This window comes from Schistocerca nitens, chromosome 2 (assembly GCF_023898315.1).
Source record: "Schistocerca nitens isolate TAMUIC-IGC-003100 chromosome 2, iqSchNite1.1, whole genome shotgun sequence".
NCBI classification, from domain to species: Eukaryota; Metazoa; Arthropoda; class Insecta; order Orthoptera; family Acrididae; genus Schistocerca; species Schistocerca nitens.
The window spans coordinates 989,649,233-989,793,411 of NC_064615.1; positions in this window are offsets into that span (position 1 = coordinate 989,649,233).

Genomic DNA, 144,179 nt, shown 5'->3' on the forward strand with positions numbered 1-144,179 from the left:
GCAACAATAATTAAAATAGTTCACGATCTCTGTTCCCTCACTAGTTACAGTATAGGCATGTGTGACCGTTCTGTTTTACTCTTTGCACTGCTGCAATCAGATGTAAGGTAAGTTTGTCAATTTCGAATTGTGGGCAAAAAATGCAAATTTCTCAACTATTAGTTAAAATGACAATTAAAAATGTAAAGCTTACAAACCAAATGATGTACTTGGTGTGTAATCACGTTTGTCAACACATACTGCCTTCCTACTAACGTAGATTTCTTGCATAAAATGATACCCTGATTTTAATCAAAAGTTACATTAAAAATTCATTTAGGTTAATTAATTACATTATGAAACTAGGAAATATCTCAACTACACATTGGTGGCTTGATCTCTTTTGTGTAATAAAACTGTAAAATACGGCGTATGGAAATGTGCTGCTAGAGTGTAAGACATGATTACGGACCAAACTGCCGGCCAGGGTGGCCGAGCGGTTCTAGGCGCTACAGTATGGAACCGCGCGACCGCTACGGTCGCAGGTTCGAATCCTGCCTCGGGCATGGATGTGTGTGATGTCCTTAGGTTAGTTAGGTTTAAGTAGTTTTAAGTTCTAGGGGACTGATGACCTCAGAAGTTAAGTCCCATAGTACTCAGAGCCATTTGAACGGACCAAACGATGGATGGGAACCGTCATAAATAAATCAAGGAGAAAAAAGACCTCCGTACTGTTGCAAATACATAGAGGAATATTACAGGGTACCGGTAAAAGCCGCTAAGATTAGAAGTACCATAGAAACTTCCTGTGATAAAACATTAATAATCTTTACACAATGACCTATAAAAACGGTTATAATTGCAACAAAATCCATTAAAAGTACATATTAGAAAGACAAGTAATTCTTCCATAGTCTTAAAATAGTAGCAGACATAAGTAGAACAAATACGTAGGTGGGCATCCTGTGCAATGGAACTAAAACTTACTGTAATACAACATGAGTGATGTGAAATTGCAGGGCGGTGTGAAATTGCAGTTGTTGTTGTTGTTGTGGTCTTCAGTCCTGAGACTGGTTTTGATGCAGTTCTCCATGCTACTCTATCCTGTGCAAGCTTCTTCATCTCCCAGTACCTACTGCAACCTACATCCTTCTGAATCTGCTTAGTGAATTGATCTCTTGGTCTCCCTCTACGATTTTTACCCTCCACGCTGCCCTCCAATGCTAAATTTGTGATCCCTTGATGCCTCAAAACATGTCCTACCAACCGATCCCTTCTTCTAGTCAAGTTGTGCCACAAACTTCTCTTCTCCCCAATCCTATTCAATACCTCCTCATTAGTTACGTGATCTACCCACCTTATCTTCAACATTCTTCTGTAGCACCACATTTCGAAAGCTTCTATTCTCTTCTTGTCCAAACTGGTTATCGTCCATGTTTCACTTCCATACATGGCTACACTCCATACAAATACTTTCAGAAACGACTTCCTGACACTTAAATCTATACTCGATGTTAACAAATTTCTCTTCTTCAGAAACGCTTTCCTTGCCATTGCCAGTCTACATTTTATATCCTCTCTACTTCGACCATCATCAGTTATTTTACTCCCTAAATAGCAAAACTCCTTTACTACTTTAAGTGTCTCATTTCCTAATCTAATCCCCTCAGCATCACCAGATTTAATTTGACTACATTCCATTATCCTCGTTTTGTTTTTGTTGATGTTCATCTTATATCCTCCTTTGAAGACACTGTCCTTTCCGTTCAACTGCTCTTCCAAGTCCTTTGCAGAGCGATGTGAAACTGCAGAGCGATGTGAAACTGCAGAGTGATATATAAAATGGTTACAATTCTAACAAACCTATTAGAGGAACAGTTAAATGGAGACGAATAACCGCTCCACAGCCATAAATTAATATTAAGCGTAGGTGGTACAAATCATACGTAGATGAGCCGTCAAAAGGAACATAACTTGCTGTAGTGTAACATGAACAAATGAAATTAGAGAATAATTTATACAAATGGTTAAATTGTAACAGAACACATTAGTAGAACAATTAAACGGAAATAAGTAACCGCTCCATTGTCGCAACTTAACATCAAACGCAGGAGTTGACACTACGTCAAATAAATTGTTAGGTGAATTGGCGTTCCTGCTCCAAGCATAGTCACGTCTCCACAAAGTGAGTTTTTCCTGCATCTCTTTACTTTTTTTTAATCAATGATGAATCTTTATGTTTTGTATCCAAACACGAATTTATTCCTCATACTTTTCCTCACCCCCCCCCCCCCCCCCCAAGAACCATGGACCTTGCCGTTGGTGGGGAGGCTTGCGTGCCTCAGCGATACAGATACTCGTACCGTAGGTGCAACCACAACGGAGGGGTATCTGTTGAGAGGCCAGACAAACGTGTGGTTCCTGAAGAGGGGCAGCAGCCTTTTCAGTAGTTGCAACAGTCTGGATGATTGACTGATCTGGCCTTGTAACACTAACCAAAACGGCCTTGCTGTGCTGGTACTGCGAACGGCTGAAAGCAAGGGGAAACTACAGCCGTAATTTTTCCCGAGGGCATGCAGCTTTACTGTATGATTAAATGATGATGTCGTCCTCTTGGGTAAAATATTCCGGGGGTAAAATAGTCCCCCATTCGGATCTCCGGGCGGGGACTACTCAAGAGGACGTCGTTATCAGAAGAAAGAAAACTGGCGTTCTACGGATCGGAGCGTGGAATGTCAGATCCCTTAAACGGGCAGGTAGGTTAGAAAATTTAAAAAGGGAAATGGATAGGTTAAAGTTAGATATAGTGGGAATTAGTGAAGTTCGGTGGCAGCAGGACGAAGACTTCTGGTCGGGTGCATAGAGGGTTATAAATACAAAATCAAATAGGGGTAATGCAGGAGTCGGTTTAATAATGAATAAAAAAAATAGGAGTGCGGGTAAGCTACTACAAACAGCATAGTGAACGCATTATTGTGGCCAAGATAGACACAAAGCCCACGCCTACTACAGTAGTAAAAGGTTATATGCCAACTAGCTCTGCAGATGAAGAAGAAATTGAAGAAATGTATGATGAAATAAAAGAAATTATTTAGATAGTGAAGGGAGACGAAAATTTAGTAGTCATGGGTGACTGGAATTAGGTAGTAGGAAAAGGGAAAGAAGGAAACGTAGTAGGTGAATATGGATTGGGGCTAAGAAATGACAGAGGGAGCCGCCTGATAGAATTTTACACAGAGCACAACTTAATCATAGCTAACACTTGGTTCAAGAATCATAAAAGAAGTTTGTATACATGGAAGAAGCCTGGAGATACTGAGAGGTTTCAGATGGATTACATAATGGTAAGACAGAGATTTAGGAACCAGGTTTTAAATTGTAAGACATTTCCAGGGGCAGATGTAGACTCTGATCACAATCTATTGGTTATGAACTGTAGATTAAAACTGAAGAAACTGCAAAAAGGTGGGAATTTAAGGAGATGGGTCCTGGATAAACTGAAAGAACCAGAGGTTGTACAGAATTTCAGGGAGAGCATAAGGGAACAATTGACAGGAATGGGGGAAAGAAATACAGTAGAAGAAGAATGGGTAGCTTTGAGAGATGAAGTAGTGAAGGCAGCAGGGGACCTAGTAGGTAAAAAGACTAGGGCTAGTAGAAATCCTTGGGTAACAGAAGAAATATTGAATTTAATTGATGAAAGGAGAAAATATAAAAATGCAGTAAATGAAGCAGGCAAAAAGGAATACAAACGTCTCAAAAACGATATCGACAGGAAGTGCAAAATGGCTAAGCAGGGATGGCTAGAGGACAAATGTAAGGATGTAGAGGGTTATCTCACTAGGGGTAAGATAGATACTGCCTACAGGAAAATTAGAGAGACCTTTGGAGAACAGAGAACCACTTGTATGAATATCAAGAGCTCAGATGGAAACCCAGTTCTAAACAAAGAAGGGAAAGCAGAGAGGTGGGGGGAGTATATAGAGGGTTTATACAAGGGCGAAGTACTTGAGGACAATATTATGGAAATGGAAGAGGATGTAGATGAAGATGAAATGGGAGATACGATACTGCGTGAAGAGTTTGACAGAGCACTGAAAGTCCTGAGTCGAAACAAAGCCCCGGGAGTAGACAACATTCCATTAGAACTACTGACGGCCTTGGGAGAGCCAGTCCTGACAAAACTCTACCATCTGGTGAGCAAGAGCCATGAGACAGGCGAAATACCCTCAGACTTCAAGAAGAATATAATAATTCCGATCCCAAAGAAAGCAGGTGCTGAAAGATGTGAAAATTACCGAATAATCAGTTTAATAAGTCACGGATGCAAAATACTAACGCGTATTCTCTACAGACGAATGGAAAAACTGGTAGAAGCTGACTTCGGGGAAGATCAGTTTGGATTCCATAGAAATGTTGGAATACGTTAGGCAATACTGACCATACGACTTATCTTAGAAGCTAGATTAAGGAAAGCCTAACCTATGTTTCTAGCATTTGTAGACTTAGAGAAAGCTTTTGACAAAGTTGACTGGAATACTCTCTTTCAAATTCTCAAGGTGGCAAGTGTAAAATACAGGGAGCGAAAGGCTATTTACAATTTGTACGGAAACCAGATAGCAGTTGTAAGAGTCGAGGGGCACGAAAGGGAAGCAGTGGTTGGGAAGGGAGTGAGACAGGGTTGTAGGCTCTCCCCGATGTTATTCAATCTGTATATTGAGCAAGCAGTGAAGGAAACAAAAGAAAAGTTCGGAATAGGTATTAAAATCCATGGAGAAGAAGTAAAAACTTTGAGGTTCGCCGATGACATTGTAGTTCTGTCAGAGACAGCATGGATTTGGAAGAGCAGTTGAACGGAATTGACGGTGTCATGAAAGAAGGGTATAAGATGAACATCAACAAAAGCAAAACGAGGATAATGGAATGTAGTCGAATTAAGTTGGGTGATGCTGAGGGAATTACACTCCTGGAAATGGAAAAAAGAACACATTGACACCGGTGTGTCAGACCCACCATACTTGCTCCGGACACTGCGAGAGGACTGTACAAGCAATGATCACACGCACGGCACAGCGGACACAGCAGGAACCGCGGTGTTGGCCGTCGAATGGCGCTAGCTGCGCAGCATTTGTGCACCGCCGCCGTCAGTGTCAGCCAGTTTGCCGTGGCATACGGAGCTCCATCGCAGACTTTAACACTGGTAGCATGCCGCGACAGCGTGGACGTGAACCGTATGTGCAGTTGATGGACTTTGAGCGAGAGCGTATAGTGGGCATGCGGGAGGCCGGGTGGACGTACCGCCGAATTGCTCAACACGTGGGGCGTGAGGTCTCCACAGTACATCGATGTTGTCGCCAGTGGTCGGCGGAAGGTGCACGTGCCCGTCGACCTGGGACCGGACCGCAGCGACGCACGGATGCACGCCAAGACCGTAGGATCCTACGCAATGCCGTAGGGACCGCACCGCCACTTCCCAGCAAATTAGGGACACTGTTGCTCCTGGGGTATCGGCGAGGACCATTCGCAACAGTCTCCATGAAGCTGGGCTACGGTCCCGCACACCGTTAGGCCGTCTTCCGCTCACGCCCCAACATCGTGCAGCCCGCCTCCAGTGGTGTCGCGACAGGCGTGAATGGAGGGACGAATGGAGACGTGTCGTCTTCAGGGATGAGAGTCACTTCTGCCTTGGTGCCAATGATGGTCGTATCCGTGTTTGGCGCCGTGCAGGTGAGCGACACAATCAGGACTGCATACGACCGAGGCACACAGGGCCAACACACGGCATCATGGTGTGGGGAGCGATCTCCTACACTGGCCGTACACCACTGGTGATCGTCGAGGGGACACTGAATAGTGCACAGTACATCCAAACCGTCATCGAACCCATCGTTCTACCATTCCTAGACCGGCAAGGGAACTTGCTGTTCCAACAGGACAATGCACGTCCGCATGTATCCCGTGCCACCCAACGTGCTCTAGAAGGTGTAAGTCAACTACCCTGGCCAGCAAGATCTCCGGATCTGTCCCCCATTGAGCATGTTTGGGACTAGATGAAGCGTCGTCTCACGCGGTCTGCACGTCCGGCACGAACGCTGGTCCAACTGAGGCGCCAGGTGGAAATGGCATGGAAAGCCGTTCCACAGAACAGGACTACATCCAACATCTCTACGATCGTCTCCATGGGAGAATAGCAGCCTGCATTGCTGCGAAAGGTGGATATACACTGTACTAGTGCCGACATTGTGCATGCTCTGTTGCCTGTGTCTATGTGCCTGTGGTTCTGTCAGTGTGATCATGTGATGTATCTGACCCCAGGAATGTGTCAATAAAGTTTCCCCTTCCTGGGACAATGAATTCACGATGTTCTTATTTCAATTTCCAGGAGTGTAGATTAGGAAATGAGACACTTAAAGTAGTAAAGGAGTTTTGCTATTTGGGGAGCAAAATAACTGATGATGGTCGAAGTAGAGAGGATATAAAATGTAGACTGGCAATGGCAAGGAAAGCGTTTCTGAAGAAGAGAAATTTGTTAACATCGAGTATAGATTTAAGTGTCAGGAAGTCGTTTCTGAAAGTATTTGTATGGAGCGTAGCCATGTATGGAATTGAAACATGGACGATAACTAGTTTGGACAAGAAGAGAATAGAAGCTTTCGAAATGTGGTGCTACAGAAGAATGCTGAAGATTAGATGGGTAGATCACGTAACTAATGAGGAGGTATTGAATAGAATAGGGGAGAAGAGAAGTTCGTGGCACAACTTAACTAGAAGAAGGGATCGGTTGGTAGGACATGTTCTGAGGCATCAAGGGATTACAAATTTAGTATTGGAGGGCAGCGTGGAGGGTAAAATCGTAGAGGGAGACCAAGAGATGAATACACTAAGCAGATTCAGAAGGATGTAGGTTGCAGTAGGTACTGAGAGATGAAGAAGCTTGCACAGGATAGAGTAGCATGGAGAGCTGCATCAAACCAGTCTCAGGACTGAAGACCACAACAACAACTTTTCCTCCGGGCTCTTATTCCAACTCTTGTTTTTTGTAGGCCCATACTAGCGACTTACACTGCTAGTGTACACCACCTACGCCTGCTACCCATCGGAAGTTTTGATGTTTCACCTCGTAATAATTCATTTTATGTTGTTATGGCCATTTGAACGCAATCCGAACGTTGGCAGACCGTTTATTTTTAGAAACCAATGTTAAATTAGTTACGTAACTATTCATTCCCTGTATTTCTGGTGAACTACCTTATTTTTTATCATTGTTATACTTCCTAATCATATTCTATTTTTTCATAGAGGTATACACCCGAGGATGCGATTAAATCATCGTGAAACCGTTCGTGTGTGATCGTGTGATAAAAGAACTGCTAACAGCTAATGCAGCTAAGAGAAAGATTTTAGAAGAGTTTAAGAGCTTCTAAAAAAATTTAAAACTGTAAAGATTATTAATTGTTTACTGGATTTCAGTTGCAAAATATCTGCTTGGCGCTACCTCCAGAGCATATCTACATGGCAACACCATCAGCTTCCTCTTTAACATCATGCTCTCTTCTGTATCTAGTTCTAGTAGTTCGCCCTGCATGTGCGAAAAACGTGGACAGTATAAATCTACCCTTTGGGCTCGCCACAGGGCAGTTCTGACGTCACCCCTGGAGCGCTCGAATCCGACAAGAACGTGCGGACCCCACGCACTTGGCTCTGCGTGCCGCAACACCTACTGCCAGCCACGGGAGGCGCTCTCCCATGTTCCTCGTCCCACAGTGCTCGCAACCAGACGCTGTGCCCCATCAGAATCAAACATCAATATTCGGATATGATATGTAGTGTCATATAGTGATAAACATCGACGTGTAGAGTTTTGTGAATCATTTTTGGGTATCAATATGCAAGATGATTTCCTTTCTCGTTTAGCGTTCAGTGATGATGCTACATTTCACTTAAGCTGAGAAGTGAGCCCCCATACAAGAAAAAATATGAGGAACACAGAAGCCACATACCATAGTCAGGTACGAGAGACACAGGCCCAGGTCATAGCAATCTATAAAAAGGGTAGAAAATCGGATGCACACAATTACCGGCCAATTTCACTGACATCGCTTTGTTGTAGAATCATGGAACATATTTTGTGTTCAGACATAATGACCATTCTAGACTCTGAAAAGATCATCTGCAGAAACCAGCACGGTTTTAGGAAACAGCGGCCATGCGAGACACAGCTGGCCCTCTTTGTGCATGATATACAACAGGCTCTAGATACCGGCTCCCAGGTTGATGCCATATTTCTCGTCTTTAGAAAGGCGTTCGATTCAGTTCCGCACTGTCACTTGCTACAAAAAGTGCGCTCTTACGGTCTATCTGATGACATATGTGGTTGGATAGAAAGTTTTCTAACAGACAGGGAGCAGTATGTCGTCCTGAACGGGTTGACTTCAACAGAAACAAGCGTAACTTCATGTGTGCCCCACGGCAGCGTAATAGGTCCTCTGCTTTTTACGATTTACATAAAGGATCTGGTTGATGGTATTGACAGCGGCCTTAGACTGTTTGCCGATGATGCTGTAGTCTACAGGAAAGTAGTATCACACGAAAGTTGTGAACAAATCAATGAGAATTTGCATAAAATCGTGTAATGACTGGCAGTTATCTCTCAATATTAGTAAGTGTAACCTACTGCGTATAAAAAGGCGAAAATCCCCATTAATGTACGAGTACAAAATAAATGCCCAGTCTTTGGAAACGGTAACATCCGTCAAGTATCTGGGTGTTTCGAAATGATCTCAAATGGAATGATCAGATTACACAAGTAACGGGTAAGGCGAACTCTAGATTGTGGTTTATTGGTAGAATCCTGAAGCGATGCAGTTCTTCAACAAAGGAAATAGCTTACAATACGTTAGTTCTTCCAGTCTTAGACTATTGTTCGTCCGTATGGGGCCCTTACCAGTTGGTTCTGATTCAAGGGACTGGGAAGGTCCAAAGAAGAGCGGTAAGATTCGTGACTGGTACATTTAGCCATCGCGAGAGCGTTACAAATCTCATAGAAAGTTTGAAGTGGGACACACTTGCAGATAGACGACGCGCTAAACAGAAGGGGCTGCTCACTAAATTCCGAAATCCGAACTTCACCGAGCATTCAGAACATATTTTATTACCATCAACTTTCAAATCGCACAATGATCGCCATTCAAAGATGAGGGAAATAAGAGCTCGTAATGAGGCGTTCAGACAGTCGTTTTTCCCTCGCGCGATCCGCGAGTGGAACAGAAGGGGGGAAAAATGACTTTGGCGCGAAATGCGCACTCCGCCACACGCCGCTTGGTGGCTAGCGGAGTATATACACTCCTGGAAATTGAAATAAGAACACCGTTAATTCATTGTCCCAGGAAGGGGAAACTTTATTGACACATTCCTGGGGTCAGATACATCACATGATCACACTGACAGAACCACAGGCACATAGACACAGGCAACAGAGCATGCACAATGTCGGCACTAGTACAGTGTATATCCACCTTTCGCAGCAATGCAGGCTGCTATTCTCACATGGAGACGATCGTAGAGATGCTGGATGTAGTCCTGTGGAACGGCTTCCCATGCCATTTCCACCTGGCGCCTCACTTGGACCAGCGTTCGTGCTGGACGTGCAGACCGCGTGAGACGACGCTTCATCCAGTCCCAAACATGCTCAATGGGGGACAGATCCGGAGATCTTGCTGGCCAGGGTAGTTGACTTACACCTTCTAGAGCACGTTGGGTGGCACGGGATACATGCGGACGTGCATTGTCCTGTTGGAACAGCAAGTTCCCTTGCCGGTCTAGGAATGGTAGAACGATGGGTTCGATGACGGTTTGGATGTACCGTGCACTATTCAGTGTCCCCTCGACGATCACCAGTGGTGTACGGCCAGTGTAGGAGATCGCTCCCCACACCATGATGCCGGGTGTTGGCCCTGTGTGCCTCGGTCGTATGCAGTCCTGATTGTGGCGCTCACCTGCACGGCGCCAAACACGCATACGACCATCATTGGCACCAAGGCAGAAGCGACTCTCATCGCTGAAGACGACACGTCTCCATTCGTCCCTCCATTCACGCCTGTCGCGACACCACTGGAGGCGGGCTGCACGATGTTGGGGCGTGAGCGGAAGACGGCCTAACGGTGTGCGGGACCGTAGCCCAGCTTCATGGAGACGGTTGCGAATGGTCCTCACCGATACCCCAGGAGCAACAGTGTCCCTAATTTGCTGGGAAGTGGCGGTGCGGTCCCCTACGGCACTGCGTAGGATCCTACGGTCTTGGCGTGCATCCGTGCGTCGCTGCGGTCCGGTCCCAGGTCGACGGGCACGTGCACCTTCCGCCGACCACTGGCGACAACATCGATGTACTGTGGAGACCTCACGCCCCACGTGTTGAGCAATTCGGCGGTACGTCCACCCGGCCTCCCGCATGCCCACTATACGCCCTCGCTCAAAGTCCGTCAACTGCACATACGGCTCACGTCCACGCTGTCGCGGCATGCTACCAGTGTTAAAGACTGCGATGGAGCTCCGTATGCCACGGCAAACTGGCTGACACTGACGGCGGCGGTGCACAAATGCTGCGCAGCTAGCGCCATTCGACGGCCAACACCGCGGTTCCTGGTGTGTCCGCTGTGCCGTGCGTGTGATCATTGCTTGTACAGCCCTCTCGCAGTGTCCGGAGCAAGTATGGTGGGTCTGACACACCGGTGTCAATGTGTTCTTTTTTCCATTTCCAGGAGTGTATGTAGATGAAGAACAAGGTTTAATGCCAAAACACGAGGATTAATTTACATCAGTTTTAACTAGTAAAAGACATAATTCGCTACCAGGCAGATGAAAGTTGGATTGCCTGTTTTAAGGTGTAAGAAATATTTTCCGGGCCAATTTTATTTTCCCACCGCATATTCCGCCTGGGAGGGAGACGTGATGGTGGCCAAATTCTTTCGCCATTTGCTGCTCGCAAACGAATTTTGGCGCCTCACCTTCCGGAAGGCGGTGCACTAGTGCGGCAGTTGTGAGGCCGGTGGTCTGCGGAGGCGTCCCGCGACCCCGAGTAATCGAATGAGCGCGGGCGACGCCGGCGGCGGCGCCATCCCGAACCGCTAACGCGGTTAGCCGGCGCCGCCACGCGGAGAGGGCGCGGGACGGCGTAAGTCCGAAAGCTGAGCGGACTGCGGCTATAGCCATTTGCGCAGAGGTCGTCGACAAGTCATCGACCGCGCGTGCAAACGCTGTAAGCTGTTTAATTCTTATTTCATTATAAAGGGTTTCCGAAAATTATCTTTACAGCTCTCAGCTACATTTACGCGTCAGTCATAAGTTACCACTATTTTCCTTTATTCTCATTCCATTCTCCTAGCTCCATATGGGATGGGGTTGGCTGTGAGCGGATATACACTACCGCTCTAATGTTCTTGAACACTAGTGATTTTGAGGAAAAAAAATACAAATTGGACCCACAAATGTTAGAAATACTCGTAAGTCACATTTGGAACAATATTTTATTGAAACTAAATACATGCAGTCAAATTTTACTCTCCTCAAAGTACTCTCCTTTGGCTTTAATAACTGTTCTGCATACGCGAGGCATTCTGGCTGTCAGCTTCTTCAGCGTTTCCTGGGTGATATGCAGCCATCGTCTTGAAGGCTGTTGAACATTGATAACAGGCCTTGACTTAACTGCTCTATCCAAGTGATCCCAAAGCACTTCCATAGGATTACAGTAATAGTTTTTTAGCCGCCACAAGCCCGTTAAAGTTCACTGCCTGAGCCGTATTGTCACAGTTCTTACACTCATCGGCTTTTCCCTATTACGATTGAGTTTTGCTGCTAAAACTGGCGCTGTTTTGAAGCGATCACGTTTCCTTGCGACTACTATACAGTGTGAGTCACCTAACGTTACCGCTGGATATATTTCGTAAACCACATCAAATACTGACGAAACGATTCCACAGACCGAAAGTGAGGAGGGGGGCTACTGTAATTGGTTAATACAAACCATAAAAAATGCACGGAAGTATGTTTTTTAACACAAACCTACGTTTTTTTAAATGTAACCCCGTTAGTTTTGTTAGAACATCTGAACATATAAACAAATACGTAATCTGTGCCGTTTGTTGCATTCTAAAATGTTAATTACATCCGGAGATATTGTAACCTAAAGTTGACGCTTGAGTACCACTCCTCCGCTGTTCGATCGTGTGTATCGGAGAGCACCGAATTACGTACGGATCCAAAGGGAACGCTGATGGACCTTAGGTACAGAAGATACTGGAACAGCGCATTACGTCCACATGCTAACACCTTTTCATTGGTCTTTTTCACTGACGCACATGTACATTACCATGAGGGGTGAGGTACACGTACACACGTGGTTTCCGTTTTCAATTACGGAGTGGAATAGAGTGTGTCCCGACATGTAAGGCCAATAGATGTTCAATGTGGTGGCCATCATTTGCTGCACACAATTGCAATCTCTGGCGTAATGAATGTCGTACACGCCGCAATACATCTGGTGTAATGTCGCCGCAGGCTGCCACAATACGTCGTTTCGTATCCTCTGGGGTTGTACGCACATCACGGTACACATTCTCCTTTAACGTACCCCACAGAAAGAAATCCAGAGGTAATGTACATGTGCGTCAGTGGAAAAGCCCTTACTGGGGAATGTGGGGTGGTTTCCGTTTAGATCTGCTGGGTACACAGTGTGTTTCCGTAACAGGGTGCCAAGATTTAATAGGACGTAGAGGATGCTCCACTGGACAATTTGAGGTATGGAAACTCGGGCCGAAGAAGCCAGATTAAGGAGGTAATAGGAATAAAATCACACTACTGTGTACTTTTGTTTACTTTAGTTAACCGCAAATGCCATCACTGACACAATGAACGTACAATTTATACCGTGTCTTACAAAATGTGCTGAAACTGACGACCATCAACATCGATCCAAGCATGACATCGGCGAACAAGATTCTGACGCACCCTGACAATTACCACTGGTGTGTTTCCAATCATATCACAGGCAGCTACAATTTTGGCAATAATTTCATCTGCATATCCACTGGGGCCTAATCCATAAATGACTTTAGATATCCTCCTAGGCAGTAATCAGAGGGATTCAGATCAGGTGACTTCGCTGCCCATGGAATAAGACCTTCCCTTCCAATCCAGCGACCAGAAAACACAGCAGTAGGATGTTTGCGGACATCCATATTGAAGTGGGGTGACGCGCTGTCATGTGTGTCCACATCCACAGCCATAAGTACTTTCTCCAACAACTGAGGTAAAAACGTCAATTGGTGGCCATTCAGACGGCTAGATAGAAGATATGCCCCATTGATGTTGTCCCCTACAGTAGCGTCCCAGATTTTCGCAGCAAAACGTACTTGATGGTTTCACTCTACTACAGCGTGCGGGTTTTCCTCATCCAACACGTGGCTATTCGTCCTATTCAAAATCCCATCATGACCAAATGAGGCCGCCGGCTGCTGTGGCCGAGCGGTTCTACGCGCTTCAGTCCGGAACCGCGCAACTATTACGGTCGCAGGTTTGAATCATGCCTCGGGCGTGGATGTGTGTCATGTCCATAGGTTAGTTAGGTTTAAGTAGTTCTAAGTCTAGGGGACTGATGACCTCAGACGTTAAGTCCCATAGTACTTAGAGCCATCTGAACCATTCAAATGAGGCCTCGTCAATAGAGGAAATCTGGTCGGTCAACCCATTGTGGGAGCAATCACTCACACAATGGGACTCTTGCTGCAAAGTCAGTCACAAGCATTACATGGACTCCAGAATGAGATTTTCACTCTGCAGCGGAGTGTGCGCTGATATGAAACTTCCTGGCAGATTAAAGCTGTGTGCCCGACCGAGACTCAAACTCGGGACCTTTGCCTTTCACGGGTAAGTGCTCTACCATCTGAGGTACCGAAGCACGACTCACGCCCGGTCCTCACACCTTTACTTCTGCCAGTATCTGATCTCCTACCTTCCAAACTTTACAGAAGCTCTCCTTTTTTCGCGTATACACCGTTACATGAATTTCGTTCACAAGCACACAATTTCTAGTAGCACACAAATCGAATATAATTCAAGAAGATGTTCTAACGTACGTAAAAAAGAAGTAGTTATTACAAAATTGATTTTTATTTCGTTTTCCGCGTCGTAAACGGTGGAGAAGTGAGAGAGACGATATTGGATGGACAAGAGCATTCTCACCTATTCGGGATTAAGGACGACCCGATAGAGGGAACATGGGTTGTCGACGAGAGTGACATCTGTGCGCGAGTGCGAAAACCAAACAAGGACGAGCAGGGTTGTACCAATAAAAGTAATACTTATGCTTTGATACGACGATGTATTAATTTGTTCTATTTAAGAGTGTTCTCGTGTTTTCTTGGATGGAGAAATAAAATGTGCTGTCTCCTGTGAGACTACGGACAAGAAAAAGGGTTTTGCTGTGAGATTTTAAGGAGGAAAGAACATTGAGCAGCAAAAAACGGACGATAGAACAAAAATAAAGAACGTATGTTAATTAATCTGAATGTTAAATACAATTAAGTCATTATTTGTTTCCTTTCATTAATCAAATTGCAGGTGATTTGTTTTCCCATAGTGTTTTAGCTTGAAAATCAAATACAGTACAAGAAAGTTTTGTTGTTGGCGTATGTAAAGCGCTACGTCTATTTACCGAGTTGGTAAACTGGAAAGCCGTTACACAAGAGTGTTTCAAACTGCAGCAGTGGCGTAATATTGTATGACTGCATTAGCGCCAGAGTGTGTTACCTGGATGATTTTAATGAGACCTATTCACTCTTTCGAACACAAGCAGTAACTCTAGTCTCCCTGCTGATAACGCAGGAAGAGCAACAACGCGTTTTCAAAGAACTAGGAAATTCATATGTATCTGCTACCTATGACTTGTACCTTAGCACACTACAAAGCCGCCAGTGCAATTGTGGAACAGAAATTCTATGTACGCAGAAAAATCCAAGTCTTAACTTTCTCTTACTTACGTTACAACAGCAAACTACTTTATTTACTTTCTATACAGGTCTTGGCTCAGTGTGACGGAGATCGGATTTGAATATACAGTTCCTCAGGTTATTTTCGTTTCGTCGTTACAAACACAAGAAAATGTGTGTTTTTCGCACCAGATGCGTTTCGCTTTATTTTGCCATTCTATCATCAGTGGTCTGCCATTAAACATATAAACAATTTCATTTGTTTTAACGTCAAAAAACATTCATTAATAATTTGTTTGTTTTTACTTACGATGATTTCTGTTTAGTTTTCCGCCTACAGCAAGGAATGCCGTCTGCTTAGACGTTTTTGGTGTCTTTCTTCATTAGACTTTGTTACTTCTAGTCTAATTGCTCATTGCTCTGCAAAACTACGAATTTCGAACGCTTACAGAGCACTCTTTTTCCGTACAACTCTGTTTACAGTTTATTTTTATACTTCTAAGCGTGTATTGTGTTTTGTAGTGTCACCAACATAACATTGGCACTACTTTGTCTTCGACCTATACTTCTTTTTGGTTAATTGTATGCTTGTTGTTCTGTTTAAATATGTTTCTGTGCTCTAAGTATCGTAAGTAAAACCCAACAAATCGTTAACGAACTGTTTTTAGATCTCAAAAACAAATCAGATTGTAAATATCTTTAATTACAGACACTGATGATGCTTTACCTCAATAAAGCGAAAAGCATCTGGCGATAGAAACACATTTTCTCGTATTTATAACAATGGAACGAAAATACCCTCAGAAATTGGAAAGCAAGTACGGACACTATGGCCACAAAAATGGAGATCTGAATATACAGTACTCAATATACTTCGTTCGCCTCACGAAAGAAGTCCGGTACACGCGATGATTCTGTGCACTAGTACTACTGCCGGCAGTATTGTCGAAAACAATGCTGTACATACATGTGGCCGAAAGTAATGCTGGAAAATGTTTGCAGCAATACTTTCCCAGACAAGAATTGTTTACAGACACCACATTATTGCCGCGAAGAGGACGAAGGAGAGCAAGCAGACATGTGTCTACCTTTCCCGCAATTGCATTCCTCAAGAGAAAAAAATTATCACGAAAATAGGACATCGGGTTTAGTGTCCCCGCCAGCGCACATCGCGATGGAGGCAGATGAGCTGATGTCCTTAGTGGAGCGGGATGGTGTAGGCAACTGTCATAGCGGGTGCACGAAACACGCTGCGTGGACGGACCCGCTGCCGGAAGCTTTTAGCTGCGGGCTACAGCAAGCTTGGCGGGGCAGTCGTAACATTGAGTTCAACACCGCGGAACTCGGATTGCGCCTCGTGCTGCTCCGTGTTCTCGGTCGTCAGTCGCCCACCTCTGCTGTGTGTTGTGTTCATCCCCCTGCACGTCTCTAGGCTGTTTCGGACTTTGCTTCCCCGCAGATTGACTCGCACTGCGAGTTGTAGCTTCCTCCTGCGATGTTCTGCTCACGGGCTTGTTGTCGAACCACCGTCGGCTCGTACAGCGCCTTGAGCCTATAATATTTTGTAGTGGCGTTCATATGCCTGTGCATATACTACACTGAAGAGTCAAAGAAACTGGTACACATGCCTAATATCGTGTAGGGCACACACCATCACGCAGAAGTACCGCAACACGACGTGGCATGGACTCACACTAGTGTCGGAAAAGTGCTGGAGGCAATTGACACCATGAATCCTGCAGGGCTGTCCATAAAGCCGTAAGAGTACGAGGGAGTGGAGATCTCTTCCGAACAGCACGTTGAAGGGCATCCCAGATATGATCAATAACTTTCACGTCTGGTGAGTTTGGTGGCCAGCGTAAATGTTTAAGCTAAGGAGAGTGTTTCTGGGGCCATTCTGTAGCAATTCTAGACGCGTGGGGTGTCGCATTGTCCTGCTGGATTTGCCAAGTCCGCCGGAATACTCATGAATGCAGGTGATCAGACAAGATGCTTACGTACGTGTCACCTGTCAGAGTCGTGTCTAGACGAGTCAGGGGTCCATATCACTCCAACTGCACATGCCCACACCATTACAGAGCCTCCTCCAACTTGAACAGTCCCCTGCCGACATGCAGGATCCATGGATTCATGCGGTTGTCTCCATACTCGTACACGTCTATCCACTCGATACATTTCAAAATGAGACTCGTCCGACCAGGCAACATGTTTCCAGTCATCAATGGTCCAATGTTGGTGTTGACGGGCACAGGAGAGGCGGAAAGCTTTGTGTCGTGCAATCATCAAGGGTACACTAGTGGGCCTTCGACTGCGAAAGCCCATATCGATGATGTTTAGTTGAAAGGTTCCCACGCTGACACTTGTTGATGACCCAGCACTGAAGTCTGCAGCAATTTGAGGAAGGGTTGCAGTTCTGTCATGTTGAACGATTCTCTTCCGTTGAAGGCGGTCCCATTCTTGCAGTATCTTTTTCCAGTCGCAGCGATTTCGGATATTTGATGTTTTACCAGATACCTGATTTTTCTCAATACACTCGTGGAATGGTCGTACGGGAAAATCCCCGTTTCATCGCTGCCTCGGCGTAACCGATCTACCAACTGCGCCAGATACTCGTTGTCTAACATAGGAGTTGCCGAGTACAGCGACGTATTGTGCCTCTTTACATATTTCTGTATCTGAATAAGCATGCCTATGCCAGTTTCTTTGGCGCTTCAGTGTAAATCGGGTGTTGTGAATGTGTCATTTTTTAAGTAAGCAGAAGGCCTGCGGAACTTTGGCTCGTGAACTGATGCTGGTTACAGACGCTGATGATCCAAAATATTATGGCCACATCTCATTATAACACTGCATTCTGCCTGATGGCATTCCTCCCACGTGATGCGGTGAGGTAAGTGTGCAAGCGGACTAGAGACAAACGGGGAATGATTCTTACAACGATAATAGCCGGAAATAATGCAGATTATTTTGAGAAAGGACGCTTGTTACACCCGAGCACCTGGGATCGAACGTCACGAAAACGGTGAAACTGGTCGGTTACTCACGTTCTACTGTCGTGCGCATTCACTGACAGTGGTTGACGAACGCTGAAACCACAAGCAGGCGACGAAGTGCTGAAGGTTGACGCTTCATCGCATTATGCGAAAGTTGAAAGATTTCCCGTTCTGTAAAGTAGGACAGACGGCGATCTAGAGAAGACGCCAAATTACAAGCTGGTGCAGTTTTTCGAAGCACACCATTCGGCGCTCATTGTTGAAAATGAGGGTTCCGTAGGACACGACCCATACTGTTCAAAATGTGGACCCAACAACTGCAGCGATCATGAGATCATCCAGATCGAACCGTGGTCAGTTGCCATGTGATTTAAATCCGGAGACTTTGGAGTCCATGGTGCAGACCCTCCTCTATCTATCCAGTATGCACCATACGTCAGAGTTACAAGCCGGCACAATCGTAAATGAAAATGTGCCCGAGCACCGTCCTGCATGAACCACATGTTTAGGTTGCAGTTCATAGGGACATCATCATGCGCATCTGGAAGTACAGTCCACAGAAACTGCGTGTACTGCTGTCCAGTTAGTCTCTGCGGTAGGAAGTGTGGTCCAGTTTTGCTGTCTCCGAGCAGTCCTGCCCAGACGTGCAACGAATAACGCAGATGTCGTGAAACGTGTGTTGCATTAGGACTGACATCGGCCTAAATGTGACATTTATGGTAGTTAAAAAATACCGTCACGCGTTAATTCAGCCTCATCCGTGGACGGAATACTGGTTACAAACAGGGGAGTCAGGCTTCTAATGGCTCTGAGCTCTACGGGACTTAACAGCTGAGGTCATCAGTCCCCTATAACTTAGAGCTACTTAAACCTAACTAACCTAAGGACATCACACACATCCATGCCCGAGGCAGGATTCGAAACTGCGACCGTAGCGCTCGCGCGTTTCCAGACTGAAGCACCTAGAACCGCTCGCATACACCGGCCGGCGGGAGTCACGGTTCACTGTTGTTGCACCCATTGGAAGAAATCCTCTCTAGGAGGGAAGTCTGCATTCTTGGGGGCTTCCACTCGCTGCAGGTGATATGGATAGATTATTTGCCGATGTAAAATCCGCCATACACTGCTATGACTCAGGACACACTCTTCGGTAGCAATCCTCCTTGTTGAAGTACTTTGACGGTCGTGTACAATGCTTAACATCCTTTCCTCAACATCGCGTGTTATGAATCTGGATCGACCTTCTACTACATGGTGTACGAAACTCGCGGTTTCTACAAGCCGTTGATGTAACCGCCTAAATGCATGCCTGTCGGGCTGCCTACGGAGAGGAAAAGCTTGTTCATACAATCGTGCAGCCTCAAGAGCACTGCCATTCGCTTTGCCATACATGAAGTGCATGTCAGCGTACCCTCCATTGATGAGACCTCTACCCATGATAAGTTCACGTTCCTAACTGACTGTGATGCCGCCGGTACGACAGGACAGACTGGACGGAGGGGAAAAGAAAGTAGTTGCGCATGCGTAAGGAAACAGATAGCCGATCCCACACCTTGAGATAACAAGGTAAATATCGCGGTATCCAGTGGCGTTTACAGTTGGTTCCCAAATGGTTCCAATGGCTCTGAGCACTATGGGACTCAACAGCTGTCATAAGTCCCCTAGAACGTAGAACTACTTAAACCTAACTAACGTAAGGACATCACACACATCCATTCCCGAGGCAGGATTCGAACCTGCGACCGTAGCAGTCGCGCGGTTCCGGACTGAAGCGCCTAGAACCGCTCGGCCACCGTGGCCGGCGTTGGTTCCCAACTCGAATTAATGCGATACCTCGGCGACGATTGATTTGCGGATCCATGTCAGAGCTTTTAAGCTACTTTTGGCCTGCGCTTTCCATGTGTGAATTATTGACCATCGCTTCTGAAACTTGCTGTATTATCTACATCTACATCATATACTCCGCAAGCCACCTAATGGTGTGTGATGGAGGGTACTTTTGGTCTCACTATCTGATCGCTCCAACTTTGCTGCATACGCGAAGAGTGCTTGGGAAGAATTATTGTCGGTAAGCCTCTTCATTGGCTCTAATTTCTCGAATTTTTTCCTCGTGGTAAATACGCGAGACGTATGTGGGGGGAAGTAATATGGTTTCCGACTCCTCCTGAAAGTGCTGTCCCGAAATTTCATTAGTAAATCTCTCCATGATCCATAACGTCTGCCAGTGGAGTTTTAGCATCTCAGTAAGGCTCTCTCGCCAGCTAAACGATCCCGTGACGAAAGGCTCCGCTCTTCGTTGGATCTTCTCTATCTCCTCCATCAGTCCTACCTGATAGGGATCCCAGATAGATGAACAGTACTCAAAAATCGGGAGAACAAGCGCCTTATAAGCCACTTCATTCGTGGACAAGTTAAGTTTCCTTAAGATTCTTCCGATGAATCTGAGTATGGTGCCTGCTTTTCCCACTATCTGTTTTATGTGGTCATTCCACTTAAGGTCGCTCTGGGTAGTTACGCCTACGTATTTTACGGCAGACGCTGTCGCCAGCTGTTTGTCATCAATAGTGTAGCTGTGCAGTAGTTGATTTCTTTTCCTACGTATGCACAGTATGTTACATTCACTTACGTTCAGGGTCAACTGCCAGAGCCTGCACTATTCATAAATTCCGTGCAGGTTGTTCTGCAAATTCTTACTATCTTCTGGCATTGCTACTTTGGTATAGACAACTGCATCATCTGCGAATAGCCTTAAACAGCATCCGACGCTTTCTACTAGATAATTTATGTATATTGTAAATACTAACGTTCCTATCACATTTCTCTGTGGTACTCCGAATATTACCTTTACATCTGTCGGTTTTGTTCCGTTGACAGCGACGTGTTGAGTTCTGTCAGCAAGAAAGTCTTGAATCCAATTTCAAGTCTGCTCCGATACTCCATAAGCCCGGAATTTTTTCATTAAACGGCAATGCGGGACGGTGTCAGATGCCTTACTGAAATCAAGGAACACCGCATCAGCCTGAGCGCCGTTGTCCACTGCGCTGTGGATCTCATGGAGGAACAGGGCCACCTGAGTTTCGCAGACTCTGTTTGTGAAATCCATGTTGATTTTTATAGAGTAGACGTTCATTTTCCAAAAACATCATAATTATTGAGCATAAAACGTGTTCCATAATTCTACAACAGACTGACGTCAACGATGCCAACGATACAAATGGGTGGATCCGTCTTACTGCCTATCTTAAAAACGGGAACGACCTGCGCTTTGTCGTTTGGTACCTTTCGTTGCTCAAGCGATCTACGATAAATTACTTCTAAAAGGAAGCAAGTTCTTTCCAATAATCTTTATAGAATCATGTAGGTATCTCATCTGGTCCTGACGCCTTTCCACTACTAAGCGATTGTAGCTGCTTTTCAATTCTGCTATCGGTTATCTCAGTATCTGCCATTTCGACGTTCCTCCGAGGATTGAAAGAAGGGACAGTGTTACGTTCTTCCGCGGCGAAACAACTTCGGAAGATCGAATTCAGTATTTCGGCGTTCTCTCTGTTATCTTCCGTCTCGCTGCCGGTGTCGTCGCTGAGAGAATGACTAGATGGCTATGCCCCACTTACTGATTTCACATACGACCGAAATCTCAGAGATTTTGCTCAGGTCGGTTGACAACGTCTTACTTTCAATATCATTGTTCGCTTCTCTCATAGCTCTCCTTACGCTCATTTTCGTTTATTTCAGCTTTTGTTTGTCAGCTAGGTTGTTACTTCTCTTGAATCGGAGGTAAAGTGCTCTTTGTTGACGTAGCGCTTTTCTAACACGGCTATTAAACCATGGTGGATCTTTCCCATCCCTTAAAACCTTACGCAGAACATACTGGTCTAGGGCATATTTAACGATGCCTTTGAATTTTTTCTATTTGTTCTCCACACCTTCGTCCTTATCACCTAATATTTCATGCTAGCTGCTGAGATATTCTGAAATTTGTAGCCTGTCACGCTTGCTGAGCAAATATATCTTCCTGCCTTTCTTAACATTCCTTGTAGGACCCGTCGTCATAGGTGCTGTCACAGCCTTATGATCACTGATACATTCTTCTTCGTTAACTGATTCGATAAGTTCAGGTCTGTCTGTTGCCAGGCCGTCTAAGACGTTACCCTCGCGAGTTGGTTCTCTAACTATCCGCTCAGGGTAATTTTCGGGCAAGACATCGAGAACAGTGCCTCACGAATCCCTGTCTCTGGCATCAGTTTTGATGGCATTAACACTCCCAATCTGTAACTGACAAGTTTAAGTCACCGCTATTACAACGGCATGATAAGGAAAATTACTAATGGTATTCTGCAAGTCCTGTCTGAAGCGCTCTACAACAACAGATCCTGATCCAGGTGGTCTATAAAAGCATCCTATCACCATTTTTGACCGTTCTTTGATACTCAGTTCCACCCAGATTAATTCACATTCGGAATCCGTGATAACCGCGCTAGATTTTATCGAATTTTGTACTACAATAAACACGCCGCCACCATTAACGACTAACCTATCCTTACGATAAACATTTCAATCTGAACTTAGGATTTCGTTGTCATTGACGTCTGGTTTCAACCAGCTTTCCGTTCCCAATACTGTCTGTGTTTTATAACCTTCAATAAGCGATACTAACTCTGGGACCTTTCCTTAGATGCTCCTGCAGTTCACTAAAATCGTATTAATCTTTTCTGTCTCTGATCCGCGAGAACCAAGATTCTCTTAGGTCACTGTGGCTGCTTTAACAAGCAACTAGTCCTTGATCCCAAGGGTCGGTGTTATTTAACCCAAAAAAAAAGCCCCATGTGCACGCCACACGTACTCCGCTACTCTAGTAGCCGCTTCCTGCGAGTAGTGCACGCCTGACCTATAAAGGGGGACCCTACAATTCTGTTCCCGATAGCGGAGGTCGAGAAATTCGCATCTGATACAGTCGCAGAGTCGTCTGAGCCTCTGCTTTAGACCTTCTACTCTGCTTCAAACCAGAGGACCGCGATCAACCCTGGGTACGATGCTACAAATGATAACTTAGCTTGCAACTCGCGTGGGATGCTAGTTGCCTTCACCAAATCGGCCAGCCGCCGAAAGGAGCCGAGGATGACCTCAGAACCCATGCGGCAGACGTCATTCCTGCCGACATGTGCCACTACATGCCACCGTTTGCACCCAGTGCGCTCGATAGCCGCCGGCAGGGCCTCCTCCTTATCACGGATGAGACCTCCCGCCAGACACGCCGAATGCACACTGGAATTCTTTCCCGCCAAGCCTGATACCTCCCTGAGGGGTTCCATGACCCGCCTAACATTGAAGCTCCCAATGACAAGCATACCCCCCCCCCCCTTCCCCATCGGTCACTCAGTATTCGGATAGGCCTAGCAGAGAACGCTGCAATAGCGGTTATTAGTGATCTGCATACTGTGGGTCAAACTTGCATGAACATTGTATATAGCAAATCACTCGGATTTGTTAAATGTCGCCCATCCCTTGCGACACCGTTGTAAATTCCAGGTTAAGAATTGTCAATCTGATTTATTGAAATAAAATTACTAATGTTATTTGCTTGAATTGTTGTATAGCATTCCGAGAACGCAGCATCCCTTAGGCACCCTATACTGGGCAGGACCCCACAAACTTTGTTATAAAATTTCCAGTTATCACAGTCGACAGCAGTGCACTTGTGCATGTGTCAGTACCATTCACGTATCTCGAAACACCACTACCTGCTCGAGTTCATGCTGTACTGCTGAGTCCGCTGTTTCAGCAAACCAACGTGCCTCGGAACACTGCGTCTGCCTTATTGAATTACTACAGTGACAGCATCCTGTCAACACGGCTGTAATTACACTGCTCAGGCTCATACTATTATTTCCCCATATGGCTAGTGAGTTACAGCTGGGTTGTCTGTGTCAAGGTACACGAAAGTTTTCTTGGCCGGATTGTGTACCCTGTGTTAGAAATGTATGAAGATGGTATCTTTCTTTCGGACATGTCCGAAAGAACAGATACATTTTCATATAGTTAGGGCTAACCGGCCATTCACCTCCTCCTTCTGTGCTGGATGCACACTCATTGCCCGAACTCTTACGGGACTCGCTAAGATTGTCTGCGACGAGTAATGAGTGTAATGGGCAGGGGCACTACGAAAGTAGTCGGTAGATATTAAGTAAGGAATGTGGGTCTCACGGGGAGCGTGCAAGGGATAAGTCCCTGCAGTCGCACTATCCTCTGCGCCCTCGGTGGCTCAGATAAATAGAGCGTCTGCCATGTAAGCAGGAGATCCCGGGTTCGAGTCCCGGTCGAGGCGCACATTTTCAACTGTCGCCGTTGATGTATATCAACGCCTGTCGACAGCTTAAAGTATTGATTTAATTATCATCTCATTCTGTGTTAGAAACGTGAAATCCAGCAGATAAACGAACGGCAATAACGGAGAAGATAAAAACAGGTAAGAGATACCATAACAGATAAATAATTGGAGAAAAACTTTGCTGCTGAAATTTCTGTGTTCATGTAACAACTGACGGGGTATTTTCTTTATAAATAAAAATTTCAAACTTTTCAAGTGTAGACAAATGGCTGCTAGAAGTTAGCTTGATTGCTGTAAAGTACAGTGCGTTTAGAAATGATGCATCAGATTTCTTACATTAAGAAGCTTACTATTAAATCAGTCGATTCTCCTGCACTATTTTTACCCGAAATGCAATTTCAGCTATCCATCCTTCTGTAACCGTTTTGGAATGGTGGTGAGAAAAGAATGAAGTAAAAGTTACTAATGTGTATCCATGGACACGGAACTAGGCCGGTACTATTGCTTTAACCATTGCACCAGCTTCCTTTGAACACTAAGAAGGTGCTGCTACACCACCATACTTCCACTGAAGATGCAGTAGTGGGCTTTTTCGTTTACAAATCTGGATAGGCTGTACAAAACCAAACCGTTATAAGAGAGGTCCATAACACGCTACCTCTGCAGTATTTCTTCGCTGAAATTATCTCACATACTAAAGAAATGCCCCTGCCATTAGGACGGTGATTTCACTCGAACTCTCTGCTCTGGAAAGATGCGACAAGGGAGTCTTTTCCGGATCGCTGCATAAATGCAAATCCTGACAGCGCGTGAATCGCTAATTGGAGCCAAAGTTATTCTCGAGTCAAGGGCGGAAATTAATGAGCGGCTGGCATCGTCTCACATTCATGAATTCAGCTGATTCATCTTCGTTGAATGCCTCTCGTCATTCATGTAAAACGGCTGGAGCCCGTGTTGAAAAAGTGAGGTCACATTGGGGCACGAACTTTCTTACGAAATAAAATTTTGCTGCAAGTTTTGATACTCTTGCTCGATACGCTAATGGCTTTTGTACTGTTGGAACCGCAGAGAACTTAGTGTTATCCGTATATCGTGACTGAATTCTCTATCCTCAAGGTAATGTTCCTAAAACATGATTTTCGTCTAACCCTTTCAGTTGTCAAAATTGAAGTCAAATAGCACTGATTACCATTGCCCATTTTATGGGAACTAAAAGACCTAGCGGCCAGGGGCAATTAGCAGCCCCTACATATTTTTCATTGCGACACTTTGCAACCATGTGACATATATGTCTTAGGATGCACGAGAACTGTCAGCTTACTATTTTTTTTAAGTTGTCCTTTGATCGAAAATGACGAAAACTTTTTAGTTTTATGAACCACATATGCCCATGTTTACACAAAAATAAAGTAGTACTTTCGATTTCGAAAAAATTATTTAAAAGCAATATCCTATGTTTCTAAGAATAAATCAAAATATACTGAAAAAATCCGACGAACCACGATGTAGTTACGCAAGCTGGTCACGGAAAACGCAAAGTCAGGAACTTCGGCGCCCGATGGATGAATGTGTGACGCTGCAGCCCAATTCGACCACACGGCTGCCAAAGATAGTAAACGGGACACGTCTGCATCTGGGTATAAAGTCTGGGTATAAAGTCGTTGCGAATATCGTTCCGTGTTTTTCAGCTGTCTGAGGTCCAACTAAACTGTAACTAAACCACGCAGACACATGCGTGAAAAACATCGATAAACGTCAGTATTTGAGAGAGGACGTGTACGGGTTTCAAAGAGGCTGGTTGGAGATATCTGTGAAACGCATGATATTCCAATAGGAGCGATGTCATCCGAAAACGTTGACGAATGGGTGAACAATGGCAGAACACAGCGTCAAGAAAGACACAGGCGATCTACAGAGAAGACGGAACGTCAGAGAGGCACTCACAGCCCTGGATTCATCATTACCATCGGTCGGGTGTGCAGATGGTGCTTCAGTGGCCATAGGGACCATTAATAGGCAGCTAATCGAAAGAAGACTGAGGTCATGGAGCCCTTACGCCGACTACATCTACATCCATCCTCCCCAAGCCACCTCACAGTGTTTGAGTACCTCTATCGGTTCTCCCTTCTATTCCAGTCTCGTATTGTTCGTGGAAAGATGGATTGTCGGTATTCTTCTGTGTGGAGTCTAATCTCTCTGATTTTATCCTCACGGTCTCTTCGCAAGATATACGTAGGAGGGAGCAATATACTGCTTGACTCCTCGGTGAAGATATGTTCTCGAAACTTCAACAAACGCCCGTACCGGGCTACTGAGCGTCTCTCTTGCAGAGTCTTCCACTGGAGTTTATCTACCATCTCGGAAACGCTTTCGCGATTACTAAATGATACTGTAACGAAGCGCGCTGCTCTGCGTTGGATCTTCTCTATCTCTTCTATCAACCCTATCTGGTACGGATCCCACACTGCTGAGCAGTATTCAAGCAGTGGGCGAACAAGCGTACTGTATGTAACCTACTTCCTTTGTTTTCGAATAGCATTTCCTTAGGATTCTTCCAATGCATCTCAGTCTGGCATCTGCTTTACCAACGATCAACTTTATATGATCATTCCATTTTAAATCACTCCTAATGCGTACTCCCAGATAATTTATGGAATTAACGGATTTCAGTTGCTGACCTGCTATTTTGTAACTAAATGATAAGGGATCTATCTTTCTATGTATTCGCAGCACTCTACACTTGTCTACATTGAGATTAAATTGCCATTCCCTGCACCATGCGTCAATTCGCTACAGAGATGACGGAACGTGAGACCGAATAATCGTCAGAGAGGCACTCACAGGTCGGGATTCATCATTACCATAGGTCGGATGTGCATCTGATGCTTCAGTGGCCATAGGGACCATTAATAGGCGGCTCATCGATAGGAGACTGAGATCATGGAGCCCTTACGCCGACTACCACTGACCTCTGTACATCAAGCCCGCCTGCAGTGCTGTCGGGCACATTCAGTCTGGGATATGATTCACTGGAGTACAATTGTCTTCAGTGATGCGCCCCGCTTCTAACAGAGGCTCGATGACCAACGGCCAGCGGTGGGATTCCAACGCGAGTGTTGCCCGCCATACGGCCCGACAACCAGAAGTGATGGTCTGGGATGACATTTAATTTCATGGTAGCACCCCTTTGGTTGTCATCCGCAGCACCCTTACAGCACAACGGTACGTCGACGATATTATACACCCTCTTCTGTTGCCCTTAATAACAAGCCATCATGGGATTATATTTCAGTAAAATAATGATCACCTGCACACGGCGAGAGTCTCCACAGCTTGTCTTTGTGCTTGCCAAACCCTACCTTGACCAGCAAGGTCGCCGGATATCTCCTCAATTGAGAACATTTGGAGCATTATGGGCAGGACTCCCCGAGCAGCTCAGGATTCCATCCATCGTACGCGCCAATTGGATAGAATCTGGCACAATATCCCTCTGAAAGACATTCAACGACTCTGTTAGTCAACGCCAAGCAGAATAACTGCTTGAAGAAGGGCCGGAGGTGGACCAACGGGCCGGCCGAAGTGGCCGTGCGGCTCTAGGCGCTGCAGTCTCGATCCGCGAGACCGCTACGGTCGCAGGTTCGAATCCTGCCTCGGGCATGGTTGTGTGTGATGTCCTTAGGTTAGTTAGGTTTAACTAGTTCTAAGTTCTAGGGGACTAATGACTTCAGAAGTTGAGTCCCATAGTGCTCAGAGCCGTTTTTTGGACCAACGCGTTATTGACTTGCTGAACTTGTAAGGTCCACCTCTTGAATAAATCATCCAATTTTTCTCAAATTGTAATCACTTGTTTGTCTATGTACATCACATCTGTCGATTGCCGTCCCACTCGAATAATTCCTTCGAGATCCTTCGTCTTTCTTGTCTTAGAGTGTATGTCTAAATTTTTATAACATTTTTACAAAATCTAGTTATTTCTTGATCGCAAAAAAATACATTACTTTACAATTCATTACGAGTTCCGTTTGATAACAAAAATCTTGAGATCGCTCTGAATATACTGTAGACTAGAACGCCATCGAATGTTCTATCTCGGCGCACGCTCTGTAATAAACCGCCATGTTTCAGTATACTGTTGTTTATACCAAATAAATGCCCGCCCCGATAGCTTAGTGGTCAGCGTAGCGGAATTCCATGCAAAGGGGCCCCGATTCGATTCCCGGCTGGGGCAGAGATTTTCTCCGCTCAGGGAGTGGCTGTTGTCGTGTCATCATCATCATAATCATCACCTCATCCCCATCGACACGCAAGTAGCCGAAGTGGCGTCAACTAAAAAGACTTGCACCAGGCGACCGGTCTACCCGTCGAGAGGCCCTAGCCACACGACGACCAACAAAATTACAGTGTGCAAATCTGAACCACACGTGTTTAGACCTGTACCTTCTACGAAGTAAACACATTGTCATTACGAACTGTAATTTGAATATCAAACATGTTAAATATAAAAATGAAAGTTTGGTCAAGTTTGTCACTATTTGAAGCGATCAAGACACAATTAAAAGATTTTATAATTTTTGTTTAACTTTTACATATACATAAGTTCGCTTATGTACGTCCCCTGATACTGTCATGTCTTACTGTCATGTCTTACTGTCATGTCTTACTGTCATGTCTTACTGTCATGTCTTACTGTCATGTCTTACTGTCATGTCTTACTGTCATGTCTTACTGTCATTCTTACTGTCATGTCTTACTGTCATTCTTACTGTCATGTCTTACTGTCATTCTTACTGTCATGTCTTACTGTCATGTCTTACTGTCATGTCTTCTACATCTACATTTATACTCCGCAAGCCACCCAACGGTGTGTGGGGGAGGGCACTTTACGTGCCACTGTCATTACCTCCCTTTCCTGTTCCAGTCGCGTATGGTTTGCGGGAAGAACGACAGCCGGGAAGCCTCCGTGCGCGCTCGAATCTCTCTAATTTTACATTCGTGATCTCCTCGGGAGGCATAAGTAGGGGGAAGCAATATATTCGAGACCTCATCCAGAAACGCACCCTCTCGAAACCTGGACAGCAAGCTACACCACGTTGCAGAGCGCCTCTCTTGCAGAGTCTGCCACTTGAGTTTGCTAAACATCTCCGTAACGCTATCACGCTTACCATATAACCCTGTGACGAAACGCGCCTATCTTCTTTGGATCTTCTCTATCTCCTCTGTCAACCCGACCTGGTACGGATCCCACACTGATGAGCAATACTCAAGTATAGGTCGAACGAGTGTTTTGTAAGCTACCTGCTTTGTTGATGGACTACATTTTCTAAGGACTCTCCCAATGAATCTCAACCTGGCACCCGCATTACCAACAATTAATTTTATATGATCATTCTACTTCAGATCGTTCCGCACGCGTACTCCCAGATATTTTACAGAAGTAAATGCTACCAGGTTTTTTCTGCTATCATGTAATCATACAATAAAGGATCCTTCTTTCTATGTATTCGCAATACATTACATTTGTCTATGTTAAGGGCCAGTCATGTCATGTGTTATTGTCATGTCATGTCATGTCTTACTGTCATGTCATGTCTTACTGTCATGTCATGTCTTACTGTCATGTCATGTCTTACTGTCATGTCATGTCTTACTGTCATGTCATGTCTTACTGTCATGTCATGTCTTACTGTCATGTCATGTCTTACTGTCATGTCATGTCTTACTGTCATGTCATGTCTTACTGTCATGTCATGTCTTACTGTCAAGTCATGTCTTACTGCCAAATCTTACTGCCAAGTCTTACTGTACATCAAGATATATTTGTAAATATACTTCTTACATTCAACAAGCCTATATATCCACAAAATGAACAAGCAAAATGACATCTGTAAAGGGATACTTCCTGTGAACAAATAGCAAGATATTCCATCTGTGTAAAGAAGAATATGTACTCTCTCATGCTTTTGAACCTGAAGTTCACGTTAAGAACGTGCTCTTAGACGGGTAACAAACTTTTCAGAACAAGCAAGTCTCTACACGTTATTACAGATATTACGAAAGGCACAGTAGTATGTGAAACCAAAAACTACAATTCTGTTGTAACACATTGGTAACAGATGATGTTAATGTTAAGTATAACTAGATTATTGTTTATGTTACTGAGACGTGTGTGTTGATGTGATGACAAGGAATTACGTCTTTTTTATTGCTTTCCACAAATTTCTTCCAAGTCCTGCTTCCATACATACTATGCGAGAAGGTTATAACACTGGCAGAAGACACGTGTTGTCTGTGAAGTACATGGCATTTCTGACATGCATGAGGTGAAGCGGCTGTTTGACATGGAGGTGACAAAAGTCCTCGGATAACTCCTACCACAGTGACAGACCTCCTTTTGCCCGGCATAGTCCAGCAGCTCGACGTAGCATGGACTCAATAAGTCGTTGGAAGTCCCCCGCACAAATACTGAGCCATGCTACTTCTACAGCCGTCCAAGACTGCGAAAGTGTTGTCGGCGCACGATTTTATGCACGAACTGACCCCCCGTAGACGTTCTACTTGATTTACGTCGGACGATCTGGTTGGCAAAACAGTTCAGTCGAAATGCCCAGAATATTCTTCAGACCAGTAGCCAATAATTGTGGCCCGGTGACATGGCTCATTGTCATCCACCAAAATACCATCGTTCTTTGGGAACATGCAGTCCATGAATGGCTGCAGATGGTCTTCAAATAGGCGAACATAACCAATCCCAGTCAATGATCGGTTCAGTTGGACCAGAGGACCTACACCATTCTATATGAACCACAGCCCAAACCATTGTGGAACCACCACTAGCTTATACAGTGGCTTGTTGACAACCTGGGCCCATGGCTTTGGGGCCCAAACCACTCTTGATCTCTAGCATCGGCTCTTACCAACCGAAATAGGGATTCATTGTACCATCATTTCAAAATGATGTTCATGGTATTTGTTGATGATTTCTATGTCTAGGATATTGATGCTGTTGTTGAACATGAGACTGACAATGGCATCAATTTCCTAGACATAAATGTACTCTAAATTCACCGTTGAACATGAGACCGACAAAAACATCAATTTCCTAGACATAAATGTACTCTAAATTCACCGTTGAACATGAGACCGACAAAAACATCAATTTCCTCGACATAAAAATCACCAACAAAAACCATAAACATCATTTTGAGATTTATAGAAAACCAGCATTCACTGACATCTGTATCAACAGCTCATCTTGTCATCTAAACAAGCAGAAGATGGCATATTTTAGATTCACGTTGAATCGCCTACACAAGATTCCACTTGAACCAGTGCAAAAAGAAAAAGAAATCAGTATTATTAAAACCATAGCTTCAGACAATGAATACAGTCCTCTCGTAATAGATGAACTATCACAAAAAATTCAAGAACCATCAACCAACAAAACTGCACACCAGAAACCATGCAACTTACACAAGACACAACAGAAAGCAGCGGAAAATATGTTGCACTGCTTTCCTTAGGGAGCATATCCTATAAAATAAGCGATCTATTTAAATACGCAAATATTAAAATAAGCTTCCACACAAACAGCAAACTCCAGCAGGTAGCAGTTCATAACTTGAAGAATAACAACCCCTCATACAAAAATAATCTGCTATATACAAACTCAACTGTCAAAATTTCCCCCCATACAATTTAGGACCAACTGGAAAAAACATTTAGACTCGGTTGAAAGAGCACATAGATGCCATACGTTTGAACAACATTTCAAAATCCACATTTGCCATGCACACAACTACTAACAGTCATGGAATAAAGTGCATTGAAGCCCATGTAAAAGTATTGCACAGTGCTGAGAAAGGTAGCTTTATGAATTTGCTTGAGGAGATTGAAATAAATGTACATGAAAGCAAATCACCAGAAAATCTCTTCAATGAACGATCCGAGTTAGCAAACGCAGCCTTTCTTCAAAATTTTATTCGCATGCTTTCCAGTTTAAACTAAAAAATAAAAAAAAACAATGAGATGTCCACTGTTGGAATATTTATATGTGCACATGCATCTTAAACTATTTACTGTGGCTTCCAATGTGTGCCACAACATGTCCATAATTGTAATATTTATTTATATACATCTGGCCCTTATCATTTACTTTGCTTCCAGTGTATGCCATAATATTTATTTAATAACACTGCAGCAATAGTTTATCACTGAATGCTTCATTTGTTTATTGTAATTTTAATCAGTTCACTTTAGTGTAAATGGTAACTAATGTAACATTACCAATTTTGTAAATTTCTACTGTAAAATAGATGTACATAACGAATTATCTCCGAGAGTGTAAGAGTTTAAAACGTGACTGGATGGTGTAATCTTCTATGTAAGAGTCAACCTGTATTTTGTACACAGCCACTGGTTCGAACAGTTTTTGACTAAACAGCAATGAGATACCTTCTATATTTTTATATTTTAAAAAGCACACACAATCCCCACCCCCCCTCTCTCCCTCTCCCTCTCCCTCTCCCTCTCCCTCTCCCTCTCCCTCTCCCTCACCCTCTCCCTCTCCCTCTCCCTCTCCCTCTCCCTCTCCCTCTCCCTCTCCCTCTCCCTCTCCCTCTCCCTCTCCCTCTCCCTCTCCCTCTCCCTCTCCTCTCCCTCTCCCTCTCCCTCTCCCTCTCCCTCTCCCTCTCCCTCTCCCTCTCCCTCTCCCTCTCCCTCTCCCTCTCCCTCTCCCTCTCCCTTCCCTCTCCCATTCCCTCTCCCTTTCCCTCTCCCATTCCCTCTCCCTCTCCATCCCTCCCTCTCCCTCTCCATCCCTCCTCTCCCTCTCCATCCCTCCCTCTCCCTCTCCATCCCTCCCCTTCTCCTCACCATCCCTCCCTCTCCCTCTCCATCCCTCCCTCTCCCTCTCCATCCCTCCCTCTCCCTCTCCATCCCTCCCTCTCCCTCTCCATCCCTCCCTCTCCCTCTCCATCCCTCCCTCTCCCTCTCCATCCCTCCCTCTCCCTCTCCCTCCCTCTCCCTCCCTCCCTCCCTCCTCCCTCTCCCTCCCTCTCCCTCCCTCCCTCCCTCTCCCTCTCTCTCCCTCTCCCTCCCTCTCCCTCTCCTCCCTCCCTCTCCCTCTCCCTCTCCCTCTCCCTCTCCCTCCCCCTCCCTCTCCCTCTCCCTCTCCCTCTCCCTCTCCCTCTCCCTCTCCCTCTCCCTCTCCCTCTCCCTCTCCCTCTCCCTCTCCCTCTCCCTCTCCCTCTCCCCCTCTCCCCCTCTCCCCCTCTCCCCCTCTCCCCCTCTCCCCCTCTCCCCCTCTCCCCCCTCTCCCCCTCTCCCCCTCTCCCCCTCTCCCCTCTCCCCCTCTCCCCCCTCTCCCCTCTCCCCCCTCTCCCCTCTCTCCCCTCTCCCCCTCTCCCCCTCTCCCCCTCCCCCCTCTCCCCTCTCCCCCTCTCCCTCTCCCTCTCCCCTCTCCCTCTCCCTCTCCCTCTCCCTCTCCCTCTCCCTCTCCCTCTCCCTCTCCCCTCTCCCTCTCCCTCTCCCTCTCCCTCTCCCTCTCCCTCTCCCTCTCCCTCCCTCCCTCTCCCTCTCCATCCCTCCCTCTCCCTCTCCATCCCTCCCTCTCCCTCTCCATCCCTCCCTCTCCCTCTCCATCCCTCCCTCTCCCTCTCCCTCTCCCTCCCTCCCTCCCCTCTCCCTCCCCCTCTCCCCCTCCCTCTCCCTCCCTCTCCCTCTCCATCCCTCCCTCTCCCTCTCCATCCCTCCCTCTCCCTCTCCATCCCTCCCTCTCCCTCTCCATCCCTCCCTCTCCCTCTCCATCCCTCCCTCTCCCTCTCCATCCCTCCCTCTCCCTCTCCATCCCTCCCTCTCCCTCTCCCTCTCCCTCTCCCTCTCCCTCTCCCTCTCCCTCTCCCTCTCCCTCTCCCTCTCCCCTCCCTCTCCCTCTCCCTCTCCCTCTCCCTCTCCCCTCTCCTCTCCCCTCTCCCTCTCCCTCACCCCCCCCTCTCTCTCTCTCTCTCTCTCTCCCTCTCTCTCTCCCTCTCCCTCTCCCCCCCCCTCTCTCTCTCTCTCTCTCTCTCTCTCTCTCCCTCCCTCTCTCTCCCGACTCTCTCATGATCTACATAGTGTTGTCGCGAAGGAGAGAAGGGGAAGACAGGGATACCACATAATTTAATGCAAAATAGCAATGGCAATATCTTCTGACGAGCTTTAATTTTGAAACAACTTCGAAAAAACATCCGTAATTTTTAGAGCTGTAGATGTATGTACAAAATGTTTAATGTAAATTTTAGATCTGTAGGATTGCTTCAAACTATTCTCAACTTACATTCACAATTTGGAAAACTTTTGTGTCACTTCTGAATGTAACCTAGAGAGAGTTTCTAAACATTTGTTATAGAACTTTGATGTTACATTTCTGGGATCAAAATAAAATAGAAATCGTATCTACATATGCTACATATGAAATGGATTTTTGTATGTCTGTGTTGTGTATATTCGACATTTCATCCTAAACCACTGGATCTATTTCAACTAAATTTCAGATACATCCTGCTTATTATCTGTGCTACAAGAATGAGAGCCAACTACCTCCCATATGGGTGAGGGTGGGGATGAAAATGGTTAGTAATCCCTGACATCTAAGCTGCCCTTCATGGTGGGTATGTTATGCAGGTGATACTGGAATGCATTCCAGGGGCTGTACACCTCGATGTCCTCAGATGAGTTGAGAGAGAGGGGAGGAGGAGATGGCCAGAGTCAGGAGCAGGAGGTGGGCAGAAAGGGGGATAGCATGAGGTGGACAGGGGAGAGGAGGAGATTGACAGAGAGAAGAGTGGAGGAGATTGACAGAGAAAGAGGATGAAGGAGGTGACAGATAGAGTAAAGGTGGAGGAGGGATGGGCTGTGATAGGGGAGAAAGTGATGGACAGAGAGAGGGGGTAGGAGGAGATGGAATAATAGAAGATTAGAATTTATGTGTACCTGGGTAACGTCAGGTGTTCATAAACCTATAAACATTATCCTTGTGTGCAGAAGAAACGTTATTCTTCAGTCAAGTAATGTAACATGATTAGGAGTGGCTACACCACAATGGGCCATCTGCAAGTCGTGCACGCTGTTATAGAAAATGTATCCGAAATAAACGGACAAAATTTCAGAGGCTGTTCAGGAGTATTTACTAGGTTGTATAAGAGGCCCATGGTCTCCAATACCATTTGCTATGTTAAGCAAACACGAACACTTGGGGGGAAATCAGTCTCAGCTAGCACATATACACTTTTGCGGATATCAATGGGTGCAAGTAGTTGCGTACAATACACCAACCGAGACGTAACTTGTACGTGTTACATGGCCTATTAATGTTTACTTGCTCCTGTACTCACTTTGTAACACACGTTTACTGCAGGCAAAGTGCTTTTTCACAGCAGGTATAACCACCTGCTACACTGACAGTTTCAATACTTGTAACCAAATGCCACTGAAGAACATTAAATATTAAGCAGTACTCTCTCATTTGGCACATAAATTATCTTGAGATTGATAAAACATGCCTTAAAGATTCCTATTTTTTAAAATGACTGTAGTGAAATACCATCTCATCAACTTTGAAACAAATAACAATCATATGTTTTTATATATGGTATATTCGATTCGGTCGGAGCCAAAGTGTGACATACTTTCCGACCCGTTAGTTATGACAAATGGAATCAATATTCTTAATATTCATCATGATGGTAATAGATAGCAGCCAGCAACCTTTCTCCTAAATGTTGCCAGTTGTGACAACCTATTTCCAGTTTAATTCTTTCGCAGAGTTCAAGACAATGAAATCTGGCTCGAATTTCTCTGCCTCAATGTAGTCCTTGATTCACTGAGAACTGCCTTACAATCAAGGCATTCTCATGTCTGTGTTCCGTATCAGGAAATACATGGTAACAGAACACATTACTTACGATAGCTAAAGATTCATTTCATTGGTGAATATGCATTTCTCATCGCTCGCGTCGATCAACTTAGCCAGTTGTGAGAACACTCTCAGCTTCAGCTCACCGTTACCGGTACTCCAGCTGGCAAACACATTTTATGTTAGATATCCCCTACACTATATTGAAAGTCAAGGTTATGCTTATTTATATTCCCAAAGAATTCCACTACGCATTCATGTTTGTAAACAAATACAAAGTCTGTTAATTGGACTCGGGAGTGGTGTGAATAGCTGACTGGTGAAAATAACGAGCGACAAGCGAGGCTATAATTTGATTGCACACTGGACGCACAGTGCTGGAAATGACAGGTTGCGTTAAGTTGTGGTCATCGCTGACCGTACGCGAAAACTGAATAATGTTTTACGTATATTTGCTTTATAACTTACGACTGATATACAAAACGCGCTAATGAACGTATTCGGAAAGTTTCTGATAGATATTGCTGGCTTACAGATATTGCAATTCAACAGACTAGTGATAATTTTTTAAAATTTCCTTTCGTGTTAACACCATAAACAAAAACCTTTTTGTTCTTACCCTTCACAAAATGTCGCCGATAAACAGGGACGACAGTGTCTTGTCAGTAAGCTACAAGAAAATATCAGCAAATGTAAAACAAGGGTAATGGACTTTAGTGCAGTTAAATCAGACTGTGTTGAGGAAATTAGATTTGAAAATGAGACCCTAAAAGTAGTAGACAGGGTTCTCTGATACTAGCTGAAGTGGACATAATATAAAATGCAGACCGGCAAAAGCAAGAAAATAATTTCTGAAAAACTTGTTGGCATCGAGTGTGGGTTTAACTGTTAGAAAGTGGTTTCTGAAGACATTATTATGGAGTGTACCATTGTAAAGTAATGAAATGTGGACGACAAGCGGTTCAAAAGCGAATAGAAGCTTTTGAAGTGTGGTGCTATAGAAGAATGCCAAAAATTATATGGTTAGATCGAAGAACTAATGAGATCGTACTGAGTCCAATTGGTGAAAAAAAAAATAAAGATAAGAGGCAGAACTTAAAAAAAAAGGGATTGGTTGACAGGACACATCCGGAGGCATCAGGAATCATCAGTTGTGTAATAAGGAAGTGTGGTGTGGTAAAAATCTAAGAGGTGAAAGGGCTGACGCGGGGTGGATTAGATAGGACAGCGGCGTGAAACCAGTCTTCAGATTTCAGACCACAACAGCAATTGAACGCACTGAGGTAACAAAGGTCATGGGATACCTCTTAATATCCTATCGGGACTCTTTATGCCTGGCGTCGTGCGACAGCTCAACATGGCATGGGCTCAACAAGTCGCTGGTAGTTCCCTGCAGAAATATTGAGCCATGCTGCCTCTATAACAGTCCATAATTGCGAAACTGTTACCGCTGCAGGATTTTGCACGAATTGACGTCTCGATTATGTCCCATAAATGTTCGATGGGGTTCAGTCGGGTGATGTGGGTGGCCAAATCGTTCGCTCCAGTTGTCCAGAATCGTCTACAGACCAGTCGCGAACAACTGTGGGCTGGTGACATGGTGCACTGCCACTCATAAAAAAAGCATCGGTGTTGGGGAACATGATGTTTATAAATGGTTGCCGGCCGAAGTGGCCGTGCGGTTAAAGGCGCTGCAGTCTGGAACCGCAAGACCGCTACGGTCGCAGGTTCGAATCCTGCCTCGAGCATGGATGTTTGTGATGTCCTTAGGTTAGTTAGGTTTAACTAGTTCTAAGTTCTAGGGGACTAATGACCTCAGCAGTTGAGTCCCATAGTGCTCAGAGCCATTTTATAAATGGTTGTAAATGATCTCACAGTAGACAAACACAACCATTTCCAGTCAATCATCAGTTCAGTTGGAACAGAGGTCCCAGTACATAACGTGTTAACACAGCCCGCACCATTATGGGGCCACCACCTGCTTGCACAGTGCCTTGTTGCCAACTTGGGTCCATGGCTTTGTGAGGTCCGGCACTCTCGAACCCTACCATCAGCTCTTACCAACCGAAACTGGGCCTCATTTTAAGAGGTCGCGGTTTTTCAGCTGTCTAAGGTCCAACCGATATGATTACGGGCCCAGGATAGTTGCTGCAGGATGTCGTGGAGTTAGCAATGGTCCACTAAAGCCGAATTTAGTCTCACTGTCCTAACTTATACGTTCGTCGTCCGTCCAACATTGATTTCTGCGTTTATTTCACACAGTGTAACTTCTCTGTTAGCACTGACAACGCTCCGCAAACGCCGCTGCCCTCGGTCGTTAAGTGAAGACCGTCGGCCAGTGCGTTGTCCATCGTGAGATGTAATAGCTTAAATGAGGTATCCTCGGCACAGTCTTGACACCTTGGAACATTGAATTCCCTAACGCTTTCCGAAATGGAATGTACCATGCCTCTAGCTTCTAACAATACCACCACTTCCAAAGTAGGTTAGAAATCAGATTAATAATGTTGCTCACGCAGCATCTGTTCGCTTTATCGGGCAACAGCAAAGTTATTGACTGTGGATGGTATCGTCAGAATGGAAATAATGAAGTCACTGTAAAAAAGTCATTAATTTTGGCACTTTTCTTGAATGGATTCCCACTTAGATTTCGTCAAAGTTGTTATGGCTCATCTTGTTGACTCTATGGTGATTCCACTTGGGCTGCTAGACGGTCCAGATCTGTATTTTAGCAACATTTGAAGACCTAACAAATGCGTTTTTCAGGAAATTCTTAATGATCAAACAATCCCAAATGAGAACAATGGTATGGTAGAAACAATTTTTGACTTGGTGTTCACGATCCACATTTTTATTAAACTTATTGTAAATTCACATATACTTCTTAATTTTCACATCATCAAGAAAATAGTTTTATATCGATCTTCATATATTTAATTTCCACTTTAACCAAACACAAGACTTGAGTGTTCTTTTACAAAGCGAAATAACAACTTAACTTCTGCAAAAGTGAAACAAAGACTGCTCTGTGCGCATTCGCGCTAAAACGTTTACAAGTAAGTCAAAGATTATGACAGTCTCACAGAAATAAATACACGCAAGAACCATATCACTGTAATATATCGATACATCGGAGTACCTATACATTAATAAAACTAAATGTGAATATTGTCACAAAAATATGTCTGTTACTTCGCAGAAAAGTAGTACGATATTACTGGTACCGACAACTGGGGTTGGAGTGCCGTAATGGTCACGTAAATAAAGGACCAGGTATGTGATACTAACGCCATCTTTATATGTGCACAGCGCCATACCACGACATTTGTCACCTTACTCTAAAGCTAACTGCTTTTCTCCCGAGTGGTTTCTTGCACAAGCTATAGTGCCCGGCCAGTTTCCTTTCGTCTCATAGGTGCAGCTCGTTGTGACGTGTCCCTTCACAGTTTCGTCCCTCTAGAAACGAAACCGAGTTGCTTAAATTAGCAGTCGCTTGGCACGAAACGCAATTACACGCCGCCTGGCTCTCGGCACAAATTACTGTCCGAATATTAAACGTTATGAGGATTCACGGGGCCTATTCATTATAATTAGGTAATTAGCGCGCCATTGTCCGACGATACGAAGGCCGTTGTGGCGCTCATTAGTGGAGACGTCGGCGTCTTTTTCACGAGTCCGGTGCTCGCAAGACGTCTCCAGTGAAATATTCACGAAGCTCGCCGCTGTCATCTGGTGGACTCTATGTGAACAGAAAAGCGACTCAGGGAGGAAATTCCTCATTTCAGAGCGGCGAGTCGACAGAATTTATTTCTCCCTCTTGATGCTGCACATCAAAGCCTGGCAAACTCTAGTATGATTGTTGTCAATAAAAAGAAAAGACACAAGCTTCCAAATCTCTGTAGCTAGTCACCCTAAGGTTTCCCAGAATGTCGTACCTCTTTGGATCAAATGGTTCTGAACACTACGGGACTTAATATCTGAGGTCATCAGTCCCCTAGAACCCAGAACTACTTAAACTTAAGTAACCTAAGGCAGTCATACACATCAATGCCCGAGGCAGGATTCGGGCCTGCGACCGTAGCGGTCGCGCGGTTCCAGACTAAAGCGCCTAGAACCGCTCGGCCACCCGGCCGGCATCGTACTTTTTTGCAAAACAGTAGACTTTTGTGCATGTAAATGAAGGAACGAAATACGGAGTTTCTATTTACTTATGTTCTTTCTGTTACTGCAAAATGTTAGGACGAAATAGATAAACTAACGTTACTAAAGGGTTTCCGAAGAAGAGAAATTTGTTGCCATCAAGTATAGATTTAAGTGTCAGGAAGTCATTTCTGAAAGTATTTGTATGGAGCGTAGCCATGCATGGAAGTGAAACGTGGACTATAAATAGTTTGGACAAGAAGAGAATAGAAGCTTTCGAAATGTGGTGCTACAGAAGAATGCTGAAGATTAGATGGGTAGATTACATAACTAATCAGGAGGTATTGAATAGAATTGGGGATAAGTGGAGTTTGTGGCACAACTTGACTAGAAGAAGGGATCCGTTGGCAGGACATGTTATGAGGGATCAAGGGATCACCAGTTTAGTATTGGAGGGCAGCGTGGAGGGTAAAAATCGTAGAGGGAGACCAAGAGATGAATACACTAAGCAGATTAGGAATGATGTAGGCTGCAGTACGTACTGGGAGACGAAGCAGCTTGCACAGGATAGAGTAGCATGAAGAGCTCCATGAAGCCAGTCTCAGGACTGAAGACAACAACAACAACAACAACAAACAAACAACGTTAATACTCGGTGGAGATAAATGAAAGTGCTGGAGCATGATGCCAGAGGTACCCCAATTGTACACAGAAAATCGTACGTCACGTCACGTGAGGTCAGTGTGACTAAAGTGCCAAATGGGGCTGGCTCCACAACTAGAGACAGTTGAATGTATGGGAAAAGACAGTGTGTGTAAGTCACAGAACACTGTTCTCTGCACTGTGAATCCGCACGGGGAAGAACTGATAATTCTCGATCTTCCACCATCATGAGGTAGCAAATATGAGGTAGCCATGGCGGTCAAAACGTGGGTTCTACTACGCCAACGCTTCAGTCTGGAACGGCGCGACCGTTACGGTCGCAGGTTCGAATCCTGCCTCAGGCATGGATGTGTGTGATGTCCTTGGGTTAGTTAGGTTTAAGTAGTTCTAAGTTCTAGAGGACTGATGACCTCACATGCTAAGTCCCATAGTGCTCAGAGCCATACTATGCCAAGACTGCATGGTAGCTACAACAGGAAAACTCACTTCACTAGCAGGAGTATAAAATAAGAAAGTATTACTTAACTTTGTTGTAGTCCACGATCTGTTGGTTGACTGTTATAGTAGACGCAACTAGACTGAGCGTCTTTAAAATGACATAATTTACAAATCACAAATCTTGCAGTGTCGAGTCAATCTCTTGTAATCTTGAATATCGAATCCGGTGAATTTGAAGACTAACTTGGCTGTGGACATGACAGAACGTAGAATTTTTTATAACTGCCAACTTATTACTGTTGATTTCACTGTAGAATTAGTATGGAACTTTACAACTGGGCTACAAAGACTTGATGGCAGCAATGATTGAGCTGCGGACGATGAGTAACATCGGCCCTTTGCTGACCACTGACCGCGCCTACGAAGTGTAGACTGGCACGACTGCACTACTCTCCTGCTGCACATGGAGTGGACTAGCGGCGCCTCGCGGCGAGCATTAAGTACTTCGACTGGCTTTGTACTCTTTGGCAAGCACAGCCGTTCTTCTGTTCCGTTTATCGAGAGAATCGCATCCGGCAGATCTACTGAAGCGCTATGTGTAGTGCTTGGTACGTATCCTATAGATATAACAATAAGGTACAGAGCGGCATCGTATTGGCTGAGACGGGGACAGAATCACAAAGTTCAGGAGATAACTGACTAGGATATCCCAAACAGACACGACTTAAAGCGATGGAGACTGATGGAGTGGCAAAGGCCGTGGGACACCAGTGAAAAGAGCAGGCGCCTATATGAGTTTTTTCTTAATATTGAAGAGCGCCTAAAAATGAGACATGCTGACCAGGGCGTAGGCATGATGCATTTCCTTACCGGTCACGGACCGTACCCAACATACTTTCACCGTATACGTCAGGACAGAGCTGCCAATTGCACATGTGGAAAAGTGGGCACACCAGAGCATGTTGTTCTCCAGTGCAATAGACATGAACCAAGTGAGGCAGTACAACTGCTACAAGACGATTTAGAGCAAGCGCTGCGGGATCCTGGTACATGGAAGTTAATCAGTGATACAGCAGACAGAGTCTCGAGGGCCCTGAAGGAAGAGTACAGGAGAGAGAGGCAACGCCAAGGTGCGCAGTTCCGGCCACAGCAACGACAGACACTCCAGGGCGACCGTGACAGCGAGGAAACAGAGGGAGATAGCACCGACGAGAGCTAACACGATGTGTTATACCAAGAACTTTAAAGTTGTAATGCTCTGACGGTATACATAGATATCACAGCTATGATGAACTAATTGTAAGTTTTATGACTGACTAATTGTAAGTTTTATGAATTGACGCAGTAGTAATATGTTAAGTTTTTAACTTGCGTTTGAAAAATTTAAGCTAGTGACTGAACAACATTCTCAATGTCAATATTTATGTCAATGGCAAGTTTTATGTTATCACGTCCTAGATAGGTAAGGCTTTAATGCGTTAAATGCAAGTAACAACCGAACAACCATATACACATGATATCTATTAATTTTAAGTCTTATATTCACATAATAAAATATTAGTAAAGTATCAATGGTCATAATAGAAGTAGCAAATTAATATGAACACGAAATAAAATGGCTCTGAGCACTATGGGACTCAACTGCTGTGGTCATAAGTCCCCTAGAACTTAGAACTACTTAAACCTAACTAACCTAAGGACATCACACACATCCATGCCCGAGGCAGGATTCGAACCTGCGACCGTAGCGGTCGTGCGGTTCCAGACTGTAGCGCCTTTAACCGCTCGGCCACTCCGGCCGGCGAGCACGAAATAAGTCTGTCTCAATTTAAAGTCTGCACTCTTGATAAATGAACTGTAAGTGTAAGCATAGTTAACTTAAACGAAAACTTTATCAATGAACTCTTGCATGTTTAAGACATAAATCTTTAATCATAAATTAATTTTATAGAATATCTCAAGTTAAAACTAACTTTAAACTCTAGAATTATAATTTTGTCAAATCTTTGTATATTCATTTTTCAATAAGTATTTATGGCAGCAAATAAATACTCAGAAAGAGGGCATAGTGGCCCACCTCCACTTTGGTGGGGCATGGGCAACGACACACATAGTATGGTCGTTGCGCTCTGTGTGTCGGCTAAGAGACCAGCCCATGGGCTAGAAAGGACCCGTCTTATGTATAAAGATGGCGGGTTATTATAAAGAGTAGCAGCAGTAAAAAATAAAAAAAATAAAAATAAAAAGAAATCGATCTCCCAGGCGGTGGTGTCGTCGTATGACTGACGATATCACAAGAACGATGGGTAAACTGAAGGACGAAGTGTGGCGAGTCTTGCCCAGGAATTTGTTATTGTTCACATTATTGTTTCATGCATGATGGGAGCGTTCCGATCCACAGGCGTGGCTGCTGTCTAGAGGAGAGAAGTTGATCGACCACGGTCAACTACAGCAGCAGATGACCACTACAATCTGCAACAGGCAAGAAGGGCCACTCAAACAGCTGTTGCAGTTGCAAACAAATTTAACAGGACTGTAATACAGGTAACCCCTCACACCGCAGAGGCACGCAGACCGCATGCGATGCTCTCTTTCGCTCAACGACTTTATGTTCCGTCGGCACCTGCACGTCGTCGACACCGTATGCATCGGTGCCAACAACGCAGACTCTAGACCAATGTGGAGTGGGGTCGCGTTCTCTTCTTGGATGAGAGCAGAGATACTGTGAGTAGTGATTGTGGATGTGTCCTCATATGGCGAGAGTTGGGAACACGTAACGCGCCCAGGAATATTATCAAACATGATCGTTTTTTATGGTCCAGGTTTATGGTGTAGGGAGCCTCCGTCACTGGTCAAAGTTACTGTGACTGAGTGAGGTGGCGTAGTGGTTAGCACACTGGACTAGCATTCGTGAGGCCGATGGTGCAAATACGTGTCCGGCCACCCTGATTTAGGTTTTCAGCGATCTCCTTAAATCGCTTCGGGCAAATTCCCTCATGGTTCCTTCGAAAGGACATGACCGACTTCCTTCCACATCCTCCCTTACTCCGATGGGACTGATGACCTCACTGTTTGGTGCCCTCCCCCAAACAAACCAACGTCACTGACTCTGTCCACCCCATTAGGTTGGTTGGTTGGTTTGTTTGGGGAAGACCAGACAGCGTGGTCATCGGTCTCATCGGATTAGGGAAGGATGGGGAAGGAAGTCGGCCGTGCCCTTTCAGAGGAACCATCCCGGCATTTGCCTGGAGTGATTTAGGGAAATCACGGAAAACCTAAATCAGGATGGCCGGACGCGGGATTGAACCGTCGTCCTTCCGAATGCGAGTCCAGTGTCTAACCACTGCGCCACCTCGCTCGGTCCCACCCCATTAGCTCAACGGCCAGCATGTTGGACTGCCACACATGGGTGCCCGGGTTCGATTTCCGGCTGTGGTGGGAGATTTTCTCCCCTCGGGGACTGGGTGTTGTGCTGTCCTCATCACCATTTCATCCCCATTGTCAACGGGCATGTCGCCCAATGTGGCGTCGCTCTCCATAAGACTTGTACTTGGCCGCCGAACTTTCTTCCTGGGAACTCCCGGCCACTGTGACTCGTAACTCCTACCCTATGTGCGTTTCAGCATGGGTGCATTCGTTCCTTACTTCATTTTTAAGGATGACAAGCCATAACCGCATCGAATAACGCAACTGAATGCGCTCGGGTAACGTGAGGATAATCGGGGAATGGACTGATCTGCCCGACCCCCCCGTCTTAGATCCAGTGGACCCTTGTGGAATGTGTAGGGATGACGTACTGCAGCACGTCCACGTGCACCAACTACCATCCAGCAATTGTCAACCGCACTGGTGAAGGAATGAGACGCCCTACCGCAACAACTTACCAGCCTTGTGGAAGCACGTTGCAGAGCTTGCATTGTTGTCTGTGGTGGCTATACACGTTTTTAAGGAGACTGTCACGAGCCTTGTAACGTCCAGGGACCGACATAATTAATTGTTACTTCAGTGTAATTGTCTTGGAGTATGCGAGTCATTTCTTTTTGTCTCACTGCGTATTTCTTTTAGTGACTACAATACTATACTGTACTGTACGGTAGCAGTTCCTTCTATCTACGGACAAGTTTCATCAAGCTATGTTATTTGGAAGATCGACAGCCTTGCCGCAGTGGTAATACCGGTTCCCGTCAGATCACCGAAGTTATGCGCTGTTGGGCTTGCCTAGCACTTGGATGAATCACCGTCCGAGTGCTGTGGATGCACTCAACATTTGTGAGGCCAATTGAGGAGATACTTAACTGAGAAGTAGCGACACCAATCACGAGAACTGACAACGGCCGGGAGGGCGGTGTGCTGACCAGATGCTCCTCCGTATCTGCGTCTGATGACGCCTAAGGGCTGAGGATGACACGGCGACCGGTCGTACCTTCAAGGCCTGTTTGGACGATGTTCTTTGTTTGTATGTTGTTTGGCAAGTGAAATATCAAGCGAAAACTACTTTTGTCCCTAATTTTATCCGAAGGATGAAGTTTTCACACCAGTATCGTTCACTGTTCATTTTCTTCCTGTGACAGTGCAGTAGATTCCAACTAAGATACTGATACTGTGTAACGGAACGCAACACACAATTAAATAGACCACAAGTTTAATTTTATTTTCTGTGGGAACGCACAAGAATGGCATGGGGACGAGTGCAGAAGTGGAAAGTGTCAAGTAGTCAGTCAGAATCCAACAAATGATTTCGCGAGCTCTCTATATGTGGAACAGTGCAACGCTGCCGGGAGAGAGACCGGATACGGTCTGGTGCCAGGTGAAGCTGTTGATAGCCCTGGGTGAAAAAAAGAGCCAAAGAAACACAGTCCCGGTTTTAAGTGATGTAGATAGTAATATAAAAACTGCTTCCCAAATTCGAGACACTAAGCCAAAAGGAGTCAGTCTCCCACCATGTCAGCTAAAATTATTAGTTACTTCCTCAGAGCCGCAGGAAATGTAAACTAAAACGGAATGCTATTCTACCACAGAAAGATGAATTGCCCCCTGACTGGTTGGCACAAACACGGGTTGAGCGAACTGGTCAGAACCTGAAACCACTCATGATAGCACTTCGTCCTTACTACTTAAGAGCAACAGATGAAAGTACCTCTCTCTCTCTCTCTCTCTGAACTTGCGACCTGGCGAATAGATTTGACTAGTATAAACAGTGATATTGCAAAGTTATTCCAAATGTATTGTAAGAAGGTTGGAACTCAATAAATTGTTCCTACCTATATATTCCACACATTTTGCTGATTCTGTGTGCATGAATCTGTTAAATTCCGGAGAGATTAATTTTGTGGTATTTTCTTCAGGATGAAAGAGTGATGTAAGTATTTGTTCAATGCGCTGTCCATGTTAAAATGTTTTCCGCGTTTGGAAAGTGGAGTTTGAGTCGTTGTATAACAGCAAGGCATATATACGTACTTGGGATAATTGCTGTCCTTCATGAGTAGAACATTGTAGCCAGTGGATTGTTCTGCAAGCTCTGTGTTTTCTGGTAAACCCTATGGTAGTCATGACACAGCATCTGCCACAAACTAAACTTATCTCTTCCTGAAAAGTGAATGACCACCGAGTTGTAGTCTTCTAAAACCACAAACCAATGTTTTACGTTCGCATGGAGTAATTGGCATGACATTAGAAAGATTAACGCCTTATGATCACAGTAAACTTTAATATCTTTTCCATCAGTACAATAATATAACTTTTTTAAGGCCCATAATACTCAGTGTTTTCAATTCAGTAGCAGATTAGGCGCTGCCACACTCCTCAAAAAATGTGGAACAATATTGTACAACATTTTCTCTGATTCGGAATACTGGGGGAGCAATACGCTGCTATTATGGAAATTGGTCTACTTTGTGACGAGCATAAAACAAAGAATGTGAGTGAAAAATTATTATAATGAGCCTCAACGATTCAGCAACGAATACTGATTGCGCGATTTGGCGTTGAACGAGAAATACATTACACGTAGATCGGCCAACATTTGATACATTAATCAAAGTGGTTGTCTCCATATATAGGCTTCTCCTCCCTGCCCCATACAATCTGGAACACAGACTATTTGTTGTAAAATTCTGATACACTTCTGGAAGCGAGTTCCTGTGTTTAGCCAATGTAGCATTACATGGCTGATTGCAGGGTGACAAAACTACAGCTTTGGCAGTGCTGTATAACTTACGACTGATTGTTGGCTTTAAGTAGCAAAGTTATCTGCTTATAACAAGTAATGTGGATAACCAGCACTTCTCTGGAATACAATAAGTTTTTGTGTCACCTATAAAATTCATTTCGTGATGGGATGAGATGTATCGAAACTTAACAGATCTGTTACATAAAAAAATGGTAATTTTACAGTAGTGCCGCCTCCCCCCCCTCCCCCAAGATTAGTTTCTGCTCACTCCTATACCTGCATTACAAAAAACATAACATTAAAATAACAGGCGCAGTTGCGCCTGGGAAATTCTTACCGTATACAGTGAAGAGACAAAGAAACTGTTATAGCTGCCTAAAAACGTGTAGCACCCCCGCGAGCGCGCAGAAGTGCCGCAGCACGACGGGGCGTGGACTCTACTAATGTCTGAAGCAGTGGTGGAGGAGATTGACACCATGAATTCTGCAGGGCTATCCATAAATTCGGAAGATTACAAGGGAGTGGAGATCTCTTCGGAACAGCACGTTGCAAGGCATCCCAGATGTGCTCAATAATGTTCATATCTGAGGAGTTTGGAGGCCAGCGGAAAGGTTTACAATCAGAAGATTGTTCCTGGAGTCACTCTGTAGCAATTCTGGATGAATGGGGTGTCGCATTGTCCTGCTGAAAGTGCCAAACTCCATCCGAATGCACAATGCACAATGGTCATGAATGGATGCAGGTGATCAGACAGGATGCTTACGTACGTGTCACCTGTCAGTCGTATATAGACGTATCACTCCAACTGCACACGCCGCACACCATTACGGGACCTTCACCAGATTGAACAGTCTCCTGATGACTTGCATGGTCCATGGATTCATGAGGTTGTCTCCATACCCGTACACGTCCATCCGCTCGATACAATTTGAAACGAGACTCGTCCGACCCGACCAGGCAATATGTTTCCAGTCATCAACAGTCCAATGTCGGTGTTGACGGGCCCAGGTGAGGCGTAAAGCTTTGTGTCGTGCAGTCATGAAGGGTACACGAGTGGGCCTTCGGCTCCGAAAGCCCATGTCGATGATGTTTCGTTGATCTGTTCACATGCTGAACTTGTTGATGGCCTAACATTGAAATCTGTAGCAGTTTGCGGAAGGGTTGCACTTCTGTCACGTTGAACGATTCTCTTCAGTCGTCGTTGGTCCCAGTCTTGCACATATTTCCTGGCCGCAGCGATATCGGAGATTGGATGATCTAGCTGATTCCTGATATTCACAGTACACTCTTGAAATGGTCGTAATGGGAAAATCCCCACTTCATCCCTACCTCGGAGATGGTGTGTTCCATCCCTCATGCGCCGACTATAATATCACGTTGGAACTCACTAAAATCTTCATAACCTGCTATTGTAGCAGCAGTAACCGTTCTAACAACCGCACCACACTTATTGTCTTATATAGGCGTTGCCGACCGCAGCGCCGTATTCTGCCTGTTTACAGATATCTGTATTTGAAAACGCATGGCTATACCAGTTTCTTTGGTGTTTCACTCAATGGGTAATCCATAAGTATTGAACAGTAAATGTTACGAGCCATATACGTAGCTTGAAAACTAGTAAATATTCAGATCTTCAGATACAATCAGATGAAATGATAGTGGTTTAAACTATTATAAGATACAAGGTTCTACCCAGTAATGGTTGTTTCCTATACCTGAACTTCGGTCAACGCAACCAAGCGGCCCAGTCCGCTGCGGGCCCAGTATTAGTTAACAGACGTGGCTCTCCACTCGGTCCCAACTGACATCGGATAATTTCAAATTCAACCATTTACTGAACCACCAATGCTTATCCAGTACCTCATTCGTCAGAAATTTCTTTACTAAGTCTGAAAAGACAAAAATGAACACTGGGAAAGCAAGAAGCTTACAACTGATAGCCATAGCGAGCCCCAACTTACAAGATTGTTGCAATGACAGCATTAGCAAGGACTTCCTCATTCGCGATTTCGCTCATCGTAATAAACACACGATGGTGTTAATGAACAGTTAAACACTCACACAATATTAGGACCTTCAGCTAAGTCCGGACGTACGTACATAGCATGCAATATTAAATCGAACTTCTCAAGTGCTAGCAGCAATTCTTTGCAAGTTTCTGTGTCCTTTTGCCAAGATGTAGTACAAATTTTCGGACTCAAAGTGCCTTTTCCCGCACACAGTAGCATATGCTGTGTCAGACCAACAAATGCGCATAATAGTGTGAAATTGAGAAAGAGATTGGCGAGACGAGAACAATACTAAACCTCACACAATAACATTATATGCTGTCAATTACTCGGTACCACTACGCCCATATTCTTAGAGTGAATAGTTTTTGCACTTCTAATAAACCAGTAACTTAAGTCACCCAAAGCTGAACGTTTGTCAACACAGCAGAAGCAATGGATGTAGTAGTGTTGAACTTAACTTACCAAGTCAATCCTTTGCTGACCACGAATACAGTCTCGTATTACTTCCGTAAGGAAACTCAATAATCTTCAGTCTTCTCCCTCCCAGTTCACAACTGTAAGACATCTGCATATATAGATTAAGCCACTAATCAAAGTAAGCACTCAAATAGCCCACAACCCAATCCCGTGCAAACCAGTATAGAACATTGTTTTTAAGTGGCTTTTCTTGTGGTGAAACGAGTTTGTATTTTGGTTGGTTACCAGAAGTCTCTTAACGCAAAGTACGAGCCAACTGTACACTGATCTTACATAAATTGATGGTATTTGTGCCTTCAGATTATTAAGTCCAGAATCTGCCAAACACAGCCTAACTAGTAATTATTCTTGGCACGCATTTCATGTTTTGATGTCCACTGAGTATTCATATTACTTATGCGTTAGAATGTATGGCATGTGTGTAAGTTTCCTTTCTGTGCTGTAGTCATGTGGCCGATTGGCCCTAGTGGTATTCATAATTTGTAAGACGCGCGCGCGCACACACACACGCACACACGCACACACACACACACACACACGCACACGCACACACACACACACACACACACACACACACACACCAACTGTACAGAGACAAGCTTATTTGGATTGTCGATCGGGTACTTTTGCTACAGGGCAGCTGACTATGAAATGTTATTGCTTTTGAATACTGTTTGTATATCAGTCTTCAAATGGTTCAAATGGCTCTGAGCACTATGGGACTTAACATCTATGGTCATCAGTCCCCTAGAACTTAGAACCACTTAAACCTAACTAACCTAAGGACATCACACAACACCCAGTCATCACGAGGCAGAGAAAATCCCTGACCCCGCCGGGAATCGAACCCGGGAACCCGGGCGTGGGAAGCGAGAACGCTACCGCACGACCACGAGCTGCGGACAATCAGTCTTCGAAGTAACCAAGTATTGAAAGGTGTGACTGAAATGTATTACTTTATTATTTTTAAAACTGCTTAGGTAATTATAATTTCTTAGCTCAAGCTGTAAACCATACCCTGTTCCATGTTGTTGCTACCACCCCAATACCCTTACTATATCAATATTGATTCACAAGTTGTGACATAGTCACGAGAAAGCTTCCAGAGATCTAGGAAAATACGAGTATTTGCTTTATTATAATTCCATTCTTGGATCGCAATGGTTATTTGTAATCGGGTTATTAATTTCGGTCGATAATGATCATCTTCAGACTCGAGTAAAAACTTGTTACATTACACATATCACGCTGTTACATGTGATGGTGTAGTCAAAATCATTAGCCATTTCGGGTTCGTCAAACAAATAAAAGTTGTGCTGAGAATAGAGTTTCTCTCTGCATGTGCAATACGCAGGCTTCAATAGCGTTCCTTCGATGCCATAATTATGTCTGACAAAGCCGAAATGGCTAATGATTGTGTGCAGTGTCACATGTAACAGCGTGATATGAGTAATGCACCTCGGTTTTATTCAGGTCTGAAGATAGCCATTACCGACCGAAATTAATAAACTGATTAAAAATAAACATTTTCATCCAAGATTGGAGTTATAATAAAGCAAATTTTGATTCACTCCTCGTAGGCACTCTCAGCTGCCTGCTATAAATATAACTGTAGTGGGCTCTAGAATTACCTAGCCGATAACGAAAATGGGATCGTTTTAACAGTATCTCGATGGCGAGCCCCATGGTTGGATTGGTGGGGTTAGAGGATGGGGTATGGGTGAAGGCGTGCAGCTGCAATCATTCGCGTCACGTTTCCCAAGCTTGGGTGCACATTCAAAATAGTTTGTTCCCATGGAAACAGCGAGCAATTTCTGTTTGCGCTCATCGCGCTGTGGTGGCCGGGAATAAATTATGCACATTCACAACGAATTTCTAGCGGCGTGGGAACCAGGCGCTGGTGACGAGAACGTGTAGTTGTAGAGAGCCACGAGTGGCGTTCTGTTAACGAAGTATTTACGGCTAAATGCGGGCGCGTTTACGTGTGCAGTTTTACTGCCACTCCACTCTCGGAACTGTGGGAGAATGCTTTTTGCCGGCAGATAACAGAATTTCTCTAAACAGGTACGTTCTATATTTGTCACGCGGCTCTCGTAATGCCATGCATTCCACGTCACCCTCGCTGACGCTACTGAAATACTTCGACAGTATATCTCGCGGCACTTACAGAACATTCATGAAAAAGAGAGACCAAAATAAATATCGTGGTTTTAAGGCTTTGAAGCATCTGTTGCATTCAAGGCAAAGAGTATTCGGAAATTCCAGCTACAAACGTAGAGGACTTGTAGACGGGTGTCAGGTCAGCGCGTAATACTTTGAACAGGAACTCATTTCCGGAAACTTACTGTTTCCGTTCCACGGCGGATTCAATTCAGATTTTCAACTCATCCACTTCTGCTTGAGGAATTGAATTAGCCGTGATGCAGTACAATTATTGGCTAACAGTTCGGGAGGAAACATAATAAAACATCCATTTATCAGTTACAAGAATTTGTTTGCATTGGCCGACCGGAGTGGCCGAGCGGTTCTAGGCGGTACAGTCTGGAACTGCGTGACCTCTACGGTTGCAGGTTCGAATTCTGCCTCGAGCATGGATGTGTGTGATATCCTTAGGTTAGTTAGGTTTAAGTAGTTGTACGTTCTAGGAGACAGATGACCTCAGGAGCGAAGTCCCATAGTGCTCAGAGCCATTTGAACCATTTTTGTTTGCATTAACACAAACTTTACTTGTTTACATTGTTCCAAAAAAACAAACAAAACAAAACAGAAATCCAATATACTCTATGTACAGAACAGTACTGATGCATTGTAACAGCCGCTCAATGTGGCGACCACCAACGGTGTTACGACATAATAGCTACGAAGGTCTACCCCATTAAATAACAGGACAAGCAATTCTGAGTCTTTTCTTTTTCCCCTCAGCCTTACACTTCTTAACTGAACACTTCGTCGAACGGAAATCGTATCTCTGGACATGGGTTCCTATTCAAAATATTACGTACTCACTTTCCTCTACATGTGCTGGAAGTTTCTAACGACAACTTCGGAATACCCTGTACATAATGCATCAAACGAAAGACCAACTCCAATAGTTTTCAGAATGAGATTTTCACTCTGCAGCGGAGTGTGCGCTGATATGAAACTTCCTGGCCGATGAAAACTGTGTGCCGGACCGAGACTCGAACTCGGGGCCTTGCCTTTGCAAAGCACCCGAGTTCGAGTCTCGGTCCTGCACACAGTTTTAATCCGCCAGGAAGTTTCATATCAGCGCACCCTCCGCTGCAGAGTGAATATCTCACATTCTGGAAACATCCCCCAGGCTGTGGCTAAGACATGTCTCCGGAATATCTTTTCTTCCAAGAGTGCTATTCTGCAAGGTTCGCAGAAGAGCTTCTGTGAAGTTTGGAAGGTACGAGACGAGGTACTGTCAGAACTGAAGCTGTGAGAAAGGGCCGTGAGTCTTGCTTTGGTAGCTCAGATGGTAGAGCACTTGCCCGCGGCCGGCCGCTGGTGGCAGAGCGGTTCTGGCGCTACAGTCTGGAACCGCGCGACCGCTACGGTCGCAGGTTCGAATCCTGCCTTGGGCATGGATGTGTGTGTTGTCCTTAGGTTAGTTAGATTTAAGTAGTTCTAAGTTCTAGGGGACTTATGACCTCAGCAGTTGAGTCCCATAGTGCTCAGAGCCATTTGAACCATTTTTTGAACTTGCCCGCGAAAGGCAAAGCTCCCGAGTACGGGTCTCGGTCCGGCACACAGTTTTAATCTGCCAGGAACTTCCAATAGTTTTGCTTGTATACCTGTGCGCAGACATATGCACTTTTTCCTGTATCTTCCGTTTGAAAGCCCTGCTAGCAAAGATGGCGACCAGTGAACATAAAGCTTTTCGTGTTTTTCAGTTTTCAAGGACTGAATGGGTTGCTGTAGTGCAATACACCTGCACGTACATCTACATCGATAATCTGCAAGCCACCTTACGGTGCGTGCTGGAGATACCCTGCTCCTCTACTTGTCAATTCTTTTCCTGTTCCGCTCGCAAATAAAGCGTGCGGAAAAGGAATGTCTACATGTCTCCGTATGAGCCCTAATTTCTCGTATCTTATCTTCGTGGTACTTAGGCGCAATGTATGTTGGCGGCAGTAGAATCGTTCAGCAGTCATCTTCAAATGCTGGTTTTCTAAATTTTCTACACAGTGTTCCGCGAAAAGAATGTCGCCTTCCCTCCAATGATTCCCATTTGAGTTCCCGAAACATCTCCGTAACACTTACGTGTTGCTCAAATTTACCGGTAACAAATCTAGCAGCCGTCTCTGCATTACTTCGGTGTCTTCCTTCAATCCAATCTGATACGGATCCCAAACACTCGAGCAGTACTCAAGAATGGGTCGCCCTAGTGTCCTATACAACATTTTCCAAAAATTCTCCCAATAAACCAAAGTCGACCATTCGCCTTCCCTATCGCAGTTGTCACATGCTTCTTCCACCTCATATCGCTTTGCAACTTTACGCCCAGATATTTAAACGACTTCACTTGTCAGGCAAGACACTGGTAATACTGTATCCGAACATTACAGTTTGATCCCCCTACTCATCCTCAACTTACATTTTTCCACATTTAGGTCTAGCTACCATTCATCACACCAATTGGAAATTTTGTCTAAGTCGTCTTGTATCTTCCGACAGTCACTCAGCTTCGACACCGTTCCGCACACCACGCCATCATCAGCAAACAACCGCAGATTGCTGCCCATCCTGTCCACCAAATCATTTATGTATACAGAGAACAACAGCGGTCCTATCACACTTCCCTGGGACACTCCTGGCGATCCCCTAGTCTCTGATGAGCACTCCCCGTCGATGACAACTTACTGGGTTCTATTACTTAAGAAGTCTTCCAACCACTCACGTATCTGTGAATGTATTCCATACGCTCGTACCTTCGTTAACAGCCTTCAAAGGGGCACCGTATGAAATCCTTTCCGGAAAAATGGTATCATCAGTTTTAAGGTACTTTCTGTCTTTTGAAAACGCAAGGGTATGGGATGACCAAGATTGACTGAAGAACGTGTTGAACGAGTGAGAGATTCTTTCAAATGTAGCCCCAAGAAATCGTTTTGGAAGGCGAGCCATGAAATACAGTTCCAATTGCATCTGTGTGGGGACTAAAGCAGACGCTTACTTCTACGTCCTTGTCGTTTGCAGTTGTTACATGCTTCAAAGCCTACAGCGACTGTTCGTATGACAACGTTCAAACAAAATGCTACTGCATCATGAAGATTTTCTAGACCGTACAGTCTTTAGTGATGAATCGGATTTTCACCTACGCTGAAATGTGGAGACACGTAATACCCACAGCTGGGGATAATCATACCCACAAGACATGGCACATCTGTAACGAGCATCGCTGAATTGTTTTGCATAGCCTCCACGTTCACTCGGAGTGTCGCCATGCGATTTTTTACCTTTCACGGTTCATAAAGGACCATGTGTATGTGCCACTGTTACCATCTGATCTACCCTACTTCCAAAACAGGATGGAAGCAGTTGTTCCAACAATTTCTGCTGTCACACTGTTCAGGGTTTTGCGAAGAACTCGTCTATCGAATCAGTGTCAGCCGTGTGACGAATGGCGCACACCTTGAACATACGTATGTAGGAAAAACTGTTTGAGTTGCTCTTTCATTTCTAGTATTATTTATAGTTGTAAGCTGAAGGTAGGAAACGGCTCAAAGCCTTAAAACCCCGATATTATTTTCGAAACATCCGATATTTACACACTATTACGTACTTTTCATTTCACTCCCCATTACTGCTCTCCCCATACGCACTACATTTTATAGTCACATTAATCTCTCCCTCGTCGGTTTGTTAAAATATAAGGAAAGCTGTATACTACTGATACACAGGGTGAACCCATTCTCAGCCGACAAAACAGATTGTTGTTCAGGAACTATCTCTGTTTTGGTATATGGGAGTTGTGGACTTACGTGGCTTGTTACTGAGTTTTGCATCACCTAGGTTCCCAGAGTTCCGCAACCTGCACAGAAAATTGGAATAGAGACCTACATAAACATCATTTCTGCTCTTTTTTTGCTCATGAAAACCACACATTGCATATTGTACCACCATATAACGAGACCTTGACAGGTGGTGGTCCACATTGCTGTCCCTCAGAATGTTGGTGGGTCATGTCGTCCATAAACAGTCCTTTTCAATCTATCCCCGGCATGTTCGATTGGGTTCATGTCTGGAGAACATGCTGGCCACTCTAGTCGAGCGATATCGTTATCCTGCAGGAAGTCATTCACAAGATGTGCACGATGGTTGCGCGAATTGTCGCCCATGAAGATGATTGCATCGCCAATATGTTGCCGATATGGTTGCACTATCGGCCGGAGGATGGTATTCACGTATCGTACAGCCGTTACGGCGCCTTCCATGACCACCAGTGGCAGACGTCGGCCCCACATAATGCCATCCCAAAACAGCAGGAAACTTTCACTTCCCTGCACTCTCTGGACAGTGTATGTAAGGCGTTCAGCCTGACCGGGTTGCCTCCAAACACGTCTCCGACGATTGTCCCGTTGAAAGCGTATGCGACACTAACCGGTGAAGCGAACGTGATGCCAATCCTGAGCGGTCGATTTGGCGTGTTGTTGAGCCCATCTGCACCGCGCTGCATGGTATCGTGGTGGCAGAGATGGACCTCGCCATGGACGTCGGGAGTGAAGTTGCGCATCATTCAGCCTATTGCGCACAGTTTGAGTTATAACACGACGACCTGTGGCTGCACGAAGAGCATTATTCAACGTGGTGACGATGCTTTCAGGGTTCCGCCGTGCCACAATCCGTAGGTAGCGGTCATCGACTCCAGTAGTAGCCTGTGGGCGGTCTGAGCGAGGCATGCCATGGACAGTTCCTGTCTCTCTCTTTTTCCTCCGTGTCCGAACGACACCACTTCGCTTCACTACGAGACGCCTGGTAACTTTCCTTGTTGAGAGCTCTTTGTGGCACAAAGTAACAATGAGGAAGCGATCGAACCGCGGTATTGACCGTCTGGGCATGGTTGAACTACAGACAACACCAGCCGTGTACCTCCTTCCTGGTGGAATGACTGGAACTGATCGGCTGTCAGACCCTCTCCATCTAATAGGCGTTGCTCATGCATGGCTGGGTGGGTTTAGTGATATGCTGAACAGTCAACGGGGCTGTGTCTGTGACACAATATCCACAGTCAATGTCTTTCTTCAGAAGTTGTGGGAACGCAGGTTCCATAAGTCGACTTACTATCAGGGGGGAAAGCAGACACGTTTCAAGCGCTGCCAATAGCCTGACACACTTGTCGTATTATGCCAGGTGTAGTTGACAGGCCAGTTCGATAATGTACGTGAAGGCCCGTCGTTGTATTTCTGGCGCCTAGATACCTGAAAACGATAAATACGTGTTACGCACAAGAAACATTATCTTTGCTGTTCCAAGCATATCATTACATAAAAACACTCAGAATATATTGCTAACAGATACTAGATGATTTTGTTCGTTTTCTTTGCAGCTCCCACTTTTCAAAGAATTGTTATACCGCACAACAGGCAAACACGAAGAAAGAGCAGTCTAGTTCTGCAGCTTTTGGGTGAAAACAACAAATTTTCTTTGGGAATTTGGTTTTTTTGGAACGTCAGTTAAAGCTACATGTGACAGTACTGAAGGATATATTGAGGATGACTCCTAGTAAGTCGCAAGTCGAAGGGACTGAAGAGCATGTGGGTTTCACTCATAATAAAAAAGAAGTTACGTACAAAGGAGCTTACAGAAACACATGAGCCTATCGAAACTCTTAAGGCTAAATTCTACAGCCGAGAAACATCAAACGGTCAGAAGGATGAAGAAACATTATTTCTGTTATATTTAGTGCCAGGACTTAAAAAACTTCTAGACCTTCCAAATTAGACACAAAGGCGGAAATTTTAAATGTTTTAAGAAAGACAGGGAACCAAACTGGTACGGTAGCTTGTAGCGCTACAGTTTAACAACTCACATTGCTGAGTCCCATATTTTCAGCCTGAAGGATACTACGTGCAGCATCACGTGCAACTTCGAAATTTCCCAGTCTCCTCGGACTAATTCAGTCACTCTTAACAGCACTGAAAAACAGACAGGCTCGTAGGAAGTCGACAGTGTTACAGACTGAGGCCCAATACACCAGATTCAAGTATATCTTCAGGACAAAAACTAGAACAATTTGAATAATAAGTTGATCTTCAATTTGTAACAAAATGAATATTTGAGTGGATGTGAGTATGACGTCTTTTGCCTTAATGTTAGTGCAAGCTTCTCATTTGCTGGAATGCATGTTCGCATGATGGTATTTGTTCCCTGTATAAAAGGCTGAACCATGGGAAAAGATTCGTCGATGGATCTCCACCACATTCAGAAATACATTGTCCTGTTGAAGTTCGCCTTGCACTGGATGAAACAAACTCTTCGCTACTCTTCCTTCTAGAAATGAATGCACCCGGAATTTCTTTTTAAATTTCCCCTTTTTGGATATCTTGTTCAGTAAGAGAAGTAAAAGAATATCATCCTCCCCGTCTGACGTCATGATGAAACTCACAGACAGCGGCGCAGCGGTCGGCGTAGCAGTAGCAGCAGTGGCAGCATCAAAGGATCTCGCAGAAGCAGCTGCACCTTCCATGACTGGTAGCGGGCCGCGCAGTGTGAAGGGTCGGGCGTCACCGTGAAGAGCATGTCGGTGCATTGCCGGCACGCTCGCTCAGCGTGTTCGGTCAAAGGGTTTAGCTCCCCTCTGTAATAAAAAGACTGAGTTGAAAGACCAACGAACAACCTGAACGTTTGTCATCGGACGTCCGCCCCGAACAAAATCAACGAGCAATGTAGAACAAAATAAGATATAAAAAAAAATGCATCCGTGTGATAGAGGCCTAAGCAGCAGACCCGGGTTCAAGTCCCGGCCGTGGAACAAATGTAAATTCTTTGCCTCAGCTTCTACCCTTTCCGAAGATAAAGTCGAAACTCATATGTCTCCAGGAAAATGTAATTTCATCAGATTAATAGTATGTAAGTGTTTTGATAATCACTCAGATGTGGTTCTTTTGCCTTGGAAGCTGAAATATCTACTTTTAGCCTCGTTAGTTTCGAATGCGTGTTATTCGGCTTCAGATGCCAGCAAAAATCTCCTAAAATTTAAAAAAAAAAATATGTAACATATTGAGCAGGCCACGGGGGCCGAGCGGTTCTAGGCGCTTCATTCTGGAACCTCGCGAGACCGCTACGGTCGCAGGTTCGAATCCTGCCTCAAGCATGGATGTATGTGCTGTCCTTAAGTCACTTTGGTTTAAGTAGTTCTAAGTTCTAGGGGACTGATGACCTCAGAAGTTAAGTACCATAGTGCTCAGAACCATTTGAACGATTTTTGGAACATATTGGCACTTATATGCATGCACATGATATTTTAGATCTATTACGCTCCAGCCCACATGCGGAAACTCTATGACATAATGAAGGATACCAGTCCCCTTGTTTAGGGCGATATCACACGTTTTTATTTTTCAAATATTTCTTTAACTGTGAACATAAGACTTCTGTGTCTACTATAGCGAAGTGCAAAAGATAATGTTCAAGTTGCAATGAAAATAAAATACGATTTCCAATATTTGAGGATTTAATCAGACATTTTCTTTAGGTGTAACATAGATAGCAACCTCCCCTACAATATTTGTCGTCGTGATGGTATTTTTCGTAGCAACAAAGGTAACTGCGGGTAACAGCCAGAACAAATCATAATGACATTATGCTCTTTAAGAAGCCATCTGAGACTTTACGCCTCTTGAACCTGAATAACCTGGAAATACTGCAGAACAACGTCCAAAGCCTTAACAACTTGAATGCACGGTATTGATATCCACAGTTATTGTGGAACATCAGTACTGTGTATTCATGTTATTAACATGTCCATGTTCCTCCAAAAATTGACTGAATATTTCATAAATAGTCCAAAGTAAGCAACGAGTTTCTATTCGTTACGTCGAGGTTTCCGCGGACACCATTGAATTAGGTCCGCCAAGAGCGCGTGAGACGTACATTAATCAGCCACAACATTAAGACAGTCTACCTAATAGACGGTATGTCTACTTTTGGCACGGATAACAGCGGCGACGCGTCGTGGAATGGAAGCAATGAGGCCTTGGTAGGTCGCTGGAGGAAGTTGGTAACACATGTGTTCACCATGTCACCTAACTCCCGTAAATTCCGGGAAGAGGGCGATGAGCTGTGACGCCACATTCAATCACACCACAGATGTGTTCGATTGGGTTCAGACCAGGCGCATTGGGATGGGGATGGGGGGCGGGGGCAGCATATCAATTGGAACTATCTACTGTGTTCCTCGAACCACTGTACCACACTCCTGGCCTTTTGACATGGTGCATTATCTTGTTGAAAAATGCGACTATTGTCGTGTATACAGGGTAAAAATCGTAGAGGGAGACCAAGAGATGAATACACTAAGCAGATTCAAAAGGATGTAGGCTGCAGTAGGTACTGGGAGATGAAGAAGCTTGCTCAGGATAGAGTAGCATGGAGAGCTGCATCAAACCAGTCTCCGGACTGAAGACAACATCAGCAACATTGTCGGGAAACACCATCGTCCCCGAACGGGTGTATGTGGTCTGCAACCAGTCTACGATATTCCTTGGCCGTTACGGTGCCTTGCACTAGTTCCACCTGCCTATGGCTGCACAAGTGAATGTTCTCCAGAGCATAATGGAGCTGCCACCAGCTTGTCTCGGTCCGCAGTACATGGATCCTCCCTTGGAAGACGACGGATTCACGTCCTCCCGTCGACTATGAAGGTATCGGTATTCATCAGACCATACAGTGCTCTGCCACTGTGTCAATGTCCAGTACCGATCGTTGTGCCGCTTTGTTAAATCTCCGTCACTGCTTTGACATTTTGTGTTAACGTCAGTTAACGAACAGAAGTGACGAAAGCAGGTCACAGGGATATCTTGGCTGTTAGATTCACCATACGGTGTGTTAATGGTTATTCAGTTAAGGAACAGAAGTGACGAAAGCAGGTAACAGGGCTATACTGGATGATAAATTCACCATACGGTGTGTTAATGGTTTTCACTGTGCACAGTGTCACCCATATTACGCATCTTTGGTATGTACTCTTATCCTCTAATACGACTACTAGCCTAAAAGACCAGAAACATGTTTTTTTTACGATTACATGTCGCAAACAGGTCAGACATATTTTGAAATGTAAGTAATGTTTCCAAATACATGATGACTTTTTGTTCCTATGTCCTGCACAGTATGATATGCATCCTTTATTAACTTGTGGGTCTACATACACTTGAGAATAGTTATAAAGCCGAAATACTGACTGCGTAAAATAAATGAACAATTAAGACTCAAATGGCGGAAATTTCTTTGAAAAACACCTAATACTCTTCAAAATCTGTGATTGATAGGTCTGATCGGCCCTTGTAAGTTTGCTTAGCGAGTGGCTGACTGGAGATAACAGTGTGCACCACAGCAAGGTCGTAAAGATACAAGGTCCATCCAGCAGGATTACGGAAAGAGAGAAACCTGGCAGGAAGTTGTGTGGATCGGAGACGTCACGACGTACAGCAGCATCCCACTGCAGAGCTTCAAGCGGTGAAAGTGCTCCCCAAGGGCACACTCGAGCGGAGATGACCAGCGTCGGAGTTGCGAGGGCAAGTCGGTGCAGAGGGCAGAAGTCCGTTGTCGGATGCGGCCGCGGCCGCGGCGCTGTCGCGAGCAGCTGCCATCTTCCAATAAAGGAGACGCCGTGGCCGCGGGCGCAGGGAGCGGGGTCGCAAGAAGGGCAGCCGGTCGTAACGAGCGCTGACGGAGCCACCGACAGGGGTTAATTGCTTCCAGTCGCCAACCGCCAGTCGCGGGGAGCCGGTAGCCAGAGGCCGGCGATCGATCCCGCCTGCGCACTGCGTCCTTGCGGCTTCGCTGCCCACCTTCCGAGAGTCGGACTCTGCGGGCATTTGCTCTGCTTCTTGCTAAAGACAGCTGCTTCTTCCTCCAACTACTTCGTTATAAAATATGGCTCTGAGCACTATGGGACTTAACATCAGAGGTCATCAGCCCCTAGAACTTAGAACTACTTAAACCTAACTAACCTACGGACATCACACACATCCACTCCCGAGGCAGGATTCTAACCTGCGACCGTAGCGGTAGCGCGGTTCCAGACTGTAGCGCCTAGAACCGCTCGGCCACTCCGGCCGGCAACTTCGTTATAGCCATAAATTGAAACAAGTGCGAATATCAGAAGCCGTTTACTTATAGGGTGAGCCATGCTGTAGGTTTTTCCATCTTTCGTCCCGTCTGCTGAGGGTGGGCTGCACCTAGAGTTCAGCTCTGTTCAGCCACAGATACTTTTATTCTGTTGGGACTCCATTTACGTTGATCAGCCAAAGAAACTGGTACATGTGAATGATATCGTGTAGAGCCTCCACGAAAACGCAGAAGTGCCGCAACACGGCGTGGCATGGACTCGACTAATACTGAAGTAGTGCTGGAGGGAAGTGACACCATGAATCCTGCAAGGCTGTCCATACATCCGTAAGAGTACGGGGGGATGGAGGTCTCTTCTGAACAGAACGTTGCAAACATCACAGATATGCTCAATAATGTTCATGTCTGGGGAGTTTGGTGGCCAGCGGAAATGTTTAAACTAAGAAGAGTGTTCCTGGAGCCATTCTGTAGCAATTCCGGACGTTTTGTATACCGCATTGTCCTGCTGGAGTTGCCAAAGTCCGTCGGAATGCACGGACATGAATTGATGCAGGTGATCAGATAGGATGCTTACATGCGTGTCATCTGTCAAGAATCGTATCTAGACGTATCAGGGGTCCCATATCACTCCAATTTCACACGCCCCACACCATTATCGAGCCTGCCCCACACCATTATCGACCATTTACCAGATTGAACAGTCCGCTGATGACATACAGGGTCGCCGGCCCTTGTGGCTGAGCGGTTCTAGGCGCTACAGTCTGGAACCGCGCGACCGCTACGGTCGCAGGTTCGAATCCTACCTCGGGCATGCATGTGTGTGATGTCCTTAGGTTAGTTAGGTTTAAGTAGTTCTAAAGTTCTACGGGACTGATGACCTCAGACGTTAAGTCCCATAGTGCTCACAGCCATTTGAACCATTTTTTGAACTTGCAGGGTCCGTGGATTCATACCCGTTCACGTCCATTCACTCGACAGAATTTGAAAATAGACTCCTCAAACCAGGCAACATATTTTCAGTCGTCGACAGCCCAGTGTCGTTGTTGGCGGGACTAGTCAAGGCGTAAAGCTTTGTGTCGTGCGGTCAACAAGTGTACACGAGTGGGCCTTCGTCTCCGAAAGCCCATATGGATGATGATTCGTTGAACGGTTCGCACACTGACAGTAGTTAATGGCCCAGCACTGAAATCTGCAGCAGTTTGTGGAAGGGTTGCACTTCTGTCACGTTGCACGATTCTCTTCAGTCGTCCTTGGTCCCGTTATTGCAGGATCTTTCTCCGGCCGCAGCGATGTCGGAGATTTTATGTTTTACTGGATTCCTGATACTCACGGTATACTCGTGAAATGGTCGTACTGTAAAATTCCCACATCATCGTTACCTCTGAGATGCTGTGTCCAACCGCTCGTGCGCCGACTATAACATCACGTTCAAACTCAAACGCGATAACCTGCCATTGAAGCAGCAGTAACCGATCTAACAATTGCGCCAGAGACGTGTTGTATAGGCGATGCTGACCGCAGCGCCGTATTCTGTCTGTTTACATACCTGTGTATTTGAATAAGCATGCCTGTATCAGTTTGTTTTAATTAGGGTAGGATTAGTATATAGTTGCGAGGCCAGATAGATAGAGCAGTTGCTGGTCAGAGGAGATGATGTTAGCCCCGGAATTTGCCTTGCAGTCTTAAGAAAAACTTTTTAAAAAAGACGTAGGCTGGGACTGAAAAACGCGCAGTCTTGTTGGTTTAGCTCCGGCTTGAACCACCTTTTCAATTCTATTCAGGGAGCCGGTTTCGAGCTGACTGAAGATCTTGCTTACTGCAACATCAGCTCCATCCAAGAATCCATGGTTTCCAGTCTTGCACTGTCTTCTGCCACTGCAGCGACTTTTCCGTATCTGTATCTCAGCTCCTCTTGCCCCATCTCCGCACAGTGAGACGGCTACCCATTACCACTACCACTGGTGCACGAGGGGTCACGGCCGGGCCACTTCTAATCTTCTCAGGAGATGATGTCCCGTTATCCCCGCGTCTTTTTCGTCTCCTCCTCTCCTTGGTGATATCCTCCGACTTCGCTAGTTTCATATCTCCATCGTTGTTGCATACTCTGAAGGCTTTGCAACCACGCCAGCTCACAACGTGTGATTCTCCACAGCGGGCACACGTTGGATATCTCGTCTTCTGCGTACAGTTGCGGTTGTCATGACTACCGGCACATTTAACGCATTTCACTTCATCGTAGCAATATTTTGCCACAGGAAGACAGTTATTGAACTATATGAAACAATATCGTCATAATTTCTGAACGGTTTGCGTTAGGATGATCAAATTGCACGGTTGGCCGCAGGGCATGATGGGAATTAGTATGCGCATGCGCACGCGCCTCATTGTTGTAGTCCATTTGCACGTAAATATGACACTTTTGGCGCATTTAGTTGACTCAGACTCCACATTTCGCTATCGATCAGTCTCTTCGCTCTAGATACGTGACTGTGTGGTGTGCAATGTCCAGTCACGGAATAATCGGCGTGAATTTATTGGTGGCACGGTGGCTACCGAACGGTACGTGAACGTTTTGGAAGATGATTTCATTCCGATTATTCAAAGTGACCCTCGTTTCGACAAGATGTGGTTCATGCAAGACGGAGCTCGACCGCATCGAAACATGAGTGTGTTTGATGTCCTGAAGGAGCGCTTTTGGGACCGCATTCTGGCTCTGGGGTACCCAGAGGCCACTGGCATGGGCCTCGATTGGCCGCCATATTTTCCGGATCTGAACATATTCGACTCCTTTTTGGGGGGGTGTATTAAACTCAAGGTGTACAGCAATAATCGCAAAACCTTTTCTGGGCAGAAAACATCCATTCAGGAGGTCAACGGCAGCATCGATTTTCCGACAATTCAGCGGGTCATGTAGAATTTCAAAATGGTGCAAATGGCTCTGAGCACTATGGGACTTAACATCTGAGGTCATCAGTCCCCTAGACTAAGAACTACTTAAACCTAACTAACCTAAGGGCATCACACACATCCATGCACGAGTCAGGATTCGAACCTGCGACCGTAGCAGTCGCGCGGTTCCGGATTGAAGCGCCTAGAACCGCTCGGCAACCACAGCCGGCCATGCAGAATTTCGCTGTTTGTCTGCGCCACATCATCCCCAAGGCTGGAGGTAGGTTGAGCATGTCACAACCTAAATCTGAATACTGTAGTGCCGTTTACATGTTGAATAAAGTGTGTGCACGCCGTAGTTTGTATCTAATTTACGTTTTCTTTCATATTGTTCAATAATTGTCACCATGTACATGCCCTGCTCTCAACGGCTGTAGCATTGTGTTTTAATGTCAAATCCAGCTGGGAGAGGTTCTGTCTTTACTTCGAAGCCAACCTTGAATATGTCTTATGTCTTCTTGAAACTAACCACATCAGTAGTCAGATCTACTGTCAGAATGAGCAGCGGCGGTTTCTTCTTATCAGTTCAATTGGTAAGTTTGACCGTGGCATCCCATCCACGGTTCAGCAGCGCCTGTAGCACTGTTTTCACGCCCAACTTCCAGGTTGGACCACGCAGCAGAGCCATAATTTGTGGCGTCTTTTTCTGAAGGACTGTCCTTACTGGATCTTCAATAGTAAAGTCCTTCGTCACCTTCCTCACTTTGTCCTGGTCACTCAAACAGAATATCCGGATCTCAAATGATTTGTCTTTAGCCATCGGTGTGATTTTGGATCCGTAACGGGGATCTTCAGTGAGGTCCCCATGGGTCTCAATCCAGGCATCCCCGTTGTATCGGACAAACACCAGATAGCTATCGGCCCAGTATCTGTCCCGAAAAGGGATTTCTTCTTCTTGGCTCTGTTGCTGTCTTGTCTGCGGCCCTACTTCCTGCGGTTTATCGGACGTCAACGTTTCTGTGTGAACAATCGTCCTCTTCTGCTTACTGCGGTTATTTCTTCCTATGCTGTACGCCAATATAACACTGACTATTTGCTTGTCTCTAAGAACAACAAAACACGACAATCTCCTCTTCCGTGTGGTAGCGTTCTCGCTTCCCACGCCCGGGTTCCCGGGTTCGATTCCCGGCGGGGTCAGGGATTTTCTCTGCCTCGTGATGACTGGGTGTTGTGTGTTGTTCTTAGGTTAGTTAGGTTTAAGTAGTTCTGAGTTCTATGGGACTGATGACCATATCTGTTAAGTCCCATAGTGCTCAGAGCCATTTTTTTCTCCTCTTCCTGACAGCTACCACCTCAAATATGCTAGTCAGCGCACAGCAACGACGTAAGAAGCTACTGCTTCAATCCGTAAAACTCTCCCACGGTGGCCCGAGAGAACCTACGATTTCTTGAGAGTGCATATGTACTATCAATTCCTGTACCTGCGGGTTTATGGTCTTTGACCACTTGTTGGCGGCTAGGATCGCCTGCGCCTCGCCAGGCGGGCAGCGACATGAGAGTGTCAAGGCGCGAACATGCGCTCCGTGGGGATAGATATTTGCTGATCTTCGTCGACGGAAGTGGTTTCGGATGCAGTGCGGATTTATGAGGGGCGCAGTGAATATCATGGCTCCGTGTTAGGGCCGAGGCTGAGGGTTCGCTTTTCGGTGTGCTGCGGGTTTGTTTACCTCAGTTGTGGCGGCTCGCCCATGTTAGGAACCGTTGCTTACAACTCGTATTGGAGGGAGTCCGCAGTTCTGGAACCGAGGCTGCAGTAACTCTGTCACCTGCACAGATGTACGTGCCTTATTTTGATGAGCGTCTGACTTATCCCGTGCAAGTGAGGGATTTAACCTTTGTAGCGTACCGTCAAGTTTCAGCATCCTTGTTCTCAGTAATACTCACTGTGATTCGAACACTTCACGCGTTGCGAGAGTGCTCCGACTATGTTGTATTCAAATAACGTAAAGCCGTGACTTCCTGCTTAGCCGTGCTCGGTGTTCTCTTCAAAGCGGGTTTATTTGTGAACGGATTAACTTGTGCCAAATCGTTTTTTATGGGCTAGTGCCTTTGTAAGCTGACAACTGCATGAGTTATATTCCAGTTACGATACAGGATGTTCTGGAATTCCCGTTACGAACTTCTAGGACTTGTAGAGGTCAGTGAGTACATAATACTTTGAATAGGACATCATCTCCGGAAACGTACTGTTTTCGTTCTACGACGGTTACACGTCAGATGTTTATCTGATCCAATTTTGCTTGAGAAATTGAATTAGTCGTGACAGTACAATTACTAGGTAACAAACCGAAAGGAAACATACCAAAACATCCTTTTATCACTTAAGCACCTTCCTGTATTAACAGTTAAACATTAAGTGTTTACATTATTCTAAAACAAAAAAGACTCCAGCGTACTGTACGTACAGAACAGTACCTATGCATTACAACAGCTGCTCGGTGCGGCGACATTGTTACAGACATTGTACCTGCGAAGCATGTTCTGGTACATACTGATAATACCACATGATGTTCTTGAATTTATAGTGCAGTGGCGAGAACTCTTCCAACAAATCTTCTTCCTGTGTGTGTACAAGAGTCTCGTAAATTATACTAAACGACCCCACAATCATGTCTACCCTACTGCACACCAGGACAAGCAACATTGAGACTTTTCTCTTTCTCTCGGCAGACGAAGACGTGTTACACATCTGAACTGAAACCGTCGTAGAACGGAATAGTTATTATTGAAAGTATTATGTAATCACTCCGCTTTACAAGTCGTAGAATTTTGTAATGGGTATATCAGAACACGCTGTACATTTAAATTTGCCAGGAGACCCGTATACGTTTTTTTAGACCGGTGTTTATCTTGTTTAAACAACTGAAGTGTTACTTTTTTTAAATTTATTGTGTTTCAGGACATGCCCAAACAGCCATCTCAATAGTGGAATATCAATTATCACGATACGAACGTAAGGGCAACCCAGTCCCCGTGCAAAGAAAATCTCCAACCCTGCCATGAGTCGAACCCTGACCCTTTCGGCTAGCAATTCGCCGCGCTGACCGTGCAGCCACAAATTACTTTGGTATGATTCAGTTGACCTCCTACAAAATTGGCAGAACTACGCACATCAAAAAAGGATTTGCATCACCTCGGTTCCGAGAGTTCCGGAACCTGTACAGAAAATTGGAGTAGAGACAAACATAAACATCATTTCCGCCCTTTTTACTTCCCATGAAAACCACACACTGCATGTTGTACCATTATGCTGCGAGACATTCAGATGTGGTGGTTCAGACTACTGTACACACCGCTACTGTAATACCCAATAGCACGTCCTCTTGCATTGATGCATGCCCCAATAGCACGTCCTCTTGCATTGATGCATGCCTGTATCCGTCGTGGCACACTATCCACTGTTGCTCCAGATTGTGCCACTCCTCAAAGGCGATTCGGCGTAGATCCCTCAGAGTGGTTGGTGGGTCACGGCGTCCATAAACAGCCCTTTTCAACCTATTCCAGGCATGTTCGATAGCCGGCCGCTGTGGCCGAGCGGTTCTAGGCGCTTCGGCCCGAAACCGCGCTGCTACTACGGTCGCAGGTTCGAATCCTGCCTCGGACATGGATGTGTGTGATGTCCTTAGGTTAGTTAGGTTTAAGTGGTTCTAAGTCTAGGGGACTGATGGCCTCCGATGTTAAGCTCCATAGTGCTTAGAGCCATTTGAACCATGTTCGACAGGGTTAATGTCCGTAGATCATGCTGACCACTCTAGCCGAGTGATGTTGTTATCCTGAAAAAAGTCCTTCACAAGATGTGCATGATGGGGGTGCGAATTGTCGTCCATGAAGACGAATGCCTCGCCAATATGCTGCTGATAAGGTTGCACTACCGATCGGAGGATGGCATTCACGTATCGTACAGCCGTTACGGCGCCTTCCATGACCACCAGCGGCGTACGTCGGCACCACATAATGCCACCCCAGAACAGCAGAGAACCTCCACTTTGCTGCATTCACTGGACAGTGTGTCTAACGCCTTCAGCCTGAGCGGGTTGCCTCCAAACACGTCTCCGACGATCGTCTGGTTGATGGCATATGTGACACTCATCGGTGAAGAGAACTTGAGACCAATCCTGAGCGGTCCATTCGGCATGTTGTTGGGCCCATCTGTACCTCACTGCATGGTAAAGTGGTTGCAAAGATGGACCTCGCCATGGACGTTGGGATTGAGGTTACGCATCATGCAGCCTATTGCGCACAGTTTGAGTCTCAACACGACGTCCTGTGGCTGCACGAAAAGCATTTTCAACATGGTGGCTTTGCTGTCAGAATTCCTCCGAGCCATAATCCGTAAGTAGTGGCCTGAGGACAGCATGAGCGAGGCATGTCATCGACAGTTCCTGTCTCTCTCTATCTCCTCCATGTCAGGACAACAACGCTTTGGTTCATTCCGAGACGGCTGGACACTTCCCTAGTTGAGAGCCCTTCCTGGCACAAAGTAACATTGCAGACGCAATCGAACCGCGGTATTGACCATCTAGGCGTGGTTGAACTACAGACAACACGAGCCGTGTACCTTATTCCTGGTGGAATGACTGGAACTGATCGGCTGTCGGACCCTCCCCCCCCCCTCGCCCCCCCCCCCCCCGTCTAATAGGCGCTGCTCATTCATGGTTATTTACATCTTTGGGCGGGTTTAGCGACATCTCTGAATAGTCAAAGGCACTATGTCTGTGATACAATATGCATAGTCAACGTCTATCTTCAGGAGTTCTGGGAACTGCAGTGATGCAAAAGTTTTTTTGATGTGTATAATTGAAGTTTGAAAAAAATTTGAGTGACTAAATTTGCTCCTGCAGTGATGTTAGGCTTAATTCTCTTTAATATGTCTATGATGCATTGCTCTTTTCCTTAAAGATTTTGTTGTGTTGCAGGCAGGTTTGCTGTGTTCTACGTTATAACAATTAAAACTAAAAGTGGTTACAAAGAGACCATTGATTTGCATAGTTTCTGCCTCTATGTGGTTGGTTGTCGTAGCATTTGAAGCTGACCTTCACATTTTGAAACCTGATTTGTTTAAGAAACACGAGCTTCAATATGAGTCATAATTAAATGTAATTTGATATCTTGTTTTGAATACGATTATATTAGTATGTCCAGTTCAGATACGTTCATTTTCTATTTTCTAATGTATTGATATTCCTGAACTCGAATTTCAGAATGTTTTTTATTTTGCATTTAACATTCAAGTTTAATTGATGGGATGCGCCAGTCTTCCCTCTCGGTAACGCGACGGGGCATTCCGGAGCCCGGTCTTCTTGTGACCACACTTCCTCGTGACCACCGCTGCCAGCTATCATATACCGTGGCTACATTTCTGCCTAGGCTTTCTGCAATATCGCAGAAGGAACATCCAGCTTCTCGTAGCCCTATTAGCCGAACACGTTCCAATTCAGTGAAGTGTTGATAATGGCGTCTTTGCTGCCTTAAAGGCATTTCTGAAGGACACCAACTCAACAATTCCAAATTCAAAGGTTACAACAGTTACAGCGTGTATCTGAAGCAAACCTGATCGACATCCCCATAGTGGTGCTACTAAAGTGCGCGTCATTTATGTTGGCGGCCGAGTTTAGGTTCGTTCTGCGCATCTGACGTCACAAAACACAGTCAGCCAATGAACAGAGAACGACATTGCCAGATCTCGACTGCAGTGCATAGCATGGACGAGTGTCTTCAGTATTAGAAACGTTCAGTCATAAATAAAGTAATAGAACAAAAGCAATGTCTTGATAGCAGACTTTCTTTTATAGAAAGTTTGGAAAAAGCGTTCTTTATACCAACTGCTTCATATTCTATTAATTAAACCAAACATGCAATAAGACTCCTAATTCAGGCGATAGAAAGGAAAGGTGTTTGTATCAATCTCACGAACCGCTTTTTCGCACTAAAGAAGAGTGGTAATTGTTTATTTCCTATTGTACTTCGACGAAGCGTGAGTAATTCATAGTCATACCAAAAGTGTTTGTCAGTATTTTGCATAACGTCTTACACTCCTCACTTTGCTCTGTAGGCAGACGATCTGCGTTAGCGTAATGGTTAAGGTGTTGGACTTCTACGTGAAAGGTTATGAGTTCGAACCTTGTGCGGAACTTAATATTTTAATTATTTAAAAACAATATCGAAGTGCCTTACGTCATGAATTATATTCGTTTGAATGCAATTTTTTCAAATTTCTAGTGCTTTGTCTCTTCATTAACCCTTTCGCTGCTGCAGACAGGTGCTCCCCGCATTCCGCGCTGTGCGCAATTTTGTCATCACTGCACTGCTCGCCTGTGCAGACGCATGGTGTTCCCACTGCTTTGACACACTTATCATTCGATTTCACAAAAACTATTTGGCCCAAAAATTTGATTTTTACACGTCTTCTTGACTGATACCTTCCCCCCATAAATGACTTAATTTTGTTTCGATGTTCAACGCAGTTATTGTGCAGCATTAAATGTAGTAAACCACTGCACGAAATTTTGAAGAGTTTGCAGAGGTAGAAGTCCATAGCGTATACTTTCCGTATGGTCGATTTTAGTTGCCACAAGGTTGAGAATGAAATGTGGACAAGATACCTAAATTTCATATAAAATTTACTGTATAACAATATCTCATTTAATTTAAGTACCACGTAGGTGTCGTATGTAATATTGAGAAATATTCCGTCTTTCGCGACTGTAATAAAAGTTTTATTTACACCGGACGCGTTTGGCTTTATTTTAAAGCACTTCAATCAATGAAAGGTATGGCACATACACAATGGTACTCATGTTCTGTTTCTTGTTTTTGTTCCACAGTCGCAGTTTCACCTATGGTACTGAAATATATTCCTCTTCTGCAACTGTAATAAGCGACTTATTTAGACCAGACGCGTTTCTCTCTTTTGAAGCATCTTCAGTGGACAGTATTTTGTCTCCTCCATTGCCAAGTCACCTTTCGTAGTTTTGTGCTGCGGTAACACAATATTCAACGTTTGTGTTGGCAGATGTTTGTGTGTGCCACACACAAAAATTATATTTGACATAGCTCAGAGCACTTCACTGATAGACGGTATATTCAAGTCCTAATGTTTTTGTAAGTCCACAGTTTTGTTTAATGTATTTTGTCTACTTCCTTTTGATTCATTGAAGTGCTTTAAAATAAAGCCAAACGTGCTCAGTGTAAATAAAACTTTTGTTACAGTCGCGAAAGACGCAATATTTCTCAATATTACGTACGACACCTATGTGGTACTTAAATGAGACATTGTTATACAGTAAATTTTATATGAAATTTAGGTATCCTGTCCACATTTCATTCTCAACATTGTGGCAACTAAAATCGACCATACGGAAATATACGCTATGGACTTCTACCTCTGCAAACTCTTCAAAATTTCGTGCAATGGTTTACTACATTTAAATGCTGCATAATAACTGCGTTGAACATCGAAACAAAATTAAGTCATTTATGGGGGGAAGGTATCAGTCAAGAAGACATGTAAAAATCAAATTTTTGGGCCAAATAGTTTTTGTGGAATCGAATGATAAGTGAGTCAAAGCAGTGGGAACACCATGTGTCTGCACAGGCGAGCAGTGCAGTGACAAAATCGCGCACAGCGCGGAATGCAGAGAGCACGTCTTTGTAACAGCGAAAGGGTTAATGCGGCCGTGGTGGCTTTACTTCATGAACTGCGCGCTCCCCCCTAAACGTAAGCTTGCAAACTAGCTATACTATGGCGCTGCTTCTATTGGCGCGTGCGTCGTGTGCAACTGGCAACGCAGCACTCTCCCGCGTCTGGGCGGGCATGCGCGAGCCGCCAAGATAAAAGAATTTAACTATCGTGCCACTCTTATACGACTGGCGAGAAATCTGAATAGACGTCATCTTTCAGTTGTAGAAAAACACCTACTTTAGTTTATGTCGCCCAATTCCTTCTTGGAGCTGTGAGTATTGTATTACAGGGCTGCCTAGAGGAGGCAGTCTGAAAAGTGTGCCATGCTACAACACATTCCCCGTCGTATTCATGTATTGGATACGATTCCTCACGATCTCCCAGCAGATAGAACGAAAGGAAATGTAGTGGTAACTTTCTTTGTATCTTAGCCAAGACCGTATTCCTTGGTACACGTTGAATAATGATAAAACAACGATAATAATTCGTTTCGTTGGTATAACATTTTTGTTGAACTGATTTATTGAATTTCTATTGAAAAAATTACGTGTTGCAGTTCTGCAACGTTGCGCTATAACGACACAGTGTTTACATGTGTAGCATTCCGTGTTCGGTATGTTACTCGATATGGAATCTCTGGAAGCAATCATTTGTTATGCTGAAACAATCAGAGAGTCACACTTTTCACATCTGGATAGTACGAGGGTTGTTTTTTTAAGTAAAGGCCGTTCGCGCGTATAGCCCCGTAGTTCGCGCGGACGCCGCAACAAGCCACCGCGCCACTTGCCGCCATACTTCCCGTTCACACTGATGCAAGTTGCAGCTCTGTAGCTGACGTGTACGCATCGCTGTGCTACTTTATAATGTTTACGATTATTGAATCGCCCGGCGCGTTTGAGATACGGCCAGTGTTGCGTTTTTTGACCGCGAGAAGCCTATCAGCTGCAGAAATTCATCGTCAGTTAACAGAAGTTTATAGCCTGAATGCAATGAGTGAAGGTAAAGTGCGTCAGTGGGTTAGAGAGTTTAAAAATGGCCGTCAAAACGTCCATGACGAAGAACGCTCAGGTTGGCCCTTTGTGATCACTGATGATTTGGTGGCTGCAGTCGAAACAAAGATTCGTGAGGACAGAAGATTCACAATTTCCACTCTTTCTTTGGAATTTCCACGAGTTTCAAGATCGGTTTTGTACAAAATTGTGTCTGAAAACCTAAACTTTAAGAAACTGTGTCCTCGGTGGGTACCCAGACTCCTCACAGAGAACCACAAAGGGAAGAGATTTGCCACTTCATTGGACTTTTTGATTCGTTACGAGGAAGAAGGGGATGACATGTTGAGTCAAATTGTCACTGGAGATGAAACATGGGTATCCCATATCACTCTCGAAAGCAAGCGACAATCGATGGAATGGCGACACACAAGGCCAAGGTCAAAGCCAAACAGACGCTGTCAAAGCGCAAGATTATGGCAACTGTGTTCTGGGACCGGCGCGGTGTTTTGCTAGTGGACTTTATGCCACGAGGAACGACAATCAACTCAGATGCCTCTGTGCAACTCTAAAGAAGCTTCGCAGAGCAATTCAAAACAAAAGGCGCGGCATGGTGACAAAAGGAGTTTTGCTCTTGCACGATAACGCTACGCCTCACACCTCTCAAAAGACTCGGGATTTGATTGATTCTTTTGGCTGGGAAGTTTTGGACCATGCACCATACAGCCCCGACCTTGCTCCTAGCGATTTTCACGTTTTCCGGTACCTGAAACACCATCTTGTCGGGCAGCGCTTCAATGACGACGATGAAGTGAAAGCGGCCGTGAACTCTTGGCTGTCGGAGCAGGCGGCCGAATTCTTTGAAGAGGGAATTAAAAAATTAGTTGTACAGTATGACAAGTGCTTAAATAAACAAGGCAACTATGTAGAAAAATAGGTAAAAGTGTGTAGAATCGGAAAATAAAAGTTTTTTTACAAAAGTATTTGTATCTTTTTAAAAAAATAAAAACGGCCCTTAATTAAGAAACAACCCTCGTATATTGTGAATAGCAACGGTCCTATGACACTCCCCTGCGGCACACCTGAAATCACTCTTACTTCGCAAGACTTCTTTCCATTGAGAATGACATGCTGCGTTCTGTTATCTAGGAACTCCTCAATCCAATCACACAATTGGTCTGATAGTCCATATGCTCTTTCTTTGTTCATTAAACGACTGTGGGGAACTGTATCGAACGCCTTGCGGAACCCGTGTCTATGGCCCTCTGAGTCTCTTGGACGAATAGCGCGAGCTGGGTTTCACACGACCGTCTTTCTCGAAACCGATGCTGATTCCTACAGAGTAGATTTCTAGTCTCCAGAAAAGTCATTATACTCGAACATAATACGTGTTCCAAAAGTCTACAACTGATCGACGTTAGAGATATAGGTCTATAGTTCTGCACATCTGTTCGACGTCCCTTCTTGAAAACAGGGATGACCTGTGCCCTTTTCCAATCCTTTGGAACGCTACGCTCTTCTAGAGACCTACGGTACACCGCTGCAAGAAGGGGGGCAAGTTCCTTCGCGTGCTCTGTGTAAAATCGAACTGGTATCCCATCAGGTCCAGCGGCCTTCCCTCTTTTGAGCTATTTTAATTGTTTCTCTATCCCTCTGTCATCTATTTCGATATCTACCATTTTGTCATCTGTATGACAATCTAGAGAAGGAACTACAGTGCAGTCTTCCTCTGTAAACAGCTTTGGAAAAAGACATTTAGTATTTCGGCCTTTAGTCTGTCATCCTCTGTTTCAGTACCATTTTGGTCACAGAGTGTCTGGACATATTGTTTTGATTCACCTACCGCTTTGACATAAGACCAAAATTTCTTAGGATTTTCTGCCAAATCAGTACATAGAACTTTACTTTCGAATTCATTGAACGCCTCTCTCATAGCCCTCCTCACCCTACATTTCGCTTCGCGTAATTTTTGTTTGTCTGCTGTGAAGTTCCCTTTGCTTCCGCATCAGTTTTCTAACTCGGTTGTTGTACCACGGTGGCTCTTTTCCATCTCTTACGATCTTGCTTGGCACATACTCATCTAACCCATATTGTACGATGGTTTTGAACTTTGGCCACTGATCCGCAACACTATCTGTACTTGGGACAAAACTTTTGTGTTGAGCCGTCAGGTACTCTGTAATCTGCTTTTTGTCACTTTTGCTAAACGTAAAAATCTTCCTACCTTTTTTAATATTTCTATTTACGGCTGAAATCATCGATGCCGTAACCGCTTTATGATCGCTGATTCCCTGTTCTGCGTTAACTGTTTCAAATAGTTCGGGTCTGTTTGTCACCAGAAGGTCTAATATGTTATCGCCACGAGTCGGTTCTCTGTTTAACTGCTCAAGGTAGTTTTCAGATAAAGCACTTAAAAAAATTTCACTGGATTCTTTGTCCCTGCCACCCGTTATACAATGACGTGGTCAACGTTACCTTGCACAGCAGCAACTTCTCTGATGCTGACATAGGTTTATCGTCAACTGCACGATGAATTGCCTCGTCCATTGCAGGTGTCCTCGTCGTTCTAGGTCTTCCCCAGTCGCGAGTCATAGGCTGCAATGTTCCGTGCTCCCTAAGACGCCGATCAATTGCTTCGAACGTCTTCCTGTCGGGACACCTTCGTTCTGGAAATCTGTCTCGATACAAACGTACCGCGCCACGGCTATTGCCCCGTGCTAATCCATACATCAAATGGGCATCTACCAACTCCGCATTTGTAATCATTGCACTGACTGCAAAACCACGTTCGTGATGAACACTAACCTGTTGATGCTACGTACTGATGTGCTTTACGCCAGTACTGTAGAGCAATGAGTCGCATGTCAACACAAGCACCGAAGTCAGCATTACCTTCCTTCATTTGGGCCAACTGGCGGTGAATCGAGGAAGTACAGTACATACTGACGAAACTAAAATGAGCTCTAACATGGAAATTAAGCGTTTCTGGACACATGTCCACATAACATCTTTTCTTTATTTGTGTGTGAGGAATGTTTCCTGAAAGTTTGGCCGTACCTTTTTGTAACACCCTGTATATGTCATGTATTCACCCTCTCCGTCTCTCCAAAACACCCACACAACAAAACGATGAAATAATAATTTTCCGAAGTACCTTTAATTACGTCAGCAATCTATGGTAATGAAAGCAAAGAAAATTCCAGAAAATTATGTTGTATGAACCTATCCTCTTGGTTGTAGTTTAAATTGATACTGTAGATGAATACATTTTAGTACCTAACTCAGTTTCACAATGCCAGCACATTCATTCTAAGTTTTAGGAGAAAATTCGTATCTCCGAAAGCATTGAAGTTACTGATTTCAAATTTCAACAATACGGTTGTGTTATCCATAGAATTTAATACGCCAAGTATGAAAAAAATCGATTAATATGTACCAGTAGTTCTTCAGATTCCTAGAGTGTATGTGTAATGTACTGCACGCAGCGTTAGGCAAGTAAGGGCTCGCTCAGTCCAGTGTAGCCACCGTCAGCTGTGCCATTGCGAGAACCAAAATCTCCTCTCCTTCCGGCTCCACGGCAAGCTACGCTTTCAATACAAGATGACAACTCGTAATAATATGGTACGTTACACTATCATACTGTACCTTTTCTGTGGCAGTGTTTCTGTGTTACCTTTCTTTGCTGATTCTGCGGAGGAGCTCCTCATTCCTTACATCAGTCGACCTGATTTCCAAAGCTCTTCTGTAGTACCACATCTCAAACACACACGCACACACACACTCACTCACTGGTCACACCAGACTCGAGAGTCCATTACCGCAGCAACGTATTTTGGCCATCTGTCCCTGTCTTGGGCTATTTCCTTCCATTCACCTTCAACACCTAGACTCCTCAAATCAGCCTTCACATTGTCCTCCCATCTACGCCTCGGTCTCCCCACATGAAGTTTTCCCCCTGGGTGCCCTACCAGTACTCTGCGCGCTGCCCTGCCCTCATCCATTCGAGCTACCTGACCCGCCCATCGCAGCTTACGTTATTTAATAATACTGATTATGTCAGGGCTTGAATAGAGTTCGTGAACCTCTTCGTTATGCCACATCTCAAACACTGACTCTTTTCTCTTCCGGTTTTCCCACAGTTAATGATCTACTAACATTCGATACTGTGCTCCAATCGTACATTGTCAGAAATTTCTTGCTCATATTAAAATCTGTGTTTTGACACCAGTAGACTTCTCATGGCCACAAATTTCCTCTTTGCCTGTGCTAATCTGCTTTTTATGTCCTCCTTGCCTCATCTGTACTTTGCTTCTAAGGTAACGGAATTCCTTAACTTCCCTACTTCGTGACCACCAATTTTGATGATATGTTTCTCGATAATCTCATTCTGATACATCTCATTACGTTTGTCTTTTGCCAGTTTAACCTCAATCGATATTCTGTACACATTAGTGTGCATTTTCCATTCAACACATCCTCCAATTCTCCTTCACTTTCACTAAGGACAGCAGACTTATCCTTCCCCCTTGAATTTTAAATTCACTCTTCAATCTATCTTTTCTTACAGTCTTATTGTTACTATTGGTTCTTGTACATATTGCATATCACCTGTATTTCCCAGTGGCTTAGTCTTGTTTTTATCATATACAGAGGAAGACATTAGCTGCCAGTGAGCATGGAGTTATATCAATGGGGCAAATTGAAAATTTGTGCCGGACCTCGATTCGAACCCACGTCTCGTGCTTAGTAGGCAGACGCGCTGACCACTACACCATCCGGACATAGTGGTCACCACAACCCCCGCCAGACCCAAATTCTCATGTTATACCCGATAGTTCCCGATCTTCCACCACAATCGAGTCCATCAACATGAGGTGGCAAATAAGAGGTAGCCAAGGAGGTGGAAACGTGGGTTACACTATGCCAAGACTGCTTGGTAGGTACAGCAAGAAAACACAAACAGCAGGAGTACAAAATAAGAAAGTATTTATTACTTAACTTCGCTGTAGTCCATGATCAGTTGGTTGACAATTATAGAAGACGTGACTAGAGTAAGCGTCTGTAGAATGACATAATTTTCAAGTCACAAATCCTGACGTGACGAATTAATCTCTCGTAATCTTGAATGTCGAATGCCGTGAATTTGAAGACTAACTTGGAATGGAGCTACGAAGACTTGATGGCAGCAATGGCTGAGTTGCAGACGATGACTAACATCGGCGCTGGCTGCCACTGAGCGCGGCGACGAACTGTAGATTGGCAGAACTGCACTACTCTCGTGCTGCACATGAAGTGGCCTCGCGGCGAGCGTAAGTACTGCGACTGGCTGTGTACTCTTTGGCTAACTCAGCCGTTCTTTTGTTCCGTTTATCGAGAGAATCGCATCCGGCGGATCGATCTCTCAGGCGGCGGTGTGGTCGTATGATTGACGACATCACAATACCACACACTACTGATGGAATGCTTATTGCTCATTTGCGTCATTGCCCACGGCATCCAACCGATTCCCGTAAGAGTTAGAGCTTGGTGTGCATCTGCACTGAAGAGATCACTGGCCGTCTTCCCCTCAGTTATATACGAGGGCTATTCCGAAAGTAAGGTCCGATCGGTCACGAAATGGAAACGACTATGAAAATCCGATAAAGCTTTGCACAGATGTGTTGGGTAGTGTCTCTAGTATAACCCCAGTTAGCATCACGTCGCTCTTCTCATTTCTGAGCTCGCAGTGAGTGCGTAAAGATGTCTAGAAAATAGTGTCTGCCGCCAAGTACGGGGGCCTGGTGAGAAATTTCCCCTGAAGCTATGCAGCTATCATTACATAACTGTCGTGCTGTTTCGTCTTCAAGACAATTCTCAGCCGCATTCTGCAGGGGCAATGAAGATGCTCCTGCATCGTTTTCAAATGGAAATGTGAGATTACCCACAATACAGCCCGTAATTGTCTCCCTCTGAGTTTCAGCTCAGGTCACATGAACCGCTGGTTATGAAGACAACATTTCGGCACAAGACAACGAGCCGTAGGCCAGCGTAGAGAATTGGCGGAGAGCACTGGCGGCTGCCTTCTATAGCGAGGGTATGGGAAAGATGGTACAACGCTACGATACACGTCTAAGTCGGGTCGGCGACTATGGAGATAAGTAGCTGCAAGGTGTATCTAACTGTTGCAAATAAAACATTTTTGATTTTTACCGTGGTTTCCATTTCGCGACCTATCGGACCTTACTTTCGGAATAGCCCTCGTACATAAATGACCTGGTGGATGACATAGGAATTTCACTGAGGCTTTTTGCAGATGATGCTGTGGTGTATCGAGGTGTTGTAACAATGGAAAATTGTTCTGAAATGCGGGAGGATCTGCAGCGAATTGACTCATGGTGCAGGGAATGGCAATTGAATCTCAATGTAGACAAGTGTAATGCGCTGCGAATACATAGAAAGATAAATCCCTTATCATTTAGCTACAAAATAGCAGGTCAGCAGCTGGAAGCAGTTAATTCCATAAATTATCTGTGAGTACGCATTAGGAGTGATTTAAAATGGAATGATAATATAAAGTTGATCGTCGGTAAAGCAGATGCCAGACTGAGATTCATTGGAAGAATCCTAAGGAAATGCAATCCGAAAACAAAGGAAGTAGGGTACAGTACGCTTGTTCGCCCACTGCTTGAATACTGCTCAGCAGTGTGGGATCCGTACCAGATAGGGTTGATAGAAGAGATAGAGAAGATCCAACGGAGAGCAGCGCGCTTCGTTACAGGATCATTTAGTAATCGTGAAAGCGTTACGGACATGATAGATAAACTCCAGTGGAAGACTCTGCAGGAGAGACGCTCAGTAGCTCGGTACGGGCTTTTGTTAAAGTTTCGAGAACATACCTTCACCGAAGAGTCAAGCAGTATGTTGCTCCCTCCTACGTATATCTCGCGAAGAGACCATGAGGATAAAATCAGAGAGATTAGAGCCCACACAGAAGCATACCACTAATCCTACTTTCCACGAACAATACGAGACTGGAATAGAGGGAGAACCGATAGAGGTACTCAGGGTACCCTCCGCCACACACAGTCAGGTGGCTTGCGGTGTATGGATGTAGATGTAGATGTATTGTATGGAGAGTGCTACGGGAGAACCAGTTGTTTCCGTACCATGTACAGCGTGTGCAGGCACTATCAGCAGCTGACTGGCCTCCACGGGTACACTTCTGTTAATGGTTCATCCAACAATGTGTCAATCCTCATTTCAGTGCAAATGTTCTCTTTACGGATGAGGCTTCATTCCAACGTGATCAAATTGTAAATTTTCACAATCAACATGCGTGGGCAGACTAGAATCCGCACGCAATTGTGCAATCACGTCATCAACACAGATTTTCTGTGAACGTTTGGGCAGGCATTGTTGGTTATGTCTTGATTTGGCCCCATGTTCTTCCACCCACGCTCAATGGAGCACGTTATCATGATTTTATACAGGATTCTCTACCTGTGCTGCTAGAACATGTGCCTTTACAAGTACGATACAACATGTTGTTCATGCACGATGGAGCTCCTGCACATTTCAGTCGAAGTGTTCGTATGCTTCTCAACAACAGATTCGGTGACCGATGGATTGGTGGAGGCGGACCAATTCCATGGCCTCCACGCTCTCCTGACCTCAACCCTCATGACTTTCATTTATGGGGGCATTTTAAAGCTCTTGTCTACGCAACCCCGGTACCAAATGTAGAGACTCTTTGTGCTCGTAATGTGGACGGCTGTGATACTATACGCCACTCTCCAGGGCTGCATCAGAGCATCAGGGATTCCATGCGACGGAGGGTGTATGCATGTATCCTCGCTAACGGAGGACATTTTGAACATTCCCTGTAACAAAGTGTTTGAAGTCACGCTGGTACGTTCTGTTGCTGTGTGTTTCCATTCCATTATTAATGTGATTTGAAGAGAAGTAATAAAATGAGCTCTAACATGGAATGTAAGCGTTTCCGTACACATGTCCACGTAACATATTTTCTTTCTTTGTGTGTGAGGAATGTTTCCTGAAAGTTTGGCCGTACCTTTTTGTAACATCCTGTATAAAGTGAGAGTGCGATATTTTATTAAAACTACGTAAATGTATGCATCAGAAAGCTGTTGTGTTATAGGGGAACTTAGACATTCGTCCGATTTGTAAGAGGCAGCCAGAAGGGTTTATTTAGTGAAAAGGTCTCGTGTTTTGTTTTCACTAAACGTTATTTAGTTTCGGATTTACGAGATTTCTATTGCAAGTTACTTGCGGTAATCTGATAGGCTGACATTAGAAATACCGCGAGTATAGAAGTGCTCGAGAGATCTGAATGGTTGGCCAAGCGGTTCTAGGCGCTTCAGTCTGGAACCGCGCGACCGCTACGGTCGCAGGTTCGAATCCTGCCTCGGGCATGGATGTATGTGATGTCCTTAGGTTAGTTAGGGTTAAGTAGTTCTAAGGGGCTGATGACCTCAGATGTTAAGTCCCATAGTGCTCAGAGCCATTTTTTTTTATCTGAATGGCTGCTTATCATACTAGCTAATAGGAACTCAGCATTTCCTGCACGTTTGACTAGGACTTGTGCCGCAATTCTGAGTCGAGAGAGTAGCTCGGGAGCCATCTTGTGGTAAACGCCACGTTTATCAAATGTTTACCAATATGAAGAAATTGGTGAGTCTGGGCGGTTCTCGTGTCGTTGACGAAGAGCGACTACAGTATTGAGTATTTTGTGAAAGTTTGAGCTGTGTGAGTGGTTTATTTTAGGAGACATTCGTATATGGTCATTTCATATCGTATATAAACTCCGCGTGGCATGTTTTGTGCAGATTACCATACATTAAGGCGAGCACTTCTTTACAAGAAGCCTACTGAATTACTGAATGTGTTTACTTATAATCAGTCATGTGTCAGTGACTGTTTAAGACGTTCAAAATGTCAGGTCGAACTAAATGTCTTCTGTCTACTTTCGGGCGTGAACTTGTAACAGGGCATTCAGTAACATTGCATAATTGACGTAGGAATATTAAATACGGACTTAATATCCATTTCCTGTGTTTTAAAGACAATAAACCAACTCAAAGGAAATTTTAGACATCTTTTCAAATACGTCACCCAAGAATTGCGAACGCTCAATAGTTTATCTAACTTGCATCTGCTGCCCATGGACTTCAGTTACGTGGCCTTTGCGTTTTGGATATCTAGCCGAATTTTCGGCAACGCTGCTTTTGTCGTCTGAGCCAGAATCTGCCGGCCGCTGTGGCGCTTCAGTCCGGAACCGCGCTGCTGCTACGATTGCAAGTTCGAATCCTGCCTCAGGCATGGATGTGTGTGATATCCTTAGGTTAGTTAGGTTTAAGTAATTCTAAGTCTAGGGGACTGATGACCTCAGATGTCAAGTCCCATAGTTCTCAGGGCCATTTTTTGAACCAGTATCTACCATGGCAGAGTGAAAGGGCGGACAGCGGGAAACCTATCCAGGTAACTGGACTTATTGTTGAATGGACAGTGAGAAATCAACCCGCTCCGCCGCAATAGGACACGTAGTAACCCATGAGGGATTAGCCTTAGAGTGAACTGTACAAGGTAAAAACTATAGGCTAAGGCAGAGATTGGAATACATGCGTCAAGTTACCGAAGACGTAGGATGCGAGTGCTGTTCAGAAATGAACAGATTAGCGCAGGACAGATATTCTTGGCTGGTGCATCGGGCCAGTCAGAAGACTGAGGACTCAAAACAAAAGACTTTCATACGAAAGACCTTGGTGGAGACCTGCATCAAACCGATCTTTCATCTGATGGATATAATAGAAACACTGTTCCACAGCATCTCGAAAAGTTTTTGTAAAATTTGAGTATGTTCCATCTTCATAGATTTCAATAGGCATTGAATCAATAAAATTATAAGAACTGATACATTTAACGTCTCTTGTTTCTCTTCTGAGTGTTAGATACTGTTTCTTCCGATTTGAAGAGCAATTCGTATTTTTCCACGAGTGCCAAAAACATTCAGCGGGTTTGTTTGTCTACTTTTATTTGAGCACAAACAGCACAATCCATGTTACTCGACTCTGGTCTTATTTCCATCTATTTAATAATGCAGAAGATTCTGTGACACAGAATATTCAACGCTTCGAGAGTACAGAGTGCAGAGGGCGATGCGATATCAAAATTATGATAATCAGCGCTTTATCACGAGAATGCTTTGATGCTACCGGGAAGCTGTAGGTATGTTTCTGCTGTAGGTATGTTTCTGAAAAGGCAGGTAGCGGCGAAGACTTCATCCAGTATGAAAATCAAACACACACACCCCGACGTCCACCACCAGAGAAATATAATAAAGGACTTTATTGTAGTGTACCAAGAAACACTTAATATTCCCTGGTAGGTGTTTGTCTGGAGACCGATTGTACAATGGTATGAAGAAGTGCGCACTGGAGAATACCATAATGAGTCTCCGTCATTTTCTACTGTTTTACTTGTTGTGAAACATTTCGGTATATTTTGGGCCAACTATGTAAATATTACGAGTTCTACACATCTAAGTGCTGTATAATATATTAAAAGCATTTAGAGCATATAGTTATTTCTTCAGTTATAGGATTTATGTTGGGTACAGTTTTGTACATTGCTAGCGAACCAGGCAATGTTTTGCAATTGCTAAACATGTGTTGTAAATACATATACGTCCTGAATTCTTTGCCCCTCCCTTTCTGTCCATTTTCTATTTCCCTTCTCTCTCTGAACATCCCCTCCTCCCCCATCTCTCCGTCGATAACCTCCACCCCTCTCTCTCTCTGTCCGTTCAAACAGTTCAGACGGCTCTAGCACTATGGGACTTACCATCTGAGGTCATCAGTCCCCTAGACTATGAACTACTTAAACCTAATTAACCTAAGGACATCACGCACACCCATGCCCCAGGCAGGATTCAAAAAATGGTTCAAATGGCTCTGAGCACTATGGGACTCAACTGCTGTGGTCATCAGTCCCCTAGAACTTAGAACTACTTAAACCTAACTAACCTAAGGACATCACACACATCCATGCCCGAGGCAGGATTCGAACCTGCGACCGTAGCAGTCGCACGATTCCGGACTGCGCGCCTAGAACCGCGAGACCACCGCGGCCGGCCAGGCAGGATTCGATCCTGCAACCGTAGCAGCCGCGTGGTTCCGGACTGAAGGGCCTAGAACCGCTCGACCACAGCGGCCGGCTCTCTGTCCGTCTCTTCCTCCCCTTTCTTTATGTCCACTTCCATCTCAATGTTCAGTAACTCCGTACACCTCCTCATTCCACAATGTCTCTGTGCATAACTTTGTCCCCCCTCTCTGTGTGAATCTCCTCCTCCCAACTTTATTCTTCCATTTATATATGAATGTTCTGTAGCGAATAATGTAGAAGTTTGAAGTAAATCTGTCGAGATTTTTCGTGATTTGTGATAACAACGTTTCCCTTTATATATGACATACTTATTTATATATGTGATACATTTTAAAACAAATGCGGTCTATGTCCGTCCGAATATTCATTAGAGTGTAATGTAAAAATTGAATGTAAATCGGACAAGAAATTTTTGAGATTTGGGGTAACAACGCTTCACAATGCTTCCCCTTTATGTATTGCGTGTATATGTACATAATGCATATGTTACAAATATTTATAGCCTGTGTCCGGCCTAATGTTACAGTAGGGTCTAAAAATTTGAAGCAAATGTTTCAAGTACTGTTTGATATTTGTGGTAACTACACTTCCTGTTTATACATTGCATATGTATGTACGTGTTAATTTATATTACAATAATACATAGCCCTTGGATGTCCTAACGTTCATTAGAGTATTGTGTAAAAATTTGTAGTAAATGGGTCAACAACTTTTCGAGATTTTCGGGTAAAACATTTCCCCTTACACGCATCGGTATTTATGTATTATGTATGTAACTATCAAACTAATATTTTATGTTATGAAATCACGTGCCAGCAGAAATGCTAAGCCGGAGAAATATCGATTGAGCTGTTCTCAACTGATGATCTTTCATACATGCAGCAACTGACTTTTATTTATATAGATTTAAACTAGTTGTACGAGGTGTGGACCATTAAGCCATACTTTGTCGGCAGTGCACCATCTTGTACTATAGACTATTAAACAAAACGTTGAGAAGATTTTCTTGATTGTTACTACTTTAAATTTCGATAGAATATTTTTTTACGTACATAACCATGTTGTACGCTGGAATACTTTTTCACATTTGAAAAGTTTCCACAGCATTTTTTTTAATTTCCGAAGAAGGCTTTTGCAACAGACAAAACGTGACTGCTGCTATTTAGGAACGGACTCAGAAATTGTATGAAGTTTCTGTCACAAAGCTGGCTAGAGAGGAGGTCTGAAAAGTGTTCCAAGGTGCAGTACTCACTCCTGCTATGGATTGTAAAATCGACCAGTTAAAAATGATACCGATATTTTAGTTCTGAATAACCGGTATTTTTCGGCACTTATTTGGTCTCGATTATAACAGGACTTTTTTTCCCCAGTACATCAATTTGTCATAGCAGAGGCACTAAGACTTCTGGTTTTTCATCAAAACTTTTTTTTAACGAGTAATACTGGTTCGTGAAATTTCCATTCCTTTGAAATATTGGGTTACTAAACAAAATGGGAAAGGGATAAGTGTTATTAAATAACGTCGACAGCTATAAACGAACAACACACACATGGCATAAGAATCTGTACAGTATTGCTGAGACAGTAATGTACCTGCTGTCCTTTACTACCCAGAAGGAGTGATCCTTCCCTTTTTCGGATGTTGAGTGGAAGATGAATGCCTCGATCGTCATTTGTAGCTGAACAACATTTATCATTGGTAGGTAGTTCTGTGCCTACTGAAAGGTTCATATCGCTTTTCAATGCTATTGATTTAGATTAAAGTTGTCGATATAGATACCAGCACAATATAGAACGAGTATTTATGAACAGACTGAACAATAAATATTGGCATTGGATTAATTCATCACAAAAGTATAACTATCGACATGTAAATGTTCCTGGTAAATGTTCTATTTTGTCTACTATCTAAATTGTTGATTTTTAGTTTTGGCAGAAGAAAGTGAATAGTACTCAAATTCTTGTTAAAAAGTAAATATATCTGACTGCAAAATGGGTTTTTCATTCGGAATAATTAAAGAAAAAGAACGTTCCAAATTTTACTAAACAGCTCATTATCCGTGTGCTATTTCTATGAAATGATAAACAGAAATGAAATTATTGCAACAGTAATAAAACAAAAACTTCACGAATCATTGACAGCTTGTAATAAAAATTGAAAGTAACTAATCTGCTGCCAATGTCCATCTAAGAAGCCTTTATCTGCTTTAGTTCTAGGAATCGACAGAGTATCACGAAGAACTGAGTTCTGAAACTTTAGTTTTCATTCTTTTTGCACTGGCAATTCGTAATGTCCAAATAGTGGTATGATCCACGACTGCAGCATTATTTCTAAGCAGTATTTTTAAAAATTAGAATCAGTAGGAGAATACTAGTACTAATTTTTCCTAATATTGAATCTCCTTATTAGTTTTCGAGAAAAGCAGCTAACAGTGGACGGGCGAAGTTTTCTTTCATTTACGGAATTTATTTGATATTTTGATTCTACATATCTTGAAACGAATAATGCAAAAGCCTGAGGTAGTCTTAAAATTTTTCGAACTTCATTATATGACTACGTTTATTACTGCAAATAATAGCAATAAAAAAACTGAAAATCGATTGTTTCGAAAACTGGCTATTCCGAGCTGTTTTAACAGTCAGGCTAAGTTGGCGATGACAGAAACAGACACAGCTGCTAACAGGTTGTTTCACCAATAACCGCCAACCCTACTTATCGAATTCTGCCAAAGTTTCGTGCGACGTTGCGAATAAACGGAGCAAGGATTACAGTTACGTATCCCGAAATTCCGACCAAGAGGCTAAAACGTGAGGACAGCACGTGTTTGAAGCTGAACTTCAAATGGGCTCAACATAGATAAGAATATAAAAGCCTTTAGTGCAAACGAAATAAAATAGAACATCATAGAATTAAACCCTAAAAATGTCTGAAAGGCTTCACCAGGTCAGTAAGAAGCAAGGAAGGAAGATTAGGCTTTAGCATACCGTAGCAATCGCGATTATTAGAGGCAGAAGACAGACTCAGAATGTTTCAAGGATGGGGAAGGAAATCGGGCGTGCTGTTTCATAGGAAACATCGCTCCATTTGTCTGGAGTAATCACAGGAAACGTAAATCTGGGTAGCCGAACGCAGGCCTGAGCCGTCGTCATCTCGAATGGGAGCCCAGTGTGATAACCACTGCTCCACCTCGCTCGGTGTTCAATAGGAATTGCAGAATGTGTCACCTGTGCCTGTTTTCCTTGGATCCGTATCGGAAGCAGTCATTCAGTCACTGTTTTAGCTAATATCAGTCCCACCGAACGTTAACATGATTTCCGTCGAAGACATGTAGAACGAAAGTGTTTCCAGGCAATATACACAACATTTATTTGTGTATATGACTGCATGCCAGCCATTCACAGATTACGAAACCCCTTGTCAGCTTAAACATTACAAAAGTAAAACATCAAGCCTTTGGCAGCACTCATGTCACCAGTGAAATATACACATACACTCCTGGAAATGGAAAAAAGAACACATTGACACCGGTGTGTCAGACCCACCATACTTGCTCCGGACACTGCGAGAGGGCTGTACAAGCAATGATCACACGCACGGCACAGCGGACACACCAGGAACCGCGGTGTTGGCCGTCGAATGGCGCTAGCTGCGCAGCATTTGTGCACCGCCGCCGTCAGTGTCACCCAGTTTGCCGTGGCATACGGAGCTCCATCGCAGTCTTTAACACTGGTAGCATGCCGCGACAGCGTGGACGTGAACCGTTATGTGCAGTTGACGGACTTTGAGCGAGGGCGTATAGTGGGCATGCGGGAGGCCGGGTGGACGTACCGCCGAATTGCTCAACACGTGGGGCGTGAGGTCTCCACAGTACATCGATGTTGTCGCCAGTGGTCGGCGGAAGGTGCACGTGCCCGTCGACCTGGGACCGGACCGCAGCGACGCACGGATGCACGCCAAGACCGTAGGATCCTACGCAGTGCCGTAGGGGACCGCACCGCCACTTCCCAGCAAATTAGGGACACTGTTGCTCCTGGGGTATTGGCGAGGACCATTCGCAACCGTCTCCATGAAGCTGGGCTACGGTCCCGCACACCGTTAGGCCGTCTTCCGCTCACGCCCCAACATCGTGCAGCCCGCCTCCAGTGGTGTCGCGACAGGCGTGAATGGAGGGACGAATGGAGACGTGTCGTCTTCAGCGATGAGAGTCGCTTCTGCCTTGGTGCCAATGATGGTCGTATGCGTGTTTGGCACCGTGCAGGTGAGCGCCACAATCAGGACTGCATACGACCGAGGCACACAGGGCCAACACCCGGCATCATGGTGTGGGGAGCGATCTCCTACACTGGCCGTACACCACTGGTGATCGTCGAGGGGACACTGAATAGTGCACGGTACATCCAAACCGTCATCGAACCCATCGTTCTACCATTCCTAGACCGGCAAGGGAACTTGCTGTTCCAACAGGACAATGCACGTCCGCATGTATCCCGTGCCACCCAACGTGCTCTAGAAGGTGTAAGTCAACTACCCTGGCCAGCAAGATCTCCGGATCTGTCCCCCATTGAGCATGTTTGGGACTGGATGAAGCGTCGTCTCACGCGGTCTGCAAGTCCAGCACGAACGCTGGTCCAACTGAGGCGCCAGGTGGAAATGGCATGGCAAGGCGTTCCACAGGACTACATCCAGCATCTCTACGATCGTCTCCATGGGAGAATAGCAGCCTGCATTGCTGCGAAAGGTGGATATACACTGTACTAGTGTCGACATTGTGCATGCTCTGTTGCCTGTGTCTATGTGCCTGTGGTTCTGTCAGTGTGATCATGTGATGTATCTGACCCCAGGAATGTGTCAATAAAGTTTCCCCTTCCTGGGACAATGAATTCACGGTGTTCTTATTTCAATTTCCAGGAGTGTATTTAAAACAGAAAACATTTTCGACTTGTTTATCCGACATACTGTTAGCATTTAATTAAAAATTTGTCTGTGGACTTGAAGTTGTTCCAAAGAAATTATTCCAGTTTTGAACTAATGTGGTTTGTTAATTTTTTGCATAAAATATATTTAGTTAAAGCTTTTTCTGTAATGACGCCTACGTGAAAATAACGTAATCGATATTTGTGGCCCAGTACGATAATATTTGCATCAGAAAATGAAAATAATGGCTGAGATACTTTAATATTTTGATACAAGCATAAACTAAATAAGTTACCTCATTAATATCTGATCTAGAAGAGCCGTAATTACTAAAAATAACTCTACCGACCGTAAAGGCGGACAACATTAGGGTAAGATCGTAATTAAGAAACATTCAGTGCATTGAAACAAGCGTTCAGTTCATAGTGCTGTGGAATGTGGGAAAAAACCGCAAATTGGCATTCATAAGAAGAAGAACAACACCAAAAATGCAACAGGAGCGTAGTATGTAAGAAACTGTCCACGCATCCTGCCACTGATAATTCCTTGCAAAAAATAAAGGCGAAACGCGTATGGCACTAAAATTGTGTTTTATTCAGTTGCTGTCAGACGGTCCAAGAGTAAAAGTTATCAATATCCAAATTGCTCTTTAGTTTGGGATACGCATCACGTAGAACTGATTCTGTAAACAGAGAAGCTCCAAAGAAGAGAGCCCGTTTCTTTGTAGGTTATTTCTTAAATGCGAAAGTGTCATCAACATCTTGGGCCAACTCCAGTGGCAGATGCTGCATGAAAGGCGTTGCGCGTCTCCGTGTTTTTACCCGTAACTTTCTGAGAGAGAACGTTCCTAGAAAAGTCAGTCAAAATATTTCTTCCTTCTAAGTATATCACGCAAAAAGAACTCGAATGTAAAATTAGAAACATTCAAGGTTACAAGGAAGCTTACCAACGATTGTTCTCTTCGAAGACCAATCGCGACTGGAACAGGAAATAGAGGAGATGAAACAGCCTCCGACAAAATCCTTAATGAGGCTAGCGCAACAGGCCACCCCGTATATGTCCAGTATGAATCAACATACCTAGGTGCAGTTTTGACAAGTTATAGCGGAACATATGGCGAATTTCCTGACATTCGCAAGCAAATTTTATCGTTTATAGTCGTCTAATTCCAACATAAAGTTTCTTTCCTTCTTCTAAACGCACTCTAGTATCTCGAGTTCCTGATATATGCTGCTGATGAAGTAACTGGAAGACATTTCACAGGGCATAATGCGGTCAGTGTGGTACCAACGTGAAAGATGTCTATCTCATTTCGCACACATCATGACAGACCCTTTGAAGAGAACATGGGAAGGAGCCAGAACGGTCGTTCGGGAAACACAAAATGGTCTCCACACTCGCAAAACTTAACTCTTGTATACCTTTATCCGCGGCGTAAGTTAAAGCAAAAGGTCTGTTACGAAAAACCGACGACTCCCGAAGGTATGAAGAGGCTTATAACACGAGCCTCCTCTCTGTTAGTTCCAGATGAAATACAGCGCCGGTCGGAGTTTTCGTGCGGTTCTAGGCGCTGCAGTCTGGAACCGCGTGACCGCTACGGTCGTAGGTTCGAATCCTGCCTCGGGCATGGATGTGTGTGATGTCCTTAGTTAGGTATAAGCAGTTCTTAGTTCTAGCGGACTGCTGACCTCAGATATTAAGTCCCATAGTGCTCAGAGCCATTTGAACAATTTTTTTGAAATACAGCACGCAGTGTTGTTTCCCCAGAAGCATTTCACCGCGTGTAGCCATGCTCAAGGTCTACATTTTGAGAACTAGCTATGATAGTCATTATAATAAACCCACGAACAGCATCTGAGTTACGTGCTTGCTCACAACTGGTATAACAGGTCAGACTTTTGTGGAACCTCTTATCCTGACGATGGGATTGTGGTTTGCGGCGCTGTTACCTTGATACTGATTAACGAAGTCCCATAAATGTTATGTCCTTGAAATTATCTTTGAAGATTCTTTCAAATAAAGCAGAAAGAAACGAAATCAGTGTTGTAATTTGGCGACTACAAACGATAAAAATTACCTGTAAACATCTGAAAATTCGCCATAATGTCCGGTATAACCTGACGAAAACTACTTCTCAGTGTATTCATTCAATGTGGATATATTTGCGTCACCTGTGTTAACTGGCTCACCCTGTATGTTTCCGTATTGGATGATCATTCTGCCTTGCTAGACACATGTTATTCACTAACTATTGTATGTATGGAAGTCACACATATAACGTACATTTCAAGCTAACTAGTTGTGTAAGAGTTTAAAAGGCTATCCTACGTTTGTGACATTCTACTAAATAATATTGTTCAGATGTACTGAGAAAAAGCAGAAGCAACTTTGTATTTCATATATGAAAACACGTTGGTACTGGAGAGAAACCCTGCGTATTTACCACCACTGAACAGCTGTAAAAACCATTTAAAAATGTTATGAAGTGTTTGTTGGATGTTGTAATACATCTACAAGTATACACGAGTTCAAATTCAGGAGCCTTCGATGTAATGTCGCATACGCTGTATGACAACTGGCTCGGTGTAAGGCGCTGCAGTCATGGACTGTGCGACTGGTCCTGGCGGAGGTTCGAGTCCTCCCTCTGGCATGTGTGTGTGTGTGCTTGTCCTTAGGATAATTTAGGTTAAGTAGTGTGTAAGCTTAGGGACTGATGACCTTAGCAGTTAAGTCCCATTGTATTTCACACACATTTGAACATTTTTTTTGACAACTTCCTGCTTCAGGAAACCTAACTATTGGTGACAAATATATATTGAGGTAGGGCTATAACAGTTCGAGTCACAGTCTATTAACTGTAAGTTTAGTGACTGCGAGAAATCGCCAAGGAGTGCGGACTCGATTGTGGCGAAGTATGGTTGTGGTGGGGGGAGTTACGCCTCCCTCTCGCAGTACAGGCTTCTATGAAAGCAGAATTCCTGTACGCAGGCTTAAATATTATATGTAACCAAAACCGAAATCGTCGTATGTGCTGATTTGCTTAATCAAGATCCTTACTGCAACAGTTACGTACATTTTGCACTACGAGAATGAGTACAGTACAGCAAAGTGACATAGCAGGCGACAATGACTACATCACATTGTACTATCATGTGGGTAGCGTTAGCTGAAGCCAAAAACAAACGGCTAACGGCATAAGCCTTTCGACTTCTATCGACTTCTAGCAGTTCTGAGCTAGGGAGCTGATCGACCAACTTAAGGTTAACACGCCAAATAAATGTGAATATAAAGTAGTGTCGCTTGAACTGGACGTGTTGATCAATTTCAGTCTGCTCATAGGATCGTTAATTCCTCAAGTTCCTAACCATGAATACGAAAAGAAAATATACAAATATAAAAGCATTCTACTAAGTGTGAAATGGGTTAAGGGAAACCATGGAAGTAGTTCCTTCAGTTTCTACTAAAACTAGAAAAGAAAAGTGGCATTCCTTGGCTGCGTTTTGTTAGTTGAGCGAGTGGAGGGTGGATATAAAAGAAACACTAGATTTAGTTTCGGAGTAATCATTTTGCTGTTGAGCACAGGGTTTTTACACAGTGCAGAGGGCGTTTCTAACGCGTCTTTCATATGAGTTTCCTGACTTCGTTCCAAGTTGCCACTAAGAGGACCAGCGCGCCTGGATGCGACGTTTTGATTTAAATTTAAAGCCGCTACTCATCCGGCTGTCCTAACTTTATAAGAGCACTTCTCCAAGACAGAGGTCGCTAAATCAGAAAGGCCGGACGTTGTTGAGACTCCTTAACTCCGATAGCAATTCTCCTTGCCCTTTGTAGCAGACTGTGAATTTTATGAATTCAAAGAAAACATGTTCGGAAAATTCCAGTTGCAGGATAAAAGAAATTTCACTTCCGATGGCTTCGGTATCCGCTTCAGAGCACGGAGACCACACAGGCCTGCAGAAAAATTATTTCTGTCGGCTGCAAGAGATATTTTTACTGAATTATATGTTTTAGAATGCGCTAATTTCAGAAGTGATGTCCATTTTCTCTATCACATAAGGTTTTTTTGCAAATTCAAACACAAAAAATTGGTAAAGGTGCTCGTTTATTCAAAATTATAAAACATAATATTTTTTTGCAACCAATGAAACATTATTTTGAGACATATAGTAACAGTATTACACTTATTCATGTTTTTTATGAAACATTTTCTCCTTTTCCTTGATACGTCACCGAGTCCTTTTCTGATTTCCATCTCTAGTTCACCGCTTAAGCATCCCACAGTAGTCAGAAAACATAGTGACATTCCATCTTTCTTGGTACCGTCTTTAGATATCACGGATATTCTGGTGAAACCCCTCCCCCTGTTCTTCACCGTAAACTCCCGGGGTTTCAGGAAAACTGTCTATGTGGGAGTTTAAAAAATGGACCTTCAAGCTCATCTTGCAGCCTTGAGCTTCGAATGCTGCTAGCATCCATTGAACAATGGTTTTGTAGTCAGGATCCTTAGTATTTCCCAAAAACCTTCGCGCTACAATCCTTGAACACACTCAAGCTTCTTTTTCCTTCTCATTCATACTTTCCACAAAGAGGGCGTCATTTAAAAGTTTTCTTATATCGGGGCCAGTGAAAACTCCCTTTTTCAACTTTGCTTCTGACAGATTGGAGAATTTTGTACATAGATATTTAAAACAGTCCCCATCCTTTTGCAGCGATTTTACACATTGCTTCATCAACCCCAATTTGATATGGAGAGGGAACAACAAAGCTTTTTCTGGTGGTACCAAAGTAGTATTGATAACATTTTTCTCTCAAGGTTTTTAAACTTTCTCAGGGTGGCCAATCACTTTTACTCCAGTGCTGTTCTCTGGCTCTACTATCCCACAAGCATAAGATGCATGGGTATTTAGTACACCCTTCCTGCTGACCCAAAAGCATTGTGAGAATTTTGAAGTCCCCACAAACCATCCGTTGATGGTCCTGATATTGATTTTTTCCACGATAATGGCCAAATCGTCATAGTTTTCGTCCATATGCACAGAAGGTCCCATCAGAAGCGATGCAGATTTATTTCGATTGTGCTATAATACTACTTTAAGTCTAGGTTTGGATGAATCAATGAATAGGCGCCATTCAGATGAGTCATACTGCATATCAAATCAATGCATGAATCCTTCCACATCATTGGAAAAAACTAAATTTCCTTCTTTTGAGAAAAACTTGGTAAATTCTTTTTCTCTGTATTTGTACCATGAAAATGAGGTGCCAGATGATAAAAGGCCTTTATTTTTTAGTCTGGAACCTAACAGTTCGGCTGCATATTTTGAAAGACCTAAATCTCTTACTAGAACATTGAGCTCACTTTCAGAAAATAGTTGAGGCCTTTCATCTTTGTCTGAAGAAAATTCTGAGCTTCATTCGCCCAGAGGAGGTAATGTAACTTCGTCCTCCAACTCACTCAGATATTCATCCAAACTGCAAGGTGGCTGGGGATAGGTATTTCAGAGCTATGGGGCACTGGACGTATAGTTGAGTCAAGGTTAGGATAACTTATGCTTCTTTTGTTTTTTTGAATTGAATCCCTTTACGTCAACTGAACAGAAGTAGCAATCAGTGGTACGGTTTTTCTGCTCACGCCACATCATAGGAATTGCAAATCGAAATGCATTTTTCTTAACCTTAAACCACAAACGAAGATCTTCACACCTTCTACACAACTTACGTGGGGACCATGGTTTATCTTCATCACCAAGTTTTAATTTAAAGTAAGCAAAATATACTTTCCTCATAAAATCACTTATGTTTCTCTGTTGACATTAAATAGTGTATTCACCACAGATATAACAAAAACTGTTTGCAGAAATCACGCAACCTCTTGTAGCCATGACTAGACAGAAACAACAGTACTGTTCACTTGAATAGCAATATGTCTACTGAGAGTTTCTCTTCATTTCATGCGAGATACAAATCGTCATTTGACTAGTCGCAACACGATAAAACTGAACAATAAGATTGTTTGTATTTGCTTCTGGCTCCCAGGAGTTCACGGTAAAAACTTCAAGTGGTAACAAATAATAGTTAACATTGTAAATTTTTTTAATTTTAAATTTATGTAACCAATTATAATTGATATAATTTTTAATAATTATTAAGTTAAAAAAAACACATAGGTTTATTACTAATGAACATAAATACTGAAATATACATAAAAACCTATGGGATAGAAGTTTTTGAAAATTTTTCCTGTGTTTGGGAGGTCAAAATCTATAAGAAAACGTTCAAAAATCCTATGCAGTTTTTTAGTCGCAGACCTGTGCTATTATTAGCGCTGCTCTCACTGTTAATGGCAAAACTCCTTAGACGTAACAGACATCTAAGAACGGGCAAAAAGTTGAAGTACACACATAAAAAAAAGTGGAATTTAGTATGCCTTTTTGAAACTCGTTACGTTGACACATGGTGGTTCGTTTATACTGGCATCTCTGGAAACCGAATCCGACACACGGAGTTACCTCGCTAGACTCGTAGTCCAATTCTCTGAGAGAAAACTTGGGCAGATTTTGCACAGTAAGTCTTTCTTTGTATTCTTCACAGTATCGCGGAAGTTGCAGCTTAACAACGATTATATCGTTTTCGTCAATTAGATGTTTATTGTGTACAGTTTGCTTCTTAAATCACGCTACGTTTGCCATTATGTGTCTCTTGTAATTAGTACTACACCAACTTTCTCAACGTTAACAATTTGCTTGATTTTCCACCACTTTACCGTTAGCATTGACACTCGATTCTTATTTTCTCTGTCAACAAATTTAACAATGTTAACAACAAGCTGTGGCGACTGCTCACATAGGCGTTTTCTGGGATTACTTTCCTTGCATGCGCTGAGAGACGACAGCTCGCGTCGCTCTGAAATGATCCCTGGCTGTACTTAGTCACGGGACCAAGTTACTGCCTGCTACGGTCTAGTCCACGGTTAACTTTGTGGAGTAATGAATGGATGTGGCTGTGGAAGATTTCCTATCAGTTGACCCCACGTCACGGTCATGGCGAATGATGCAAATTTCTCCTCAGAGTCACCGAATAATGGACCAGATTTGTGAGTTTCACTTGCCAACTTATTTTTCTGCTCAAATAATAAAACTGTTCTACTTCTATATGTAAAAAAGTACCACGATATTTGTCTTGAGAACGTCTTCATTCTACCACATGACTCTCAGGCCTCACCACTACCAAAAGACTATTTGATTTCCTTAGCACATTTACTGCTGGATCCTTGTTATTAGCACACGTGGGCTAGCTTTGATCAGTAGCTTATTCGCGACACGGTGTTGTCTTTAGTTCCCAAATGTGCCGCCGAAACTAGTCGTTTGATAGAATAAAAACATTCTCCAGAAACAGCTCGTATATGGCATCAGCTGAAGTGCCTCTGTAAGGGTTTGTTTTATACAGGAAATTGTAATTTTGGTAATATTTTGGACGTCACGCGGAAAAGTAAAGTTGCAATTGCTTCTGAGTAACAGTAGGCAACATCTTTGCCGAAGAGGTTGCTCTGCGAGAGACTGTCGTAGAACCTTTGCTTGTGAGTGGAGTGTGCAGTCTTGGAGGGAGGGAGAGAGGGACGGTAGAGAGAGAGAGAGAGAGAGAGAGAGAGAGAGAGAGAGAGAGAGAGAGAGACCGACCCGTGCTGTGTGCCAGCAATAGTTTTCTTATATTATTTTTAATTTATGGAGAGATATTTTGTAAATTCTTTCAGAAGACTTCAAAACGTACTGAAATAGCTCATTTGGCGAGACATCCAATTGTAGTAATTAATTTAATCAGGTATTCAGAATTGGAGATTTTCATGATGCAGCGGCAATAATTTGGAGATAGCAGCAGGACAGAATTTATTCATTGCAAAAACAGGTTGACTACTTATAATTTACCTATGATACAATTAACATTTCAACAGTGACTTACTTTTTAGACAGGGCATTTCTGGTAATTATTTATATTCCATATTTTTCTTGCACTCAGATTGCTTGTATTATTGCTAACAGGACAGTTTTCTTAAATTGAACGGAACAGGCTGTACTCTAACCATGAGCGTTCCAGAACACCATTTAATGTTTCATTTCTGATTAACTTATGCACTGGTGATCACTTTTCAAGAATTACGAAATTACTTACGAGTTGAAATGCGAGTTTAACTGTTTCCTTATCACGAGTTTACCTTCACATTACCAGACAGACAAAATACCATGAAATATAAATATACTTTCCCATACAACAAAAATTAATTAGCCAATTTCACCTCATCCATCCAGTTAGACAGACATTCATAAATTGATCTAATTATTTTACTAGGTTACTTAAAAGTGTAAAGTTACACATTATTATAACAGGTGAAATAGCTTTTATTGAACGCTGCATTACACTTCAAAGTGTCGCAGAAACATAACACTGGTCTTAAACTAAGTGACTAAGGTTCTGTAAACAATCGACGACATCCAGAAAGTTCAAAGAAGAGCAGCACGTTTTGTATTGTCTCGAAATAGGGGAGAGAGTGTCACGGGCACGATACGGGATGGACACCACTAAAACAAAGGCTATTTTGCGGCGTAATCGTCTCACGAAATTCCAGTCACCAACTTTCTCCTACAAATTCGAAAATATTTTGTTGACGCCGATCTACATATGGAGAAACGATCGTGATGATAAAATAAGGGAAATAAGAGCTCGCACGAATAGATATAGGTGTTAGTTCGTTGCGCGTGCTGTACGAGATTGGAGCAATAGAGAATTATGTAGGTGGTTCGATGAATCCTGTGCCATGCACTTAAATGTGATTTGCAGAGTATCCATACAGACTTAGATGTAAATGTTCAGTAGTCTTTTCTGAGGAGACCTGTACAGTGTGTACCCTTGTCCACATAAGTGAAATATGGAGGATAAACAGTTCAGGAAATAAGAGAATAAAGGTTTTCAAATATGGTGCTACAGGAGAATTCTGAAGATTAGATGGATAAATCGGAAAACTATCGAGTAGTTACTGATTCAAGGAGTAGTTAATTAGGTAATGTTCAAATGTGTGTGAAATCTTACAGGACTTAACTGCTAAGGTCATCAGTCCCTAAGCTTACACACTACTTAACCTAAATTGTCCTTGGGACAAACACACACACACCCACGCCCGAAGGAGGACTCGAACCTCCACCGGGACCAACCGCACAGACCATGAATGCAGCGCCCCTAGACCGCTCGGCTAAATTAGGTAATGAAGAGAGTAAAAATTGTAAAGAGTGACCAATGCTTGATTACGGTAACCAGCCTGGAGTGGCTGCAGGTTGTAATAGTTACGTAAGATAAAGGAATTGAACAGGCTGGAATAGCGTGGAGAGTTGAATCAAAAGAGTATTCGGGATGACGACCACAACAGTTGATCTTGACTTTTGAGATTTTAAACCAATAAAAACAATCGGCGTAAATTCACAAAACAAAAGAGAGGGGCTCATGGACCGGAATGTCCCTTCTCTTAGGCGCTCCATTTCATTTTAATGCAGCCTCCGCTTTGCTGCGATTCGTGGCGTGGAGCACAGCGGCAAGGAAACCTACAGTTTGAGACGGAGGCCATTGCTCACGGGTGAAGACGCTACTTGTTCAGAAATAAATGCCCTGTCGTCGCGTCTCGTGTCGAGTCTGGCGGCCGGCTGAGAGACTCGGTGGCAGCGACACGTGTGGCCCTGGCCTTCGCTGCCGCCGGCTGCGACTTGTGTTCCGGCGCCATTGATCGCCGCCAAGAGCAGCGATTCAATCAGGGCGGCTGCTGCCAGGTTCGCTGCTCACCTGACTCTTCCGCCCGGACGCACCAAAAAGTGGAGAGAGACGTCGGCGGGAGGGAAAGAAATGGCGCTGCCGCCGAACACCGCCACACGACGCCTCAAAAGCCCTGCCTCGAGGCGACAGAGATGCTCAGCGGTCTTACCTCTGGTACCCTGCGGAAACGTCATATCCTCTGCAGAGACGACGCTTCCATGCGCTGTACGGTTCAACAGGATCCACTCGATTTTATTACCTGCATTGCACAGCGAGATCTTCTAAGGAATGACATGACACACTTCCTTTCAGGATAAGCATACTGGATATTCGTGCCATAAAAGAGAGACTGAAACGAACGGAAAACTTAATAGTACTCTGTGAAAGGCGCTTCCAGTAGAGGATTTCATTGGCTAAACATATTTCCTTTATACACCGAAGAGCCAAAGAAACTTGTACGCCTGCCTAATGTCGTGTAGGGCCCCCGCGAGCACGCTGAAGCGTCGCAGCGCGGCGTGTCATGGACTCCACAAATTTATGAAGTTGTGCTGGAGGGAACTTGTAACACTCCCGGGAGTAGAAATGGGTGCGAGGTACCTTTTAAACTGACTTCTCGTTTCGTGACCGTTGTTTTACTTGACCGTGCGCCCTGTCCACACCACGTACCTGATAATCCCGCGGCGGTCGTACTGTTCTGCTCCACACTGCTGTTCGCTTGCCTGGAATTATCTATCGAAATATGCAAGCGGGGCTAGGGGAGGCACTCAACGTTGAAACTCAACACTGTCCTATGTCTGGTATGAACATCTATATTCTGAGACGATATGGAAATCACAGGTTGCACTGTTTACACTCTAAGTCGTAAATGTTTATCCCAACTAACAATCTTTATGATTAACAGCCCAAAAAGATCATTCGTACGAGCGTACGCGTAACCGACACGACGCTGGTGGTTGTTGATGACGCGGAAGCCGAATGATCTAACGAAAGTTCTTACGCTCGTCACACATACAGATACCTGGTAATAGTCCTCCTTGTCACTAGTAATGATATAGCACTGTTCGTAAAGCTAATTTTTCAGTTCTCAGTTCTCACTTATACGAGCGTGCGCGTAACCGTTGCGGCGCGGCTGATTGTTGATAATGCGGAAACGCGATGATCGAACGCACGTCCTCACGCTCGCTACAAGACGATGGCACTTGAATGCACTCTTTTGTGGTAAATAGTATTACTGATTCACATTTGTTAATTCTTGGAGACCGAACTCGGCGCGGATGATCGATGCTATGCGACACGCAACGAGAGGAAACATAAATACGTTATCGACGGCACTGTTCATTTTCAATTACTTCTTGACGCACTTTCCTCTGAATCACCTCCATATTTCATCACTTTACTGTAACAGCACTTGTAGCAACACTTCAACCTGAATACTAAAAAAGCCTCTCACTTGCAGAGCTACACACTACACAACATAACAGTACCGTGTCCCGCGTTCGACTCAACTACAGACGCGGCTGCCCGCAAAGATACTCCACAACTAAGCCAGAGATACGAGAATACGCTTACAAACTGACACCACAAATCCTGCAGGGCTGTCCACAAATCCGTAAGAGTAGGATGGGGTGGAAATCTCTTCTGATCAGCACGTTGCAAGGTATTCCAGATATAAAACTTCCTGGCAGATTAAAACTGTGTGCCCGACAGAGACTCGAACTCAGGACCTTTGCCTTTCGCGGGCAAGTGCTCTACCATATGAGCTACCGAAGCACGACTCACGCCCGGTCCTCACAGCTTCACTTCTGCCAGTATCTCCCGAGTTCGAGTCTCGGTCCGGCACACAGTTTTAATCTGCCAGGAAGTTTCATATCAGCGCACACTCCGCTGCAGAGTGAAAATCTCACTCTATTCCAGATATGCTCAATAACGTTCATGACGGGGGAGTTTGGTGGCCAGCGGAAGTGTTTAAAATCAGAAGAGTGCTCCTGGAGCCACTCTGTAGCAATTCTTGACGTGTGGGGTGTCGCATTGTCTTCCTGAAATTGCCCTAGTCCGTCGGAATGCACAATGGACATGAATGGATGCAGGTGATCAGACAGGATGCTTAAGTACGTGTCACCTGTAAGATTAGTATTCAGACGTATCAGGAGTCCCATATCACCCCAAGTGTACACTTTCCACACCATTACAGAGTCTCCCCCAGCTGGAACAGTCCTCTGGTGACATACAGGGTCCATGGATTCACGAGGCTGTCTCCATTTCCATTTACGTGTATCCGCTCGACTCGTTCTACCGGGCAACATGTTTCCACTCATCAACAGTCCAGTGTTGGTGCTGACGGGCCAGGTGAGGCGTAAAGCTTTGTGTCATGCAGTCATCAGGGGTACATGAGTGGGCCTTCGTCTCTGGAAGTCCATATTGATGATGTTTCGTTGAATGGTTCGCACGCTGACACTTGTTGATGGCCCAGTATTGAAATCTACAACAATTTGGGGAAGGGTTGCACTTCCGTCACGTTAAACGATTCTCTTCTGTCATCGTTGTCCGCAGCTCGTGGTCGTGCGGTAGCGTTCTCGCTTCCCACGCCCGGGTTCCGGGTTCGATTCCCGGCGGGGTCAGGGATTTTCTCTGCCTCGTGATGACTGGGTGTTCTGTGATGTCCTTAGGTTAGTTAGGTTTAAGTAGTTCTAAGTTCTAGGGGACTAATGACCATAGATGTTAAGTCCCATAGTGCTCAGAGCCATTTGAACCATTTTTTTGTCATCGTTGGTCCCATTCTTGCAGGATCTTTTTGCGGCGGCAGCGATGACGGAGATTTGATGTTTTACCAGATTCTTGATACTCATGGTACGCTCGTGAAATTGTCGTACGGGAAAATCCCTACTTCATCGCTTCCTCGGAGATGCTGTGTCGCATCGCTCGTACACACCACTTTCAAACTAACTTGGATCTTGATAATCTGCCGATGCAGCAACAGTAACCGATCTAACAACTGCAACGGATACTTGTTGTCTTCAATAGGTGTTGCCGACCGCAGCACCGTATTCTGCCTGTTTACATGTCTCTGTATTTGAATATGTATGTCTATACTAGTTTCTTTGGCGCTTCAGTGTAACTGAAGTTCGTAAATTATGATATGTGTTTGTCGTAGTGGTCTTCGGTATGAAGGCTTTGTTTTTGCTAGTCTGCTCATTACGTCATTTTTGCTTCCTCAGTAACAGGTTACTCTGCTTCCAAGGTATCAGCATTCCTTCGCGTCTTTTGCTTTTTAATCACCATTTATGGTATTAAGATTATCGTTAATCAGATTTATGCTACTTCTCATTACTTTCCTCTTTTTTCGGTTTACTCTCATTTCGTATTCTGTTCTCATTAGACCGTTCATTACCTTCGAAATGTCCTGTAATTCCTCTTCATTTTCATTCAGGATAGCAATTTCATCGGCGAATAGTTTCATTGATAGCCTTTCGTCCTGAATTTTTATCCCACTTTGAATCGTTCTTTTATTTCTATCATTGCATCTTCGATGTATATATTGAACAGTAGGCGCAAAAGACTGCAACCTTTCCTCTCATCCTTTTTAATCCGAGCATTTAGTTCTTGGTCTTACATTCTTATTGTCCCCTCATGGTTATTGTAGATACTGTATAGCACTCATCATTCTCTACAGATTACTGCTATTTTTCTCAGAATTTCTGACAACTAGCAACACTTTATAATGTCTAACGTTTTTTACGGGCCGTCAGATACTGGGAAATTGTCTTTATTTTTCTTTAGTCTTGCTTCCATCATTAATCGCAACGTCAGAACTGTCTCTCCGGTATCTTTACCTTTCCGATAGCGAAACTGATCGTCATTTAACAGTTCCTCAATTTTCTTTCTGATATTATTTTTGTCTGCAACTTGGATGCTTGAGAAGTTAATCTGACTGTGTGATAGTTCTCGCTGTCCATGTTTTCTTCTTGATTGTAGGCATGAAGTTTTTCCGAAACCCTCGTGGTATGTTCATAGTCTCATTTATTCTACACACCAAGTTGAATAGCCATTTGGTATCCACTTCCCACAATGACTTAATAAATTCTGGTGGAATATTATCTATTCTCGACTGCAAGTGTTCCACAACTCTTTTAAACAGTGATTCTAAATCTGGTTCCTCAGTATATCCCATACTGCCTCATCCACTGTTACGTCACCGGACAAGTCCTTTCAGTGTAAAGGTTATCATTGTACTCTCTCTACCTATCCGCTCTCTCCCCTGCGTTTGACAGTGGAATTCCCGTTGCTCTCGTAATGTTGAAAGCCTTGCTTTTAATTTCACCGAGTGTTGTTTTGCATTCTCTACATGCAGAGTCAGTTCCTCAGATGGTCATTTCTCTTTCGGTTCCCTCTCATGTATTCTGCACTTTTTGTTTATTTCATTCCTAAGTGACTTGTATCTCTATATTCCTGTCCATCCCGGAATATTTTTGTACCTCCTTCGCTCGCCTATCAGATGAAGTATTTCTCCCGTTACCCAACATTTCTTCACAATTACTTTCTTTGCACCTATATTTGTCTGTCGAAGTAAGGTGATTGCCATTTTTAGTGACGTGCAGTCCTCTTCAACTGAACTGCCTACTATGGTGTTCATTATCACAGTATCTATAGCCTTAGAAAACTTTCCTCATTACCTCCGTATCCTACATCATTCCACATTTATAGTTCTGGACAGCTCTCTTGGGCTAAAGTGTACTCTTCTCATTACTGGATTGTGACCTGGGTCTGACCTCATATGCCGAAAGTCTTTGGCCACTATTGCTGATGATTTTTATTCAAAATTTAGGTACTGGCTGTGTTCGTATTCTAACCGTCACCACCCTCTTAAACCCAAAGTAGATTCATTAATTCTGAAGCACATTTAAATTTGGGGAGCTGGTCGCAGTTTCGCAGCACTCTCTGAAACAGTGACACACTGCAGAGAGAGGTAGCAACGGTAGAATTTGAATAAAGAGCTTTCATAGGAGCCATCTGTTATTGTTCTTCGTTGTTGTCGAAATCAGTACGCTCGCAATCTATGTCCATGCTAGATTCAGAAATGCAACCTCATATAAGGCTTAGGGGATGCTCGGCTTCAATTCCTTAAATAATGTGAACACTGGTTGATTTCTGCTGCCGAATAGATATATCTTTAGTTATTTCACTTCACAATACAATTAAGTTCAACATCGAAACTAACTCAACAAATACATAACTCGTACTCCATACGCTTACTGAATAAGAACAAAGATTTACCTACAACAATATCGATCCATTCATGAAAAACCATCTTTGGAACACACATTACAAAAATAAGTGCAAGTAATTGTTTATCAATGCCATTGTGATTACATAAAGTGTCAATGCATGTTGACGTTTATACATTTCATATAGCTATTTCGCAGTGGATTTCTGGGTTTTTAGTCTTTAACTTGGGAATCAGTTATTTCATACTATACAAGATTGTTCAGTGCATTTTATCTCACTATAATCAGTTATATTATAGTACGCAGTATCCAAAACGTTCTACTTATTTACAAACGCTAACCCTAGACTACCCCCTATAGCCATTACATCATCCAACTTTCGTCGGCTCCACATTTTATCCCCTTCCCACCACCACCCTCTGCATTACGAAATTGACGAGTCCATCGATGCCTCACGATGAGTCCAGTCTCTTTTCTCCCATTCGATTCGGTACCTAGTTAATTACCCGATCAATGAATTCACTACCAGTCAACTGTAGGACTACATTTACTACGCTTCTGTTGGCTTCTTCCCTTCACTGTTTACCGTCCAAGTTTAACTCTCGTATAAGACTACACTCCAGAATACTACCTTTAAACCAGACTTTCTGACAACTAAATTCATACCAGGTATTAACAAATTTCTGTTCTCTAACAAATATTTATCACTACATTGATAATAGTGATTTATTACGCTCTCTTCTTCGACCATCATCAGTTATTTTGCTTCTCAAATAACAAAACGCTTCTGATCTACTCATTTTAGTGTCCTATTTTATAATCTAATTCCCACAGCATCGTCTACATTGTTTCGACTACATTCCATCACTTTCTTTCACTTTTGTTGATTATCACCTTGTAACTTCTTTTCAAGACACTATTCATTTGGTTAAACTGCCTTTCCAGGGTCATTGCAATATTTGACAGATTTACAATGTCATCGACAAACTTTAAGGTTTTTATTTCTCTTCCGAAACTTTAATTCGCTTTCCATATTTATCTGCAGTTGCCTTGCCAGCTTGCTGAATACTACAGATTGAATAACATGGGTGATAACTTACAACTTTGTCTCATGGCCAACATACGCAAAACCATAGTAGTGTAAGTGTACATTTCGTTGAAAACTTACAGCGTACTCTAGAACTATGTTGTTTTTCCATTTATGACGTTGTTATTTACAATCGTGTACGTGTCTACACAATTCCCAGAGTCTACACCACTAATTTCAAAGGTCACCACCAACTGAATGAATATTTTAATTGTTACAAGTTAGTTACCAACTTAAAAGTCATATACAATATCTTGCAGCTAAATTCATTTTCAAGGTTGCTTATCACCTTTGAAAGATTAAAATACCAATTTAAGGTTGAAAGTTATTCGAAAAGTGTCTTTGAGAACTACCTAATCACATATTCGAATGTAAATAACGCGAGGATGATACTGTATTGCTATATTATATGCGACAAAATTCATTTACACAACTATTTGTTACATGAGTAGTGCATTTTTTGTCCCATTTACACTACAATAACTTCAGACACCTAATTGAAGTGCTGAAGAAGAACCTGTTTTTCGCTGTGTGTTTTAGCAGCTAAAATGCCACTGAAAAGGAAGTATATGTACTACTTCATCAATTTTTTCGATGTATCCTCTATTTAAATTTACTCAAATTACAGTCTGTGGATGTTCTATTAGCCATCTTCCGGCGTGAGTACACCACAGTTTTACTATAGGTGGCACTTAAAAAGCTTCTTTTGTGAATTCCATTTACAAATAAACCTGGGGCTGATATTGTGAGACCTAGTTGGTGTGGAGTGTCATTAAGACGCTGTCGCTTTGTATGGGATGGGAGTAAATAAAACTGTTTTGAGAAAGAAACTTGGCGAGATACTCTAGTCCAGTAATAGTATTCTTCTCAGACTCGAAATTTCCAAAACAGATTGCTGAGTGAATACTCATATGTATAAGAATTCGCGTTGAAAATGTTGCGGAAGAAGCTTCTAGTTCATATACCGGATCTCTCTCGCGCAGTGAATTGTTCTGGCTGGCTGCAAAAGAGAGCATGCCTCCGCTGTTCAGCATAAAAGGGAAATGCAGATCAATATCGCTAACGTTTATATATTGCAGGATACTACAGCAGATTCGAAGTTTGAACAGCAGAAGAACTTTTCCTCGAAGACTCAGTTCAAATACAAGATATATTAATCATTAAAATGCCCGCGTGCTATCTTTCCCCGTGCATCTTTGAACTAGTAGACACGCAGACTCGGTGTTACTGGTTTTCCTAAAGGTGATGGATACGTAACATTCATTTCATTTGAGACACGTCCACCTTAGGGAGGTAATTCTACTGGTGCCTGTCACTGCTAACTATACACTGTCACGTGCAGAGGGTGTCAGCTGTGACTACACATCGACCATTAACGTCAGTAATGATCACCAACCTCAACAGGTGCCAGAGGATCAACACTATCCTGGAACCTTCTAGAAATGATCTTGTAGCTCCTTGTCCCGTTGCATGGACAAAACGTAAGCCTTCAATCCTGGAGCTCTGTATGAAATATATACCAGAATGCGACAATGACTTAATGTTATTAAAAAATTAATTCCACACTTCAGGATCCCTTGCAGGATAAATTCTTATACCATTTTCAGAATTTTCTTGGTTTTAAGGAAAACTTAAAAGCTGAAATCGGGACTCATCTCACCAAGCCACAGTTTCCCAATAGTCTATGGTCCAACCGATATGATCATGTGCCATGAAGATGCTCTCCAGGCGATGTCGTGCTGCTAGTAAAGACACCCACGTCGGTCGTCTGCTCTCATAGCCCATTGACCCCAAATGTCACCGCACTAGCCTAACGGCTGCCTTCGTCGTACATCTCACATTCATTTCTTTTATTATTTAACTCATTGTTGCTTGTCTGTTAGCAATGACAACTTTACCCAAATGCCGCTGCTCTCGGTCATTAAGTGAATGCTGTCGGTCATTGCTTTGTCCGTGGTGAAAGGTAATGTATAAAATTTGGTATTCTCGCCACACTTTTACAGTGTGGACCTTGAAATATTGAATTACGTAACGATTTCGGAATCTGGAATGTGCCAGGCGTCTAGTTCCAACAACCATTCCCTGTTTAAAATCTGTTTATTCCCGTCGTGTGGTCATAATCACTTCGGGAAACTTTTTATGTGAATCACCTGACTACGAATGGCAGCTCCGCCAATGCACCGTCTTTTTATGCCTTGTGTTTGCGATACTACCGCCATCTGCATACGTAAGTACCGCTCTCCCATGACTTTCGTCACTTCCGTGTACATTAGTTACATGTAATAGTAACTACGTGCAGCCCGTTCTCTCAGGCACATATCCCAAAAGTTTCGAAAAGAAATAATGCAGTAGGTGGATAGATGCAAAAGGTTACTATTTACAAGCAGGTCTTCTAAATTCTGTTATTGGTATTATAAAATGGCCCACTAAAAATTTTCTCAGCCATAGCAAGCAGTTTAGTACGACCAATACTTCATTTCAATTTTTGAGGCGTTAGCTACGTAGTTTGAACTGTTAATATATATTAATTACATTAAATATTCGCTACTTTAAGACTTATACTGAGAAGGTTCAACATTATCTGGTCTTTCACGTTCACCGCTATTACAATAGAATACAATTTCCTTCGCACTTAATTTGGCACACTGGATATGTAGCCACCCACGACATTTGAGTAACTAGTCACTTGTTCCTCCTGGTCACCTTTGCAAATCTTGCAGAACCGGCTTGAAGACATTGCTATTTTGGGTTTCGCCAGTTTTAATTTTGCTAGACCAACTTCTGTGTTTCTCAGGTTCTTCGTCAAGAAAGAACCTCTTGTATTGACTACCGGTGATCTCGACGGCAGGCGATGCACCTCCGCTGCTTATTCTTTTTTGTGGAGTTTGGATACGGGAGATACACTACTGGCCATTAGAATTGCTACACCAAGAATAAATGCAGATGATAAACGGGTATTCGTTGAACAAACATATTATACTAGAACTGACATGTGATTACATTTTCACGCAATTTGGATGCATAGATCCTGAGAAACCAGTACCCACAACAACCACCTCTGGCCGTAATAACGGCCTTCATACCCCTGGGCAATGCGTCAAACAGAGCTTGGATGGCGTGTACAGGTACAGCTGCCCATGCAGCTTCAACACGATACCACAGTTCATCAAGAGTAGTGACTGGTGTATTGTGAGGAGCCAGTTGCTCGGCCACCATTGACCAGACGTTTTCAATTGGTGAGAGATCAGGAGAATGTGCTGGCCAGGGCAGCAGTCGAACATTTTCTGTATCCAGAATGCACGTACAGGACCTGCAACATGCGGTCGTGCATTATCCTGCTGAAATGTAGGGTTTCGCAGGGATCGAATGAAGGGTAGAGCCACGGGTCGTAACACATCTGAAATGTAACGTCCACTGTTCAAAGTGCCATCAATGCAAACAAGAGGTGACCGAGACGTGTAACCAATGGCACCTCATACAATCACTCCGGGTGATTTGCCAGTACGGCGATGACGAATACACGCTTCCAATGTGCGTTCACCGCGATGTCGCCAAACACGGATGCGACCATCATGATGCTGTAAACAGAACCTGGATTCATCCGAAAAAATTACGTTTTGCCATTCGTGCAATCAGGTTAGTCGTTGAATACACCATCGCAGGCGCTTCTGTCTGTGATGGAGCGTCAAGGGTGACCGCAGCCATGGTCTCCGATCTGATAGTCCGTGCTGCTGCAAACGTCCTCGAACTGTTCGTGCAAACGGTTGTTGTCTTGCAAACGCCCCCATCTGTTGACTCAGGGATCGAGACGTGGCTGCACAATCCGTTACAGCCATGCGGATAAGATGCCTGTCATCTCGACTGCTAGTGATACGAGGCCGTTGGGATCCAGCACGGCGTTCGTTATTACCCTCCTGAACCCACCGATTCCATATTTTGCCAACAGTCATTGGATCTCGACCAACGCGAGCAGCAATGTCGCGATAGCATAAACCGCAATCGGGATAGGCTACAATCCGACCTTTATCAAAGTCGGAAACGTGATGGTACGCATTTCTCCTCCTTACACGAGCCATCACAACAACGTTTCACCAGGCAACGCCGGTCAACTGCTGTTTGTTTATGAGAAATCGGTCGGAAACTTTCCTCATATCAGCACATTGTAGGTGTCGCCACCGGCGCCAACCTTGTATGAATGCTCGGAAAAGCTAATCATTTGCATATCACAGCATCTTCTTCCTGTCGGTTAAATTTCGCGTCTGTAGCACTTCATGTTCGTGGTGTAGCAACTTTAATGGCCAGTAGTGTATCTTGTGGGCCTACTAACATGCTTGTACTATAAGTTTGATTTGTGGCGGTTGAAGGATTCAGCAGTGCGTAACTTCCGTTAGTATGTTTCGAGTTACCTGAGATTTACTGACTTGCCTGTTCTCCCTCATTTCAAGCTTCTAATTTGATTTATTAACCACGATGTTCGAACGACGAAGATCTGTGTCCACTGGCAAGATTCCGATATCGAGAAAGCCACAGACAGCATTTAGTACCGACGCAGCCCTGCCATGACTCTGCTAACAGCTGGCCAATCCTCATGTGACCAATATTGCTGCTATAAAGGTTCACGCGAAACTATTTGTTGGCTGATTGATTCTAATAAGCTGTAAGTGGCTTAAAAATGCGACGTCTGGTGGCTGTAGTATATGAGTGGTGTGTGGAAGTAGGCCAAGTGTGAATGCACTATTATTCTCGCTAAACTAATATCAGATAACACATGTAGCACTAAAATTGTTAGATCAATTATAAAATCAAATCAGTTGTTCATACATGTATAGTGAACGTTATTTTAAAAGTAGCAGGTACAATATATATAAAAAAGTGGTTGTACAGTGTATAAGACGAAGCTATACTTTTTAAAATTACTTTTAAACTTACTTTCTATTGCATAGAATCTAGAGCGATTTCAAATTTTTCCCCATTATATTGGAAATTTGTGGTAAGTTTCCGTGTGACCAAACTGCCGAGGTCATCGGTCCCTAGGCTTAAACACTACATATCTAACTTAGACATACTTACGCTGAGAACAACACACACAGCCCGCCGGAGTGGCCGTGCGGTTCTAGGCGCTAGAGTCTGTTACCGAGCGACGGCTACGGTCGCAGGTTCGAATCCTGCCTTGGGCATGGATGTGTGTGCTGTCCTTAGGTTAGTTAGGTTTAATTAGTTCTAAGTTCTAGGCGACTGATGACCTCAGAAGTTAAGTCGCATAGTGCTCAGAGCCATTTTGAACAACACACAAACACACACACACACACACACACACACACACACACACACACACACACACACACGTGCCTGAGGGAGGATTCGAACCTCCGACGCGTGGAGTCGTGGCAAGGCGCCGCAGACTGAAGAAGAATATATACATATATACAAACCGTGAAATAATGTTGAACCACTCAACATGAAAAACAGCAAATGTCTGTCGAACTTCTCACGTACAACATCTATATACAATCTAAAATACATTCTGTCAAACATGAGGTATCAACAAGTGGATAGTTTCCTATATATATTTGTTGGGTTTGGTAGATTTGGGGGAAGGGACCAAACAGCAAGGTCATCGGTCTAATCGGGTTAGGAAAGGAAGGGGAAGGAAGTCAGCCGTGCCTTGTCAAAGGAACCATCCCGGCATTTACCTGAAGTGACTTAGGGAAATCACGGAAAACATAAATTAGGATGACCGCACGCGGCATTGAACCGTCGTCCTCCCGAATGCGAGTCCAGTGTGCTAACCACTGCGCCACATCGATCGGTGGATAGATAAGTTAGTCATACAGCTTAAAAAGCAGTACAATTTATGCCTTGTCTCTACTTTTACTGTCTAACGAAGGTACCAAAAACTCTGTTGGTCCTAATATGCTGTTGCAATACAAATTACATGCATACTGCAAAGTTCTATTTATAATCCGAGCACAGCATCGAAATAAGCTAATAAGATACATATTGCACGTACTACATGCAGAGACGTTCTCCATACTGTGCTTTACTCACAGGCTCGCCCAAACGCTTTGACAGTTAAATCTTGAAGCGCTCTCAACTGAATTTCAAAATGTTGAGTAGCCTCAAACATCGTGGTGCTTCGTGTCTGTTCTTTGCTAGTTGTATTCATTGTAATTACTCTTTCGTTTCGTTAAAACCGCTGGAGATTTACTTCAAAAACCAGAAACAGGTAGATTAAGGTAAATGAACTTTTCCATATGTCTCTCACGGTTCTGGCAACGAGATTGTCACTTAAAACATAGTACGGGCCAAAACAAGAAATGAAATGTAGTACGCTTTGGCACTGAAAGGGCATACCCTAAGAGATACGAGAAATTGTTCTTCTTCGCTACCGTGAAACACATATATTCTACTGAACAATCGAGTATATCCACAGCTCTTAACGTATGCATTTCAAGGCCAAACTAACTCGACCTTTTTTTTTTTTTTTTTTGGTTTTCTTGTTTCGATCCACATTACCGCCCCTGAAAGTTGCTTACCTTACAGTCTTAGCAGCAACATATGTTCCCTTTCCAGAGGTATCAAAAAGATTTTAGCTTTTGACGTTCGACTCGATCGTTTCTGGACGAGGGTCTCTTACCTCGAATTGGTACATTTACCCTTCACCATTATCATTGAGAGTTTGTAATATCATCATCGTATTTCACTGTTTAGCGGTACCACTAAGAGGTCATGAAACAAGTCGAACAAGAGGAGTACGGAAGTTGCAACGGGACCTCATCCTCTAGCATTACTTTTCCTCAACAGTAGTTGTCGATACTAATGTTATTTTTCGAATTTTTGGCAGGTCAGTATTATCTGTTGCTTTTCTGAAAACTTTCATGTAATTTTATATGCAGTATGCTATATTTCAAGCATAAAATTTATGAAGAGGAATTACTTTTTAAAATATTTTAGTTTCGATGTTATAATCGATAAGTACTAGTTCTGAATGTACAGTTAAAATCATTTTTTTTAGAAACCTTTGAAATTACGAATTACTGACGCAGTTAAAACTTCTGTGATTAATTACACAATTCTGTACTGTTTACTATATTTATTTCTGGATTCATTTATGAAATAATAATCGAAATTAATAATGTAACGTAAGCCAGTAGAAATTCATTTGTTAAGAAAAATTGTAAACTCTTTGGAATATTATTTCCGCAGAGTGTGGGAGTCGTATGCTAGCCTCTGATGTGATCGGACATATTTTTGTAATTTTGTGGGAACAATGTAATTTCGGCATTGTTCATGTGAAAAATCAAAATACTATATGATATACTAAAATGTGAGAAAATATACTTACATAAAAATATGCTGCAACAACAATCTTCAAATTTATTTAGTTCAAACCAACCGTGAGGACCTGGTGTGAGATTTTCAGCTTCAAGAATCGGACCACTAGGCAAAAAGAACTGGAGCCATCTCAACATGACAATCTAAGTAAACTGCAAAGTTTGTTGTATTCTTCGCTCCTCTCAGATCTTCATAAACGACTGGAAATTGTTTAATGTGGACAATAGTAGGAAGAAGCAAGGAGGGAAAAGGTTACAGAGTCTAAAGGGAGGTAAGCAAATTGCGGTGGTTTTGTAAAGAAAACATAATAGAAGACGTTACTGCTACTATATTAGTGTTTCTCCTGCGTTTGACTAGTTATCAAAAATGCATGGTAACAAACATCGCATACATCTGTAGTATGATACCACACCTTAACATGACAGTAATCGGGTGCGTTCGGATCCGCAAATATTATTACCGTGGAGTTGTAACCCTTTTTTCGGTTGTTAATGCTACACTTGAGAAGATATATCGCTACTGCTAGTATTTCGTTCACTTTTCAGATTTAACGAGAAACACCCACACAAGAAAAATTTGCCCTTAGGTTTCACGCAGATATAGTGGACCCGCTTGTACGCCATAATGTATTGCATAATTTTATTGTGTGATTACATCTGCTAATAAAAAAGGGACTAACAGTTCTCTCGTTGAATTAATTAACTGGACGATTTTGTATAAGATGGGAATTACGTCGTGAAACTGCAACGGAATCTTGTGGGGAGGAAAAGGAATTAAAGCAAAACTTTCATAAATTGGCGACCAAGTGGAGTTTGCTTATGAGCTGGATAAAGTTTGAACTCCATATGTTGAAATTTTTTGTGATTTTAATGATTCTTTTACCATATTAGAAAAAAAAACTGTACTAATGCCAGTCGGCTGTATATATCAATAGACGTCTGACAAGAAAAACATTTCAATTCAAGGAAGTGATGGAATGTGGTCCACAGAAAACTTAACGACGATGCAGAATGTCAAATCAAAAGACCTTTCAGCCGCTTAAATTTCCAAATATATTACGCCATCTTCAGACCCACTGACCGACATGAAGAATGATTCCCATCTCTAGTCCAGTCAGAGTTGAGGCCAGCATACAGTGACTGATATCCGTAGATTTCTACTTTAGACAGCGATCACTTCAATCATCACCTGGACCAGAGGTGGGAATCTTCCTGCATATTGGTAAAGGGGTCTGAAGATGGCGAAATCTTCTTTCTTCTTCTACGTCATCAGGCCCAGAGTACCGCATGCTACTACAAGTTTTCTACTCCATTGTATTCTGTCCATTGCTGCTATCCGCCATCCGTCCACATCTATTGATGCATGGTTTAAATCTTCATGGAGGCCATCCCTCCAACGCTTCTTGGGTCTCCCTGGGCGGTCTCTTTCCTGTAGGTGTGAAATCCAGGAGCTTCCGAGGCCATCTGTGATCTTCCATCAGAGCCACATGCATTCGTTTGGCTTGGCAGTTCCAGCTATGTTGGGCTGCTGGCATAGTTCCTCAGGCTCTTGGTTGTGTCTGATACTCCATTCCCCTGTGTCTGCATCCAGAACCGGACCGAAGATCTTTCGAAGCACTTTTCTCTCAGAAACGAGGAGCTTATGGAAGTCCTGTTTCCGGATACTCGATGTCTCACAGCCATATATAACAAAAGGCTGGATCAGCGTTTTGTATAGTCGAATCTTAAACAGTGTGGAGAGATATCTGGACCGAAGCAGTTGTGCTAGGCCGTGCTAGATCGGTTTCCTGCTTGTATTCTGGCATTGATCTCTGCTTCACATGACGAGCTCTCAGTGAAAAGTGCCCCTAGGTATTTAATTTCATGTACTGATGGCTCTGAGCACTATGGGACTCAACTTCTATGGTCATAAGTCCCCTAGAACTTAGAACTACTGAAACCTAACTAACCTAAGGACATCACACACATCCATGCCCGAGGCAGGATTCGAACCTGCGACCGTAGCAGTCGCGCGGTTCCGGACTGAGCGCCTAGAACCGCTAGACCACCGCGGCCGGCAATTTCATGTACTTTCTTGTAGGACTGGTCTCCCACCTGCAGTGATTTTAGATGACCAGCAGTCTGACTTTGACCACGCGTCATAATGAGGTACTTTCTATTGGCTTTGTTTATGTTTAGCCCAAATTTGCTGGCAGCCTCCTTTAGTGCTCTGGTCATTAGCTCGAACTCCTTTTGAGACATAGAGAGTGAACAGATGTCGTCTGCATAGGCTAAGTATGCCAGTCTCTTTCCTTCGATTTCAATCCCTTCGTTCTCTTGGAAGGTCTCGCGTACGATCTTCTCGAGGGCAAAGTTGAATAGGATAGGGGACAAACCATCGCCTTGCCTGAGTCCTGTCACAATTTCAAATCCCTCAGTTACGCGATTTCCCATCTTCACCTTTACACGTGTTTCACTCTGACAGATCTCTGTATGGCGGAATATGTAACCGAAACTGGTTGATCAACAAAGTAAAAATTTGGAAATTAAGACTGCTGAAATGTGTTTTGATTTGATATTCTGTATAAAGATGGACATACAGAGACTTAACGAAGATGCTCGTTGAAAGATGATCTCCTTCTCAGGAAATTCTTCTAGATAAACTTAGATTATCTCGGAAAATAATCGACATCTAGTGGTCCCTTTTTAAACAAACGTACACAATAATACAATGAGCTGTCGCTTTGTGGTGATTTGGCTTGAATAACAGCTCAGATTTGTCTGCCTGACTAAGCAGTCACTACAGGAAAGAACAGAAACGTAATGTAGCTTCGCAAAAGGAGCAACAAAGCAACCGTTCGCTGCTGGCTACTTCCACCCCGCCGCTAACGGCAACATAAATCCCGAAGCCTCGGCCACGTCCGTAAGACGTATTGCTGACTCGGGAAACCGCTCCGGCGAAACCACCCACTACAACTGTTGCTACCGACGACTGTGAAAAACTGCCTCACTGCAGTTGTTTTCATCACGCCCACGGCTTCATTCATCAACATCAAGGAACTCTTCGGTGCTGAAGAGTATTTCTTTTTCGCGCCGTTGGCTTTTGATTTTATAACTGTACAGTCATCTCCGATTTGTACACTTAGAGACCTCACAGTGTTAGATTATTATCTGTGCGTCTATAAGCAGATCAATGATGTCAGGGCGCTAATATCAAAAAGGTGAACATTAAAAACAAAACATTTCGTTTAGCGTATCGAGGTAAAAAAGTGAATGTCAGTCCACGGTCAAGAAAAGAGCGTTGTGGCAGAAGCGTTGATCCAACATTGCCATCCTGGGCACTTGAACCCAACGTAGTCAATTATTTGTTGGATATATTCCAATATTTCCCCCATAATTTTTATCCTCTATAGCACTCTCTAGTACCACACAGGTTACTTCCTGATGTCTTAACACATGTCATCTATTCTTCTTGTCAATGTCTTCCAAGTATTACTACCTTCGCCGATCTGCGGATAAGCTCGTCAATCCTTGTCTTATCAGCCCACCTAATTTTCAGATTTCTTCTGTATGACAACTTCGAGTTTCTCCTGCTCCCGTTTTCTCACTGTCCATCATTTATTACCATTCAGTACCGTTAGTTGGTTCAAATGTACACCTAGCACAGATTTCACAGGACGTACCCAAAACACTGAAATCCTGCAACTGAAAAATTTGCTACCATGTGAGGAACACCACATCCCAGCGTACTTTCAACAGTAAAGGCGAGACCCTATTATTAACCAACAGTGAACCATACAAAGTTACTTATATTGATTGTGATTAAAGCTACATTGGCCAACCAGGCAGAGCCATAACAACTAGGTTTTGCTGAATGTCAATGCAGGTGGAAGTTACAGTATTAGACTCCACAATTACTGAGCATACACTGAGTGAGTGTCAGAGCTAGCAGCTACAGTCCCATGTCCTCCAATTAACAAATGCCAAAAACGTAATATGCTGGAGTTCCTAGACGTCAACAAACATGTGGCCCAGCAGAGGTCAACGTATCTCCACTTCTAAGCTTCACTTAATCCTCATAATTATTCAATTCTTCCCACACTGAGTTTCGTTCCATTTCTCTATTTGTATTATGTATATAATCCATATATTATATTGCTACAGTCGTCAATTCTATCTTTTATTTTGTTTCTATATCACCTTCCATAAGTAACAGCTCGTCAAACTACTTTTATTTTACTGTGACTTAATTTCACTGACATTTTTAAAAAGACGCTGGTTTTTTCGAGTTTAGTGATAATGTTATCTCGTATGTTCGCTGTATATTTATCTACTGTTCTAGCATTTTTATTTGCATTACCACTGGATTGTCATTGGTGGCTTTTACTCTGTGTTCGTACCTGACTCTCGGTGTGTACCATCTTTTTCAATGTTGTTCACGAATATCGGATACTCTTTGACGACGATGTCCAATTAAAGTATGATGGTCATCTTAAAAGCCCGAAACCGCTTGACAGAATTAGGCCATACACAATATTATGCTCTCATTACAGAAATTATTTTCGTTCATAATTCTTATGAGTTCTATGTTTCCTACTCATTTACACCTAAAGTCATTATTTTGTTGAGAAGTCTTCCGGACTAGTTTGCTTCTTCACACCACTGTATCATATCTCTGCTCACAACAGCATGTACAGCCAACGTCACCAATAATTTTTTATGCGTATTTCGGTCGCTATCTTCTCCTACAATTTGTGCCTTTCACGTGTCCTCTATATCCGCGAAAGATATATGACAGATGGATGTCAATAGTATTGCATAACTGTTCTGTAAATGACTTCCGGTTCTCTTGTTGTAGACAGATGTGACCTATCCTATCTTGCAACTGTTCGGCACAGTTTTTTTTGTTCGAAAGACTGTGATTTAATTCCTGTATAATCATTCTACACCGTTCAAGTGTATGCGATTGCCCCAGACTAGAGGTGGTAGGAAGCGGAGGTCCTATTAATCAATTTTTATGACTTTTTTCCTTGAGAACTTTGTCATATACCTTGTAGTAATAGTTGGTCAACAAAGTATTTGTGGTCCCTTTTTTCATATACACTTTCTTCCAACCTTTGATTTGTAGAACGCACCTCAGAAATTAGTAAATATATTTCTGCCACGCACTCATTATACTTTAGGGAGTGTAAGTGAGTTTATTGATCCGTTTTGTTAAGATAGTTTCTTATGGTTTAGTTTAATAGAAGGGTGACAGCATTGGACTGAGCACGACAAGAAAATGGTTTTCTCATTTAAAGGAGGATCGTTTTGACATTAGTGACTCTCAGCGTTCAAAAAGATACTCACGGTTCGATGAACATCAGTTAGACGATTTAATCCACAATGATCCATGTCAGGGTGCTCGAGAACTAGCAGATGTGATGAACTGTGATAATTCCACCATCGTGAGACATTTCATGCGATCGGGAAGTTTCCAAACTCGGGTGTATGGCTACCGCATGCTCTCAGGCAAAATCACAAAAATCAGCGGATGGCCACATTTGCGTCTCCGCTTGCTCGTCATCAATTGGCTCGTGAACAACACCGACCATTCCTATCCTGTATCACTACTGGTGACGGGAAATGGTGCGTTTACGCTCACATAAGGAGTGATTGGGCCCAAACTAAGCAGCAACTCCCTATACAAAGACCATTGATTGTCAACAAGTGAGACGTCGTGTAGACGCAGTCCAAGAACAACGATCAGACTGTGTGAAGTGAGACTACTCCACGATAACACCCGCCTGCATTCTGGTAGACTGACAACAACCATTGTACTGTGGGTATATTGGGAAGTCATTCCTCACCCACTTTATTCGCGTAATCCTGCGCCCTCAGATTTTCATCTTTTCCGCTCTCTATCGAACTATCTTCAAGGGCGACGCCAGGTAGCCGCGTGGTCTTAGGCACCTTGCCACGGTTCGCGCAGTCCCCCCCGCCCCTCCCTCCCTCGCTCCCATAGGAGGTTCGAGTCCTCCCTCGGGCGTGGGTGTGTGTGTTTTGTCCTTAGTGTACCTTACTTTAAGTTAGATTAAGTAGTGTGTAAACCTAGGGACCGATTACCTCAGCCGTTTGGTCCCATAGGAACTTCCCACAACTTTCCAAAAAACCTTCAAGGAACTTCCTTTCCCGATGAAAATGAGCTCCGACCATTGCTCGATAAATTACTCGCCTCAAAACCACGTGATTTCTACAGTCGCGCAATCGAAAAGTTACCCTGCATTGGCAGGATGTCGTAAATAGTGGAGAATATAATTTTGATGACTACAGTTTTTTTTTTCACTATGGGACTAAACATCTGAGGTCATCAGTCCCCTACTTAAACCTAACTAACCTAAGGACATTACACACATCCATGCCCGAGGCAGGATTCGAACCTGCGACCGTAGCGGGCGCGCGGTTCCAGACTGAGATGACTACAGTCACGGCTACGTGTATCTGTTGTGTTAATTAAACTTACGGAAAAACGCTACCAATTAACGCACCAGGGTAATAGTACTGGAGAGAAGCGTGGATAGCAAAAGTTGTAGAAGAAGACCAAAAGATGAATACAGTAAGCAGATTCAAAAGGGTGTAGACTTTGGTAATTATTCCGAGGTGTAGAGGCTTGCACAACATTGACCAGCATGGACAGCTGCATCAAGCCAGTATTCGACTGAAGACAGCAACATCATCATTAACAGCGAAAATTGATGTAGATAAGAATATACGATAAAACAAGCAAAAACGTTCCAGTAAACGTGGGTCCGCAAACGAATATCGAGTTAATAGTTACCACTGACCTCTATATAAGACATTGTCCTAGTTATTATAAACAGAGGCCATTTGAAATGTAAGCTTCTCAAATAAGTCCCCACCTAATTGGATTCAGATTTCACCCATGACCTACCCAGACATAAATACAGTACTGCTTCATCAACTTTTATATTACGATTTACTTTGCACCAATACCTGTTGAAGCCGTCCGACGTGTCGATCTCGCATGTTAATGTGGTATTGCACTGGCCTCTGTAGTGAGGTACGAATTCATTCAGGCTCCCCCGGTTCACCTAGTTTGACAAGACTACTATTGTAGACGTGACTGAAAGTCGTGGTACAGGCGTGAGACTGTAGTAATCGCAAAAATTAAAAAGGCTTTAAAACAGCTGATTGATCGCGAAATAAAAGTCACATGATGTTCCTGGGTACAGCCACATGGCATACGCCACCTAGTGTCAAATACGCTACTGGCCATTAAAATTGCAACACTACAAAGATGACGTGCAACAGACGCGAAATTTAACCGACAGGAAGACGATGCTGTGATACGCAATTGATCAGCTATTCAGAGCATTCACACAAGGTTGGCGCCGGTGTCAATACCTACAACGTGCTGAATTGAGGAGAGTTTCCAACCGATTTCTCATACACAAACAGCAGTTGACCGGCGTTGCCCGTTGAAACGTTCTTGTGATGCCTCGTGTAAGGAGGATAAATGCGTACCATCACGTTTCCGACTTTGATAAAGGTCGGATTGTAGCCTATCGCGATTGCGGTTTATCGTATCTCGATACTGCTGCTCGCGTTGGTCTAGATCCAATGACTGTTCCCACAATATGGAATCGGTAGGTTCAGGAGGGTAATACGGAACGCCGTGCTGGATCCCAACGACCTCGTATCACTTGCAGTCGAGATGACAGGCATCTTATCCGTATGGCTGTAACGGATCGTGCAGCCACGTCTCGATCCCTGAGTCAACAGAACGTTTGCAGGACAACAACCATCTCCACGAACAGTTAGACGACGTTTGCAGCAGCATGGACTATCAGCTCGGAGACCATGGCTGCGGTTAACCTTGACGCTACATCATAGACAGGTTATGTTTACAGCATCATGATGGTCGTATGCGTGTTTGGCGACATCTCTGTGAACGCACATTGGGAGCTTGTATTCGTCATTGCCGTACTCGCGTATCACCCGGCGTGATGGTATGGGGTGCCATTGGTTACACGTCTCGGTCACCTCTTGTTCGCATTGACGGCACTTTGAACAGTGGACGTTACATTTCAGATGAGTTACGACCCGTGGCTCTACCCTTCATTTGATCCCTGCGAAACCCCACATTTCAGCAGGATAATGCACGATCGATTGTTGCAGGTCCTGTACGGGCCTTTCTGGATGCAGAAAATGTTCCACTGCTGCCCTGGCCAGCACATTCTCCAGATCTCTCACCAATGGAAAACGTCTGGTCACTGGTGGCCGAGCAACTAGCTCGTTACAATACGCCAGTCACTACTCTTGATGAACTGTGGTATCGTGTTGAAGTTGCATGGGAAGCTGTACCTGTACACGCCATCCAAGCTCTGTTTGACGCAATGCCCAGGGGTATGAAGGCCGTTATTACGGCCAGAGGTGGTTGTTGTGGGTACTGATTTCTCAGGATCTATGCATCCAAATTGCGTGAAAATGTAATCACATGTCAGTTCTAGTATAATATATTTGTCCAACGAATACCCGTTTATCATCTGCATTTGTTCTTGGTGTAGCAATTTTAATGGCCAGTAGTGTAGTTCTCTTAAGCGGAGACGGCCGCCAGCCTCAACACTCGGCTGTTAATAGCACATGTTTAGTTGAAATCACATTTTACCGTGTGAAACTGTAAAACTTATCTCGCTTTTAAAGTTACTTGACAGCTTTGTCAAGGCTGTATGTTTACTTTGTACCAAAACGTATGTATTACGTCTTAAACGTATTGTTGCTATATGATTGTTTAGTAAAGGGGCTCCATTATTACACGAGTGAACTTTTGCAAGACGGTAAGAGAATACATTTATCATCAGGTCATCTAAAGACGGGCAGATCCCGAAACGCATAATGAATAAAACAACCTGTGACCATTATCTCGCGACCTACCAGCTATATTAAAGCCATATTTAAGACTGTTCTTTGCTGTTACAGTTCTTGATCCGTATCAGCGGTACCGCTGCACTGCTTACTTTTGAAGCGACCGCAGTGAGCAAAACCCAGAGGTTTGAGGTCAGAATCCAAGGTACAGGTTCTGCTCGACCTTTGCACCTCAATACAATTAGCACGTTAAACGTCATCTCACAGTAGCAGTAAAATGTCGTGGTGCTCCTTCAGTCATGTAACACATTTCCCAACTATGAGGCAAGGTCTAAATTTGAGCCCAGTTAGATAAGGACCTAATCAAAATGTTTATATTACAGATAAAGTTGTGTCAACTAGCACGATACTTCATATTGAAGCAAATGGTGTAACGGCTCGTTTGCGGACTGTGTTCACACTTCATATACACTGATTACATGTAGTACTAGCGAACCTGGCAGTGCTTGACAATTGCTGAATATGTGTGAGACAGGATATGTGAATGCTAGTTACACTGAAACGGAACAACGACGTATTAAGGTATTTATCCCGACGTCCACCCATGTCTTTCTTCAGATGGCCAGAGATGTGACAATCACATGGTGAAAGTTCCGGGATGTACGGAAGATGCTGCTTTGTTTTCCAACGAAATCACTGAAACATAGCTTTCGTCCAGTTGGCAGTGTGGGGACGGCCGTTAGAGTGCAACTCGATGATTCCGTCCAACAATGTTCCTAGGCGGTTGGACGTCATGGAATGTCACAGTTCCTGCAGGTGTCCTTGTAGCGCTGCACACTGTGGTTCCACAGTCGAGGAACACGACCAACAGTGGGCTCCTACAGTCGAAGGAGGACGTCGTCATGACCTTACGTGGTGCCACCGTTTTGAGCCCGAGGGCAACCGATAAAGCCAACAGTGGTAAAATCCCACATTCCACCCGCCAGAGAAATCCAGAACTGTTCACACAAGTTCTGATGAGGTCAAGTTGACCTCCGTCGACTGCAAGGGCCCTCTGGTCGTTGAGTCTCTCGAGCGTGGAACCACAATGAATGAGCAGCGCTGTGGAGAAATTTTGCAGAAACTGCGTAGCGCGATGAAGTCGAAACGCGCCAGCAATGCTGTCGGATGGAACCATCCTGTTGCACGATTGTCAGCGACCCCACGCTGCCAATCGGACGAAAGCTACTTTCAAGGCAAATTTGCAGGATGGGCGTTGATGTATTGCAAAAACGTAGATGTAAGTTGAGAATGTAAATAAGGAATTACTTAAGCTATTAATTAGTATAAGCAGATTGTGGCGTGCAACTGCTGAAACATTAGAATAATTACGCAGTTCAGTTGTCTTTCCGGAAAGAGGGTTACCTTTTTTGTTCTTGTAGCGGTCCAGATCGAAGCATATTTGCCATCGCGGCAGATAATTATTTGGCACACCGCCATTGTTACTTTTACTATTTTATTGAGACGCAATTTCGCTGGCCATACTCATAGCTACCCATAGCTGCAGGATTAATGTAAGTGACTATGTAATTTAATTTAGTGAATACAGACATATTATTTGATCATGTTTCATTTATGTTGCAAGCTATTGTTCCAATTAAACGGCGTCTTGGCTTGGCTACAGGTTCCGTGTTATGAATGGTCCAGCACGAGCTAATGCTTTGAAATTATTCAGCTTAGTAGGTCCGAAAAAGAAATATTTCCAGAAGAGTCACTCACGGTCAAACGTGCAATGAACGACCTTATGCAAAAAGCCATTGTAAAGCGCCCAAAGTCTGTATTAAGCACCATTAAAAATTTATACCTTGATCACATACTGTTATCATTATCTGTTATTATTTGCCTGTTGTCTGATATTCTCAAACCAGAGCGGAAAAGCCAAATAAATTAAACTATGCCTCAGCGATTTGGTTGAGAAACACTGCCGCATCCTCCATACACCCCTAATCTATCACCTTGAGCTTTTAACACCTTTGGTGACTTGAAGACAAACATGCATGGACTTCGGTTTTAGTAGGAGGAGGAAATACAAGAGTGGGTGTGGTTGTGGAGCTCTCAGCAGTGGATCGCATACTAAAAAAACTGGAATTGATCGACTCGTCTCCCAGTGGGATGAATATCTTAACACGTGTGGTGATTACTTTTGAATGGAACCAATCCATGGCCCTGTTGGCATGGATGTTCGGTTTTACGTTAACTGCCCTTACACTCATTGTCCCTCGCTATCTGCTCCTGCGTCCTCTTTTTGTCCATCTCCTCCTCCCCTTCTCATCTTTCTGTGCATCATCTGCAACCCCTCTCTCTGTTCATCTTCTTCTCTCCGCTGTTTATGTCCATTTCCTTCCCTCTCTTCTCTGTCCTCTTACCTATCTCTGACTCTGAACCTTGTTTATTGTTCTTGAAAACGAAAATTTCATTGGGGTTTGAAATCGCTTAGAATGAGTGGATAAATCGGTTGGGATCATTGGTATGCTGGGTATGAGAGAGACCTCTCAAGCCAGCCGGGGTGGCCGAGCGGTTCTAGGCGCTACAGTCTCGAACCGCGAGACAGCTACGGTCGCAGGTTCGACTCTTGCCTCTGGCATGGATGTGTGTGATGTCCTTAGGTTAGTTAGTTTTAAGTAGTTCTAAGTTCTAGGGGACTGATGACCTCAGAAGTTAAGTCCCATAGTGCTCAGAACCATTTGAACCAGACCTCTCAAACTGCATTATCTCTGAGGGAAGTAGCTTCAATGATGGTATTTCACATAGTTTTAATCTGCCAACTGGCAGGATTACAAATTTTCGAAAGATTTAGATTTCGTAGTATGATTCTAATGATAAGCCAATAGGTCATAAATATACCTTTCCTGTATCTTGTGAAACCAACGGCAAAGAAAAAAAGCACATTGTTTTGGATGCAGTTTTTGTTTCAAATTACATACAAGGTGATCATATATACACATGGATAAATCGGTTGGGATCATTGGTATATTGGTATGCAGGGTATGAACACTAATGGCTTACATCGAATAAAATTTTAAAGTAAATTGTTTTTGAGATTTTTGCTAACCACGTTCCTCCTTTTCTATAATAAATGCATATTATATGCATCAAGAGGCACACAGCCTAAATCCATCCAAATATTTATTACATTATTGTGCAAAATTATTCAGTAAATCAATGAACTTCGTGAGATTTTTGGTAACAATGTTTCCTCTTTATTTATTACATCATATATATATATATAATATATGCTATACGCTCAAATACAAAGCCTATGGTTGTCCAAATGTTCATTACACTATCGTTCAAAAATCTGAAGTAATTTGGTCAAGTACTTTTCGAGATTTTTCGTGACAACTTTAGACAACGACTTGTCTTTATCTAACAGTAGATATACATTTGAAAGTCTAAAGATATCGTCTTTAGAACCACTGTAGTAAATCTGTTCCACGTCTGTCAAGATTCGCCTGTGTTGCGTACTTTCTCTGTGGGCGTGTTTACTCGACGCTGCAAGATGTCTGGGAATGGCAGCGAAAGTGCGCAGATTGGTGAAAAGCCAATTACGATGTTGCGTAGCAGACTCAATATAGCTCATTAGCGAGGAATTTGTAATCGTATCCATCACGGAGTGACGCAGCTGCTGCCTCTACTGCTGTAACGAGCACGCGGCTACATGCGAACAGACAACATCGTCGCCTTCCATGCTCAGATGTCAGCTACTTCGCTGGTTTGAACTAGGTACAGATACAGTACCTCCCGCTACACTCTGTTTGTTACTTCACTCACGGACTCAAGAAACGGTTGTTTTCTTCTTCAGCCCGAAGACTGCTTTGTAGCAGTTCACTTCGATACTCTCTTCTGTACGAGCCTGAATAGTTACTGAAACTTACATCCATTTGAACATGCTTACTGTATTCAAGCCTTGGTATCGCTCTAAAATTTTTGTCCCCTCCCTCACTTCCTTTCGTTACCAGATTTACTGTCCTTTGCTGTCTCAGGATGTGTGCTGCCAGCTGATCCCTTCTTTTTATAAAGCTGTCCGCAGCTCGTGGTCGTGCGGTAGCGTTCTCGCTTCCCACGCCCGGGTTCCCGGGTACGATTCCCGGCGGGATCAGGGATTTTCTCTGCCTCGTGATGACTGGGTGTTGTGCGATGTCCTTAGGTTAGTTAGGTTTAAGTAGTTCTAAGTTCTAGGGGACTGATGAGCATAGACGTTATGTCCCATAGTGCTCAGAGCCATTTGAAACATTTTTTTTTTTTGTCAAGCCTGGCAATAAATTTCCTTTTTCTGTAATTAGATTCGTCCTTGCGACCCAGTCTTCTGAATTCTTCCGTGGCACCACGTTTCAAAAGCTCCTATCCCCTTCTTGTCGGAACTACTCATCGTTATCGACCACGATTTGCTTCTGTACAATGCTACGCTTCAGACCAACGTCTTCTTAAGACTTCAATTTATATTACATGCAAAACTTCGTATTTTTCAGAAATGCTTTTGTTGCTGTAGCCAACCTGTATTTTCTGTCTTCTGCACTTCGGCCGTCATCAGTTACTTTGCTGCCCAAAAGCGTAATACGTCTGCTTCTTTCACTGTCTCATTTCCTAATCCGTTCCCAGTTAATCACCCTTGTTTTACTTTCGTTAACTGTCATCCTATAGTCTCTTTTCGTGACACTATCTGTTGTTGTTGTTGTTGTTGTTGTTGTTGTTGTTGTTGTGGTCTTCAGTCCTGAGACTGGTTTGATGCAGCTCTCCATGCTACTCTATCCTGTGCAAGCTTCTTCATCTCCCAGTACCTACTGCAACCTACATCCTTCTGAATCTGCTTAGTGTATTCATCTCTTGGTCTCCCCCTACGATTTTTACCCTCCACGATGCCCTCCAATACTAAATTGGTGATCCCTTGATGCCTCAGAACATGTCCTACCAACCGATCCCTTCTTCTGGTCAAGTTGTGCCACAGACTCCTCTTCTCCCCAATCCTATTCAGTACCTCCTCATTAGTTATGTGATCTACCCATCTAAACTTCAGCATTCTTCTGTAGCACCACATTTTGAATGCTTCTATTCTCTTCTTGTCCAAACTATTTACCGTCCATGTTTCACTTCCATACATGGCTACACTCCATACAAATACTTTCAGAAATGACTTCCTGACACTTAAATCTATACTCGATGTTAACAAATTTCTCTTCTTCAGAAACGCTTTCCTTGGCATTGCCAGTCTACATTTTATATCCTCTCTACTTCGACCATCATCGGTTATTTTGCTCCCCAAACAGCAAAACTCCTTTACTACTTAAGTGTCTCATTTCCTAATCTAATACCCTCAACATCACCCGACTTAATTTAACTACATTCCATTATCCTCGTTTTGCTTTTGTTGATGTTCATCTTATATCCTCCCTTCAAGACACCATCCATTCCGTTCAACTGCTCTTCCAAGTCCTTTGTTGTCTCTGACAGAATTACAATGTCATCGACGAACCTCAAAGTTTTTATTTCTTCTCCATGGATTTTAATACCTACTCCGAATTTTTCTCTTGTTTCCTTTACTGCTTGCTCAATATACAGATTGAATAATATCGGGGAGAGGCTACAACCCTGTCTCACTCCCTTCCCAACCGCTGCTTCCCTTTCATGTCCCTCGACTCTTATAACTGCCATCTGGTTTCTGTACAAATTGTAAATAGCCTTTCGCTCCCTGTATTTTATCCCTGCCACCATTAGAATTTGAAAGAGAGTATTCCAGTCAACATTGTCAAAAGCTTTCTCTAAGTCTACAAATGCTAGAAACGTAGGTTTGCCTTTCCTTAATCTTTCTTCTAAGGTAAGTCGTAATGTCAGTATTGCCTCACGTGTTCCAGTATTTCTACGGAATCCAAACTGATCTTCCCCCGAGGCCGGCTTCTACTAGTTTTTCCATTTGTCTGTAAAGAATTCGTGTTAGTATTTTGCAGCTGTGGCTTATTAAACTGATTGTCCGGTAATTTTCACATCTGTCAACACCTGCTTTCTTTGGGATTGGAATTATTATATTCTTCTTGAAGTCTGAGGGTATTTCGCCTGTCTCATACATCTTGCTCACCAGATGGTAGAGTTTTGTCAGGACTGGCTCTCCCAAGGCCGTCAGTAGTTCCAATGGAATGTTGTCTACTCCGGGGGCCTTGTTTCGACTCAGGTCTTTCAGTGCTCTGTCAAACTCTTCACACAGTATCGTATCTCCCATTTCATCTTCATCTACATCCTCTTCCATTTCCATAATATTGTCCTCAAGTACATCGCCCTTGTATAGACCCTCTATATACTCCTTCCACCTTTCTGCTTTCCCTTCTTTGCTTAGAACTGGGTTTCCATCTGAGCTCTTGATGTTCATACAAGTGGTTCTCTTATCTCCAAAGGTCTCTCTAATTTTCCTGTAGGCAGTATCTATCTTACCCCTAGTGAGAAAAGCCTCTACATCCATACATTTGTCCTCTAGCCATCCCTGCTTAGCCATTTTGCACTTCCTGTCGATCTCATTTTTGAGACGTTTGTATTCCTTTTTGCCTGCTTCATTTACTGCATTTTTATATTTTCTCCTTTCATCAATTCAATATTTTTTCTGTTACCCAAGGATTTCTACTAGCCCTCGTCTTTTTACCTATTTGATCCTCTGCTGCCTTCACTACTTCATCCCTCAAAGCTACCCATTCCTCTTCTACTGTATTTCTTTCCCCAATTCCTGTCAATTGTTCCCTTATGCTCTCCCTGAAACTCTCTACAACCTCTGGTTCTTTCAGTTTATCCAGGTCACATCTCCTTAAATTCCCACCTTTTTGCAGTTTCTTCAGTTTTATTCTACAGGTCATAACCAATAGATTATGGTCAGAGTCCACATCTGCCCCTGGAAACGTCTTACAATTTAAAACCTGGTTCCGAAATCTCTGTCTTACCATTATATAATCTATCTGATACCTTTTAGTATCTCCAGGTTTCTTCCATGTATACAACCTTCTATCATGATTCTTAAACCAAGTGTTAGCTATGATTAAGTTGTGCTCTGTGCAAAATTCTACCAGGCGGCTTCCTCTTTCATTTCTTAGCCCCAATCCATATTCACCTACTACGTTTCCTTCTCTCCCTTTTCCTACACTCGAATTCCAGTCACCTATGACTATTAAATTTTCGTCTCCCTTCACTATCTGAATAATTTCTTTTATTTCATCATACATTTCTTCAATTTCTTCGTCATCTGCAGAGCTAGTTGGCATATAAACTTGTACTACTGTAGTAGGTGTGGGCTTCGTATCTATCTTGGCCACAGTAATGCGTTCACTATGCTGTTTGTAGTAGCTTACCCGCATTCCTATTTTCCTATTCATTATTAAACCTACTCCTGCATTACCCCTATTTGACTTTGTGTTGATAACCCTATAGTCACCTGACCAGAAGCCTTGTTCCTCCTGCCACCGAACTTCACTAATTCCCACCATATCTAACTTTAACCTATCCATTTCCCTTTTTAAATTTTCTAACGTAGCTGCCCGATTAAGGGACCTGACATTTCACGCTCCGATCCGTAGAACGCCAGTTTTCTTTCTCCTGATAACGACATCCTCTTGAGTAGTCCCCGCCCGGAGATCCGAATGGGGGACTATTTTACCTCCGGAATATTTTACCCAAGGGGACGCCATCATCATTTAATCATACAGTAAAGCTGCATGCCCTCGGGAAAAATTACGGCCGTTGTTTCCCCTTGCTTTCAGCCATTTGCAGTACCAGCACAGCAAGGCCGTTTTGGTTATTGTTACAAGGCCAGATCAGTCAATCATCCAGACTGTTGCCCTTGCAACTACTGAAAAGGCTGCTATCCCTCTTCAGGAACCACACGTTTGTCTGGCCTCTCAACAGATACCCCTCTGTTGTGGTTGTACCTACGGTACGGCTGTCTGTATAGCTGAGGCACGCAAGCCTCCCCACCAACGGCAAGGTCCATGGTTTCAATTCCTCTTCCAAATGCATCGCTGCCTGTTACACAATTCTAATATTATCAGCATACCTCAAGGTTCTTACTTCATCTCCCTGAACTTTGAAAAAAGGATGGGGACAAGACTGTCGGATGTATTGAGTTAGCAGATTTAAGTAATTTAGAATATATCATACTTTATTCTAAAAAAAAACAATATGATACTTATTTGACATTTTACACATGCAAGTTTATAAGTAATTACAAGTCATAGAATTAATGTGTCATTTGACTTTGGATTTGGGAAAATAATGTATCAATATGGTTTTAAACGATGCCTATCTTCTTTGATAGTAATACACTCAACGTTAATAATATGTAATTGATGCTGCAAATTAAGGCAGTCCCTGAGCTGTCAAATGATGAAACTGAATTAAAGCTCATCTGTTCGTGCCTGGCATGCTAGGTTACATGCCTGTATTAATAGCGCCAAACTGATTAATACGAGGCGTGTTTTTAAGTAAGGTCCGTTTGAACATAAGTACACAACAAAAGGTTATTTCAAAAAAGTAAATTTATTTTCAGAAAGTACATACTTCGCTCTAACCGAGCGAGGTGGCGCAGTGGTTAGACACTGGACTCGCATTCGGGAGGACGACGGTTCAATACCGCGTCCGGCCATCCTGATTTAGGTTTTCCGTGATTTCCCTAAACCGCTCCAGGCAAATGCCGGGATGGTTCCTTTCAAAGGGCACGGCCGACTTCCTTCCCCGTCCTTCCCTAATCCGATGAGACCGATGACCTCGCTGTCTGGTCTCCTTCCCCAAAACCAACCAACCAACTTCGCTCTATTTTTCGACATAATTGCCAAGTTTGTTCAGATACGTATCATACCTCTCAACCAATTTTAAAACACCCTCTTCTTAAAAACTTGCCACTTGCTCCGATAACCAAGGGTTCACTGCGGTCTTCACGTCGTCGTCATCATTGTAACAGTTGCCACTGAGGTGTTGTTTGAGGTGGAGGAACAGATGGTAATCGCTCGGCGCAAGATCAGGACTGTAGGGCGGGTGGGCTAAAACTTCGCAGCCAAAACTGTCCAATAAATCGCGGGTCTGACCTGCAGTGTGCGGTCTTGCACTGTCGTGGAGATGGACAATTCCCTTTGTCAGCATGCCGCGTCTTTTGTTTTGAATCGCTCTGCGTAGATTTCTCAGGGTTTGGCAGTATGCTTCTGCCTTGATAGTGGTTCCTTGTTGCATGAAGTCGACCAACAAAACACCATGCCTATCCCAACACACCGACGCCATGATTTTGCGCTGTGGCAGTCTGTTTGGCCTTCACCTTTACAGGGAAGTGTGTGTATCTCCGTTCCATGCTCTGTTGCTTCGATTCGGGAGTGATATGCGACCCCATGTTTCGCATCCAGTTACGATCTGACTTAAGAAGCCGTGACCTTCTTCGTGATAACGAGTCAACTTCATCGCACACTCAAATCTTTGGTTTTTGTGGTCCTCTTTTAGGAATTTCGGAATCCAACGGGTGCACAGTTTCCTAAACTTTAGGTGTTCAGAAACAATGTTGTAAAGCACTGATCTAGACACGTCAGGAAATTCGTTTGAGAGACCTGTTCTTGTGAAGCGCCTGTTCTCACGAATCCTCGCCTAAACTGAAGCCACCAAATCGTCTGCAGTCAAAGAAGGGCGACCGGAGCGGTCCTCATCATGCACGTTGTCACGGCCATCTTTGAATTCTGAGTACCAACATACGCACTTTGCTTTCACTCATAACAGGATCATCGAACGCTTCGAAAATCTGTCGATGAATTCTTGCAGCAGACAGGTTCCTTGCTGACAAAAACCGTATCACTGAACGAACCTCACACGCGGCGAGCGAGTTGATAGACAGTCTTAAACATTTTGAAAGCACAGAACAGAACCGTACAGGTTAGCTACAGAGCTGAAACTGAGCACAGTTGTTCCCGAGGCATGCCAGTATACGACGCACGCGCTCGTTGCGGTATGCGCGCGAACTATTAGCGTCTATAACAAAACGGACCTTATTTACAAAACACGCCTCGTACTTTGCGTTGTTGTGCTGCTTCGTTCAGTGTACAATGCCAATCGCTGTACCAACGAGTGCAAATCTAATTTAATTTGTGTTCTTGATAGCAGCATTTCTCCGCACTCTGCATTATTTTACGGGCTTTACTTACGTAATGTGAAGAGGTTTCGAAGTTGTGCATAGCGAATGATCTTCATTTGTGGTCTCTCATCTTCATTCATCTGTCAAATAATGCAGCGCCAACTACTGTTAGTCTGTTGACGGTACTTGGTTCAAAATGGTTCAAATGGCTCTGAGCACTATGGGACTCAACTGCTGTGGTCATCAGTCCCCTAGAACTTAGAACTACTTAAACCTAACTAACCGAAGGACATCACACACATCCATGCCCGAGGCAGGATTCGAACCTGCGACTGTAGCAGTCGCACGGTTCCGGACTGCGCGCCTAGAACCGAAGGACCACCGCGGCCGGCTGACGGTACTTCCAAGACAACGACTTTCGGCATTTTCCTACCATGTACCGACCTAGGACAGGGCGCAAGTGGTTGCAGCCATCTACACTCCTGGAAATTGAAATAAGAACACCGTGAATTCATTGTCCCAGGAAGGGGAAACTTTATTGACACATTCCTGGGGTCAGATACATCACATGATCACACTGACAGAACCACAGGCACATACACACAGGCAACAGAGCATGCACAATGTCGGCACTAGTACAGCGTATATCCACCTTTCGCAGCAATGCAGGCTGCTATTCTCCCATGGAGACGATCGTGGAGATGCTGGATGTAGTCCTGTGGAACGGCTTGCCATGCCATTTCCACCTGGCGCCTCAGTTGGACCAGCGTTCGTGCTGGACGTGCAGACCGCGTGAGACGACGCTTCATCCAGTCCCAAACATGCTCAATGGGGGACAGATCCGGAGATCTTGCTGGCCAGGGTAGTTGACTTACACCTTCTAGAGCACGTTGGGTGGCACGGGATACATGCGGACGTGCATTGTCCTGTTGGAACAGCAAGTTCCCTTGCCGGTCTAGGAATGGTAGAACGATGGGTTCGATGACGGTTTGGATGTACCGTGCACTATTCAGTGTCCCCTCGACGATCACCAGTGGTGTACGGCCAGTGTAGGAGATCGCTCCCCACACCATGATGCCGGGTGTTGGCCCTGTGTGCCTCGGTCGTATGCAGTCCTGATTGTGGCGCTCACCTGCACGGCGCCAAACACGCATACGACCATCATTGGCACCAAGGCAGAAGCGACTCTCATCGCTGAAGACGACACGTCTCCATTCGTCCCTCCATTCACGCCTGTCGCGACACCACTGGAGGCGGGCTGCACGATGTTGGGGGGTGAGCGGAAGACGGCCTAACGGTGTGCGGGACCGTAGCCCAGCTTCATGGAGACGGTTGCGAATGGTCCTCGCCGATACCCCAGGAGCAACAGTGTCCCTAATTTGCTGGGAAGTGGCGGTGCGGTCCCCTACGGCACTGCGTAGGATGCTACGGTCTTGGCGTGCATCCGTGCGTCGCTGCGGTCCGGTCCCAGGTCGACGGGCACGTGCACCTTCCGCCGACCACTGGCGACAACATCGATGTACTGTGGAGACCTCACGCCCCACGTGTTGAGCAATTCGGCGGTACGTCCACCCGGCCTCCCGCATGCCCACTATACGCCCTCGCTCAAAGTCCGTCAACTGCACATACGGTTCACGTCCACGCTGTCGCGGCATGCTACCAGTGTTAAAGACTGCGATGGAGCTCCGTATGCCACGGCAAACTGGCTGACACTGACGGCGGCGGTGCACAAATGCTGCGCAGCTAGCGCCATTCGACGGCCAACACCGCGGTTCCTGGTGTGTCCGCTGTGCCGTGCGTGTGATCATTGTTTGTACAGCCCTCTCGCAGTGTCCGGAGCAAGTATGGTGGGTCTGACACACCGGTGTCAATGTGTTCTTTTTTCCATTTCCAGGAGTGTATGTACCAGCCACGTCATCACGCGTGATCTTTATTCTGTCTGGTAACAATAGACAGCACACAGATATAAAGAGTGGCCAAATATCTCACGAAATAAGTGTCAAACGAAAAAACTGCAAAGAACGAAACTTGTCTAGCTTGAAGCAAGAAACCAGATGGCGCTATGGTTGGCCCGCTAGATGCCACTGCCATAGGTCAAACGGATATCAACTGCGTTTCTTTAAATAGCAACCCCCATTTTTATTACATATTCGTATAGTACGTAAAGAAATATGAAAGTTTTAGTAGGACGACTTTTTTCGCTTTGTGACAGATGGCGCTGTAATAGTCACAAACGTATAAGTACGTGCTATCACGTAACATTGCGCTAGTGCGGACGGTATTTGCTTCGTGATACGTTACCCGTGTTAAAATGGACCGTTTACCAATTGCGGAAATCGTGTTGACGTATGGCTGTTGTGATCAAAATGCGCAACGGGCGTAAGATATGTATGCTGCTCGGTATCCTGGACGACATCATCCAAATGTCCGGACCGTTCGCCGGATAGTTACGTTATTTAAGGAAACAGGAAGTGTTCAGCCACGTGTGAAACGTCAACCACGACCTGCAACAAATGATGATGCCCAAGTAGGTGTTTCAGTTGCTGTCGCGGCTAATCCGCACATCAGTAGCAGACAAATTGCGCGAGAATCGGGAATCTCAAAAACGTCGGTGTTCAGAACGCTACATCAACATCGACTGCACCCGTACCATATTTCTATGCCCCAGGAATTGAATGGCGACGACTTTGAACGTCGTGTACAGTTCTACCACTGGGGACAGGTGAATTTACGGGACGATGACAGATTTTTTGCACGCGTTCTATTTAGCGACGAAGCGTCATTCACCAACAGCGGTAACGTAAACCGGCATAATGTGCACTATTGGGCAACGGAAAATCCACGATGGCTGGGACAAGTGGAACATCAGCGACGTTTGCGGGTTAATGTATGGTGCGGCATTATGGGAGGAAGGATAATTGCCATCGATAAAATGGGGGCCAATCTAAATGGTGCTATGTATGCTGATTTCCTACGTAATGTTCTACCGATGTTACTGCAAGATTTTTCACTGCATGACAGAAAGGCGATGTACTTCCAATATGATGGATGTCCGGCACATAGCTCGCGTGTGGTTGAAGCGGTATTGAATAGCACATTTTTTTTATGACAGGTGCATTGGTCGTCGAAGCATCATACCATGGCCCGCTCGTTCACCGGATCTGACGTCCCCGGATTTCATTCTGTGGGGAAAGTTGAAGGATATTTGCTATCGTGATCCACCGACAACGGCTGACAACATGCGTCAGTGCATTGTCAATGAATGTGCGAACATTATGGAAGGCGAACTACTCGCTGTTCAGAGGAATGTCGTTACACCTATTGCCAAATGCATTGAGGTTGACGGACATCGTTTTGCGCATTTATTGCATTAATGTCGTATTTACAGGTAATCACGCTGTAACAGCACGCGTTCTCAGAAATGATAAGTTCACAAATGTACATGTATCGCATTGGAACAACCGAAATAAAATGTTCAAACCTACCTGTTACCAACTGTTCGTCTAAAATTGTCAGCCATACGTTTGTGACTATTACAGCGCCATCTATCACAAAGCGAAAAAAGTGGTACAACTAAAACATTCATATTTCTCTACGTACTACACGAATATATAATAAAAAATGGGGGTTCCTATTTAAAGAAACGCAGTTGCCATCCTTTCGACCTATGGCAGCGCCATCTAGCGGGCCAACCATAGCGCCATCTGGTTTCCCCCTTCAAGCTAGACAAGCTTCGTTCTTTGTAGTTTTTTCGTTTGACGTTTATTTCGTGAGATATTTGGCCCGGTCACGATCAATGGACCACACTGTATAACGTGGTCTGCCTGGTTTAAATATGGTTGTTCCTTCAAGTTTCCACTTCATAATCACATCGCTGAGTGTCGCTTTTGAGCAGCTTTAGGAAGGTTTAAATAGTCCTCATGGATCTGTTACTCAGGCGACATCCAATGACGATTCCACTTTCGAAGTAAATGAGCTCTCCAAGCCATCGATTCTGTAATATTGTCTCTCTAAAGCCTCCTTTTGAAGTGACATCTAGAGGTTAATTCCGTACTGCGTCCGGATACTTTTGATCAGAGAGCGTGTACGTACTCGTATATTTCAACATGGAAAAGTAATCGAAAAGTACTGAAAGTAGTGCCATTCCCATGGTCTTCATTCACTTTCTGGTGACTATCGAATACATTGAAATAACTCCACAAAGCCAGGTAATCAGATACAGTAATATGGAAATAAAACTCACAAGAAACTGGCAGATCGAAAAAGAGAATTGAGCAAGAAAGTAAGAAGGAAGAGAAAAACTGCATACTCACATGAAGCTTGCTTAAACTTTTACTAACTGTACTAGGACTGCAGGTCGCGGAGTATATGGAGTCAATGAGAGGTAAATGGAAAACTAACATTATTTGAAGACAGAAGCCACTGAATTGTATTTGAAACTGGTGAATGTGTAAGGGCTGTGCTCTTGTATGGGCAGCTTGCTTTATTGTGGAGTGCTTGCAACACAAAAGACTTAGCATAAGCAATTGCAATTAGAGATGAGTGGGACACGGCTAGTAGTTTAGGGCATACGAATCAGGTCCCTCGTGAATGTTAACGTATTTCCCGAATAGTTTCTTAAGCCATACAAAACTATTCCACTTGCTGTGTAAGACATGTGAGCTAGGGGAAATATTCTCAGACTTCAAGATGAATGTAATAATTCCCAATTTCAGAAGAGTCAGCTACTGTAGGGTATGGAGTCTACCGATCAATCATTTTAATCAGTCATGATTGGAAAATAATGACACGATTTATTTGCAGAAAAATGGAAAAACTGGTAGAAGCTGACGTCAGGGAAGATCAGATTGGGGTCCAGAGAAATGTAGGATCGCGTGTGTAATACTCACCCTATGGCACGTCTTAGAAAGAAGGCTGCAGAAAGGCAAATTAGAGTAATTTTATGTAATTTGTAAGTTTAGAGCAGGGGTGTCCACTATATGGAATACAAGGTAATTCTGTGGTACTTATGTACAATTGCCATACAGAACCTTTTTCACCTAATTCCGATCATTGCAAGTCGGTAGAAGTTTGAAATCTTCATTTAGATTACAGTTAGTACATATGTTGGCTATGTAACAGCACAGTATCTCTGTTATAACAGGTTTAATTTGGTATCATATCCATTGCAACTAATAAGAACCACATTTGAACACGAATATCTCTATAATGGGCTTTTCAGAACTCTTCATACTTTCGAGTGCAGTATCTACCGCAGCAGATAATCGTTACGAATCAAAATGTGTCAGTATCGCACGTGATGGCGAAAGCTATTTCCCTTTCGCTCCGTCGCCCAGCTGTGGTCATCACCCTCATTCCACTCGTTCACCTCCCTTCCACCAATCAAAAGTAAAGAAAGTTATTTATAACGCGGTTGTACTGTACTACACTCCTGGAAATGGAAAAAAGAACACATTGACACCGGTGTGTCAGACCCACCATACTTGCTCCGGACACTGCGAGAGGGCTGTACAAGCAATGATCACACGCACGGCACAGCGGACACACCAGGAACCGCGGTGTTGGCCGTCGAATGGCGCTAGCTGCGCAGCATTTGTGCACCGCCGCCGTCAGTGTCAGCCAGTTTGCCGTGGCATACGGAGCTCCGTCGCAGTCTTTAACACTGGTAGCATGCCGCGACAGCGTGGACGTGAACCGTATGTGCAGTTGACGGACTTTGAGCGAGGGCGTATAGTGGGCATGCGGGAGACCGGGTGGACGTAACGCCGAATTGCTCAACACGTGGGGCGTGAGGTCTCCACAGTACATCGATGTTGTCGCCAGTGGTCGGCGGAAGGTGCACGTGCCCGTCGACCTGGGACCGGACCGCAGCGACGCACGGATGCACGCCAAGACCGTAGCATCCTACGCAGTGCCGTAGGGGACCGCACCGCCACTTCCCAGCAAATTAGGGACACTGTTGCTCCTGGGGTATCGGCGAGGACCATTCGCAACCGTCTCCATGAAGCTGGGCTACTGTCCCGCACACCGTTAGGCCGTCTTCCGCTCACGCCCCAACATCGTGCAGCCCGCCCCCAGTGGTGTCGCGACAGGCGTGAATGGAGGGACGAATGGAGACGTGTCGTCTTCAGCGATGAGAGTCGCTTCTGCCTTGGTGCCAATGATGGTCGTATGCGTGTTTGGCGCCGTGCAGGTGAGCGCCACAATCAGGACTGCATACGACCGAGGCACACAGGGCCAACACCCGGCATCATGGTGTGGGGAGCGATCTCCTACACTGGCCGTACACCACTGGTGATCGTCGAGGGGACACTGAATAGTGCACGGTACATCCAAACCGTCATCGAACCCATCGTTCTACCATTCCTAGACCGGCAAGGGAACTTGCTGTTCCAACAGGACAATGCACGTCCGCATGTATCCCGTGCCACCCAACGTGCTCTAGAAGGTGTAAGTCAACTACCCTGGCCAGCAAGATCTCCGGATCTGTCCCCCATTGAGCATGTTTGGGACTGGATGAAGCGTCGTCTCACGCGGTCTGCACGTCCAGCACGAACGCTGGTCCAACTGAGGCGCCAGGTGGAAATGGCATGGCAAGCCGTTCCACAGGACTACATCCAGCATCTCTACGATCGTCTCCATGGGAGAATAGCAGCCTGCATTGCTGCGAAAGGTGGATATACAGTGTACTAGTGCCGACATTGTGCATGCTCTGTTGCCTGTGTCTATGTGCCTGTGGTTCAGTCAGTGTGATCATGTGATGTATCTGACCCCAGGAATGTGTCAATAAAGTTTCCCCTTCCTGGGACAATGAATTCACGGTGTTCTTATTTCAATTTCCAGGAGTGTACATGTAAACATGAAATATAGGAAGGGGAATGAAAGGAAAGGGTGGTTGGACTAGGGACTCCGCGTTGCTCCGTGTGATAAGATAGAAATTTGATTCGGTTCTGATGGCCGAAGCGGATAAGGCAACTGTTCATGAGAAGTAGTAAATCCGATATAGAGTCCTAGGCTGGCACAGATTTTCAGGTTACGCTATTGCGTTACCACAATGTCGTGCGTGGTATATTTCCCGCCCTTCCTTTTCCTTCCCATATTTTATGTTTACAAGTTTGAATACCGCCAGGTGGCGAAGCGAGCTTGTGAAGCATCGTGTTTGTGTGGAATAGAGAGTGGGGACCTTTCCACCGACGGTAAGGAACGCAAATGCTTCGCCTTTTCGGAGATGATCGTTCCTAGGCGGCGGGCTGTGGCAATTTCACATTCGTCATTTACGTAGAGGATTTCCCCATTTGCGTCCCTTGTCGTCTCTAGAATGATCCCCCATTCGTCATTTACATATTTATATGAACATGTCCGAAAGAACATACACCACGTATTCGTATAACTGATTCACCTAGATGGGCAATGGATCCACCTTCTTCAGTGCTGATGCACAAGTCTGTATGACCTCCTGCGCGAATCTTAGAGTAGCGAGCATGGAGGAAATGGACAAGGGATGCGGATAGATGGCGCTCGGTGGAAGTGTTGGTCGGCCGTGAGGCGTGCCATGATAGTCCGCGCAGTTGCGATAACACTCTGACCCGAATGGTGCAGTGGTCAATGCACCTTCTCAGTAAACGGGAGATCCTGGGTTCGCATCCAGGGCTAGTAACATCCCGGTCAGGTACTGATTCCACTTAGTGTCCCAAAGCAACTGGAATCAGTAATACCTACCCTTTCCTTTCCGTTCTGCCCACCTCCATCTTAAATTTACGTATTTTCATTACCGCGTCACGTCCCTGCAACTACACGAGGTGGAATACAATCTCTCGGCGCGCAGTGGTCATAACATTTTCGCCCTCCAGTGTAAAGTGTCCGTAGGAATTCAGCTTGTTAAATCGGAAGTAGTTCTCTGAACTCATTCTTTGGTTCTTTCTAGTGCGAATCTCTTGTGTGACTCCTTTTACTTCCGATCACAAGAGGTGTCGCGTTCTCTTACTGCTAACAAGGGAACCTGTCCATCGCACCCCCCTCAGATTTATTTATAAGTTGGCACAGTGGACAGGCCTTGAAAAACTGAACACAGATCATTCGAGAAAACAGGAAGAAGTTGTGTGGAACTATGAAAAAAATAAGCAAAATTAACAAACTGAGTAGTCCATGCGTAAGACAGGCAACATCAAGGACAGTGTAAACTCAGCAGCGCCGTGGTCGCGTGACTATCGTGAGCAACTGCGGAACGAGAGGTCTTTGGTTCAAGTCTTCTCTCGAGTGAAAAGTTTAATTTTTTATTTTCGTACAATTATTATCTGTCCGTCCGTCCGTCCGTCCGTCCGTCCGTCCGATGCGAGGTAACTGCGACGTAGTATGGGGACGCTACACCTAAACAAACATCGAAGCACACGACGTCAATCGACTACAGCGCACGGAAGAGAGAGTATTCCTGCTAACGAGGCTCCCTGGCTGGCAGTTGACTGTTCGCTACTTTGGACGAGAGTGCTTTAAACACGTGAGATGTATTCCGTGGCCAATATGAATCCAGCAAATATAGCTCGCGACTTCAATAACAAGGTCAATGAATATTTTCCGAACTGTAAGGAATCGGAAAGATCCTTAAGCGATCGAACGATTGTCGAACATTAGTATGATTATTTCCTACATTTGTTGATAAACAGTACGTGTGGTGATGATTGTCTGAAAATAAAAAATTAAACTATTCACTTGCTTATTTATTTCATAGTTTCACACAACTTCTTCCTGTTATCTCGATTGATCTGTGTTCAGTTTTTCAAGGCCTATCCACTGTGCCAACTTATAAATAAATCTGAGGGGGGTACGATAGGGAGGTTCCCTTGTAAGAAGAGAGCGGGTGCAGCCACTGCATTTGTTTGCAGCTCCCCGGTGGCATAACGCGCTGGCTTAACGTTCCGTTCCCGGCTACTGAAAGTTGAATCCCGCCTGCGATCAGGCAGGGGGGCGGCTGCATAATTCAGCCAGGCAGCGGAGCTTCCCACGAGAGCTGTTGGCCGTAACTAGCCGCGCCCTGGCCTCCCCCCCCCCTCCCCACTCCCACCCCCAGTGCGGTACAGAACTTGAGCTCTCCCAAGGCTTCCACAGCAGGCACTGCGACCGGAACACAGCCCCCGTTCCGGATCCTGCTATAAATCGCCAGCAGCGTCTTCCGTTCAGATCGCGTGGTCGACATCCACTGCTCTTTGGACAAGTGCACCTTCGATGTGACTGGAATTACAGTCAACTTCAGTAGAGAAAAAAAAATCCCAATACGCAGAAGTGACCGTAAATCACTGCTGCTGCAGAGGTGTACCTTGCGGAAAATAAGAAAATGACGGTATAAATTTTGTGTGTAGGAAGATGGTATATGTTCATTCGGACATGTCCGAAAGAACAGATATACAGGGTGAGTCACCTAACATTACCGCTGGATATATTTCGTAAACCACATCAAATACTGACGAATCGATTCCACAGACCGAACGTGAGGAGAGGGGCTAGTGTAATTCGTTAATACAAACCATAAAAAAATGCACGGAAGTACGTTTTTTAACACAAACGTACGTTTTTTTTAAAATGGAACCCCGTTAGTTTTGCTAGCACATCTGAACATATAAACAAATACGTAATCAGTGCCGTTTGTTGCATTGTAAAATGTTAGTTACATCCGGAGATATTGTAACCTAAAGTTGACGCTTGCGTACCACTCCTCCGCTGTTCGATCGCGTGTATCGGAGAGCACCGAATTACGTACGGATCCAAAGGGAACGGTGATGGACCTTAGGTACAGAAGAGACTGGAACAGCACATTACGTCCACATGCTAACACCTTTCTATTGGTCTTTTTCACTGACGCACATGTACATTACCATGAGGGGTGAGGTACACGTACACACGTGGTTTCCGTTTTCAATTACGGAGTGGAATAGAGTGTGTTCCGACATGTCAGGGCAATAGATGTTCAATGTGGTAGCCATCATTTGCTGCACACAATTGCAATCTCTGGCGTAATGAATGTCGTACACGCCGCAGTACATTTGGTGTAATGTCGCCGCAGGATGCCACAATACGTTGTTTCATATCCTCTGGGGTTGTAGGCACATCACGGTACACATTCTCCTTTAACGTACCCCACAGAAAGAAGTCCAGAGGTGTAAGATCAGGAGAACGGGCTGGCCAATTTATGCGTCCTCCACGTCCTATGAAACACCCGTCGAACATCCTGTCAAGGGTCAGCCTAGTGTTAATTGCGGAATGTGCAGGTGCACCATCATGCTGATACTACATACGCCGACGCGTTTCCAGTGGGACATTTGCGAACAACGTTGGCAGGTCATTCTGTAGAAACGCGATGTATGTTGCAGCTGTTTGGGCCCCTGCAATGAAGTGAGGACCAATGAGGTGGTCGCCGATGATTCCGCACCATACATTTACAGTCCACGGTCGCTGTCGCTCTACCTCTCTGAGCCAGCGAGGATTGTCCACGGACCAGTAATGCATGTTCCGTAGATTCACTGCCCCGTGGTTTGTGAAACCTGCTTCATCGGTAAACAGGTAGAACTGCAACGCATTCTCTGTTAATGCCCATTGACAGAATTACAAAAATGGTTCAAATGGCTCTGAGCACTATGGGACTCAACTGCTGAGGTCATTAGTCCACTAGAACTTAGAACTAGTTAAACCTAACTAACCTAAGGACATCACAAACATCCATGCCCGAGGCAGGATTCGAACCTGCGACCGTAGCGGTCTTGCGGTTCCAGACTGCAGCGCCTTTAACCGCACGGCCACTTCGGCCGGCCACAGAATTACACTCGATGATTAAAGTCATCACCATGTAATTGCTGATGTAGCGACACATGAAACGGGTGAAAGCGGTGACGATGCAGTATGCGCATGACACTACTTTGACTCAGTCCACCAGCTCTCGCAATGTCCCGTGTACTCATGTGTGGGTTCATGGCAACAGCAGCTAACACACCAACTGCACCCGCTTCTCCTGTGACGGGTCTGTTACGGACCCGTTTGCGTGCTACAACCATACCTGTTGCATACAGTTGGCGGTAGATGTTTTGCAATGTGCGGCACGTTGGATGCTCTCTGTCCCGGTACCGTTCTGCATATTCCCTGCAGGCTTCAGCTGCATTTCGTCGACACTCGCCATAGATGAGTATCATCTCCGCCTTTTCAGAGTTCGAATACACCATGGTCACAGTTCCTACAACACTACACTATCACAGACATCTGGTAACACGGTGTACTACAGTTGGTCTGCGTGCGGAGACGAATGCAGAATAACAATAGCAGCAAGCGCTACATGTGGACACTGCGACAGCTAGACCAAACCACAACAGTGCACTACAGCCACACTCGTAAACACGGTCGTCATCGTAAACATGTCCCTGCAGATGCTGCTCGCCGACCGTGGCCCGTGTTTGTTACAACACGCAACTGAACGTCGGAGGTTTCAAGCGTCAACTTTAGGTTACAATATCTCCGGATGTAATTAACATTTTACAATGCAACAATCGGCACTGATTACGTATTTGTTTATATGTTCAGATGTGCTAACAAAACTAACGTGGTTCCATTTAAAAAAACGTAGGTTTGTGTTAAAAAACATACTTCCGTGCATTTTTGTATGGTTTGTATTAAACAATTATACTAGCCCCTCTCCTCACGTTCGGTCTGTGGAATCGGTTCGTCAGTATTTGATGTGGTTTACGGAATATAT